Below are 120,009 nucleotides of genomic sequence, written 5' to 3' on the forward strand. Positions count from 1 at the left end.
ACGACCTCCCAAACGCCGCCGCTACCTTCCGCGCGGCCGGCCTCCGGACTTGTGTCGCCGCCGCCGTTGCTGTCCGCACGGTCGGCCGCCTGACCTGTTTCCCCGTCGCCGCCGTTGCTGTCCGCACGGTCGGCCGCCTGGACTGTTTCCCCGTCGCCGCCGCTGCCGTGTGCACGGTCGGCCCCCTGAACTGTTTCCACTTCGCCGCCGCTGCCGTGTGCACGGTCGGCCCCCTGAACTGTTTCCATTTCGCCACCGCTGCCTTCCGCGGGGTCGGCTTTTGGATCTGAGTTGTCAGCCTCCGGGCCGGCCTCCTGAACTATGTTTTGGGACCCTGTTTGGGAACTCCAGTCTGTGTTGTGTTTTGGACAATTCGTTTGGCCCACTGGAGCTTGTTTTTTGCTTGGTTGTGGTCCCTCTGTCCTGGACCCCCCGCCGCCCGCCCTGGGTTGGTCGTCTGTTTTTGTTTTGGGCTGTCTGGAGCCAGCCCTTGGAGGGGGGGTACTGTCATGGTCCTGGGTCATTTTGACCCAGCGTTTTGTGTTTCCTTTATTCAGCCCTACCTGTGCCTGTCCTTGGTGCTCTGTTCATGTCCCCGTGTTGTGTTGTAAAACAGTCTGTGTGTTTCCTGTTTTACTTTGTAGGTCTGTGTCTCGTTATGCCCATTAGTTCCAGCTGTGTCCCCTCCTGTGTGCCATTTCCTGATTACCTGGTGTGTGTATTTATCGTGGGTGTCGGTCTGTGTTCGTTGTCGGCTCGTCTGTGTTTCATGGTGTCCTGTTCCTCGTCTGCGTCTCTCTGCCTCCCAACCCATTCGTATGATCTCAGGTTTGTTACTTAGCTCACCCAGTTTAGGTTTATGTTCTGTCCGGCCCTCAGTTCTGTTATTTGTGCACTGTAAATAAAACCCACTTGCACCTCCGCCACTGCCTGCATTTTGGGTCCTCCTTTTCTCACCCTCCACACGGCTCACCCTGCCAGCCGTGACAAGTAAAGACAAAATTATATTGCATAGACTATGTTAGTGTAGTCATCAAGTCATTACTGAGGCTGACTTTGACCTTAGAGGTTTAAAGTATTCAAGCAAGCTAAGATTAGCCATTTATTTGTAACTTAGCTAAACTGCATCAGCTATCTCTTTTTATAGGATATCCAGGCCTCTTATATCTTTAGCATATGCCTGTTGGAGTACATCTAAGATATATTTTATTTGGGTTAAAACTAATTGATTTCTGTCATCTAGTTTCATAGATAAACATCCCGTGTATCATTTCCATAACAATGGAAATGCCTAAGTGAGGCGTGTAAAATGTAGAAATAACTAAACTGTATCTAATTTTTTACTGTAGTGTCATGGTTTTTTTGGGGGGGTTTTTTTTTGGTTTTTTTGCCTGTCCCATTTGGTTCTTTAGCCGTCTCCGGGATCACCTGTTGAGAGAAAAAGAATAGAAAACAAGCAAAAAAAACCAAAGCAACATACTAAACCATCGCATTAATCTAGCTAAGTGTAAACAGCAGTAAATACTAAATATTGAATGTTGTGCAGCACGCAGGACAGACAGCGCACAATGTGCTTTAAAGTAGCAGCCAAGAAAGGTGTGATTTAAGTCTACGAACAGTGAACACCCGTGTGCACACCTGTGTGGATCAGCGCGCTTGTATTCAATTGTAGTGTCATGTTTGCTGTGTGGCAGGATGCAGGACCCAAATGCAGGACTCACAGAAAATGAAAGAGTGAACTAAAGGAGTCAGCTTTATTTAGGCTGTAAAAAACTCTTCAAACATACAGAAAACCAAACTGAACCAAATTACGGACAAAAATCAATACACTAAGACACTGGGAAGCTAAGGAACTAAACTGGGAAACACCTAGGAAACTATGAGGAGCACCGAGGGAAAAAAACATAGAGGGTGGTGCAATGTGACAACAAGCAGGGGAACACCGAGAACTAAAATACACAGGTAGGATCACGAGAGGTTGGGGACCAGGTGGAAATACAGCTGGGACTAATCAGACATAATGAGACTAGAGTACTGTAATCCGATTACTTTTTTCGAGTAACGAGTAAAGTAAGGGATTACTATTGCAAAAACAGTAATTAGATTACTTTTACTTTCCCGTAAGCACACTGCGTTACTAAAACCGTGATTTTCTTGCGAGAATGTCTCATGAAAGTGATGTAAGCGAGTGCAACGTTTGTGACAACAGCTGTGTGCAGATCAACAATGGATAATATATCGAATGCAAGAGAGAGTATGAGCGTGCAGCGTGGAAGTACTGACCTTATTTTGAGTTTGATTCCATAAAAAGTGACAAAAACATTAGTGTCCGTTGTGCGTGGGAAGAAAACTTCTTTTTACAGCGAAAAAAACCCCTAAACTTCCAAGCAAGCACCGAGTGCGCTACCACGTAATGGGAAATTCACAGAGAAACTCGCAGATTCTTCAACTGACCGCTGCAGCGCACCTGCACCAGGGCAAACCTCCGCCTACGCCACTCCTGCTTTACAGGTGAAAATAGAGCAACAGGACCGCTAGTCTTTGATTTTATTTATTTTCTGCTGTTTCACTTGCATTTATTTGAAAGAGTGAGTGTAAACACACACAAAAAAATATTTTATTTTATGTGCTGGAATGTGCAGAAAATAAGTTTAAATGTTAAACGAATTTCTTCAAGTCAGAGAATGGTGCATATAATTTAATTTTTGCTTGATGCATAAAGTTAAAAGATTAAAACTAATAAAACAAGTTTTAAAAAGGGACCTTTCCATTTGATTACATTTTGTATGATGGATTATGCAGAAAAAGTAGAATTGAGCTGAAAGATCTATCGCTTTATCACCTATTCAGGTTGTAAATCGTGTTTTTAAAAAGTAACTAAGTAATTAATTACTTTTGAAAATAAGTAATCAGTAAAGTAACGGGATTACTTTTTTAGGGACATAATCAGTAATTAGTTACTGATTACTTTTTTCAAGTAACTTGACCAACACTGGTTGTGACAGGCAGAGGAAATCTTTTTGTTCAATCTCCTTCACAAACACGATAAAAATTGGATTTGATTTGTGGATGACACAAAAGAAGTTGACCCTCTGTGATGCCACAGAAGATAGCACTAACATGCAAAGTTATAGCTTGAAAATTTACATTTCTCTTATTCAGAAGATTCAGTTTCAGAATGCAGCCATTTTAGTAAGCTGATTTCTATCTGAGCAATATGAGAAACAAACACCCTCTCGAAAGGGTTTGTAAATTATTAAATTATTCAAACTAAGAAGAAGAACAGAAGGTTGATTTAGAGATAGTGCTTGGAAAACTGGAAAGTACAAAGGTTACAAATGGATGTCATGGATGTGATAAGTGTTTAACTCTCCTGTTCATAACCACTGTGCTTTATAGCTGTGTGACAATAAAATGACACTCATAAAGTAAAAAGTGTTATGAAAAACTGTCTCTCTGTTAAACTATAACTAAAGGTTCAAATATAAGACAAATCACTTGGAGAACACACACAGTGATCAAATAAAAATTGTATAATTTACTTAATAAGAAATGTATTGAAACAAAACTTACATCAATTTCTTCTGAATAATTTTTCTTCCATAAAACTGTAGTGAAAAGAAAATTTGGTCTTCTACCAAATACAAATTACATAGCATTTTGTTTTATCTTATTCTCAGTAAAACTGAATTTTCTATAGGAACCTATCCAAGGGATTAATAAAGTTAATCAATCTATCTATCTATCTATCTATCGATCGATCGATCGATCGATCGTAATCCACTGGATTATAAAACTTAATTTAGCCCTGTGACTAAATCAAGTCTTTTAGTAACTAGAGTACAAAGTTTGCTGACTTCTTGATTGCTTCAAAATTAAACATTAAACTCCTTATGGAAAAGAATTTCTCAATCTTTTCCTTTTTTTGTGTCATTTAACATCTAGGTAAGTTAGATTGATTTTGTTCATGTTTTGTTGTTTGCATTGAGGAGAGTAAATGTGGATGTTACTTTTATTTTTATTGCACAAAAGGACAAGATGGTAAAATTTAAACCCGACCCAGGACAGAAACAATTGCATTACAGTGATAAAAGAATTTCAGGACTTTGCAATTCTCTGTACAGACATCATGCTAACACAAAGCTCAGGTTTAACTGGCAATTTTGAGACACTATGGTTCAGCAATGAGAAAGCAATGTAACGGAGAGTGTAATGAATTACTTATTTAGATGAGTAATTAAGTTACTTTCCTAAAAGTAAAGTGTGCAGTATGTAATTAGTAATGTGTAATACATTTGTTTGTTTTGTTTTGAGTACCGACCCTAGCACTGTCAGTTATGTAATGTAAAACCAGTGTTGGGTCTACACATGACAGACAATTTTCCATAAAAATGATTTGAATCTGTACAGTCCTAATCAAAAGTTTAAGACCACTTTAAAAATAGCAAAAATAATATTTTGCATGGTTGGATCTTAACAACGTTGCTAGTAAAGCTTCAACATGCAACAAGAAGAAATGGGAGTGAGACAAAACATTTTTGAGCATGGCATTTATTGAAAACAACACTTAAACTGAAACAGGCTCTTTTACACCTGATCAAAAGTTTTGGACCACATGGCTTTAAAGGCAAGATTTTTGCAAAAATGTGGATTTATTGGCATTTTCTGTCAGGTAGTCACACTGTCATGACGTTCTAGTAGCAAAGGCACAAAAACTTTTTGAACGTGGTCGGGTTGTTGAACTGCATAAGCAGGGTGTGTCGCATGGACAGTCATTTGGAATTTCTTAAACGATCCGGAGGGTTATGGAACAAAAAACTCAAGTGGAAGACCCAAAAAAGCCATAAATTCAGAGGAACTTATGGACGGACGGACGTCAGTGTAAACAGTCAGTTTCCCAAGGAGATCCTGGAGAGACACAAGGTCCTTCCCAATCTGAAAAAAACTTTATCCAAGAAGGGTCTTGAGCTTTTGTCACGGTCAATAATCTGTATGTCAACAGACAGTTTTATCAGGACCAAAACAACACCCTATGGCTATAACTCAGGTGACGTGTATTTACACGACTGTCTTTTGCTTTTCTCTTTTCACTTTTTGTTTTCACTCTCCTTTTCCACTTACATAGCAAAGAGTCACATCACCAATTAGGAGCTGGAGATTTAATACATCATTGCTAAAAGAACAAGATTTCATTAATTATTTCAAAAAGAAGCGGATAATGTAGTTAGATAATAATGAACTCAATGAATACCCCCATGTATTCTATGGGAAACGGGAAAGGTAGGAATGTAGTGCAAAATTTACTGTTCATATAAGAAAAAGGAGGAAAAAAATGCTTGTATCAGAACTAGGACAAAAAATAAATAATTGGAATCAGCCTATGTTGCCTCACCACAAGAACATATAATTAACAACCTGAGAAAACTAAAACTAGAATAAAATGACATAATTAATGAGAGAACAAAATGTCTGATGCAAAGGCTGCATTTGGAGAACGTTGAACATGGTAATAAATCTGGAAATTCTTTGCTAACAGGTTAAAGTTAAAGTTAGTAAAGAAATGGAGGAACGCACGGATGTTGTTGAGACATGTGGCCCCAGGTCTTCGGTAGGGGAGAGCGGGGTAAGTTGTCACACGGGTAAGTTGTCACACTGTTCATAACTCCAACACTAGAGGCTCTATCTTAAAAATGAAATAGCCACTTTGTGTGACTTCTTCTTCTATAGTCAACCTCCTGTTCACATGTGGTCAAGACTGCTCTAATCTGAGGTGAGCACATCTTTTTTATTTTTTTGACCTAAAAGGAAAAATAAATCACTTTAAATTTTCTTCAGTACAACTTTGTTAGGTATAGATGTTACAAATTATTATTTTACACAAAATAGAGGAGACATTAACGTGTCTTTTGATACTTCAGCTGATGTGCTATGTTGAGCTAACCCTGACATTTAGCCAAAATTAGCATAAATGTCAGTTTGGGGCAAGTTGTCTCATTAACTTTGGGGCAAGTCGTCACATGTGACAACTTGCCCCAGTACAAATAAATGCTCCAAAAAATTGTGATATTGTAATTCATTTGTATTTGTAATAAGGTTTTTGAAGAAAGGAAGGAGAGGCAGGAATTAAGGAAGGAAGGAAGAAAGTAAGATGGTTCGAAATTATCAACGAAAGACAGAGCGTGGCAGAACACCACCTGACATTATGTTAAAGGCAGTCAGGCAGATAAAGATGCAGAACAAATCAATCAGAAGTACAGCAAAGGATTTTGACATAAATTACCGTACTCTAACTCGGTATTGTCAAAAGATTAGCAGAGAAGAAATTGAAAGTCAGACAGCCATGCCAACAACAATGGTTGGTTATACAACGCCAAGGAAGATTTTTTCCCCTGATTTGGAAAAGCAGCTTGTTGAGTATATTACTAGGTCAGCTGACATTTATTTTGGTCTGTCACCAAGTGAGGTCAGAAAGCTTGCCTACCAGTTTGCTGTGGCACACGAACTGAAGTTTGTGCCTTTGTGGGCAGAAAAAGAAAAGGCCAGCAAAGAGTGGTTTACAGGCTTTTTAAAGCGGCATACAACATTGTCACTGAGAAAGCCAGAAGCAACTAGCCTTGCCAGGGCAAGTAGCTTCAACAGAGAGAATGTCAATGCTTTCTTTGACAACTTAGAGAAAGTGTTATGCAAATATGAGTTTGGACCAGGAGACATTTAGAATGTTGATGAAACTGGGGTCACCACTGTACATAAACCAGACAAAGTGTTGGCCAGACGTGGATTCAAACAAGTAGGGTCATTGACCTCTGCTGAAAGGGGAACTCTTGTCACACTGGCCTGTGCTGTCTCAGCCATAGGGAATAGTTTACCTCCATACTTTATTTTCCTGCGTGTCCACTTCCGTGACCATTTCCTGATCAACGGGCCACCCGGCAGCAAAGGAGGGGCAAATTCCTCTGGATGGATGAAAGACACACACTTTGTTGACTTCCTGCAACATTTCAATGAACATACAAAGTGTTCAAAGGAGAAGCCCTGTTTACTCCTTTTGGACAACCACGAGTCTCATCTGTCCATTGATGGACTCAATTATGCCAAAGAAAATGGCATAATCATGCTGTCATTCCCACCCCACTGCTCACATCGGCTCCAACCATTAGACAGGTCTGTCTACGGGCCACTAAAGAGGCACATCAACAGCACGTGTGATGCCTGGATGAGGAACAACCCTGGGAAGACAATGTCTATTTATGACATTCCTGGGATTGTGGCAATTGCATATCCTCTGGCTGCAACCCCATTGAACATTCAGGCTGGTTTTAGGGTGGCTGGGATTCAACCTTACAACAGAAATGTATTTCTGGAAGCCGAGTTTGCACCATCCTACGTCACAGATCGCCCTATTCCGGACCCTGCCCTGCCAGGCCCCAGCACCAACTCTGCACTGCCAGGCCCCAGCACCAACTCTGCACTGCCAGGCCCCAGCACCAACTCTGCACTGCCAGGCCCCAGCACTACCAGTGCTGGGGCCAGTGAAGCCAGTGAAGCAGCAACTAGAAAAAGAAAAGAATAAGGCTGAATCTAGCAAAAAGCTGTTTCAAAAGAGAGGGACGCGAGGGGGGAAAACATCTGGACCTATGAAGTACAACGCAGCTAAAAGAAGAAAAATAATTCAAGAGTCATCATCAGATGATGAAGAGTGCTTCTGCCTTGTCTGTGTGGAGCCATTTTCAAACAGTCGTCCAAAAGAGACCTGGGTAAAATGCGTAAAATGCAACAAATGGGCCCATGATGCTTGCACCTCAGGCCAGGCAATTTATGTGTGCCAGAATTGTGACTCTGAAGTTGAGTCTGATTAATCAGAAATAGGGCATCTGTTTTGTTCAGAGGATAAACATGTTAAGTAAAGCAAGTTATTTGCAGCATTCCATTCAGTTATGATGGATTTATGTGCAAGCCAGAGAACATTTGAGTTTAAAGTTCAAACTAAAGTTTTCTTTCTACTTAATGTTTTGATTAAAATGTGTATTGGATTGAAATAATTGTTTTTTTCCAAATTCTCTTGGCATAATTGTTCAAACTTCCAGTTTTGGTTTGAATTTAACAATTAAAATCAATAATCACAATTAAGTATTTGTGTTCTTATTTTAAGATAATCTAGTGTGACAACTTACCTGCCGATGGGGCAAATTGTCACAAGTGCACATTCTCCATTCAACAGTCTACAACTCCGTAATGAGATAAGATATGAAAATGTAATGAATACATCATATCTGCCCGAGACTTCCTTCTTTCATTTGGTGAAACATTTATTACGTTGTGATGTATGGTGCTCAGTAAAAGTTAGTCAGTGTGAAAAGTGTGACAACTTACCCCGCTCTCCCCTACTCTTGGGAGCTGCGGATGGTTGTCCTGGTTCCATCTACGTCTGCCTCATTATCAATTACATTTGTGACAAAGGCACTCTCTCTATCTCTTTCTTTGTCACTGACTCACACTATGACAAAAGTTTTGATTTATGATGCTGTATGTTTGTTTTTTCTTACAGGTGTGGCAGATTTCTCTATAATTGTGGAGACTTTATCTTACAATATAAAGCACCCTGAGGACGCTATGAATAAAAACTGAACTGAATTGAATTAAAAAATAATTTGAATCAAGAAGAAAGAGAGTTATGGATGTGTTGAAGAATATAAGTAGGTATAACAAATTGTGACTTTAAAGCTTGTTAGAATACAGACACCATCCATTTATGTTTAGAGACACCAAAACATGGTAGTGAAGTGCCCAGGGCCACCTGAAATATAGCCACTTGTCAATGACAAGGCACCCAGGCCCTAAATTATATTTTGTTTTGTTTTCTGTTTTCTCTAAATGGGACAATAAATAACAAAAAATCATGCTGCACTTTAGGTATGAAACCATAAATGCAGTAGTTTATGAGATTCTTAGTCAAGTGAGAAGTTAGCAAACTTTCTTTTAGTATGTAGTATGGCATAGTGTACTATGTCTGTCTTTTATTTGTAAGTAATGCAAATGTAGTTCCAAAACTTTTTTCACTGTGACTGGATGGCAGCTTTAAACATCTAACCTTATTTTGCACGCCTCAGTAATATGTTCTGGGCTTTAAGTTAGAAGTGTGGTAAAGTTATGTTGAATTATGGTAAAATATCAATACCAACAAATAGTGCATTTCAGTGATCTTTATGAACTTTATGTTCTAACAAGGATTTGACATACTCAGAATAAAAATGTAAAAATTTCAATATGTTCTTTCTTTTCATTAAATGCAAGAGCAAATATCAAAATCAATTCTCATCAGAAAGGAACAGTAATATTTTAAATATGACTGAGTGAGGAACAATCAAATGTAATCATCCTGAGGTAACTGACAAGCTTTCTTGAGTTTTGTTTCTTCCAAGAAAAGTCTGTTCTATCCTCAGCAGATGACATAGGTATTTACAATGCTATTGTTAATGTATCACCTGTTATTGTAAATGGGAGGAGAAATGCTACCCACAGCTACATATCCAAGTTCACCTTCCACCTCTGAATTCAGTGTCTCAGTGTGGGGCTCCTGGGTAGGCAGGCAACATGGGGAAAGGTTTCTTTATTAGTAAAACTGTTGGGATTTTGGGGATCATTGCAGGTGTGGGAGCCTTAGCCACTATCATAGCTTTGTCAGTTGTTTACTCACAGGAAAAGGGGAAAAACAATAATCAAAATGAAGAACAAACAACCTCCAAACCCCCTACCACAACATCCATTCCATCCAATAAACCTTGGGACAAGTATCGGCTGCCCAAGAACCTGGTGCCAGAGACATATAATGTCACCTTATGGCCAAGACTGACTCCAGACCCAACAACTGGTCTTTACACCTTCTTAGGTAAGGCTTTATGAGTACTTTTCTCTCTTTCTCTGTAACTTTCATATAATAGACCCTCCCGGTATCAGCAAGAACTAAAGCCAGAGGGTGTTTACCAGCGTTGTTCTCAGAGGTAGAAGTATGATTGTAATGCTTTTTATTAGTTTTCCAAAGGATGACTGAAAATGTATAATGTAGAACACACAATAGAATGAATAACACTGATCACATTTTAAATGTCTTTGAAGAGTTGATGAGAGTTGTTGAATCCGTTCTAAGCCCAACTAACAGTTGCGCACTATATGGAACAGAAATTAAGCAAAATATTATTAAGCACAAATGAAGCACATTTTAATGGTAAACTGTGTTGGAAAAACAGGTTGCAGTTAAACAACAGAGACAGCAATACTTACAGTAACAGGAACATTTGAGGTGGAAAGGCTTAGAATGCTATAGTGAAATATGCATGCAGTTTTGATATAGTTAAAGCAATAGTAAGTCCAGGTGGCTTTTAATTTAAAACTACAAAACCCAGTCAATGGAGGGGAAATTTTGCTTCTTTTAACATCAGATTTCAACTTAAGCTCAACACTTTCAGCCTGTGGTGCTCCAACAATGAATTGTCAGAAATAGTCAAAAATAAATGTGCTTAAAGCTGAACGTGAATCTAAATGTGGACTTGAATTAATCAGAAATAGTTTTTAAGCACAGTGGCATGGTCATGAGCACTGTTGCCTCACAGTAAGATGGTTAAATTCCACCATCAGGCCGGGGTCTTTCTGTGTGGTGTTTGCATGTTCTCCCTGTGTTTGTGTACCCTGGCTTCCTCCCACAGACCAAAGACATGCAGGTAGTAGGGACAGGTTAACTGGAATCTTTAAATTGCCCGTTGGTATGAATGCGGAAGTGAATATGAGTGCGAATGGTTGTCTGTATCCTGCGACAGACTGGTGACCTGTTCAGGGCGTACCCTGCTTCTTTTCCTAAGACAGCACCCCCCCCCCCCCCCCCCAACTCTGAATAGGATAAGCAGAAGCGATTGGATAGTTTTTAAGCCACAAAACTATTTGTCTTACATTATGCTGTCCTTTAGTTAGTTTAAGTAAAAAAAATTTTTTTAAAAGTATTAAAAACTAGATTAGTTTGAATTTATATGACACCAACTCAGTGCTGCTATTTTTTAAATTACTCTTACATGTGTATTTTCAAAAATTAAAAACACATTAAAAGCTTGAGTTTGACCTTATAACTATCACACCAATGATATTAAAAACTGTTAATGAAAAACAGTTCTCATCTCTTATAAAAGTTTAGATCTGATCACACAAGTGTGAAAATTAAATGTAACAATAGTAAACAACAGAGAATGAAGAAAAATAAATAAAGCATCTGAAACTTAAAGTCCTTTCTAGGTGTGCAGCCAATTGTTTTTTTTTTTCCATGTGCTGTTTAAATATTCTCTAGTGGCATGAGAGTTATGGTGTTTTTAAAGTTGGACTAAAGTGTATTAGCTATGGGTTGCTAATAGCATTACCTGATGCAACTGACTTGACATTTTTATATTTTTTGGCAACAAAATCATGGATTGGATAAACCGGTCACATATCCTAATGTGACTCCAAATAATGTGAAGGTTTCTACGTTTAAACAACTGATTAAACTGCACATTATTTCTTGGTGTTTCAGGCAATTCCGTTGTGGACTTTGAATGTGTGGAGGACACTGACCTGATTCTTATCCATTCTAATAAATTGAATTACACCAAGTTTGAGAACCAGTTGGCAAGACTCATGTCAGTGAGTAGTGTTGAAGCCCCCAAAATCAAGTCCTCCTGGCTCCAAGGTGTCACACAGTACCTGGTCCTGGAGCTGGATGGTACACTGAAAAAGGGACACAAGTATCGCCTCTACACTGAATTCATTGGAGAACTAGCTGATGACCTTGGAGGCTTCTACAGGAGCGAATACATGGAAGATGGAGAGAAAAGGTAAGTGTATATAGTGTCAACAAACCTGGAACATATCAACATAGGTAACAATGAAAATAGCAAAAAAGAGTATGTCTTTAATAATTACATTTTTGTTTGAATCATTTAGTTAAGTTAGTTAGTCTCTGTCCAAACTTCAACCACATCTAGAACAACTACAAAATAGTTGTTAAAAATCAACGGTTACAGTTTGACAATTATTTCAATAATGAATTGATGAATACTGTCATAAATTAGCGTAAAATTCCCACAGTACATACTTTTATATCTTTTGTTTGACAAAGTGTCTGAAAATAAGAATTTTACTGTCTTACAAGCAGAGATGGGCAGTTACTGTAATCCGATTACTTTTTCCAAGTAATGAGTAAAGTAAGGGATTACTATTGCAAAAACGGTAATTAGATTACTGTTACTTTCCCATAGGAACGCTGCGTTACTGCGTTACTAAAACCGTGATTTTTTTGCGAGAATGTCTCATAACAGTGACGTAAGCAAGTGCGACATTCGTGGCAACAGCTGCGTGCAGATCAACAATGGATAATATATCGAGTGCGGGAGAGAGTATGAGTGTGCAGCGTTTAAAGCGTGGAAGTACTGACCTTACTTTGAGTTTGATTCCATAAAAAGTGACAAAAACATTAGGGTCCGCTGTGTGTGGGAAGAAAACTTCTTTTTACAGCGAAAACCCCCCCCCTAAACTTCCAAGCAAGCACCGAGTGCGCTACGAGGTAATGTGAAATTCACAGAGAAACTCGCGGATTCTTCAACTGACCGCTGCGGCACACCTGCGCCAGGGTAAACCTCCGCCTACGCCACTCCTGATTTACAGGTGAAAATAAAGCAACAGGACCGCTAGTCTTTAATTTTATTTATTTTCTGCTGTGTTTTACTTGCATTTATTTGAAAGAGTGAGTGTAAACACAAAAAATATTTTATTTTATGTGCTGGGATGTGCAGAAAATAGGTTTAAATATTAAACAAATTTCTTCCAGTCAGAGAATGTTGCATATAATTAAATTTTTGCTTGATGCATAAAGTTAAAAGACTAAAACTAATAAAACAAGTTTTAAAAAGATACTTTTCCATTTGATTACATTTTGTATGATGGATTATGCAGAAAAAGTAGAATTGGGCTGAAAGATCTATCGCTTTATCACCTATTCAGGTTGTAAATCGTGTTTTTAAAAAGTAACTAATTAACTAAGTAATTAATTACTTTTGAAAATAAGTAATCAGTAAAGTAATGGGATTACTTTTGGGGGGAAGTAATTAGTTACTGATTACTTTTTTCAAGTAACTTGACGCGAACTTGACCAGCGTCAAGTACTGCTTACAAGATAAGAAAAGTTGAGGACTTTGGTTGAAATTACTAGTTTTTATGTTGTTGTTGTTATTTTGCTTATCTAGGCCAACTAGGTTTTGGGCATATAGCTATTACATCTTCTGGATTTTGGAGAACCTTCATCCAACCATTTTTTTTAAAATTGTGTTGCACTTTCTTTACACACAAAGCTAATTTATCTGCTTCTTGTCAGGGTCATGGCTACCACCCAGATGCAGCCTACAGATGCTAGGAAATCTTTCCCTTGCTTTGATGAGCCAGCTATGAAAGCTTACTTCTTCATCACGCTGATCCACGACCGTAGAACTACAGCCCTGTCCAATGGCAAGGAAATAGGTTAGTTTGAGAACAGAGCAGATATTTTTGTTTTAAAAATTGATGTCACTACGTAGTTAAATATTGAGGATGTAACACATAGTTAAACAATAAAATATGACAACAACAATAAAGTATAAAAACACTTTATGTGTCTAGTCAGTAAAATGGTAAGAAGTGGAAAGCAATCAAATAAAAATGTTACCTCTTTATTTTATTTATTTCAGAAACAACTGAAATCAACTTTGATGGCCAGGATCTGCTTAAGACAGTTTTTGAGCGAACAGAGAAAATGTCGACTTACTTGCTGGCATTCATTGTCAGTGACTACACCTATATCGGTAACAGCATTGATGGCGTTGAGGTAATTGTTGTCCCATAGTAATTTTGACATTCTTTAATCAAAGTGGTTTGAATTTCCAAGAAACTTTCACACGTGGATTTCAGTAATTTTCACAGTTGCCTTTTCTTCCGATCAAGTAGAGCAAATATGTTATTAGTAAAACGGAAAACTAATTAGTAAAAGTTTCTTGGGCTCATCCAACTGAAGATACAGAAAATTTAAAGGAACACTTTAATCAAGTAAATAGCATCAAGTCAATTTAACATCTGGCCCCCAGGAGGCCCCAGAGGCTGGGCAGGCTCGGCTGAGCCCGGAGCAAGGCAGGAATGAGAACCTCTGGGGGTCAACTAAGACCTTAAACTTGGTCTCTGGCCATGATCCAGGCAGAGTTTCTGTCTCAAGGGAGCCCCGTTCAGCCGAACAACAAACAGTCCCAGAATAAACAGTCTTGAAACACACAGTCTTAGGAGTCTTGGGAGTCAGCTCACTAAAATCTGATTTTTTCCTGGCAGTATTAGCTGGCTGGGAAACAAAACAATCAGGACCTGATACAGAATCCCAACAAACAAAGACTGAGATGGAAACCATCAACTAATAAATGGTAAAATGGTATAATGGCCTGTATTTGTATAGCGCTTTACTAGTCCCTAAGGACCCCAAAGCGCTTTACACATTCAGTCATTCACACATTCACACACTGTTGATGGCAAGCTACATTGTAGCCACAGCCGCCCTGGGGCGCACTGACAGAGGCGAGGCTGCCTGACACTGGCGCCACCGGGCCAGTGTCAGGTTAGTCTCTACCCGCATACATAAAATACAATTAGACAGAACAGCAATGTCCCTCTTGAGGGCTGTATTCCAGAGTGGCGGGGCAACCTGGTTGCTTCCACAAACCAGTGCCCACACCTGTATATTTTTAATGGACTCATTCTAAGTTCACATAAGTGAACACATAAGATATAAGTCAGACTAATAATGCATATTTGTCAGTTTAACTTTTTTTTTTTTTTCTTATAACTGCAAAAAAATATTGACTGTACGTCTTGATGCATGCTCAATCATCCAGGTAAGTAAATCTCCAAAAGTTGATTCTGTTCATCTGGACGTAGCGTTTTCAGTGGGAGAAACGTTTCGTCACTCGTCCAAGTGGCTTCTTAAGTCTCAGCTGACTGCAGGTTTCCCCAGTGTTATAAACAGTACATTTGCATCATGACTGAAACCAGCCCACTGAAGGAACAATGGGCTGGGAGGTCAGTTCCTTCATCATAATTATGCAAATTCTCATGACCATTGATCAACAACAACTGACCAAGCCCTACTGATCAAAGACCACTAAATCTGGGAAACCAAACAACCTCTGGCTAAGTGGATGGCACAACACAGAAGAGCTACCTCGACAGGCCAGGACTCTGCAGTCTATTTACACCTACAGGCCAGTGGACTCCCTGTCCAGGATGAGGATGTACACATCCTGGACAGGGAGGAACGCTGGTTTGAGCGCGGAGTCAAGGAGGTCATTTACGTGAAAAGGGAAAGACCATCTCTGAATCGAGGAGGGGGCCTAAGGGTACATCTTTCACCATCTTACAATGCTGTGATTGCAGCCATTCCCCAACTCTCTGTGAATGGGACTCATGGCCATTGATCAGTGGTCTTTGATCAGTGGTTGTTGATCAATAGTCATGAGAATTTGCATAATTATGATGAAGGAACTGACTTCCCAGCCCTTTGTTCCTTCACTGGGCTGGTTTCAGTCATTATGCAAATGTACTGTTTATAAGATGAAACCTGCAGTCAGCTGAGACTGAAGAAGTCACTTGGATGAGTGACGAAACGTTTCTCCCACTGAAAACATTACGTCCAGATGAACAGAATCAACTTTTGGAGATGATTGACTGTACTTTTAAGATCATAGTGCCTAGACTGTACCCTGTACTCTTTCTATAGATTTAAACTATTTGAAATGCAAGTGTATAGAATAATGTTATTTTGCAAAGTGGTGAAAAGTGTTTTTCAATTTTATTTTATTTTGTGTAATCTGGGTTTAGATCCGCATTTTCGCCCGGAGGTCCGCCATTGCAGCTGGTCAAGGACAGTATGCCCTTACCAAAACTGGACCAATCCTTAAATTCTTTGAGCAGTATTACAATGCCACGTACCCTTTACCCAAGTCTGGTAAGACCACCACACAATTAGCTAGACATCTACATGCCTGCACGTTTACAACTGCACACTTTTTTAGCTTCACTGTATCATGAGTCAGTACAGCTGTCCTGATGCACCAGCATGGATTTCTCAAGTCTATGAAATCTTAATCTTATATCTATTATGTACATTTAATTTGATCAAAGTCTATATTTAATAAGTAACAATACTAACATATCAAGTACTAAGTGAATACCTGATCTGAGGCCTTGTCATGAAGTGACTTTATATTTCTTGCTTGTCATAAGTGACTAAACTCAAATCAAAGACTGTGAGAGCAAGAAAACCTACCCTATAGTGACATTAAATGACCATAAGCAAATGCTAAATTTTATTAAAAAGATGCAAAATAACATCAAGATTATAGTTCTTCAAAAAACTACCACAAAATGACAAAGCAATTAAAAAACAGTGTAAAAAAAATGCTATACTTTTTCCTTTACCAGTTGATATGATAGACTTCAGCAGCATCACAGTTTCCGTTAGTGTACAAAAAAACACACCATAAAAATGCCTTATCTTTATGGTGTCCTATTTGAAGTTCATTTTGTTCATTAATAAATGCACCTACGCCTCTGCTCACATGTAAAGTGGGGACATGTGTCTACTCAGTGTACTGATCTAATCTTAGATCTCAGATCAGTTTTTGGCCTCATGTTTATTGGCATCAGGTGTATATTTATGGCAAAACTGTAAAATATATAGTTTTATTGCCCAAGACCTTGGCAGCAGCATCCAGTCAGCTCCATTATGTTCTTATCATACGCATATCTTTCAGTTGTGACTTTTTATGACCGGTTACGAGAAGGTCATCTTCATTATCAATTATTAACAGGTTAAATGTGATTCTTCATTGTTATATAATCTTAGCCTGTCCTATGTTGCAGGCCAAGATTTGATGTACTCGCACTTATTTTATTTGAAATTTTGTTACGCATATATAAACTGATATTTATGACACCTTTGAAACTTTTATTTATGTTATTATAGGTACTTTTAATTAAGTAGGATGTTAATCAATGATTTTTTTTTACCCATAGTGGATTAAATTGACACTGTTGCACTGTGACTGGGTAAAGGTTTTAAGCACTTCTGCTGTTTTAAACTGGTAACCTCTTTCACTTCAAGCAACTAATCAACCACATTAACATAATCTCTGTCCTAACACAGATCAGATAGCAATCCCAGACTTTAATGCAGGGGCCATGGAAAACTGGGGTCTGATCACATACCGGGAGACAGCTCTACTGTACGATGAAGCATTCTCCTCCAACTCCAACAAGGAAAGGATCGCTACGATCATTGCTCATGAACTGGCTCACATGGTGAGTTTTCAAGTCCTGGAAATAAAGTTTAAGAAGATTCTTGAGATGCTGAATATAGGCAATAATTACATTTTAAGTGCTTTGGAAAACATTCATGTCAACTCTCAGGTCCCAGAAAGCAATTTCAGATATATTTCCAAGTAACTGGTAACTGGATATATATTATATAGTTGATATTCTGGATATATAGTTTTAGTTTTTACATACTTTTCTACTCTACCTGAGCACATACAGCTTGGCTGATTCACCCATTCACACCCATTCATATGTCATAGCAAAGGGTTGAAGTCCCAGAAAATAACTTCAAGATGAGACTTAAGTGAATTAAAAACTTCAAAAAACAAATTATATTCACTTCTTTGTAAACTAGTTCAAAAGCACGAGTCAATTCTTACATTTTTTTCTGAACTGTCCCTCTAGTGGTTTGGTAATCTGGTGACACTCAGATGGTGGAATGACTTGTGGCTGAATGAAGGCTTTGCATCCTATGTTGAGTACTTGGGAGCAAATAATGCTGAACCTGACTGGACTGTGGTAAGAATTTCATTAATACCAAATTGTTTTGAATATAAGCGTTGGTGCTCGACAAAGTTGTTAAGTATACAGTCTCATTTGTTTTATAATAGACAGACCTCATCGTGCTCGGTGACATTCATAGGGTGTTTGCTGTTGATGCTCTGGCTTCTTCTCACCCTCTGTCATCTAAAGAAGAAGATATCCAGACGCCAGCACAGATTAGTGAGCTGTTTGATGCTATTTCATACAGCAAGGTAAACCATGCATAGACTCTCAAAACCATGAAAACAAAAAGCTAAAAACAAAAAAAACTAACAGTGTGTTTTCTCCTCATCAGGGAGCATCTGTCCTCAGGATGTTGTCAGATTTCCTGACTGAAGATGTCTTCCAGCTGGGACTGAGGGTAAGGACCACAATATAACAGAACACAATGTGCTACTATGATGGTGAGTCCACCAGCCAGTCATCCTTGCAGAGGTTTTTGCTGTAACAACAGGACGGTATCTACATTGTTTTAAAAATGTACCAGAAGAAGACTAAAAGAACTGCACTGCCTCAGTTAAGGTCAGTGTTCATGGATCAACAAGAAGGAGTAAATAAACACCATATCAACAGTTAAACATCTTGCAGAAGACCGCTGTATGCAGAAGGTGATCCCCAGCTCAGTCATGCTGGTTACCACGATTGTTGCAAAAGCACAAACCTTCTCGCTCAAATAATTATTTAAACGTTCACTGCAATAGTGAAAGTCCCTTGTCCAGTTTCTGCACATAACAAGCAAGATACTAGTGATGAAAGCTATATAACTTCCTCTGAGAGAGTATATAACCATAGTTTCTTTAACCATACTTTCCATAATTTATCTTATCTACATAAGGTTTAGTAGGTTTTTGAGTATGATTTAGGAATACTGTATGTCCAAAATGGGTAACAACTTAATGGTATGTAGTAAGCAGTCACATGTCTGCCAAACCTCTATAAAGGTTTTGTTTTGTGCAGCCACATGTGGAGTTGTATCTGTTCAGCCCACCTACTCCCCATCTCCACCTCACAGACACTCCAACTTTCCAATCCAACTTTATTTATAGAGCACTTTAAAAACAACATGGTTGACCAAAATGCTTTCCAGTAAAAAACAGTGAAAAAAGTTTAAAATCTTACATTAAACACACAAAGAAAATTAAATAACAATAAAATAAACAAACAAATAAATGAAAAAAAATGATAAAAATGAATCAGTAAATGTTCAAACATAAATAAAACAGATAATAAAATATACAATAAAAAAATTAACAAAGTAAAGAAGATTAAAAGCGACTAAAAACTGACTAAAACTGACTACAAGCCGACTCTGGTACTACTCCTAAAACGCCTAGGAAAAAAAAGAGTGTTTTTAAAAGTGATTTGATATTTTGAAGAATTTGGGCCAGCCTAATATGGAGGGGCAACTTATGGACACTTCAGTAATAGTCCGATCCAAGCATCAGTCTTCATCTTCACCACCTCCAGCGTGTCAACTCTGGGAGCCCTGTCCTAAATCTTATCACCACTGGGTTTCCATTCTGCCATGATGGGTCTTCAGAGTCTAATCACCAAATACATGAATTTTTATATCTCAGTAAATCATGTTTAATTCTTCCAAGCAATCTCTCCTTGTTGAAATGCTTTTATATATTCTTAAACAACCCATTCATACACCAGTTATCTTTCTCAAATTACAAATTACAATTTGTCCAATGATGAGTGAGAAATATAAATAAACTAAGAAATCATATCCTGTCATCTGTGAAAAGGATATCCCTTTCAATGAAAGAACTTGGAGAACATTGTAACAAAATGTTGAACACTTCCAAATTTTTGGAACGTTTTGCCAACACAGTAATCCCTCATTTATCCAAAGCAGTGTGTCTGACATATCTCTGTTTCCTGTTTTTTTTTTTTCTGCAGTCCTATCTGAGTGAATTTAGCTTTGGGAATGCAGTCTACACAGACCTTTGGTATCATCTGCAAAAGGCATGTTATCATCTCTCTGCTCTTTTTATTTGAATTTTTAGTTTAAGATCTAATTTTTTTTCTAGTGCTTTTGAAACATCAGAGAGGATCAGCTGTTTATATATATATATTCATATACATACACACACACACACACACACACGTGTTTAAAAAGAGCATATTCACTTTTTAATCTTTTTGGATTTTTTTGGACCTTCACAGGCTGCTGATTCTAGCAAGTTAGAGCTTCCTGATACTCTCGATAGCATAATGAACACCTGGGTGCTGCAGATGGGCTTTCCTGTGGTTACTATTAACACTGGGACTGGAAGTGTTTCCCAGCAGCACTTTCTTCTGGATCCAGAAGCTGTAGTCACAACTCCATCCCCCTTCAAGTATTTGCACTGCCTTTTTTATCTTTTCCTCCTAATATATCAAGTAAAGACCATATTCTTTATGCAGTTCTTCAATTTTTATTATTTTTTAATTTTTTAAATGGCAAAATGGTTACAGGCAGTTTTTAGTTAATAAAAAGCAAAATAAAGAAAAAGAAACTGCAGAAATAATGTTTCAAATGTTCTGCCGTAGTTATCAATGGATCATTCCAATCAAATGGATGATGAATGGAACTATGCAGAATCCACTGTGGCTATCATCCAAATCAGGTAGATAATCCATTCCCATCTTAAGACTGCACATCATTTTCAAAATGTGGTGGTCCTCTGCAGTCCACCAATCGTGTAATCACAATCTTTTAAGTATTTTTTCATCTTTGTGTTTTCACTGATTTATGTTCAACTTCTAACAAGTTGCTTGTTGGAGTTGATTCTCCGTTAGCAGAAACCACTGAATAATTGGTTCTGTTTCTTTTTTACATGTAAATATTTGAATTGACTCAAAATTTTATATTTTTAAAACTATATTACCTTTAAATTCTTGTGGTCTCTCTATAGTACCTTAATGTCCCTGAGATAGAGCAAACAACATGATGGTGATTTTGTGTTCATAAATAAAACAGTTGCAGTCTGTTGACAGTTTAGAGAGTTAAAACTTGAACTTCATTTCAAATATACAAAGGTCACAAAAAACACAATTCAAGCTCAAACTGCTGGGTCAAAAGACCCAGCGCACTGACAACAGCTGAAACTTGGCCAAAACTGAGCTATATAACTGGACAATTGTCCAAAGCACAGCACCACTCTGTACTTTAATTAAGTAGTTTGTTTTTATTTTTACTTTTACTCCCTTCATTTTAAGGTAGTCACACTCTATAATGTAGGCCTAAGAAAATCAAGATTTTTTTTTATTTTCCTTCTTTTTCTACCGATTCAACCTGAGGACTATTAGAATTAAAAATTAGACTAAAGTTTGTATTTCTGTGGTCTAATATTATTTGATTATTACATTATCATAGCACAAGACTCAGTTAGCTTTTCACAAAAATAGCTGGTAGAACCATCATCCAAAAAGCTGATTTTTACTTTCTTATGTTGAGCAAATTTCAAAGCCTGTACTTTTTTACTTTTACTTGAGTAAAGTAGTTGAATCAGTACTTCAACTTTTACTGGAGTATTTTTAACACTGGTATCTGTACTTCTACTTAAGTGCAGAATAGCTGTCCTTTTGCCACCATTAGCTCTTGCGGGATCTTAAGAGAACTGTGGATAATGAATACCTGCAACCCTCAATAAATTAAGGCAACTTTTTAAGAAAAGCTTACATTTATTTTATTCTTGTGCACCAACTTCTTTGCTTTCTAGAAACATCTGAAGCTATGAAAGCAACACGAGATCAGTGGGTGCTAGCCAATGTCAACATGTTTGGTTACTACAGGGTCAACTATGATGATGGCAACTGGGCCAAACTCTTAGATGTTCTGCAGAGTAATCATCAGGTAAGACAGAGGAGCCCAACACACAGTCATTATCAGTGATTATCAGTGATTGTAAACGTGTTTCTTGATGTTTCCTGATGTTTCTTTAAGCTCATTCCACGGATCAACAGAGCTCAGATATTGGATGATGCCTTCAATCTGGCCAGGTAAGTTTGCAAGTGTTGTCTCACATGTACATGATAACTGTTATGATTACGAGATGTACACTGCTGTGAAAAACTATTTACTTCTGTTCCAGCTTTGTCACTTCATGATCATTAAATCGTGAATCAACTGCGATACTTTGATTAAATACATTATTATTATAAGTATTTACTAGCTACATCAGGCCTGATTATTAACAGACATGTTTAAATGATATATCAATTAGACAGATGTCATTTGCATCCGACTTTGTTACTCTAGAAAGAGTTACAAAACCCTTTCTAAGGCTTTGGGACTCCAGTGAATCACTGGGAGAACCATTACCCGCAAATGGAGAAGACATGGATAATTGTCTTTTCTAAAGGGAATGTTTGATATATGTGAGGGACACTTCCCTCAGTCCATCACCATGGAGACCACTGTTGCTTTCGCCTTCCACCTTCTCTCAGCCCTTGCTATTTCTTGAGCTTCTCGTGTTCAGTCTTCCCAATGTTGCTATCATTTGGAATAGCTACATCTATCACTACAGCCATTTCTGCTTGTCTGACACAACTATTTCTAATCAGTTAGCCATCACCAGGCTATAAATAGAGTAGAGCAGGTCATCTAGTAATCAAAGGGTTGGTGGTTTGATCCCTTGCCAGTCTGAATGCATAATATTCTTGGGCAAGGTACTAACCTCAAGTTGCTCTCCACGGCATTCATTCGAGTATGTGAATATTTGATAGAAAGCACCTACATAGAAAAGGCATAGAAAAAGTGCTTTGTGAATGAGTTAAGTTGCTTAAAGTGCTTTGAGTGCTGATGTAGAGTATGAAACCACTATATAAGAACCAGTCCATTTACCATTTTGTTTATTTCAGCTTTTTTATATCGGGATCAATATGACCTCAGTATGGCTTAATTATCTACAATATTAAAAAATAATATATATAATATATAGAATCAGGCTGTTATGTAATTGTGCTTTGGATAAAATCTGCAAGTTGCATCAAACAATAAAACGTGTGCACATTTTATAATTATAATAATAATTGTAATCTATTTTTCATATGGTGACATTAAAGTGGTAACAGCGATACTATGAGAAGAATTACGAATTCGAATTCTCTTGGGGTCCCCAGGGATCCCAGCCAGTTGTCCATGTATTTTCAATATGTTGGTAGGCTGTGGGCTTAAATACTTACCTATCAGATAATAATTAATAGTACTTGTGGTAATATCTTAAAATTATGACAATGGAAAACATAAACATGAAGTATCTGATTAATTTTTACTATATTCTACCTCTTAGAGCCAAGATCATTTCTACATTGCAGGCGCTTAATACCACCAAATACCTGAATAATGAGAGAGATTACATTCCATGGAAGGCAGCCCTTAACAATCTGGACTTTTTCTACCTCATGTTTGACCGCAGCGAAGTCTATGGCCCCATGCAGGTGAACTTCTTCCAACAACATATACATACAAAAGAAACAATACACAAATAAGTTGTCACATTATCTGAGTTCTGTCTTTGTTGTTTCAGGAATATCTCATGAAAAAAGTCTCCCCTCTGTTTGAATACTACAAGAAAATGACAGACAACTGGAGCAAAGTTCCTGATGGACACATGGACCAGTGAGTGAAAACACATTTTAAGTTTTCAACATAAAGCTGACACCAGTCTAAACTGCATTCATAAATCAGATAGATAGGTTAGACTTGGACCTGGACCCAGGATACAGTTTTTAAATGAATTATTTAAAATGTGTAATTCTACAAATTCAGTTCAGCACACGTGATAGCTGGAACTTAGAAACTCTGCTGCTCAGCTTATATGATGTTGAACTCCGAAATATCTGTATTCATTATTCTTTGCTCTCCCCAGTTTTTCCGTAAAAGTTCTTGTCAATACTTCTGTTTTCTATTTGTCTATCCTGCAGGTATAATCAGGTGAATGCAGTTAGCCTGGCTTGCAGGACAGGGTTGGAGGAATGCCAAAACCTGGTCATGACATGGTTTCAAGAGTGGATGCATACTGACAGCAACAGGTGTGTGTCCATGTCAATTTTGGGGCCAAGAAGATTTCTTCGGGTTTGGAAACCATCATATACATACGTGTATATATATATATATATATATACATATATATATATATATATATATATATATATATATATATATATATATATATGTATATATATATATATGATTATTAACAGACCGCATTTATTTATATATATAATATATATATATAATGAAATCAGTTTAATGTCTGGGATATTGATCTGAAGTAGCAGAAAGGGTGGTCAATCACTTCCAGTTGCTTTAATGTTAATAAAATTAAAAACAGGTGCACCGGTTTCCCAGAACTTGGAAAATTTTACCGGTGGACATCACTGACGTTTCCCTGCTCATCTTTTCTAAATGTTTTTTCACTAGTTTGGATTTGGCTTGGGTCAGTCTTACTACTGGTAGCTTGAGGTGATACCTGACCCCCCTGAGATAGTTCACCTTCTCCAGCAAACCTGGCAACGGCTAATCAATATGTGCATTTGCCAGAAGATTTGCTGTGATTCCCAGCACAGTTCATGGAGGTGATTCCAGAATACTGGTAGTTCCTCAAGTAGAGCTGGTGTTGCAATGCAAGCAACATCTGCTCTCTAGACCTTTGTGAGATAGTCATCATAATGGAGGAAGGTGGGAATGGTTGAATTTGGCATCTTAACTCATCTCTTTCCCTAACCAGGCTCATCAGAGAAACAGTTCCAGCTTCTCGCCGTACTTTTAGGAGATTGAGGTGATATACCAGTGTGGCTCCTCCCTTGTCATAGTCAGCGTCAGCCACCCCATGTTTGACCACAAAGGGTCCTTGGCACTTGGCAAGTAACCTTGAGCTAAAAGAAGGGAGCAATACAAGCACTTTACCTCGAGATGAGTTTTGCCCCTCTGTTGTACAGGGACTAATGACATTCCTGCGCCTGGAGCAAACTCTCTTGTGTTACTCCCCAATGTGTATAGCTTTGCTCTCAGGTATAGAACATAATGAATTTCATTTTTAGCTTTTTTAGCTCGGCTTGGAGCTTGCTCACAGTTTTCTTTAATGAGGTCCAACACACCCACACAAGTTCCTGACAAACAGTTACTTAAAGGGAGAAAATCTCCCACTACAAACAAAATAGGGTCTAACCAGTGATCTCAACTGGGTTCATCCTCATGAATAGAAGTCTTATTCAGCCACTCTGCCAGCCTTTCAGTCTGACGGTGGTAGAACCTGGTCTGAATAGATTTAATAGCAGTAATTGGTACAGTTCTTTTAGTGTGTGAGACATGAACAGTGTCTCACACAGTGTCAGTCGGTAAACTGATGAGATCCATCCCAATGCACTCAAATGGCACCTCCTTTAAGGTGGGCACTAGTGGGCACAAGGGCACTTTTGAAATAGCAGCTAACACTCCAGGTAGGATGCACACCATTTGAACACATCCACATCCAGGCCAATAATATCGGGCCATGATTCACTCCAGTTTTATCATATCCCATATGCTCTGCCATGGGGTTATGATGAGCCACCGGGAAAATAATTTCTTGGTGGCTTTTTGGCACCAACAACTGGGTGTTTTCCTCTTTTGTGTGAGCGTTAGCCTATCTTTAAACTTTAATCAATACAAAATGCAGATAGATAAGCGCTGCATTAGGGTGCACCATGTGAAGATCACTTTTTATCACTTGGTCAAAGGCTGGGTGTAGAGTTTTTTCACGTGACTGCTCTAGTGGGGGAAATCTCCTGTGGAGTGAATTACTGGAGCCGTTGGGGTCTCACAGTGGCTGCAAACTGGGCCCCTGGAGAGCAGGCACAGTTCGCGAAGCTGGTGGTATAAGAGCTACCACGATCTTTGGAGAGAGAGCAGAGCAAAGCATAGACAAGCTAGCCAGCTGGTGCCAGCAGACCCAGTCTGAGGTCTCTGCAGAGATCCCCTCTATGAACATTCACCTTGAGCACATATTAAAAACATAAAGACAGGATTATGAGATGTACACTCGTACAACATAGAGTCATATATATCATATGAGTATACTGGGATGAAATCCTTGGTCCAGCTGTCAGAGTCTACAGTGGTGCAGTGAGTCCTGGGTTCCTCCTGGTGGACAACAATGCCCGAGTATGTATGCAGGCAGTACCAGGAGGATCAAGGAATCAATACCCATGATTAGGCCTCATGTTTGCCTGACATAAATCCAATAGAGCCAGGGATGAGCTTGTTAATAATCTGAAGGAGCACACGTAGAAGCACATGAATAAGGTCATGTAGTGACTTTGGAAGTGTCCACACTTTAATCCTAAAGAAAATCTTGGGAGGGAGTTGAAGTTTCAAGTTCTGAAGCAGCAGCCAATAATATCATTTAAAATGAAACCTTAAAAATTTGAGACAGTTCATTTCCTTTTCTTGTAATTAAGCAACCTTACAAATTTGGCAGGGGGATCAAATAATTATTCCCCTATACTTTAAAGTAATGAAGTGTACTGAAGTCTAACAATATGCTCTTTTTCTAGGATCCACCCTAACCTGCGCTCCACTGTGTACTGCAATGCTATTGCAGCAGGTGGTGAGAAAGAATGGGATTTTGCGTGGTCACAGTTTAAGAATGGCAGTACTGCTATTGAATCTGATAAACTTCGCTATGCTCTGTCCTGCACCAAACAACCTTGGCTGCTCAACAGGTACATTCATTGCTTTATTAATAAATATGCCACACTATGTAACTTGCACATCTAGCACACATATTTACTCTGTGACTGTTCAGGTATCTGGAATACACTCTGGATCCAGACATGATCCGAAAGCAGGATGCCACCGCCACCATTGTCGACATTGCCAGTAATGTTGTTGGTCAGTCTCTGGCATGGGACTTTGTCAGGGCTCGATGGTCATACATCTTCAGTCAGTGAGTACAACATGATAACTCTAAAACGACACCAGAATTTCAGTTTAGGAAGGATAGTTTATAATATGAAACAAGAATTACAGTTGATCTTCAAAGTGACAGTTTAAAAAAGGTTGCAACACATATATGAAGTGTTGTGTGTCATATCTATATGAACCAAAAAACACTTACAGCATAATCCATAACATAATCTTTATATGATTGGACCCATAACTGATGCAACCATCAGTTGAGGATGCACTGTGGTTAGTGCACAGTGTTATGCTGATGTGGGACTGATGATGCTTTTGTTTTCTATGTGATTCCAAGTTTTGGATTTAAAGCAGAGCCTGAACTGACTAGGAGACATTAGGAGAAACATCACCAGATATTTTATTAAAGTTGTTTAAAATGCCAAAGGGAAAGCAAATAATTTATTTCTCTCATAAGCAAAAAAGGAGTAACATATCTCATACTTCAGGTTGTAGGGCTTCATAAGAGCCATTACTCTAAGCAAGATTTTTATAAATAATTTCAGATAAATAGATTTCATCCCGCAAAATCATTAGTACGGTTTTCTTAAATTTCTTTTCTTTTCTTTCTTCTCTTCTTTTCTTTTATCATAAATAGCTTGTATATGTTACAGTTTGGATAGAACTGCACTCTTAAATGATCAGAGTATTTAAAAAATATAATCTATTGTATACTCCTTAAATATACAGTATATACACATTTGTAATGAATTATATGTAATTTATGAAAGCACATAGAAATTCAGTAATTTCACAGATTATAATCACGTTCTCAATGAAAGAGAAGACCGTTCTTAAGTGACTTGGACTTTAATTTCCGCGAACTGATGTTTGCCTTCAACTGTGCTTCCCTCTCACAGGTATGGTGGTGGCTCATTCTCATTCTCCAACCTCATAAACGGCGTCACCAAACGTTTCTCCACTGAATTTGAGCTTCAGCAGGTTAGATATTTCTTTGAAATGACTTTACCACAATGTGGTTTCCCTTTTGTTCATTTTGTTATACTACTTTTAAATGTAGATACTTTAAGCGTTATCAAATCTCAAGACATCCTCTGGTCTCAAAATCTCAAATTTCAAGTATTGATTTCAAGCCTTCCCGACTTTACAAGATGTTAATTTGATCTGAACTGACGTGAACTAATAAGTTTGACAGGACAGGCATTTTACTGCTAGGTGATAGTGTTCTCATTACCAGTATTTGCACACCTCTGTTGCTTGTGAAGCTCGCACACAAGAATTTCACTCACATGTACTGTACCAGTGTACCTGCACATGTGATGTGACAATAAAAGTGATTTGATTTGATTTGAAACCTAAAGACAGTGGTTTGGTTCTCATGGCCCTCCATAGCATCAAAGCACAGTGGCCTCCCAATGCTCCAGTATTCATAAGCACAATCACTTTCCCATCTTCTGAAAACACTTTTAACATAAACAGTATTAACATATACCTCTCATCATATCCTATTTGGATTTATTTAAACATTGACTGAAATCAGTTGTGTTAAGCCTTAACTATTGGTAATCTTCAATCAGTCTGGACTGACTCATAGAAACAGACTGACAAAGGTTGACACAACAAAGGACACAGATACAGAGAATATATACACAGGAGGACATTAGGGCAGAGTGGACACACCAGGGAGCACAGCTGTGAAGAATAGAACTAACAAGACAAGGGATCCAAAACTGAATATGATACACACAAGAGAGAGGTCTAAGAAAATAAAACAGGAAGTAACACACACTGAGACCCAGACTAAGACGCATGAACTTGACAAAGAGACCAGAGCTACACAGAGACATGACTGACTGGGGAGACACAAAGGGATACAAACATGGAGACAACCACTGTGATTACCACAGGAGACACCAAGGACAGGTCAGAGAGATGAAACTGAGGCAGACAGGGCACCAAAAGGAACTAACACAATCAAACAAGAAACCAAGCAATATGAATAAAAACAGATAAACAAGTAATAGGAAATCAGTACACAAAAACCTGAATATGATTTATCTCAAATGTCCAAGGAAAGAATCAGAAGTCCAGAACAAAAACTCAAAAATACTTGGTCTGAGACGCAGGACTATGACAACTTTAACATCAACATGCAAGCATTCAGTTTTGTGCCATAACCAAGCTGCAATATTTGGTCAGTTTATAAAAAGTTGCAGTGACTGTGTGCAAGAACAACATTCATCCAATAACAATAACAAAAGGTTTGAGTGTTTGTAGCATTTTATGAATGACAAACAACATGTCTCATTAATAAAATGTTGAAAAAAAAAACATAATTGTAATATAACAAAAGAGATTAGTGATATGAACAAAGCCATGCATTTTCAGTATATGTATTTCTTTAAAACTATTCACTGATTTACATTGTGTCTGTTGCATCAGCTGAAGCAGTTCAAGGCTGACAATTCCGATGTTGGTTTTGGCTCTGGGACCTTAGCACTGGATCAATCCATTGAGAGAACCATCGCTAACATTAAATGGGTTGAAGAGAACAAGAAGAATGTTCTGGACTGGTTCACAACTGAAGCTAACGCCCAATGAAGAAGCTGTTTTTACTTTTTCATCACTCATTTAAAAATGAAAACAGAGGTTCGATCGACCTGAAAATGTTTATATTACATAATCACATGTGGAACAAAATCAGTTTACCGAACTTTTGCTAAACCTCGCTTTGATAAAAGTTGAACTAGAAAAAATAGATACTTTAAATATTATGATAAATTAAATTGATACATTAAGTACTTAAAAGGTACTTACATCAGTTATCGTTGAGGTTTTATACTTTCTAGAATCATTATTTTACAGTGTCACAAAAGCCTTAAGTTTGTGTCAGCATCTACTGTTTCTGTTTTTTATATATTTAATACCAGGATTCTCCAAACCTTTATTCTTTTCTTTTTCTTCTTACTTTGGGATGTAAAACTTTCAAGAATATATGTTTAAAAATGTTTAAATGTTTAAAAATTATAAGCCCTATCTGTTTTGTTCTTCGTATTTATCTGAACAGTCTCAAACACAAATTTGACAAAAGCTTAAGTTACTTCTAATTTTGCAGATTTTTAAAATAGAAAAATGTATATGAAGTACATTTAATTGTTAAACCTTTTATGTTACAATTTGGAATGGATTACGACTTTTGAGTCCAGAAATGTTTTTACTGCTTTAAAAAAAAAAAATTTTAGACTCTTGCATATGAAAACCAAGTCTGTATCTTCTTAGAAATAATTTTTATACATGAGTAGAGAGGAAAAAAACTGTAAAGACGTCAGATTTTCATAGAGTAGACTACTGAAAATGTGATCATTTTTCCTCTTAATGGTGAATATATGTAGTGTAACTTTACTGGACTATATAGCGTGTTCTCAGATTGTATCTTTCTTTCTTTGTCTTTTTTCTGATTCATAAAGTTTCATAAATGTCATTTTGCATTTCTCCATTTCAGCAATTTTCAAATAAATCTTTCACCTTTGATTTTTCTGTCTGAACACTTTTATTCCTGTTCATTAGGGAAAATCAGTAACGTTTGATTAAAGTTTTTTTTTTAAGTCTAAAAACAATAGTGGGCCTGGTTTTATTCACTGGTTACAGAGTTTGTGATTGATAGACTTCCCATGTTTTAGCATATGTGAACACTTTTTGATTGTTTTAGTGTATTTTGCACCGAGAGGTTTGGGTTATGAACAATGCATTAACTATTTTGAGAACTCCATGAAGAGTGGTGAGAATGACATTCCTGCTCTGAGAATTCCACAAAGCAAATGAGCAAAGCTATAAGGCAGCTCTGAGGACAAAAGATGGTACAGCCTTACACTACCAAGCTATCACTAATAAAGTAGTCAATGAGTGCGTATTTATTGTGCTTGTGTATTATTAGCAGCACCAACACTGATGATGTGTTACTGGCCTTGCCCTTTCATACGTGTTTGAAAGACGTTTAAAGTAATTGGATTGGAAGCAAAAATGCAGTGAATGTGAAATGCAAAGCTGGTCTTCTTGGTGAAGATAATGCTCCATGTGACATGTGTTAATTTGGTTGACACTTTTGCTCTCCCTGCTGCAGAAGTCATCAAGAGCACCAAATTCCTTGATGCTCACCTGGTGGAGAACCTCTCCAGGTCCCTCAACACCAGCTCCATAACTAACAAAGTCTCTCTACTTTTTGCAAAAGCTTAGAATAAAGCCCATCTCCCACAACCCATTCTCACCATCTTCTACAGAGAGATTATCAAGAGCATCCTGAGCAGCTGCATCTGCACTGTATTGGATCCCAATACCCTACACCGGATAGTCAGAACAACTGAGAAGATCATTGGAGCCTCTGTTCCCTCCATTAGACACTTATCGCACCCGCTGCATCAGCAAAGCCACCAGCATTGACCCCATGCACCCCTCACACACACTTTTCACCCTGCTGCCTTTTGAGCATCCGGGCCCCCACTGCCAGACTGCAAAACAGTTTCTTTTCCCAAGCCATCAGACTCCTCACTACCTCAAGCACTTATCTGCAAAATGTCATACACATACACATACCTTCATACATTTCATTATCTCAAGCACTCATCTGGACAATGTCATACACACGTACACACACACCTTTTTTTACATTCTGTCAATGCTTCACTGTGTTGTGTTCGTATTGTTCTGTTCTGTCTGGTGTTTCATTGGTTTTTGCAATTTTTACACAGTTGCACTATGTAATCCTGTGTTGATCTTCTTTTATATGTAGCACCATGGTCTTGGAGGAACGCTGTCTCGTTTCACTGTGTACTGCACATGTGTCAAAGTCAAGGCCCGCGGGCCACATCCCGCCCGGCGTACATTTATATCCGGCCCGCGAGATCATTTTATGTAGATTTATTATTATTGTTATGCATGGCCCGGCGATATGAGGTGCTAATAACACACAAACTACAGATCCCATAATGCAGCGCTGCAGCCTCCTTGCCGAACGCTCGGCTACCTGGGAACATTCCCCCCTCAATCAAGTCAAACTTCTTGTAACTAGCCGCTCACAATGGCGAAGAGAAAAGTTGATTCTGAAAACAGAGCCTTTCTGCACCGGCAGCGGGAGACTGAATATATGTTTACAAACATTGCTGGTAAACCCGTATATTATTTGTGGAGCTAATGTGGCTGTAACTAAGGGATTTAATTTAAGACGGCACTACAAGACAAAACGTCAGGATAAGCTGAAAAACCGAAATGCAAAGCAGAAACTACAGAAGGTAGAAGAGCTAAGAATCTGACATTTCAGCAGACGGTTTTCACCAGAGCAAAATCACAAAGTGAAGCTGTTGTGAACAGTGGTGGTCCTAGCCAGTTTGGCGCCCTGGGCGAACACTCCCTCTGCCCCCCCCCCCCCCCCCCCCCCCCCACACACACAAAACATATTAAGGATTGTACATTAACATAATATTGTTGTACACACACTCACACATATGAAGAGAGAGAGAGAGTATGCATAGTATGCAAACGGCTACCAAACAGCCATCATAATTCGTCATACAATGAGAACAGGACAAATCAACAATTGACTATGACTAATTAATATTAAAATCTGTAACATAATGTATTGTTTGGAGTTTAGTCTGCTACTGTTGCTATTTTTACCATTTCTTCTTGGAGCAACTGTAACGCACATAATTTCCTTAGGGATTAATAAAGTATTCTGATTCTGGTTGTTTCAGGATGACCTGCCATTATCCAATGACACATCTCCTTACCTGCATCTTTTGCTCGTTTCTCCTCCTCTTCTTTTCTCTTTTTTCTAAACTGAGCACCTGATGGCTTTGAATGTTTCTCGTCAATCTTCCATTGGTTTTAATTTTGCACTCCAGTATAAACACCCATCCCTCAACTCGAGGATCACCACAACATAACCTAATAGACCTACACCTTAGTTCACAGATTCACATTGTCTAAGGTGCATTACTGAGATTTCACACAACCCAGGATTCAAATCATGAATACATGATGGGCTTGGATTCACATCATTATGAATGAAATGTGCTCTATTTGGAAGCAGCAGGGCCCCCTCCCCTTTCGACGGCTTGTGTGTGAGACTTTAAGTCATCAAACTGTAAATTTTAAATTGTTATTGATCCCTTTACCCCTGGTCCTAAGGTGTATATTTATTTTCTTACTCTTCTTACATATTTTTTTTTTTACTTGCACTGCTGTAACTGGAGCCTTGTCGTCTCGTCTCTCTATAAACTGGACTGTATGTAGCGGAGATGACAATAAAGTTTACTTTGACTTCAGCAGCGAGCAGGCGCACCGAGGGCTCTCGCGCTCACTTTTCGCATACAGAATTTCGAAAAAACATCGGTGCAAATTATAAGTCTGTATCATAATGTTTGGTGTTTTCGTGTTTGTTGGTTTAATCTTATTTTGTTTTACTTTGCGAGATGGTTGTCAGATGCTGCTCCAGTTGGTCAGAAAATCCCCCGCCGCCCCGCCCTCTCCTTTCTGCGCCGCAAGCAGCAGGCGCACCTCGCAAACGAAGGGCGTCCTTACTCCCAGCAAATGGGCGATAGAAAGCCGATCGGTGCCTGTGACATTCCCAATATGCGCTGGCTGACGTGCAGCATGAGTACGAGCATTTTTTTCTTTTTTTTTTTTTGCCGATGCCCGTGATGCCACCCCGGGCAACCGCCCGTGTCGCCCGTATCTAAAACCGCTACTGGTTGTGAAAGCAAGTTTTATTGTAGCAGAGGAGATAACCAAATCAGCCCGGCTATTTACCGAGGGAGAGTTTCTGAAGAGCTGCATGATGAAGGTGTGCGACGTTTTGTCCAGACAAAACGGAGATTTTGGCAAATGTGAGTTTGAGGAGAAATACATTAAATTGTTGTTGTGGATGAAAGTACAGACATGATGGACATTGCACAGCTGACCATCTTCATCCGTGGAGATGAAATATTGGAAATTAAATCGATGCGCAGGACAACGACAGGAAAAGACATTTTTGAAAACGTATTTTAAAGCGTAACCGACATGAAACTGCCCTGGGACAACAGATTGAGCGCTGGTGTTGTGCAGGATGTAGGATCTAGTAAAGATGCAGGAGGAGAACTGTACGGTGAGTTAACAGCAGATCACTGCATTACACACCAGGAAACGCTGTGTGGTAAAGTCCTAAAAATCGAGCATGTAATGATCACCATAACGCAAACCGTAAATTTTATCTGAGCTAAAAGTTTAAATCACCTTCAATTTCAGTCTTTTATGCGGGAAATAGATTCAGAGTTTGCCGACATTCCTTATCATACAGAGGTCCGTTGGCTGAGTTGGGGAAAAGTTCTCAATAGAATTTTTGAGCTCATCAAGGAAATCTGTCAGTTCATGGACATGGCATGTATGATGCGGTGAAGGCATTTCAAGTGAAGCTGTCACAAATGCACCAGTGCAACTTGCCTCACTTCCCCTGTTGCCAAGTAATGTTGAACAAAGTCGGGGCACTTTGCTCCGTCTACATGCGGCTCCAACCTTGTATATGCTTTCATTTATTTTTTTCTGGGGTTTTTGGCAGCATGTTTATATTTCTAACTTGCATAATTTTGACAGGATATATTTTTATGGAGAGCAAAATATTTAAAGTTTAAGTTTTGTTTTTTTTAAAATTGTATTTATTCTGGAATATTATTCCTGACTGTTTTTATTCATATTTATGTTTAAAAAACATTGTTTTAGTGTGTTCAAAAATGTTTATCTTGTTTGGCCCGCGACCTAAAGTGTGCCTTGAATTTTGGCCTGAGTTTGACACCCCTGGTGTACTGTATGTTGAAGTGACAATGACAAGCCATTTGATTTGACTGTATTTGATGCTCTGGCTCTCTCTAAAGGTAGGTATTGTAATTTTGGTAGTGCAATCAGTCGCTTTGTGTGAGGAAGAAAAATGGATCTATGCAAAACTCTTAGGCAATGCTTTAGGACTTGACCACACTTAGCCGCTATCATTTACTGATGTCTCCGAATTAAAAAAAAAAAACATTTAACTGTCTATATGGAGTTAGGTAAAAATCTTGTAATAAAAATACTCAGTGTACACAGCCTTGCATTGCACGTGAGTGGTTATTTACGAACGCTTTTCACTTTAGCAAAAAGCAACAGGTGATTCTAAAAGACTCAAGAACAAAGTCAGATGAATCTCAGAGAGCCGTTACCTGCAAATGGAAAAGACAGAGATAATTGTCTTTTCTAAAGGGAATGTTTGATATATATGAGGGCCACTTGCCTCAGTCCATCACCATGGAGACCAATGTTGCTTTCGCCTTCCACATTCTCTCAGCCCTTGCTATTTCTTGAGCTTCTCGTGTTCCTTTTTCCTGATGTTGCTATCATTTGGAATAGCTACATCTATCACTACAGCCATTTCTGCTTGTCTGACACCACTATGTCTGATTAGTTAGCCATCACCAGGCTCTAAATAAAGTAGAGCAGGTCATCTAGTTGGGTTGGTGGTTTGATCCCTTGCCGGTCTGCATGCCAAATATTCCTGGGCAAGGTACTAACCCCAACTTGCTCTCCACTGCATTCATTAGAGTATCAGTGTGTGTGAATATTAGATAGAAAGCACTTACATAGAAAAGGCATAGAGAATGTGCTTTTATGAATGATTTAAGTTGTATAAAGTGCTTTGAGTGCTGACGTAGAGTAAGAAACCACTTTATAAGAACCAGTCCATTTACCATTTTGTTTATTTCAGCTTTTTTATATGGGATCAATATGACCTCAGTATGGTTTAATCATCTAAAGATCAATACAAACAATATTTTCTTGAAATTATTGAATTGAATACCAGAATGAGATGGTTCCTAATCAGATAACAAGCTGTTATGTAATTGTACTTTGGATAAACTCTGCAAGTTGCATCAAAGAATGAAACTTGTATTTTTTTTTTAAATTCAGATTTATTATAACTGCAATAATCCTAGCAATCTATTTTTCTGGATTATTGGGGTCCCCAGGCATCCTGGTCAGTAGTCCATGTATTTTAAATGCTGGTAGGCTGTGGGCTTAAATACTTACCTAGCAGATATTAATTAATAGTATCATGAAGTATAAGAAACAAAACACAAATAAGTTGTCACATTTTCTGAGTTCTGTCTTTGTTGCTTTCAGTAATATCTCAAAAAAGTCTCCCCTCTGTTTGAATACTACAAACAAATTACAAACAACAGGAGCAAAGTTCCTGATGGACATGTGGACCAGTGAGTGAAGACAAATTTCAAAATACAGCTGACATCAGTCTAAACTGCATTCATAAGTCAGCTAGATAGGTTAGTCATTTTCAATTAAAAAAATAATTTATGTTGTGATGTAATTGTAGAAGTTGTTCTTTTCTGGACCCAGGATACAGTTTTTTTACATGAATTATTTAAAATGTGTAATTCTACAAATTCAGTTCAGCATATGTGATAGTTGGAACTTAGAAACTCTGCTACTCAGCTTATATGATGTTAAACTCTGAAATATCCACATTTATTAACCACTTGATGATAATAATAATATTAATAATAATAATAATAATAATAATTTTATTTAAGAAAAAAACCTTTCAAAACGCTCAAAGAGAGTGTACCCATGCAATAACAACAACTAACATAACAATTTAACAAAATAATAAGGATAAAACGTTGAGCAAATAATTAAAATAAATGAAAGTAGCAGGATGGAAAGCTTTATGTGGAATAGGCCATTGTGAACAGGCGAGTTTTGAGTCTGGACTTAAAATGAGGGAGGGAAGCGATGTTTCTTATCTCAAGAGGAAGGGAGTTCCAAAGATAGGGGACAGAGCAACGGAAAGCCCTGCGCCCCATGGTGGCTAGCCGGGGAGAAGGGACGGACAGAGAAAGAGAGGAGGAGGATCTGAGACACAGAGAAGGAATGGTGATCTGCACCAGGTCAGAGAGGTATGAAGGCGAGAGATGATGGATAGCCTTGAATGTATACAAAAGTATCTTGAAATTGATGCAGTATTTAACCGGAAGCCAATGAAGCTGCTGCAGAGCAGGGGTGAGGTGGTGCATAGAAGGCGTCCTGATGATAATACGGGCAGCAGAGTTCTGGAGAAGAGAAGAGAGTTGCAGTAATCAATCCGGGAAGTGACCAGGCTATGAACAAGAAAGGCAGTGGCATGTGGGGAGAGAAAAGGACGGAGACGACTAACTAATACAGTCCTTATAATGCAGTTTTCTTATAGAGACATTCAAGCTGTCGACCTTTTGCTTTCAGACGCCTGAGTTCAGATGTAAACCAGGGTGCTGAGTGGGAAAATGATACAGATCTGGTTTTTAGTGGAGCAACAGAGTTTAAAATATTATTGAGACTGTGGTTATAATAGAAAACTAAATCCTCTAGGGCAGGGCTCTAGACTAACTTTTTGCCATGGGCGTACCGGTACGCCTAACTTTTTAAAGTTAGGCGTACCGGCACAAAAGTTAGGCGCACACAAATTTTATAATAATTTATATAATATAATGTGTTTTTCTGGATACACTGTGCTTTTTCAGCATTCAAATATTGATGACACCGTGTCAGAGCACTGGCTATGAATTTCAGATGGCTCAGGCCTCAACTTAACAGAAAAGTTAGCAATAGTTCTTTTCCTATTACAGCTACATCCACTTCTGTCGTGCCTAGGCTGCTCACTAGGGCTGGGTATCATCACTGATTTCTATAATCCATTCGACTCCAGTTTTCAAAGTCCCGATTCGATTCAACTTAGCCTCAGACAGTCAGAAATATTATAATTCTGATCATTTATCAGTACTAACTTCATCAGAATTGTGAACATCACAGCAGATGCCTTTGTGTGAAAGTAACTGAGAATAAAACACAGAAAAACATGGAGGAGATTTTCCTGGTCTGGCTTTTTATAGCAGATAACCTTAAAAATATTCTACAATGTTCTGCATATAAAGTTTAAATTTCTTCAGTATTGAACAACAGAAAAAATAGGCTTTTTTGTTCATTTAAGTGAAAAAAAGAAAAAGAAAAGAAAAAGACAGCAGCCAACAGCGCTGTAAACAACGGTAGACTGGTGGGTAATAAGCGAATGAATAATACAGAAAACAGAGATTGGAAACGGGAAACTGTTCTTGTACAGAGAGAGAGAGAGAGAGAGAGCTGTGCATGAAGTGTGATTTTAATAGTCGTGGAAGCAAAACAGCAAAATTCATGACGAAATTGATCAAATGTGAAGCGCAGTTTGCTGCTTCTTTTGCTACTGGCTCTGCGAATTTTGGTTGGAGAGAGACAAAACCTGCAGCTCAGAATCAGCGCAAAAAGACGTAATCACAGCGCGGACGCATCAGAATCGCTAAGCTCCGACAGCGTGTCCGTCTACGGGCCGTCGGGTGAGAAAGCCGAGAAAGACAAAGTTGATTCTGATGCGTCGGGTCCGTTCTGTGTTTGCGTCTTTGTGTGGAGTCCGTTAACCTGCTCTCATTTGCTGTTTGGTTGTTGTTGAAATGGTTTCGTGAGCTTTAATCTGAGAATCTGGTGTTTCTGGCAAAACACAGTTATATTTAAAAGTCGATTCAGGATTTAATGAACTGATATCGCTTTATTCAAGCTACTCACCTCCCACTTCCACCTGCACTTTCAACTGGACCAAAATTTCCCCCCGTTTCTTAACAACTAGATGCCACGTTGCCATATCATTTTTTGATTGGTCGACATGGTACTTTTTTGGACGAAAGAGAGGGGGGGGGGGGGGGGGGGTTGTTTTTGCTCACAGGCTTTCGAGCCTTTTTTCTTATAAAACGCAGTTTTTACCGTGTCTTCCCGCAGTAATTATAAACAACGACAGTATTCAGGAAGAAAACCAAACATTGCATTTTTTTTAATCACAACTTTGGTTTTACGTGGCATATCAACACAATTTAAAAACTGGTATAAAGTCCACACCTTTTCCGTCAATTGTTCGTCTGTCCTGCTCACATCTCCAATGGTTGTACACGTTGTCATTAACGTGGCTTCACTCCACATCAGCCGCTTTGCTAGCTAAAACTCCGGTGTCGGCACATAAGGATGCTGTCATAGCCTGTCAAAGACGTTGATTAGCTGCGTATATATGAACGTGAATCGCATCATTGGCTGGACTATGGGATAAGGTGGCATCGTTCTAATCCCATACAGGAGCAGCCAGTCACTCACTGACTAACACTGCAAAACAGAATTGTTAAAGTATTAATTTTAATTTCAATTCAGGTTAGATTTTTTTTTGTGCGCAATGCAGATTTTCTGTGCGCAGAGACCGTGCCAGCAGTGCACAATTGCGCACGTGCGCAGCTTAGAGGGAACATTGCCCAGGAGTATTATGTTGGGGAAAACAGTAGCCAGGTGAGTCAGAAGATCAGCAAAGTCACTTATAAAAACAGAATTAGAGTTAGGAGGGCAATAGATGACAGCTATCACAGTTGGAGCAGGGCCTGGGAGTTGAAAGGCAACGGATTCAAAAGAACTGAAAAGAGGCCCAGACAGTGGCGAGGCTTTCCAAATTCCGTGGTAGATTTCCACGAGACCTCCACCACAGTCGGACTCATAGGGTTGGCAGGTGTAAACAAACCCTGGGGGGAGTGGAGTTGTGTTGTGGAGTTGAGCTGGGAAAAGTCATCGGACTGTTGCCACGTCTCAGTCAAACAGAAGAAGTCAAACTTACAGTCAGTGAGGAGATCCCGAACGAGATGACCCTTGTTTGTAAGTGAGCAGATGTTAAGGAGGCCGAAGTTGACATCGGTGGTGTCAGACTGAACAAAAGTGTTAGCCGCCCTGGGGAGGCTGGCTAAAACACTGTGGTCAGCAATCCTGTCAAAGTTCCGTGGGGAATGACGAGAGGTGGACCAGAAGGATTGTACTGATTTAGAGTTGTCATAATGAAAGTTTCGGCAAAAGCCCTGATGGATATATTTGCGGTAGAGCAGCCAGATGGAAACGGAGTCGTAGAAGCTCAGCAGCTGTATAGTGGTAAAGTCCGGCTCCAGGACGGTAGATCAATGACAGGAAAATCCAAACCCACACGAAGAGCACGCAGATCCTGCCAGTCCACATCGCAGAAGGAGATATCGGTAAGCCAAACAGCCAGGTGAACGCATCCGTAGCCAAAACAGACAGTCAAGGAGAGCTAAACCCAGATACTCCGGTGCTTGGGAATTTCGCCAGGTCACCAGTAGTGTCAATATACTGTAGGACAGAGGATTAAAATTGGTGGAAAATAAAAGAAGTAAATAAAAGTAATCAGAGGATACCGGTGAGTAGCGGCAGCAAGTTGCGCCAACTTTCACTCAACCAGAAATCAATATAACCGGATATAACAGATGCTTTGATTGCTCTCCCCTGATTTTCCCTAAATGTTCTTGTTAATACTTCTATTTTCTATTTGTCCATCCTGCAGGTATAATCAGGTGAATACAATTAGCCTGGCTTGCAGGACAGAGATGGAGGAATGCCAAAACCGAACCAAGATATGGTTTCAAGAGTGGATGGACTTGCAGCAACATGTGTGTGTCCACATCAGTTTTCTTCATGAAGATTTCTTCATGTTTGTAAACCATTATAGAAAAAGAAAATACACTGCTCATAAAAACTAATGGAGCACTTTAATCAGAGTATATCATGAAATCAGTTTAATGTCTGGGACAATGATCTCGTTAAGTTCAATTTTAGTTGCTTTAATGTTATTGAAATTAAAATCAGATGCATCGTTTCCCAAAACTGGAATATATATTTTTTTTACAGGTGGAGGTAACCAGAGATGGTTACCTCCACCTATTTAGCACCCTCTGCCTCGTGATGCTTAATCGACATAATCAACTTTAATTTAACGAAGGTATAAAAAAAAAAAAGCTCAGAAATCAATTATTTTTCCACCATAATTAAATAGATTCAACATCTTTCTTCAACTGAATTGCAGACTGCCCAGATGGTACCTTCCTGAAGGAAAAAGTACTGTTGCTTACTAGGGTGTATATTAGACTTGTTACTATATACAGTAATAGACTTCTATACATTTTACATCAGATTAAAACTTTGGATGTAAGATTCAGATAATTATTTATTAAAGCGAGACATTTTAAATGAGAATAAGAAAGAAAAGTATTTCTTTGTGCCCCCCTTTCCCTGTTAATGCCCTATCGGCCCCCTGACTTCAAGGACAAGCTTGTAATATATGTGAAGAAGCACATGAAAGAGATCATGTGGTGACTTTCGCTGTCTCCACACTTTAATCCTACAGAAAATCTTGGGAGTGTTGTGGGAGTTTTCCACTTAAATAAAGCCTACAGACGAGCGGTAGCTAACATTCTTTAATCAAAACACACAAGGAACAGACAACCAAGCTTGATGGAGAGCCTGCATGTCCGCGGGACAGATGGTCAGCAGAGTCTCCCTGAGCCTAGCATGGCTCTCAGTTAAATACCTTCTCCAGGAACAAAAGGCAGTACACAGCTGTTTCACACCTTAAGGTTCACACTCCCTTGCTACTTCCCAGAGTCCTCAAAGAGACAAAAGACTGGTCCTCTGGAGTTCCTGTTTCCCCCAACATCCTTACTACACCCCCTACCATTTGTCTTAAGTATGAGTATCAGACATGTTAAAATCCAGTGGCACCAAGGCATTACAATAGAGATTGAAAATGTGACGTCATTCAGGGGTAAAACCGCAAAGGATTCTGGGAACTCGTGGCAAGAGGTACTAGCGCACGCAGGCTTTCAATTGAAATCAGTTACACAGCGATAAAAAGAAACACAAAAAATGGCAAGAAGCTGTTGTACTATTAACTGCAATAGCTGGTCGCATGACAGCCACGGGAAGCCGACGGGTAAAGAGATCAGTTGTTATCGGATTACGTCGTTGAAGAGAAATTGTTCGAGCCATGTTTCTGAAGTAACAAAGAGGCGATGGATGGCCTGGATTGCAGCCATTCAAAGACCAAATATAACGTCCCAGAACACATTTCAGCTCACAGGTTAGTCTGCTCCAAACATTTCCACAAAGGTCAGTGTTTTGTAGTTAATACGTCATTTTTCTTAACATAATTGGTAATATAGGTTACAAGCAAGTCTGGCACTGAACAGAAATTGTGGCGCTATGCTCCTTTGTTTATTGTGCATAAATAGTGAATTGTCCTGACACAATATTGCGTTTCGCTTCTGTTATTACCATGGTACATTGACAAAAACATATACTTTTATTCACAGGATAAAACAGTTTTTTTTGTATCACTAATTGCCCAGTACGATTACAGCATACAATATTATTGTCACTGCTACATTTCTGTAATGCGAAACAGAAATGATTTCCACTACTAATTAATTACCGTTGAGCTTAAAGGTCCTATTAATAAACTGTTAACGAATGTGTATTTATGAAGACGATTTGTGAGACTGGTAAACTTATGATACGTACGATGGTCTATCGTTCTACACGGTGCATTTCAAGGTCCTGTACCCATCCGTCGGTAAACTGTACCTGGGCTTGTTGCAGTGACCTGAAGTTACTAAACTTCATGAGTGTATGCACTCACTCCAAGAACCGTATAATTATAAATATGAGCGTGGTGAAAGTTGGGCAGCACGCTAGCGTCTTTTGTCCACTCTGTGTGCTCGTAAGGGTCTAACCCTTTCACTCCTTTGATTTTATTCCTCGTATCTTTTCTTTGACTTTTCATCAAGTCTGTCTTTGTACGGACCAGCATTGTTCTCTTTCGTTTTGTACATAACTTTTTTTGGGCGGCAAAGAAAAACCAAGAAGGTATTGGAACCGGAGAATGAACGTTTTGCGGTGCTGCAAATGCTTGCATTTGATGCGGTACTTGGATCGTTTTGCCACGAGTTCCCGGCATGCAATGCGCGAAAGTCACGTGGTCTGTCAATCTCTATAACGTAATTAATACATAAGTGAAAGAAATTCCTATACAGGAGGGAGTTGAATTTTAAGTTCTGAAGCAGCAGCCAATAATATCACTTAAAATGAAACCTTAAAAATTTGAGACAGTTCATTTACTTTCCTTGTGATTAAGCAATCTTACAAATTCGGCAGGGGAATCAAATAATAAACTAAAGCCATCGAGACGCAGTGTTTTCGTTTCACGTACAAACACATCCTTTAACCACACACACCCATATTTTGCTCCATTGCGGTTTATTTCACACCTCAAACATTTAGTAAACAATTAAGTAAATACAAGTAATCTGCAATAAATTACAGGTAGTAATAAAATTAACTACTAACTCTTTTAAGCTACGTCCGCGCCTACATGGGTATTTAAAAAAAAAAAACGCAGCTGTTTCTATGCATTTGGGCCTTTGGTCCACACGTAAACTGCATTTCAAATCACCAAAAATGGAGATTTTTTAAAACTCCTTTTTTGCGTTTACATGTGGACGAGGAATACAGAGTTCGTCACGCAAAGTTAAAGGTATTTGCCTTTTTTCATGTCACGCTGTGCGCCACGTTACTGTTTACATGAGATGAATTGCAGACTGGCAGATATTCAGATTAACAGTGACGGTATTTTGTCTCTATCTTCAGGTTTTAAACACTTACATACACACACGCAGTTACTGCCCCTCCATTTACAAAGGCAGAGACGTCACGGTGTAATTATTTTACGTGTAGTTATTTTTTTCCTGTGTAATAATAATACATTTTTCAAAAAATGCCTCTCTGTGGAAATTGGTTTAAAAACATAAACAGTGGGATACTGTTGGTCTGTAATTTAGACAGGGGGAACAAAGTTTGACACAACAAAGGACACAGATACAGAGAATATATACACAGGAGGACATTAGGGCAGAGTGGACACACCAGGGAGCACAGCTGTGAAGAATAGAACTAACAAGACAAGGGATCCAAAACTGAATATGATACACACAAGAGAGAGGTCTAAGAAAATAAAACAGGAAGTAACACACATTGAGACCCAGACTAAGACGCATGAACTTGACAAAGAGACCAGAGCTACACAGAGACATGACTGACTGGGGAGACACAAAGGGATACAAACATGGAGACAACCACTGTGATTACCACAGGAGACACTGAGTTAGTGGGGACAGGTTAATTGGAAACACTAAATTGCCCATAGGTGTGAATGGGTGAGTGAATGGGACTGCAATTGGTTGTCTCTGTCTGTGTGTTAGCCCTGCGACAGACTGGCGACCTGTTCAGGGTGTACCCTGCCTCTCACCCTAAGATAACTGGAATAGGCTCCAGCTCCCCCCGCAACCTTGAAAATAAAAATAAATAAATAAAATTTTATCTATATAGCACCTCTTTATACAGAATCACAAAGTACTGCACGTAAGATAACAAGTCATAAAAGATAAAACAAACAATATAAAACGATAAGCGGAAATGAATGATTGGATGGATGGACACTGAGGACAGGACACAGAGGTGACAGACAGGGCACCAAAAGGAACTAACATAATCAAAAAAGAAACCAAGCAATATGAATAAAAACAGATAAACAAGTAATAGGAAATCAGTACACAAAACCCTGAATATGATTTATCTCAAATGTCCAAAGAGAGAATCATAAGTCCAGAACAAAAACTCAAAAATACTTGGTCTGAGACGCAGGACTATGACAACTTTAACATCAACATGCAAGCATTCAGTTTTGTGCCATAACCAAGCTGCAATATTTGGTCAGTTTATAAAAAGTTGCAGTGACTGTGTGCAAGAACAACATTCATCCAATAACAATAACAAAAGGTTTGTGTGTTTGTAGCATTTTATGAATGACAAACAACATGTCTCAATAGTAAAATGTTGGGAAAAAAACAATTTTAATATAAAAAAGAGAGAAAGAGATTAGTGATATGAACAAAGCCATGCATTTTCAGTATATGTCTTTTGTTTAAAACTACTGACTGATTTACATTGTGTCTGTTGCATCAGCTGAAGCAGTTCAAGGCTGACAATTCCGATGTTGGTTTTGGCTCTGGGACCTTAGCACTGGATCAATCCATTGAGAGAACCATCGCTAACATTAAATGGGTTGAAGAGAACAAGAAGAATGTTCTGGACTGAAGCTAATGCCCAATGAAGAAGCTGTTTTTACTTTTTCATCATTCATTTAAAAATGAAAACAGAAGTTCGATCGACCTGAAAATTTTTGTGTGTTGTTGTGTTGTTGTGTCTGTATTGTTGTGTCTGGTGTTGCATTGATTTTTGCACACTTGCACTTTATGTAGTCCCGTGTGTATTTACTGTTATATGTAGCTCCATGGTCTTGGAAGAACTCATTTCACTGTGTACTGTATATGGTTAAAATGACATTAAAGCCCCTTGATTTGACTTGACTTGATGCTCTGGCTCCCTCGAGTGGTAGGTATAATAATTTCAGTAATGCAGTCAGTCGTCTTTTGTGAGGAAGAAAAACAGATCAGCTGCTGTCCTTTACTGATGTCTCCAAATTTTAAAATTTTTTAATGTCTATATGTTGTTAGGTAAAAATATTGTAATCAATGTATCCAATGCACATGAATAGCTATTTACAAATGCTTTTCACTTTTAGTTCACACAGCTTTCCAGCTGCTTCTTCCAGCTCAGCACACCAGACAGCTCTCTTGTCTGGTCTCTTCATCCTATTCAAATAGGGGATGAATGATTATACGATGGAGATCAGCCGTTGTGGTCTGCCTCCCTGACAGCACACCACTAAACCCTCCCTGCAGCTCCCTCTTTGCCTGCTGTACATTTTTACATTTGTGTAAAAATGTAGGTAGTGGAGTAATGTAAAAGTTGTCAGAAAAATAAATAGTAAAACAAAGTACAGATACCTGAAAATTCTACTCAAGTACAGTAGTAAAGTACTTTTTACCTCCCACTACTGACAGGCAACAAGGATGACTACCCCTGGAAAAGGTAAATACAGCGCCTCATCCACAAACACATGGAGAGAACCAAAGAGACGGAGAATGAAAAGATGAGACAGAAACTGGCAGTGGGCAATAAAAATAAAAAGACTGGGAAGCTGTGATAGTGCACCCCTTAATGGGAGCCTCCGGGGAACACACTGGGTTTGTAAGGAGGACACCTGTGGCTCATTGACCATAATCCAGAATGGCAGACCATGGGACCCAGATCTGAAAGCCAAGAGAACTGGACTAGACTGACTTAATCTAGGAAACGCGGATGCGTGGTGTGGTGGTCAGGGGGGTTACGATTAAGTTCGCAACAACGCCACCTAGGAGAATTTCACCCCTAGGAAATATAAAGATGAAGCGTTTAAACCAGGGGTGTCAAACTCCAGGCCTCGAGGGCCGGTGTCCTGCAGGTTTTAGATCTCACCCAGGGTCAACACACCTGAATCAAATGATCAGTTCATTACCAGGCTTCTGGAGAACTTCAAGACATGTTGAGGAGGTAATTTAGCCATTTAAATCAGCTGTCTTGGATCAAGGATACATCTAAAACCTGCAGGACACCGGCCCTCGAGGCCTGGAGTTTGACACCTGTGGTTTAAACTAAATAACCAAATGTCTGCACAGCTTCAAAAATGCACCACTGAAGCAGATTGGTTCCATTAAAATATTTAAATACCCTTATTCCTTCAATACAGATTTTAGAATAATAAAAATGACATAAAAGAATTATAAGCAATTGCAGCCTGGATAAAAGTTGACTGTAACACAGCCTATCAGCTGTAGTAATGTCCTAAAATAAATGTAAAAGAAATACTGAGCTGGACTTGCCAGTAGCTGAGGACCATGGAAAGAGAAGGAAGTACCTTGTGTGCAAACCAACCAGTTTTAGACCCAGAGTGCTGCAACATAGAGACTGTGGGAAAGGACCCACCACCAGGAAGGTCTCACAGCTACTGGCTTATCTTTAGTCACGAAAATAAAAAACAAGAATGTTAAAAATCACAAAACTATAATAAGACACTTGACATCAGACTCATACAAGAAAAACTACTAAAATCCACTCCAGGCATACAGTGTTAAAATGTCTTACACACACACGCTACAATAAAATACACAAGCCAAATAGTCATATACACACTCAACTGGTGAACTGTCGCCTGTGCCAGTGACTGTTGTTATAACAGGTAATCCTAGCTCAAACACACCATAAAGGAATTCCCATTTGGTGCCTTCTGTGGCCTTTGGAGCAAATCACTAAACAAGCTAGTAGAAATAAACAAATGATGCATGTAAAGTAGCAAGACACACGAGCAAGAAGTAACTGTGGCAAAACAACGCAGGCAAAACAGGAGGAGTATAAACAAGAGAGTCATTCCTCAAAGGACGGACCACAAAATAGTGGCTGCTGCACCTGCTGTGAATGCCTTCACAGCACTGATCATTTCACACACTTTTTTATCTCTATCCTACAACTGCTGGTTCAGCTTTTTAATTTCTTGATCCAGATTTTTGGCCAGATCACCCACTCAGCATCTCTTAGTAGTATGGTATCCTCTCCTCTCATTGTCATGAAAGCCTCGATCTCGCCCAATAAGAAAAAAAAAAAGCTTACGTCTGCTCAACACCGGACCTCCGTGTAACTTTTGCACAAATGGGTCTCACCCTTTTACTCCTTTGATTTTTTCCTTGTCCTCTTTTTTTGCCTTTTCGTCAAGTCTGTCTTCGTACGGACCTGCCGTGTTCTCCGTCGTTTTGTACATAACTGTTTTGGGGGCAAATAAAATGCAAGTAGGGATTAAAACCGCAGAATTAATGATTACCGGTGCTGGAAATAGTAGCGCTTGATGCAGTGCTTTGATTTTGTTGCCTCTAGTACCCACAATGCAATGCGCGAAATTCACGTGGTCTGTCAATCTCTATCAATGACTGTGGAAAACAGTCATTGATCTCTATTAAAGTCAATATAATACTTATTTGTAACCTACATCAACAATTATGTTATGATAAATTACATAATAACTACAACAGAAGACTTACCTTAGTGGAAATGCTTGGAGCAGACTAACATATGAGCTGGACTGTTCTGAAATATATATCTGGTCTTCGAACGGCTGCAAACCAGGCCATCCATCATGCCTGCTGATGAATGATGCAGTGATAGTTCGAACATTTAGGAAAGTTTGGGTGCACTTTGCCATGTGCAATAAATCTGGAGTGAGGTCCTGTCACCTCTGCTGCTCCATCAGTTGTTATAGAAACCAGTTTTTCAATGGATTTTTTTATCCCCAACAAGTACTGCTTCATTGCATTGTAAATGCCAACTTCCTTGGTTTTCAGTGGCAGCAACGTCAAAAATTCCTCCTTTGTAGAAAAGTCATCACCATGTGTGCACAGCTAGCTGTGCTGTATTACTGTAGTCCACAGACTCATCACACTGAAGTAAATACCAGGAGCACCTTTGCAGGTCCAAATCTAGCTTTCTGTCTGCATCTGCTGATTGTGTTCAAGCCAAGCTGAACATTAGCGATAGCAGAAAGAATCTCAGTCTTATTTTCTCAATGATTCTGCCATTGCCTCTTTAATGATCCCGACATTGATGAAGGGTTTTTTGTGCTTGGTGAGGATGTGCACCACTTTAAATTATGCCTCGGTTGATGTGCTAGCGTTCTTTGTCTGTTTAGATTGTTGTTTTTGGAGGATAGTTTTCAATTCTTTTACCTTTTCTTTGCAGAGGTTGCTTCCCACTGCAAAGTCCTGGGAAAGGTTTTTCAAGTTAGACGTTTCTGCCAATAAACAGACATTTTAAGTTTAATCAAACTAAAAGCAAATAATTTTTTTATAATCTACAAACGATTAGTTAGCTCAAACAAAGTGGCCTTTCTTGTTTAGACAGTTTATATTGGTTTGCCTATTGAACACAGCAACTCATTTAAGACTTATTTAAGATTTTCAAATTTATGCCACAAGTGCATCTACTAGGGGGCTGAGGGGTAGCACTGGCTGCCACCAGTATTAAGTATTAGGTTTTTCACTGAGCCACTCAACTTGCTGTGAGCTTAATGTGAGCTACTGTCTTCAAGGCAAAATAATAATAATAATAAAAAAAAACAATGATCAAGAATTATGTTAAAAAGTTTATTAACTGCAACAATCAACATGAAAGATAAAAATCTACTTTTATATAGTCACTGGTCATAATACTGATATTATTACTTTGTTGTTCTTTAGTGAACTAAAAAAAAGTTTTAAAAAGTCTTTGGATATGGAGAACTGAAATAAATGAAATTAGATGAGTTAACTCAAATAGTTAATTCAAAAAGAATTAGTGGTAAAACATTGTATCCATATTACAGTTATTGTCAACAGAGATGAGAGGTCACCAAGTGAATTGAAGAGAAAACATTATTCAAAAATAATACTTACATGGAACGACGTAACTGCTCCTCAAAAATGTCTTCCATGATTTCTAAGTAACTGGTTAAAAATCATGTATGTCTAACAACATTGTTAAAATATTACAGATATTCTCCGTTGGACCATACTGATCTCAGATCTGCCCTGATTAGCTTTCAGCGCGGTTCCAACCACACGGTTGTCGTATTTTGATGACGTTGAGGTAATGGCCGCTCTCGCTGGGCCGTGCAGGGTGTTTTATTTTCATCGCTACAGCGGCTAAAAATAAAACCGTCTAATATTTATTGCAGACTGTAAAAAGTTATATCCGCGAGAGAGTGCAGCTGAAAAGGTAGAGGCGTGGTCTTTATAGAGCTTCGTGTCGGCAAGGTGATTAAAAATGTGTTGTTAGCTCCTAGCACAGTGTACTTGCTCTTTTAGCTTAGCTTCAGGGGAGGCTACATTGTTAACCGTAAGACGGCCAAGTGTACTGGTGCGAACGCTTCGTACTAAATCGGTAGTGTCCACTTATTTGTACGGTTAAGCCAAGCGTTTATAAACGCTGAAGAAAACCATCCATAGGTTGGGGACACTTTACTCGTTATTAGGTTTGTCTTCGCGCCGCCAAGTTATGGGCCTTGTTGCGAACTAGCGCGACCCAGCCATTGTAAGTGTTTCCAGTGACATTATGCTACAGGGAAACCTGTAGTCTTTATAAACTTGAGCATGTTATCTAATTATGTATACACATGTAGTTGTACCATGGAGCAATATGGAGACTTATATACACCTAAAACTAAATGGTGGTTGTTAGTTAGCTTGTTATAGCTGACGTTTACTTTGCTGGTGAATTAGCAGCGCCGGAAACTATAATTTCATAAAACATATACTGCTGTGACCAACATATAGCTACGTCTTAATCTCAGGGAAGGTGTTGTCAAAGTTAATAGAAATTAGTTCTTTTCCGTCCTTTGTTTCAGCAATCACCAAATGAACAAAAACAAGTATTTAACGTTATGGTGTATGACAATTATATATTACTATAAAAGTTAACTACCATCTTTCTTTCAGTGGGTAGCAGAATTAACATATTTTTGTGGTGCATCATTTTAAATTTAATTTGTGATTTTAGACATTTTATTGGTTAATTGTGACTGTTTTTAATTGACTGTTTTTAAATCGATTAACAAAAGGCACGTAGCATTACATTAAACAGTAATTAATTGTTATCAGATTACTGGTGACATACCGTTGTCTTTTCTTTCTTTTTTTGACAGATTGCTTTTTTTGTTTTTGTTTTGCACCAGAGTGGATTCACATGGATACTCCTGAAAGCCCTACCCAGTCCCCTCAGTCTCCGGAGGAGGAGGAGAAGGGTCTTTCTGACAGTGAGTTGCTGGAGTCTCCTAATGAAGAGGAGGACAGGGTCATTTCAGACAGCGAGATCCTCAATGAAGAAGGGGACATAGAAGTGATGGAAAGCCATGGAAAACATGTGGAATTAGAGGAAGAGGAGGATGAGGTGGTGCCTGACTTTGTGTCGGAGCCAGAGGATGAGGAACCTTTTGGAGAAATGGGAGAGTTGGGACAGGATGATGAGAGCATTGTGCTTATGGAGGGGAATGAAGACAGTCCTCAGGTGGCGGAGGAGAGGGAAAGAAAGGAGGATGAGGAGAGAGTTGTTAGCACTCCATTATCCCCAGACTCTGAGCCAGAACATGTGAAGAGCCTTAGTGCTGGAAAAGATGGAGAAGACTGGAAGGAAGGATATGATGACTACATAAAAGCTGCCTCTGCAGAATGTGAGGTAGCTGAAGTGGATGATCAAGAGGAGGATTACAAAAACAAAGATGAAGAGGATGGAAGAATAAGAGATGAAGAGACAAGGAGAGCTGCTGCGCTAAGGGAAGTGAAGGATGACTCTGTGTCAGTTTCCCGGGAACTGGACGAACATGAGCTTGATTATGATGAGGAGGTCCCAGAGGAGCCTGGCATCCCTACACACGAGGAAGAAGATGAGGAAGACACAAAAGTAGAGGGAGATGAAGATGAGGAGGAAAGCGAGGACAAAAGCAGTAAAAAGGAGAAAAAATCAATCCTTCCACCATCTCCTAAACACAGCGAATCCAGGAGGACAGATGGGCCAAAAGGGCCAGAGAGGATACGCCAGGAATCCTTCAGAGACAAGAAGAAGGATGAGGATGATGGAGAAATTGATGAAGGAGAGATTGATGTAAGTTATTGTAGTTCTATTGGTAGTAGTGCTGCCTGATTTGCTGAGTGCAGGTAAATCGTAAAAATCCCTTGTGTTTGAAAATAAGCCTTTAGTCAGGAAGCACTGCTACTGTGTTTTTGTTTTATTGACAAACCTTTGGAACAAATAGCCTTAAACATAAAGAGTGGTGTTAAATCTGAAGAAAAAAAAATCCAAGTGGACTGGACCTAATTTGGCTGGATGCTCTTTATGCTACTGCTGAGTGTGTTGAGTGTGTGTTACACTCTCGTAATAGGGAAATAAGAATATGAAGCCTTGTAGGCTTAACATTTTCAGAACTCAAAGGTTTCTTCTTTCTTTTTGTGTTTGAAGTCCATATTCTTCTCACGAGTCACGTTTTAGCATGCAAGTAAATGGTCTGTGTGAAGCGCAAAAGAGGGAAAACTAAAAAACGTCCAAATAGAGTTAGTATTTGATTAATAGTTGACTTATACATTCTTGCAAAACCTGAATAGAGCTGTGGATGAGAAAGCGCACAATACAAGTCCCTTTGCAATATAATACATATACTGATATTCGGCCCACCACTGATGCTTTAATGCAGGGGTGTCAAACTCAAATTCACAGTGGGCCAAAATTCAAAACTGGAACAAAGTTGGGGGCTAACGTTAATATTTATTGAAATATATTTATTCCTCCAGATTTAAGAATGAATCTTTTCTTATGGACTCAAACACATTTTGCTGAAAAACTGAATATGGAACAAGCAAAGCTTAATACTAAACAATATATATATATTAGCTGTATAATACCAGTAGGCCAGCTCTAATAGTAATTTGGTATGGCTTCGCGGGCCAAATGTAATTAGGCTGCGGGCCAAATTTGGCCCGCGGGCCAGAGTTTGAAACCTATGCTTTAATGTAATTCTGTTTTTTTTTTTTTTGTTTGTTTGTTTTTTTAAATCAAGTAGTTCTGAAAAGTTTTGCCGCTGTACACTATCACATTAGATTTTTAATCAGTCAAAATGTAGTTGAAGTACAGATTTTCAAATTTAATTCAAGGGGTTTTACACAAGTATTTCATTGGGATTGGGTGATATAGCCTCATAATTACATCACAATATTTCAAGAATATTTGTGATAACAATATTTACGATGCTAAGCAGAAATAATATTGTTATTGATACAATTTTTAAATTTAGTAGTGTTAGTATATAGTAAGTATAAAATAACGGCTTAACAACTTGAGCTGTACAAAACAAAAGCATCTTGGCCCTGTAAAACCTCTGCACAGATACGGTCAAATAACTAAAACTAGAAATATGTTTTCAGTTTTGAATGTTTTATAGACTAGTGTGAAAAAGTATTTTTCCCCCTTTCTGATTTTCTTATGTTTGTCACACTTAAATGTTTCCGATCATCAAACAAATGTAAATGCTTTACACAGATAACACAATTAAACACAAAATTACATTTCTAAATGAAGGGTTTTTTTTTTTTTTTTTGGGGGGGGGGGGGGGGGGGGGGTGAATACGTTTTCCCAGGAAATATCTCTATGATCCCCAAGGCTTTTGGCAAGATACTGCTAATTCTGCTCTTGGAGGACAGTGTTTGGCCTTGTGTTTATGACCTCAAGATGAAGCACAATTGGCTTTTGCATCAATACAATGATCTAAAACACACCAGCAAGTTCACCTTTGAATGGCTTAAGAAAAACAAAGTGAAAACTATGGAACGGCCTAATCAATGTCCTGATCTGAATCTTATCGAAATACTGTGGCATGACCTTTAAAAAGGTGGTTCCTGTTAAAAAATCCTCCAATTTGGTTGAATTACAACAATTCTGCAAAGATGAGTGGGTCAAAATTCCTCCACAGCCCTCCAAGATACTTATTCCCAATTATTGCAATGGATTTAGCAGCAATCACTTTTTCACACAGGGCCATGTAGGTTTGGATTTTTTCCCCCTTAATAATAAAAATCTTCATGTAGAAACTGAATTTCATGTTTACTTTTGTTATCTTTATCTAATATTTACATTTTTTGATGATCTGAACATTTAAGTGTGACTGACATATACAACAATAGAAAATCAGCAAGTGGGCAAAACACTTTTTCACACCACAGTATAGGCAGCCATAACAACTTCTGGACAACACATCTGCTCCACCATAGCCCTATGTGTATTGGTAGCCTGCTTCTGCCTTAAGTGGTGAAAAAGGTTTTGCTTTCAACTTTAGTGTTTTGGTTTAGTTCTTTTTTTTGGGGGGGGGGGGGTTGGGTTCTTGTTCTCTGACATGCCTAGGCATGTCTTGTTGTGCGCACTACAGAATGTAAACACAAGGGTTTTAAGGGTGTGAATTTTTAATTCGGTCATATTAGAATTAGGTCATAGTAACTGGTACCAGGTACCTTTTTTTGGTATTTACTCAGCCGGGGTTCCAAGCAATCGGAGCAAGTACTAAAATGTGACGTCATTAGATTGCATGCCACCTATTGGTTGGTTAGTGGCATCACTCAATGAGTCATGAGAGCGTCTCATTCACGAAAGTCAAAACCATTATTTTTGAAACCCGGCAACAAGGGAAATGGCTACACAAAAACAACGTCATGTTCCCCGAGTCTGACCAAAAAAAAAAAACCCACAGACCAAGCACCAAGTATATTGTTTTCTCAGCGTCCATCTTTGTTGTAGCATTCGTGTCGCATGTTAATTATATCACAGGATGCTGTGCACTGTTGCTATGATGACGAGCATGCACATAAGATAGTACTGAAATATAATGGAAAACCAGTCGAGTCGTCATGAGTTGATCTGAGTAGGTTTTGATGGAAAATTGGCTTTGATGTTTCAAAACAACCAAGTTCTAACATTGTTTGGAGTGAGCACTAGTACTGTCTCCAAATTGAAGGCAGCGTTTCATATAACGGGGATTGTTAGACATGTTGCGCAATGAGCATCCGAAGGACACATCATGAAGACATCAGGTGATTGCGCTTCTCGGTCTGTACACCTGACCTGACAAGAAAAAAAAATCAGTGTGTTGAAATGCAACTTGTCAGTGTACCTGATTCATAACGTATTCTACAAACCCCAACGTTACAGCTAACAGGTGGATTTTCCTGTTTCAGTTTAGCTAGCCAACAGCGAGGAGGCACTTACTGCCTAAAAGACAGAGCGTAAAAGTGGAAAGAATGTACTTGTGGGGCTTTTTTTAAACCTAAAATTGATTGCTGCAGCAAAGAGAAGTGAAAAAGTGGCCACCATTAGACGGCTTTTTAGTCTTAGTGTCCTCTTTTTCCCCACTGAGTTATCGGTTCTGTCAACAGACTGGGCTAACAAGTCTGTTAGTACCAACCAGCCAAGTGATGTCATGTTCTGCCTCTAGTGGAGAGGCAGAATGGGCACTAAAAGTCTTTATCTTATAACTGCCTGGATCAGCAGAATGTCACACACTAGTGATTGTTAGGGCTGGGTATTTTCACTGATTTCATTAACTGATTCAATTCTGATTCACAAGGCCCCGGTTCGATTCAATTCTGTTTTTGACTCAGTCAGAAATATTATAATTATGATAATTTATCTTGGATATGTACTTTTGAAAGAACCCTCTAAACCTTGTAAATAAAATATATTTATTTCCAAATTAGGAAAACGGATCCTAAAGCAGTTACAGTCATGGACTTATTATTTAATCCGTAAAGCCCCAGGGGGTTTTCTGGGGTTCCTGCTGGAAAATGACATGCCCAAAGTGAATTGACTATTTCTCTGCAATTACAAACTTGGTGTAAACCATCTAGGTATAAAAACAATGCTGACACTTGTGAGACTTCATCAGAGGTGTAAGCATCACAGCAGATGCCTTTGTGTCAAAGTAACTGAGGCTAAAACCCAGAAAAATATAAAGGAGTTTTTACTGGCCTGATCTTTTATAGCACATAACCCTCTTGAAAATATGCTGCAAAATTCAGAGTTCGCAGTGACGAAACCTGCATTTTTGGATTCTGTGATGAGATGTTGGCTTTCAGCACTCGTGCCATCGAGTGAACAAGCCGTGTGTTTACATCTTTGTGTAGAATCTGTCTATCTGCTCTTTAATTTTTTTCTCTTTTAGCTCTTTGGTGGTTGTTGAAATAGTTTTGTGAGCTTTTAGCTGAGATTCTGATATTTCTGGCAAAATACATTAATTTAAAAAAATTGATTGCAGGATTTGATCGATATCGGATTATTCAAATTAAATTTTGATTTAAATTGGGAAATCTTTTTTTTTTTAAACTCATCCCCAGTGATTGTTCCTCATTAGACATTTAAAATATTTTCTACTTTGCACTTGAAATACAAATAACACACACTTCACAACAATAGTCTGGATACAGTGATGTGTTGTGACGTGTCATGATTTGGCTTGTGTATGTGTATACAGGATGATGATCTGGAGGAGGGGGAGGTCAAAGATCCTTCAGACAGGAAGATCCGACCACGTCCCATCTGCAGGTTTTTCATTAAAGGTAGGTGGTGAACAGCAGATGAAGGGTCATAGTAAAGTATTTACCTTCATCCTTTTTACTTTTTCACGTGGGGCATATACATTGATATACAGTGGTCCCCTGCTATAACTGCTTCACCTTTTGCTGGTTTGCGGATTTTTTTTGGGTGCAATTTTGCGTGCTTTTTAAAATTATTTTTGCAGCACATTGTGTTCTGCGTCCTGATTGGCTGTAGACCACTGTCAATCAATCTTGTTCACATAAATCTTCGATTGCTAGCAGTGTGACTCTGAAGTGCTGTACTGTATGTTAGTAAGTTTTCTCCCAACAAACACAACAATGTCGACAAAACATTTTGCATCGTCAAAGGCAACCGCAGGTGCCTTTGGTTTCATTCTATAATACTGGACTTATTTTTCTACGAAGGTTTGAACTTTGAGAGTGTTTAAATAAGAGAGAAAAGCGAGAAAATGTTCATGCCTGTCTGAGAAAAGTGTATAAAGTGTGTAGTGTGGGGTTTAATAGCCTTAAAACATCTATAATAATTGTAAAAAATAAAGTTGGCTACTTCACGGATTTCACCTATCGCGGGTTATTTTTAGAATGTAAGTCCCACGATAAACGAGGGACCACTGTATTTGATAGCTTTTTTCCTCTAATAAATATTGTTTTAAAAATGACATTTTTTCTATTTACTTGGATTGTATTTATTTGGAATCATTTTCTAATATCAAAATTTGTTTGATCGGAAACATTTCTGTGTGAAAAATATGCAAAGAAAAAAAAATCTAAGAAATTTCAAAAGGGCAAATAGTTTTTCAAGGCACTGTATATAGCCACTGTGACTCAAAGCACGTTGAGGCTAACGCTAGGCTAAATTGGCTTCTTTCAAAATGTTAGAGAGCCCACCCACCATTTTAATCAGACTCTATCACTGAGTACTTTGGTAACAGTGGAAAGGAAAAACTCTGTTTTAACAAGAAGTTTTGAGCCTGAGCCTGTTTTAACCAGGCTCAGGGAGGTGCAGCCATCTGCCGCGATAGATTGGGGGTGACGGGAGGAAGATGAGACAAAAGACATGCTGTGGAAAAAAGTGAAAATACAGAGTCTAAACACGTTATGTGAAAAGGGGTGAGAAAAGGAGAAAAGCTCAATGCATCATGGGAAGCCCCCAGCAGCCTATGTTTATTGGAGCATAACTAAAGGTGGATTCAGGGTCATCTGATTCAGCCCTACCTGTATGATTTGTCAGAACAGAAAGTCTTAAGCCTAATCTTAAAAGTAGAGAGGGTGTTTTTTTCCTGAATCCAAACTGGGACCTTTTTTCCATAGAAGAGGACCCTAAAAGTTGAAGGTTTCTGCCTCCCATAGTACTTTTAAATATCCACAAGTAAGTCAGCAGTCTGAGGATGAAGTTTTCATTGGTGTGATAGTGTACTATAAGAAAACAAATTTTACTTTAAACCATATAGTCCCTAAAATTGCACTGGTATACTCATTCAATATTTTTCTTCTACTTTGAATACAAAAACCATCTGTTGCACACAGAGGTTTTTCATGAATGATAATACTGCCACAGTAAGTCTCTTTCTTTGTTCAATACCAGATCTTTAACAAACAAAAGATCATACCAACAAAAAATGATATCAAGCAAGAATTCACGAGACAAAATTTAATATAAAACAACTGACATTATAAAAGTGCTTTTGTGTACTTAAAATGTATAACAATTGCAAAATAAAAAATGTGATGACTTCAAATTACAGAAACAACAGTCTAGACAGTGACTATAAAAACGACTGACCAAGAACAGTCACAGTTATCACAGCTGGTTCATGCAGAGTTTTAAACCCTCTTTATTTAGCAGTGGATGACTTTTCAGCTGGTGGACTAAATTCGTGGTGGTGCTGATGATGCACTTGCAGTACGCAGGAGGAAAAAACTCACAGTAAATTACATGCAGACGGCTTGATATTGCCATGGCAGTTTATACTCTATGGTTATGATAAAGCCATCATAACCATCATACATGGAAAACTCACAATACATTGAATATATTCGAGATATATATATATATGTCGCCCACCCCTAATTTGTAACCTCACTAAAGGTTTGTGTACTGTGATAAGTTCTTACTGAAACTCTCCAAATAAATCTTTACTCGGCAGATGATCAGTTTAACAACTACTCTTTCAAGAATTTTTGAGAGAAAAGGAAGATTGGAGATTGGCCTTTAATTAGCTAAGACAGTTGGGTTAAGAGATGGCTTTTTAAGTAACGGTTTAATTACTGCCAGCTTGAAGGCCTGTGTTACGTAGCCAATTAATAGAGATAGGTTGATCATATTTAAGATTAAAGCATTAATGAATGTTAGGACTTCAATGTATGATTATATACAGCTACGTACAATACTAGTGAAATTTAAAATTATTTTCTCTGATTGTAATCATTTCCTCCAAACCATCAAGGCATCCGTTAGATCTAAATCCTTCAAGACTACTCAAAGCAGTACTACCATTTTTGATAGAGCATATAGTTAGCGCTGGAGTGACTTCAGGTGACCCTGAATCCTCTCTTAGTCATACTGCAATAGACAGGCTGTAAGTATTTCTTTGTCACTCACCTTTTTCATTCGTGATGTGTTTATACACCGATCATTATCATATTCTCTGACTCTCTTCCATAGTGTGTTTTTTTTTTTATCTTGTCTTCCTCCCATCAACCCCAGCCAGTTGCATTGTAGTTCTGTCTGATGTTTCTTCCTGTTAAAAGGGAGTTTTTTTTCTTTCCCACTGTTGCCAACTGCTTGCTCATAGGGGGCCATTTGTTTGTTGCGGTTTTCTCTATATTATTGTAAAGTCCTTTACCTTACAATATAATGAGCCTTGAGTCAACTGTTTTTGTGATTTGACACTTATGGTATGGTATGGGCTCTTTCTCTTCTTCCTCATACTTTTCTTTTCCCATTAGAGATGTTCCTGGAGACTAATTTCTTAGTTGACTAAATGAGGAAAAATATTTGGACTAACTAGACTAAACAGTCTCTTGTTGTATACCTTGTTGGCATGTATTTTAAAAAAGTATTTTAATTAGAACCTAGCTTATCAGTGTGCTTTAATTGAACACAACTTACATAATGTCTGAACAGTTTTCTTCATCCATGTAATGATCAGTTATATCAAATGATAAAGCATTTATCATTGGTCCAAATCCAGGCCTCAAAGGCCAGTGTCCTCCAGGTTTTAGACATCACCCTGGATCAACACACCTCACTCAAATGATTATTACCATTACAATGATTCAGTCATTACCAGGCCTATGGAGAACGTCAAGACATGTTGAGGAGGTAATTTAGCCATTTAAATCAGCTTTGTTGGATCAAGGACACATCTAAAACCAGCAGGACACCGGTCCTCGAGGCCTGGAGTTGGACACCCCTGGTATAGATTATTCACCATTTGTCCTGATTATTGGTGTACCATATTTTTTGGACCATATGTGCACTGGATTATATGGTGCACTGTCGATGAACGCGTCTGTTTTCATACATAAGGTGCACAGGATTATAAGGTGCATTAAGCGAAACAAAACAGTCAGATAATTCAAACTTTACTCAACTCGTTCTTCTTGCTTCCTCCACTTCCTTACCATTCATTCATTAATGTTGAATTCTCTCGCAGCTGCTCTATTCTCATGTTGTTTCAGTATATTAATTACTAACTTCACATTGTGGATAGATTATCTCAGTTGTTCTCCTGACTGAAGTTTGGTACGTTTACAGCATCCTGCCATGCAATTGAATTTGTCCCTAACAATAAGGAACCCTGATGTTAACTTTTATGGAGTGGAAAAAAGTTAGTGTATGTGTTTATGTTATGCTAACATAGATGTGTGGCTATCCATCACGTAGCAAATCATTATGTACTAGCTAGTCCATCTCCAGTAACCCTACAAACGTCACTGCTGTTTAGTTTTCTGTCTTCTTTATGTTGGAAGTGACAGCAGAGCTGTACGTTTTAATTTTTTCAGAAATCTCTCAGTCAGAACACGGTCTGTCATGTTTAGGTGGAAACTAGTGCGCTAACTTCCTGCTAACTTCTAACTCTGTTAAATTTAATAAATTCTGTTTTCATGGATGCCTGGATGTTAAACTTAATTGTTACACATGGTAAAGCAGCAACCCGATCATTTTATTAAAGATGAAAGAATTTAGACAGCTTTTAAGTCTCAGTGATGCCGCAGTGTTCGTTTGACTTTGGGACCTGAAGCGGACAGAGTGTTGGACCCAGATTACTCCGCGAGACTCCTGATCAATCAAGTGGTGCGGCTTTGTAGCTTACCAAAGTCGTAATAAAACATTTTCTTGACAGATTTTTGAGCGCCGTGTACCACATAAAATCTGTTTGAGGTCATATATGTAGCTATGATCAAGATGTACATTTTGTAATTCTTTCTCTGAGCAATGCCATATCCTATTTCTAAAAAAAAAAAATAGAATGTATATTTGGCACTACTATACTTTTTGTTTTTTTAACTTAAGTAAAAGTGAAAAAGTTCAGTTAAATCTACTCAAAGTAAGAAAGTAAAATGGTTATTTGGCGGACATTTACACTAGCTATTTTTCTGCTAAGCTATCTCTACTTTGTGCTATATTGATGTAACAATGAAATAATATTAGCTTTTCAAAAACTGCTATTTGCTATTGCCGACATTGTAAAGGGTGACTCTGCCGCAACTTAAACAGAGCAATGAGTGCAGTCTGGGGTTAAAGTGTGATTCTGCCAATGTGGAAACCTTAAGATCAGCTTTAATGGCTTGGTGTGGGGGGAAAAGAATCACAACTCATCATAATTTCTTTTGTGAGTTTAAAGAAATTTTCTTAGTGCTTACTGCTGCTCTGATGCTCATTGTTCTTTGTGGATTTATACAACTGAATTCATCATGTGACAATATTTCATGAGCTTTCTTCATAAGATCACGTGTTTTTCCAGCACTAAACTGCAGAGAATTCAAAGGTTTTTTTGTTTTTCTTAAAAAAAACAACATCTTTCTTTACCAGGGTGAGAAGTTATTTCACACACTTTTTCTCTCCATAAATACAACAACTGTACCTTTTAGTTAACAGACTCGCTGAAGCTGCGTGACCACAAACGCCATTGCAACCCACTTTGACCCCTGATTATAGCTCTATAAATTATGCATAAACTATATCTGTTTGAATCTTTCATGTCATTGTATGTGATATATCCTGGATTTATCAGAATTTTCTTTTAATGTTTTGCTCTTTCCTTCATTCAGACTCAGATTGGTTTGATTTTTGGACAATATGCATCAACACGATGATAATAGTAATTAAAACTTCAGGCAAAACAAGCTTGCTATGAAAATTTAAAAAGTAGAAAGTTACCTATGTTTGTGTAAAACATAGGGAGTACATTTTCAGAAAAATAAATACTTGAAGTACACATACCAGAAACTTCTAGTTAAGAACAGTAACAAAGTATTCCTACATCTGATCATAGTAAATCATTGTTTTAAACTTCAAGAAAACACCCTAAACTCTGTTTTTCCTCTGGCATAGTCTACACAGATGAGTTTTTAAAGTGACATCTTTAGTGACAGTGACAGTCTCCAAAAGATTAATGGCTGTTGCCATGTGACAGTACCAGCTGTGAGAAATTGTCAACTCCCACAAACTTTTTAGCTTTTTTAATGTATTAAGAATATCTGTCTGATTATTTCAGTTTATCTACAGTAGAGGGAGCTATTGAACTTTAAACTTTATTCAGCTTTAAGTTTTCCCCTCTGCTTTTAGAGAGTCATGTACTTAATAAGAAACTTTGAAAACAAGAAACTTTTAAGTGAAACTGTTGAGCCATTATATCTGTGACTGCAAAATTTTTGTCTCATTTTTAAAGTTTCACATAGATTGAGTATCACCTTAATTTGCTGCAAGATGATAATAAAGATTTGTAATTTATCTTTTGAACTGAACAGTAGCCCATCCCACAACATACTTCCTAACATAAATAACAGAATACTGGTCAGATTAACAAAATGGAATACTATCGGAAGCATTTCTTAAAGAATCTTTCTCTCATATTGGTGTCTGAATTCAAGAGTATCAATGTTGACATATAATACTTAAAAAAATCTCTGCAAACCTCAAGCAAAGTTACAGTAATAAATAATAAATATTGTTGTGCCTTCTTCAGGAAATTGTACCTGGGGAATGAATTGTCGCTTTATCCACCCTGGAGTCAATGACAAAGGAAACTATTCCCTCATCAGTAAGCCAGACCTCTTCTCACCTAATGGGGCACCTCCTGGAGGACCACACCCACTCATACCCAATAATCCTTGGGTATGTGTGCCTCTGTTACAGTGACTGTACTTAGTACTGCTAAGACCCATCTATCATGTTTTTTTTGTATTGTAGGACGTGAATCAATGTTGTGAATTCTGCACTAGCTTGAATTCTGCTGAGAATCTCATCAGGCTTCTTCTGTATCTCTCTGCAAGTAAGATAAATTAATGATTCTTCGCTGTTTCAGGCTGCTCCTGCTGTGGAGGAACTGCCTCCACCACCACCTCCAGTGGAACCTCCTGTGGAGAGTGCCTGGGAGAGAGGACTGCGCCATGCTAAAGAGGTAAACAGTTCCACTGCTTGTCACTGGAAACTAAATTGAGCTTCCGCCAAATGGAATGCCAATCACACTGCGGTGTGTGTGTGTGTGTGTTAACTACCTGCCATTATAGAATGTTTAACGGCATTCCAAGCAAATGCTTACAAATAGAATTTATTGTATTTTCCTGTAGGCAGCTTGGAAAGCCTTACCCTTTAGCCTGGTAAACATTTATAAAGCCTAATTTGTTAACCAAATGTGTTTTGATCTCTTGCATTTTGCCAACAAGGTGTTTGTTAAAAGTTGAAGCTTAAGCAAAAAAAAAATAAAATGATAATTTGCTCAGATGCCAGTTTTGAGTTACAAGTGTGAAAGTGAAGACACTCACACTGAACTTAAATGTGTGAACAAAATTCTTGCATAGTGAGTCTCACATTTTCATGTAGAGTGAAATTAACAAGATGGGTGCAATCATATTAATAATGAATAATAGTCAAGTTTATGACAACATTACTGTAAATGAAATGTAAGGTTTTTACCACGTATCCCGCTGAGCATGAGAGAGTGAAGTTAAAAGGGAAAATCACTTGCGGGGTCAAGTATTGGAAATTAGTTTGCATAGATGTTAACATCATTTTGGACAAAAATAGGTGCACTATATAAGCAGTCCTGTTGAAACAAGCTCTTTTTGTTTCTGGAGAGAAAAGAACATCAACAGACTTTTGACAGTAATCAAAGGAGCTTGCAAAGAAAAGCGTCTGGACTTCTTTAAGTTGTTTGAAGACGTTTCACCTCTCATCCGAGAAGCTTCTTCAGTTCTAAGGTCAAATGGTGGGGAGTCCCAGATTTAAACCTAGTGGGAGTATCCCCCCACAGAGGGACAAAAGGACTCCCTGATGATCCTCTAATCGCCTGAGCCAAGGTGTGAAAATGGGTGTGGGTCCCAGTCAGCCAGGGTTTCGGGTGAGCTCATTGTGAAACCTGGCCCCACCTTATCATGCGATTTCCTGAGGTCAGATGGCCCAGCATGTGAGTGGGCGTTAAGGCGTCTGGGGAGGGAACTCAAAACTGGATTATAGATGGCAGACAGTTGGTGTCGTAAACCACCGCCTCTGTTCAAAGATGGCCGCTCACAGTGGACATAGATGGCTTCTTTCACTCCTCTTTCAAACCATCTGTCCTCTCTGTCCAAAATGTGAACATTGGCAGTCTTGTCCTGTGGAGGTGGCTCTTCTATGTTGGGCCATACGCTTGTGAAGTGGCTGTTTGGTCTCTCCAATGTAGAGGTCTGGGCATTCCTCCACAGGACAAGACTCCGCTGTCCATCTTAAGGACAAAGGTCACTCTTTCGAGGATGCCAATGTTCACATTTTGGACAGAGGGGACAGATGGTTTGAAAGAGGAGTGAAAGAAGCCATCTATGTCCTCTGTGAGCGACCATCTTTGAACAGAGGCGGTGGTTTACGACACCAACTGTCTGCCATCTATAATCCAGTTTTGAGTTCCCTCCCCAGACGCCTTAACGCCCACTCACATCCTGGGCCATCTGACCTCAGGAAATCGCATGATAAGGTGGGGCCAGGTTTCACAATGAGCTCACCCAAAACCCTGGCTGATTAGGACCCACACCCATTTTCACACCTTGGCTCAGGCGATTAGAGGATCATCAGGGGGTCTTTTTGTCCCTCTTTGGGGGGATACTCCCACTAGGTTTAAATCTGGGACTCTCCACCATTTGACCTTAGAACTGAAGAAGCTTCTCGGATGAGAGGTGAAACGTCCTCAAGCAACTTAAAGAAGTCCAGACGCTTTTCTTTGCAAGCTCCTTTGACTACGATGACCTGGATGACTGAGAACCTTCACAGACACTTTTGACAGTAATTATTTTACTTACAAGGGGGTACCTAACTTCTGAACTGACCAGTTTCAGCAAGCCATTCATAGTATTAGACATACTGAACTTGGAACATAGTCTCACCGATATTCCTGTCATGATAAAACTTTGTGTGTAATGTGGGCTAATTGATGACATCAATCACAGATTGTCAGTATTTCAGATTGTTCTGTATTTGTTTGGATCTCACAGGTGCTGAAGAAGGCCACCATTCGTAAGGAGCAGGAGCCTGACTTTGAGGAGAAACGGTTTAATGTGACGATTGGAGAGGATGAGAGAGAGTTTGACAAAGAAAATGATTTCTTCAGAGAACGCAGCTACCGTGTTATCAGAGAGTATGACTTACTCACTTCATGTAGTTTCTGTCAACACCTAAAAGTAGCCCACATGACAGTAACATTCACACAAAGCATAAGTCTCAAATAGAACCCCCCTGAAGTTTAGCTGGAATGTTAGGCTTGTTGATGTCGATAGAAAAACAGGTGATAAACAGAAAGTCAAATGTTGCTCTGATTACACCTGAGCCCACCTCCATAGGCCACAAGTCCCATCCCAACAGGGATTTGAGATATTGGTGTATTTGATTATACTTTTTCAGAAAGTTCCTAAAGTTATCCTGAAACCCTGACTACTGGCTGTTTTTTCTTATCTTGTGCTCATAATATACTCTATATTGCCAAAGGTATTTATTCAACCATCCAAATTGTTGAATTCAGGTGTTCTAATCAATTTCATGGCCAGAGGTGTATAAAAACAAGCACCCAGTCATGCAGGCTGCTTCTACAAACATTTGTGAAACAATGGTTCATCTTAACTCAGTGAATTCACATGTGGTACCGTAATAGGATGCTACTTGTGCAACAAGTCCAATTGTGAAATTTCATTGCTACTGAATATTCCACAGTGAGCTATAAGTGGTATGATAACAAAGTGGAGGTGATTGGAAACAAAAGCAAGTCAGCCACGAAGTGGTAGTCAATTTGATAAATTCATGCTCCCAAAGGGAAGGTCCCTTCCTGTTCTAACATGACTGCACACTAGTGCACAAAGCAAGGTCCATAAAGACCTAGATAGGTGAGTTTGGCATGGAAGAAATTGACTGTCCTGCACAGAGTCCTGACTTAAACCTATCTGCTCTAATTCAACCTATTGGAATGAATTAGTGAGGTCAGAGACTGATGGTGGATGAGAAGGTCTGAATTAGAGCAGATACTGTGAGCCAGACCTTCTCATCCACCATCAGTCTCTGACCTCACAAATTCCCTTCTGGAAGAATAAACACACTCCTAAACCTTGTGAAAGGCTTCCCAGAAGAGCTGAAGCTGTTATAGAGGCGGGGGGGAGACTACATGATATTAAACCCTGTGAATTAGGAATGGGATGCTGCTCAAGTTCATATGTCTGAAGACAGACGAGGGAACACTTTTGGTAATATAGTGTAGCTGTCAAGACAGCAAAACTCGTACCAGTTTACCGTTAACTATAAACACCACTATTTCCTAGTACACACATCATAATATTTTCTGTTGATGCTGATCTGCTTCTCCTTTTTAGTGAAATGGACTTCAGAGATCCCATATATGGGTAAGTTTAATAAAACTCATAACACAGAGCTTTCAAACCAGTTTCAGTTTGAATATGTTTCAAAATCTATATTATCACTAGTCAACTGAGCAGATTTGTAATGGTTTTAATGAATTTGTCACAGTAGGTCATGCCTTCTTTGAATACTTGTGTAGAAACAGTATTCACGTCAATAGCGTCAAATCACAACAAGTCACCTTAGTGCGCTTTATTTTGCAATGTAAAGGCCCTACAATAGTAGAGAAAACCACAACAAACAAAATCCTTTGGTGACAGTGAGAAGGAAAAACTCACTTTTAGCAGGAAGAAAGTTCCAGCAGAACCAGGGCTGTTGATTAAATACAGGGTTGTGTATAAAAAGTCCAGTTTTTATCATTTAAGGCAACTGGCAAGAGTGAAATCTTTTCTGTCTAGGCAGCACCTTGAAACAGTGATCCATGCTTTTATTTCTTCCTGTCTGGACTACTGTAACTCACTTTATGTGGGGATCGATCAGTCGTTGCTCTCACATCTGCAGCTGGTTCAAAATGCTGCTGCATTACTCCTAACAGGAACTCGTAAAAGAGAGCATATAACCCCTCTCTGCACTGGCTGCCTGTGTCTTTTAGAGTTCATTTTAAAATTCTTATGTTTGTTTTTAAATGCTTTCACAATCTTGCCCCACCTAACCTGTGTGAGCTTCTTCATCCCCACACACCCTGTCGGTCTCTCAGGTCAGCTGACCAGCTCAAGGGGACAGAGGCTTTCCTATTGTGGGTCCTAAATCATGGAATAGTTTGCCCTTGCACGTTAGAGAGGGTCCTTCACTGTCCACTTTTAAATCACGTCTTAAAACCCACTTTTATTCTTTGGCTTTTAACCTCCGTGAGTTATTTAATTAATTATTTTACTTTTTCCTTTATTCGGCTTTTATTTATATCTTATGTAATTTTATTATATAGTTCCAATGTACAGCACTTTGTATTAGCTGTGGTTGTTTTAAAGTGCTTTATAAATAAAGGTGATGATGATGATGAAATACAATGTGAGTAAAAGGGTGAATGAAGGAGGAATACTTAGTGTATCATGGGAATCCCCCAGCAGCCTAAGACTATTGCAGCATAACTAAAAGAGGATTCAGGGTCACCTGATTCAGCCCCAACTATAAGCTTTATACATAAGGAAGTTCTTGACAGTAGGGAGGGTGTCTTTAACCCAAATGGGACCTAGTTTCACAGAATAGGGGCCCTGAAAGCTGAAGGCTCTGCCTCCCATTCCAGTTTTAAAAAAAACTAGGAACTACAAGTCACCAGTCTGAGTGTGAACTATCGGTCAAAAGGTTTAGGACACTCCAATTTTTTCCAGTGTGTTTTTTATTGAAAATTATGCAGTTTGATGTTTGATTTCAGTCTGAAATGAAAGCATAGTACAAATAAGCAATTGGAGTTAAAAAAAAGAAATCATGGAATCAATTTATAGACCAAAATGTATAGCATCCTCTTGGTGCTATGTTATTAAAATTGAATTGAATTAGGATAGGGTGAGCTCAAGGTAGCTGATCTGCTACCCCAAAAGGGACCAGTGGAAAGAAGTAGTAGCGGATGAAATTATTGCTCATGGAAGCAAAATCATTCATAAAAGTTTGGCATATTAAATTCTGTAAAGTTTTTTAACTTTCTTTCTTCCTCCTGCAGAGATCCATATGCTGACCCATACTATGACTATGAAATGGAAGCCCTGTGGCGAGGTGGTCAATATGAAAATTTTAGAGTGCAGTACACTGAAGCTCCTCTTCCTTATCACTACAGTGTGAGTATCCACCCCACGATACAAGCAGAGCCAGACACTTGTAGTTTGGTCTTCTGGATTGCACTGTTTACCTCAGGTGTGGCTGCAGTGCCATTGGTGGTCATTTCTAGTTTGTTATGTGGCCTATGAGGCCAGCTAAGAGTGTGTCAAAGTATATCTCTTTCACAGACCGTTTTGTTTTTTGCTGCCTTATTAGACATTTCTTTCCATGGAGGGCTGCGCAAAATGTTACCATTGGCAATGGCCTGAATTTTGTATCTGATCATGCAAATGTCTCTTTAGTCACAGCTTCGCTTCAACTAAAGTAATCTCAAACTTTTTTTGTTTGAAGGGCCACAGTGAGGTCAGTAGCCTCCCTATAGTAAAAAGGAATCATTCATACTGTCAAGTGTGATCTGTTATCATGCTGTTACTTTACACTATAATTTGAAATGGTATGCAATTACTGTAAAACATTAATTGTATATTCTTCAGAGACAAGATAGGAAAGATGAAGTACAACAAAAATAATGTAGAATAATTATATTTGAATGTGTGTGTGTGTGTGTGTGTGTGTGTGTGTGTGTGTGTGTGTCTTCTATCAGAACATATGCATTGTTAAGGACCACTTTTCGTTTTTTAAAACTCCCATCTCAGCAGGAGCGTGAACGCGATCGCGACCCTCGGGAGCGACACCGTGATCGAGAGAGGGAACGAGACCATCGCGAGAGGGAGAGGCGCCAGCGAGAAAGGGAGCGCGAGAGAGAAAGGGAGCGCGAGAAAGAGAGGATGCGGCGGAAAGAAGAATGGGAGCGGGACCGGATGAAGCGAGATGAGAAGGAAAGGCCAAGGATGCGTCCTCCTCGAGACACCAGGGAGAAGAAAGATGAGGACAAACTGAAACCACGCTCTCCAATCAGCCTTCCTCCGAAGTGAGTAACATATTTCAGGCAAACTGGTTGAAATTTATGTATTTTATTGTTTTCCGGCATGGGTGTTGCAAAATGGCTCTATGGCACCACCTATGAAAGTATTGCCAGCACATAGATTGAGCTACATGATTGAAATTTGGTACACAAATGTAACATCCCACGATGCAGAAAAAAGCCCATGGGACCTGTGACCCAAACCCAACAGGAAGTGGGACATTTTAATTTTACTGTGCCATTTTGGCAATTTCGTTACACCTTTGTGAACTTTTCTTAGGGATTTTATTTCATCAACTTTACATTTGGTCAGTCTAAAGTTATGACCTAGGCCATATTAAATTGCAGAGCTTTTGAGTGCATGTAATGCCATGGCAAACTTCAATTATTCACCATGAAATTTTATATTGCTCTTATTCACATGTACATTGTCCAACTTGGACCAAACTTCTCACTTGTGACAAGGCTCTGTCCCCCACATTTAAACTGGAGGGTTTGGTCATGGTCACAGCGAAACCTTATAGTTGTTCTCTTGTTTACCAATGTGAAAATGATTATGGACCAACATAGTTACACAGAGGTGGGAGTAAAGTGAGTGAGTGTGTCAGTATGTGTGTGTAATCTTAATCAAAATACAATAATTTCATTATTACAGCATAACATTACAATGTGCTTGACTATTTTGTTTAATATATATTTTTAATTTGTTAAATGTTTCAATTAAAATTTACTTTATTTTAGCATTAAAATAAAAATTTTGATTAAAGGGCTTGCACATACTGGTGAATTGACCATTACAGAAACATAAAAAATTATTTGGGGAATTGTTAATACTGTTAATTTAGTGCAGCTGTGCCATAAACCTTGTATTAGATGATAGTTATACTAATATATTTAGTAAGCATTGTGTTAGCGATTACCATGACCATTAAGTTCCCCAGAAAACCATCTGTCAGTCAAACCCTGCGCGGCACATTGAAATTGAAATGTATATTAATGCAAAAAATAATGTTCCATAGAAAGTTTATTTTAATAATTAATTCATATATTTCAACTGCAATGTGATCTTTTTTCTATATCTCTTTAATATCCCAATATTATTATTAGTAGTAGTAATAGTAGTTTATGTTGTCTTTTTTTCTTTTCTGCTCCTCATTTGGGACACTTTTAATGAGTACATGATTTCGTAGCACTGTTGGTGGAAAGATTGTCTAAAAGTATGCAGTAGTTTGTAGTACAATGTTGTGCGTTGTTAAAGTAAACATGACAATGTAATAATATCAACAATGGGCACACAGGACATTAAAACATCCAAAACATTTAGTAAGGTGACTCCTCACAATGATCATCATAATGACTCATTAAAGAATGATTGGTAAGATTATTTTTACTTGTAAGTCACAGTGGAGAGATGTTACCAATGGAAAATTATTGTATCAATATTTTTACTAGCAACTCCCAGTTCATCTTGGGGTTTTTTTGTTTTGTTTTTGTTTTATTTGTTTGTTTTTGTTACATCAGCTAAGGCAGAGGTGACAGAAGGAAGAAAAGTTACAAAGACTACTTTATTATTACAAAATTACTATTTAGTTTTAATATTTAAGGTTTAAAGGTTTAAATTTTAATGTAAATAAATATAGTGTGTCATCAGCCTCAAAAGCAATAATGATGACCTTCCTGTGTCCTGGAATCTCAACAAATGGGAGCCAACACCCATTTATGGCTATTGTATTTAATAATGAGTGATTTAAAGTATGAATGCATTATTGTGTCCTGGCTGCAGTGGAATTAGTTTTTTCTAAACATGTTCAAAGAGCTGCTTTCACTTTATCATGGTTGAGAAAATGAGTAAATCATGGGACTTTTATTTCCTTCTTTCTTTTCTTGTATCTCCTTCACTAATTCAACTTAGGGTTGCCAGACCATAGATTTAACGCAGAACTATTCCTTGCATATAAAGACAGTTAATAATAAGTTAACAGACAAACCATACCATAAATAAAACCACAGAACTAGCCCTTTAGCTCTTTTGACAAGCATATTATATATCTATTCTGTAACAGCAACTGTTTTAATAAAAAGGCATGTCTAGTTGCCTTCTCTTTCTGTTAACCATCTTAATTCTTAAATCTGAGGTTACTCATCTGGATAAACCAGATAAAGGCAAACCATTCTTGTAAAAACAATGGACAAAAACGTGTTCTACAACTCCTATTCTTAATGCCATGACTTTCAGTGAGATTATTGCTTTCTGCCTTTTTAACATGCAAACATGAAAATTACAAAAGAGTAGTACAAATTACAAGTACAAATTAAAAAAAAATCACAGATGTACAAGTAATTAGAATAATCCTTTAATTGTCCCACAAGGGGAAATTTGGGAGTAGTAATAAGCAATAAGTAATGTGTAAGTAAACAGACGTAGAATCAAATTAATTAATGAAAATGGAAATCTAATCTGGCTTGTGCTTCCCAGAAGACTTTTTTTTAGATCTGATTAATTACACCTATAAAGTTCTGGAAATATCCCATAACCTTTGGTGTACACCATGGGCTTCCTGGCTTTAATTGCCCAACTTCCTTTTTTCGATCCTTTCTCAGGGGAAACATTTAGTCGATAAGAATTTTGAGATAAAAATAACTTTTGTTTTGTTGTAGTTCTATTTTTAGATTTGTGAGCTGTAATCTCGTAACATGACTTCATTGCTCTTGCATCACATCACAGTGGAATTTCTCGTTCCCTAGGCGATGTGTACCTTTTATTTACTTGTAAGTGCAAAGAACCTGCAGTCTTTTTTTTTTTTTTTTTATCCAATGTAATTTTAGGTAACTGCTTCAAACTGTTTGCAGGGTACACATATAGTATAATAATAAATCACAAAAGGCTTCCTGTGAGCATTTTTAAGGAGTTCTATATGCCACCATACTGTTTCCCCTTTAGTGGGAATATCCACTAGTATTCATTTCCTCCAACAAATATTTACATGATACACACTTGAAGAAGATCACTGGAACCTTTGCAGTGTTTAAACAAAACTAAACTAACATAGGGAAAATCCCTTATGTGTTTAAATATTGTAGCTGTCTTGTGCTAGTCAACCTTTCAGGGATGCATCATGGAAGATCTTATTTATCGACGCATGAAAACTGATATAAGTAAATATAAATATATTAGAGGTGTTTAACTCTATTTAAGAGACACATAATATAAAACAACATTAAATAACATATTTTGACAGTTGATACTTGACCTTTTTACTTATGGATTGATATAAATTTTTTAGAGGAAAATTTTTCATTTGATAGTATATATAAAATATTTTTCTGATTCTGACATAATAGTAAAATGGGCTACACAAACGATAACAGTTAGTCATTTTACCTTTTTAATACCTTTGTCCAAAACAATGTGGGAAATAGGGAGATGTAAGCTAGGGAATAATAAATACTAATATCATACATCAATATTGTTGTGTGAAAACACTGGGTTCCTCTGTGTTTTGTTTGGTGGAAAAATGATAATCTTTATGTCATAATGGAGAAATTTTTGAGCTGCATCGAGTGATGATTGAAGTGTTGTTTGCATGATACCAGTTTTAATCTAAAGAAGGGAAAAAATTCCCAGGTCTGTTTTGGGAAATGATTTTGAGTTGTGCTCTTTGCTCTTAATGAGCCGATTTTGATTTTTAGTTCTGCTCTTTCAACTTAATCAATCAGCTTTGACAATGTTCTTAGGTATTAAGTACTAGTTCTAAAAATACAAGGACAAAATTGTTATTCTAGGACATTGTTCATCCTTCATTCATCAAACGTGACCTTTTGTACATTTTTAAAAATACTTGATGATGTACCATTGACATTTTCCACTTTCTTTCAGTCATTTATGAGGAGGAAGTTAGCTCATTGCACCTGAATGTCTGAACGCATTTAGCAGCTTTTTATCTCACTCTAGCGGAGCTTGTTTTGCGACCTCAGTGACCAATATAGAAAAGCATGCTCATATCCTAACTGTTGCTTTATCACAGTATTCAAATTACAGTAGTAAAACTGAAGAGAAGAAAAAAAATTAGTTAATAAATTTAAGTTGCAGTAAGTCTAAGTGTACCAGTCATCATTCCCAATGCTTAGTCAACAAATCAGTTAATAAATCTGGTAATAATAAATATTTCAAAGTCAGAGTAAAACAATTTAAAATGATAATTAAAAAGTGAATGTGAAACGGATAACTCTCTGCTAAACTAGGGCTGTGAAAAACTAAATTCTCAGACACTAATTGATATTAAAAATTAACTTGACTAGATACTGATGCTGTTGCAAATAAGTATCATCTGTGGTGTCTTTGTGCTTCCACTGAAATAACTTCACATGTCAGTATTGAACAGTTATCGAAATGTTAAACTGCCACGGACATTTTGTTAGCTGTATTAACTGCTGTAATGAACATTTTCTTTCTTCAGGGTATCTATTTGAATTTTTCTTTTAGATTTATAACGGCTTAATGAGCAGCATGCTCTCTCTGCAGCCATTTAAACTGAATCTGCGGTTTAACCCTTCAGCTTTTCTTCTCTGGATGACATGGAGGTCCAAAGGGCCTTGAAGGTGTTGGATCAAAATGTTTCTTTTTCATCATCATCAGGGAAAACCGAAAAGGGGCTTATGGGAAGCATGTATAATGTAAATAGAATTGTTCCTACCACAGAACCCTGTGGAACTCAATAATTAACCTTAGTTTGTGAAGAGGACTCTCCATTTACATGAACACATTGGAGTCTATTAGATAGATATGATACAAACCACAGCAGTGCAGTACCTGTAATACCTTCAGCATCCTCGAATTGCTGTAATAAAATGTCATCATCAAGGCATCCGTTTTCGCACCTTGGCTCGTGGAATTAGGCAGAGGATCAATAGGGGGTCCAGGACACTCTCAATAGGGCTTAAAAATCTGGGACTCTCCACCAGTTGCTCTTAGAACTGAAGAAGCTTCTTGGATGAGAGGTGAGGCGTCTTCAAGAAACAGACGTCCAGACGTCGTTAGCTCGTTAGACTTTAACTGATATAGTTACTCAGCCATTCAATCTCAATTTTGGTGTCCGATTCAAATTACCGGGTGTCATTATTGTCAGTGTGAATTATAATTTTACCGATTTTACATTTGCCCCTTAGCCAGCTGTTTTCAATTTCCCTCAGACACATGAAGAGGTTGGTGGTGTACGGGAGGCTTCTGTTTAGGACGGTACTTCATCCCTACCGTCACCCAGCTCTCCAGTTTTTCTGGCTGCTCAGGATATTTGGCACACTGAGCAGGAAAGTGCAGCAAGGACAGGTGAAGAGGCTACAAGCTAAGCTAGTGAATCTTTAAAAAGACAGTGAAAGAATCCTGTCAATATAATTAGCATGTAAATCCACAGAGTGTGCTTTAGATAAAACACATGAAGATTACACTATAAAATAAGACGTTATGTATACACCTTTTAACTAAATTGCGTACACAGATAAGTTAAACAAAAACACAAATGTGCGTTTTAACAAGAACATAATGGGAGATGATAAATATTGAAATTATGAAATGTTATTCTTTTCACTATTTTTTATAATTATTAGCTTTTTAATTCCTAATATAATTCTCATGTCCATATCAATTTCTTGACTAAATGTTTTCATAAGAGCTGTGACTCAGGAGTTAGAGCATGTTCCCTACTAATTGGAACGTTTACATTAAACCTCTACATCTCATGCTTTGAATAAATACAGCATACACACAATAATGTGCAGGTCACATTAATGACTTGTCAAAACAGTAACGGTATATTTTACGCTTTATTCAGCCATTATTACATGTCTGATACACAACAGGTTAGCAGATAAGAACCAAAAAAAGGATTTGTTTAGTCTGGCTTTTATGAATGGTTTCTCTCAAAAAATAAAAATAAAGTAGATAGAAAGAAACAGCAACCAATGTTTATTGTCTTCCAGGAACCAGAGTGGGCAACATTGACAGCTGACTAAGGATAAGAATGGGCTTTAAAAGCCTTCCACATAATACTGGCTGTGGTTTCAGATTTATTTCTTTCATAGTATTTGTCTATGCACTTTTCTACAAATTCACCAAAAATTAGATCCGTTAACAAAAATGTTTGCAGTCTCCATCTCATTGAACTTGCATAGAGATTGCAGCATGATCACTAATCACAATACTACATCTAATATAGAAGCATTTTTTGATTTGGGATTGTAACTCTTTGGATATTTTTAAAAAATAGTGCATGAATGGCACTTTCTTTCTTTCTTTTTGCATGTTTTGTCAGTCTGGGTGGATCTGTCTATTACTGGGTAAAGTTAAAGTTCCTTCCTACAGTGTAGATTCCTTCTAAAGCAGACAGTTAAAAATATTCTCTCAAAAAAACGGGTTGTCATCAATGGGGCTACACACAGATAGACATAATTTATTTTTGTGAGAGGATATTAACTTGAATGACAATGTAACTCCCATGTGGAGTTTGAAATGCATTGACTAGTATATAGCGATGGCAACCCCTCTAGCCTAACTGTTAAAACAAATGTGAAATAAACTTCATCATTTAGTCAGCAATTTTATGTCTGATGTGGTCAGATGCATTTATCGCATTTAAGATCATCTTAGATTTAAAGTCTTGTACTCTATTGAATACTTGTTTCATTTAGTTTTCTCTTTGCGCTGACATTCCAGCTCATTATATTAACAGTGAAACTTTCCTGTTTGGTCCTCGCCATATGTTGTTATTATATTATCCTGGTGTCTTTTGGATTGTGCACAAAAAAACCCCAACAAAACAAACAAAAACCACAAATTTACACATACATTATACATTCAAGCACTCGCACACACTGAACACAGAACCTGTTTTGAACACTGGCATTTCCCTTTGTGGGACACCTAGCTGCTGTAGGTTTTTGACATACTGTGTCCTTATACAGAGAGATTGACAGTTTGTAAGGGTTGTTTTTAAAAATGTAGACCATGGTTCCCGAGCTTCTCTATTAAGCTGTTGTCTTGGTCACGTGACCCCCTGAATGCCTTCATGCATGTATTACTTCCATGCTCAACTATTGTAATTTATTAATTTTCGGCTCTTTGAAAGCCTTTAGTTGATCCAAAATGCTGCAGGGACTAGAAAAAGAGATCTTATTTCTCAAATACTTGCTTTTATTCGTTGGTTTTCTGTTAATTCCAGAATCTTTTTTTAAAATTCTTCTCCTCACATACAAGGTTTTGAATAATCAGGCCCCATCTTATCTTAAATACCTCACCCCAACCAGAGCACTTCACTGTCAGACTGCAGGCTTACTTGTAGTTCCTAAGGCAGAGTCCTTAGCTTTCAGGGCAGCTCTTCTGTAGAACTAGGGCTGCTCGATTATGGCAAAAATGATAATCACGATTATTTTCACTGAAATTGAGCTCTCGATTATTTGACGATATTTATTTAACAATAACAATGTATTGAATAATGACTTTAAAGATTGTCAAAAAATAATATAAAATAGTGTGCAAATACTGATAACAGTGCGAATGTTTGCAATATAAAAAATAAATGAAAAATGTAAACATGTTTAGTGAACTTTGCAGTTTTGCTCTGTGGTGCAGCTACGACACCGTAGCAAAGTTAACACACTATGTCTACTTGATCCACGTCTGACTCTGCGAACCCATAATGTTTCCACACCACTGAAGTTTTTTTTACCTCTCTTTTCAACCAACAGCAGCTACTCTCCTCTCCAAATAACTTCTGCTTAGCTTTCCGAGCTTCCCTCGGGTCCTCTTAATTGTTGTGACACGTGTTCGAAATGCAGAGAGGTGCGCTCGATATGCCACACGGAGCAGTAAAGCACGAGGGAGGGGCTAATAATCGGCTCAGTCATTTTTAATGATCGTTGAAAGCCCAGACCGTAATCGTGATTAAAATTTGATTAATTGAGCAGCCCTATGTAAAACGACCTTCATTTTGGATTTGGGAGACAGACACAGTCCCTACTTGCAAGATTTGGCTTAAAACTTTTCTTTTTCATTAAGATTATAGTTATATAAGTTATATATATAAAAAATTCAATTGGATTTCAACTTTTCAATTTTGTCAGCAGGCCGATTGAGCCCCCATCAAAGAAGGAGGTTGTTCCAATCATGAGACGACCAGATGAGTGGAAGGACCCATGGCGACGGTCCAAATCCCCCAGGAGACGTCCGGCACCAGGCTCGCCCCCACGGGGCCGCCGGCGTCATCGACCATCAGGCTCTTCAATCTCTGTGTCCAACTCCTCAAGGTAGGGACTTCTCCATATTAGGCTTAACATGGAGCCTAATAATGAAGGGTTTTACCCAGTTTCCAACACCTTAAGGACAAAAGCTGGGTTAGGCCTTAGACACGCTTTAGTGAGTCACGGGGTTAGCTGTAGACAAGAGGGGTGAATAGACAGAGCCTTTAATTCACTAACTGGCTTGGCTGTGGTTAGAGCCAACAGCAGAGCGGTTTTAAGAGAGAGAAACTTCAACCCAACTGCCCCGATAGGCTCAAAGGGGTGGTGGAAGAGTGCATCTAAAACGACTGACAGATCCCATAAAGGGACCAGTGGTCTAGAGACTTGGAGCGTTTGACGTGCCCCCCTCATGAAGCAACATATAAGAGGGTGGTGACCAGCAGATTTATCACCAAACCCCACGTGACAGGCTGAAATAGCTGCCAAATAGACCTTTATGGTAGAAAAAGCTCTCCTTTTGTCCAGCAAGTCCTGAAGAAAACACAACAGCTCCACCACTGAACGCTGGAAAGGGATCATCTGCTTTTCATGGCACCACTCTTCAAAAACCCGCCATTTACTGTTTTAAATGGAACGAGTGGAGGAGGCTCTAGCATTCGGAATGGTTTCAATAACCTTTGAAGGCATGCCTGCTGCCTTCAAATTCCACCTTTCACATGCCAGGCCCAGAGAGCAACCTGGTCTGGATGGGGATCGTATATCTCCCCATGCACCTGTTTGAATGGCCACCGTGGAGCTATTAAAATCAGTGACAGCCCCTGATCACTCACTCTGATCAGTGTTGGGAAGATCAGGCTGAAGGGAGGAGAAGCATACAACAGTGTGTTTGGCCATGGATGGGCCAGCACATCCATGGCCAGTGGCGCATCTACGTCTGACAGCGAGAAAAACAGAGGGCACTGTGTGTTTTCTTGCGAGGCGAAGAGATCTACGGCAGCCCGGCCGTATCTCTGCCAAATCTGCTCCACCACCTGTGGGTGAAGCCTCCATTCTCCGAACAGTGGATTCCCTCTGGAAAGGAGGTCCGCCCCCCCCTGTTCAGAATTCCTGACACGTGAGTTACTTGAAGGGAGAGGAGCCGTGTGCTGCTCCACACAATTATTTCCCTGGCTAACCTGTGTAGCTGCCGGGAACAGGTACCGCCCTGGCGGTTGATATAAGCAACTACAGTGGAATTTTCTGTTTTCACAAAAACATGTCGTCCCTGGAGATATGGCAGAAAATGCCGTAAGGCTAGGAGCACCGCGCAGAGCTCCAGCACATTTATGTGATTCAGAGCCAGTCTCTGTGACCAAACGCCATTCACTGCTCTGCCCATCATAGTTGCACCCCAACCTGACAGGGATGCATCTGTGGTCAGTGTCGTGTACTGCCCCGAGAGGTACCCCTGCAGCGAGAGTTGTCGGGCTCCTCCAAGGCCGGAGAGCCCCATGACTGAGATGTCAGGGAGGTCACAGCTGCAGAGAAGCGACCCATTAACTGCAGGAATGGTCATTTGCATCTCATACTTTCACCCCTCTGTACTCTCAGGGGGGAAGTTACACAAATGGAGTGCACTGAAAGCCAAAAATAACCTTTGTCCTGTTCTGGTTACTTTTTGTTTTAGTGTAGAAGGTAGAAAGGAATTGCTTGATAATTCTTCAGTAGCCCATTCAGAATTTTAATTGGGTTTATTCCATGTGCGTTTCAGGTCCTCGTCCCGCTCTTCATCATACACAGGCTCCGGATCGTCCCGTTCCCGCAGCCGTTCCTCCTCATTCAGCTCCTACTCCAGCCACTCTTCCCAACGCAGCTCCTTCAGCGGCAGCCACTCTAGGTACATAAATCTTATAGTGTGTTTGTGTTTTTAATGTGTTTCTGCTCTCCAACACCATTTTTGACACATTCTGCTAAGATATGTCAAGCCACTCGAGAATTTCTAAAATTGAAAACAAGCAACTGACTATGAATCACATTGTTTTGTGCATTTGAGTGATCTGATCTGATCTGATCTAATTTATAGGTCTCAGTCTTTCTCCACATCTCCCTCACCAAGTCCAGCAGCACTGAGGAACGCTAAGAACAAAGCAGACCTTCAGCCTGTTGTAGCCAAAGGGTAAATTTTTAAAGTTTCAATGTAAATCCTGAGCAGAGAGTGAGCTGCTTTGGTGGAGGTTTGCACTTGAAGGGCTTCTTGTTGATCGGTAGCTGCAAGGTTGCATTCCTATGCTGTGCAATGCAGTGGGCATAAGAGGCACAGCACTGGAGTGGTTCAGGTCCTACTGTTGGAGCAGACTTTTTGTGTCAGTCTCTGTAACCATGTGTCCTTCTCTGCTTCTCTCTTCTGTGGTGACCCACAGGGCTCAGTTCTAGGCCCCCTCCTCTTTTCTTTGTATGTGCTCCGTCTTGGTTTTATACTGAGGAAATACAGCATTGCTTTTCACTTTCATGCTGATGACTGTCAGATCTATGTAAAGAAAAAAGGCACACATTCTATATAGCCATGACTTCAGAGTCTTGATGACATTAAAGCTTGGGTGTCTTGTAACTTTAAAATTCAATGACAAAAACACTAAGATTATGCTTTTTGGTAGCCCCACTGAGACCTCCAATGTGTATTTAGATTCCTTGGCCCAGTATAATGAGCCAACTGTCACAAAGCTCGGGGTCAAAGTGGACTCTGAACTTAAGCTTAACAGTTAGATTAAGGCAGTCATAAAATCGAGCTTCTTTCAGCTCAGGCAGTTGGCTAAAATAAAGCCAAATCTTTCACGGCAGCACTTTGAGACAGTTATTCACAACTTTGTTACCACTCGGCTGGATTACTGTAACAGACTTTATATAGGGGTCAGTGCTTCATCCATTACTCCTCTACAGAGGGTGCAAAATGCTGCAGCTCGTCTTTTAACTGGCACTTTAAAGTCTGAGCACATTTCCCCTATTTTAGCTTCACTTCACTGGCTGCCCATTCCTTTTAGGATTCATTTTAAAGTTATTTTAAAGCCCTCCATGGCCTAGCCCCATCTTATCTCTCTGAACTGCTACAGACTTATACTCCCACACGCTCTCTCAGGTTAGCTGATTAACTGTTCTTGAATGTACCCAGGACTGAGCGTAAACTCAGAGAGTCTGCTTTTGCTGTTGCAGTTCCCAAACTGCCTCTATACAGGCCACTTCTCTGCCTGTTTTTAAAATCACTTCTGAAAACCCATCTCTTCACCCTGGCCTTTGACACCTTGTGAGATGTTGTTTTTCTTAGTTTATTTTTCATTTAGTTTTATTTAGTTTTGGGGTTTTTTTGTTTACTTTTATCTACTGTTCTCAACTTATTTATTGTACAGAGCTTTGGTCCTGTGCTGGCTGTTTTAAAGTGCTTTATACAGAAAGTTGGATTCGATTGGATTGGATGGTGGCATGCTAGCTACTAGTGGTGCAACGGATCACGGTTGATCCGAAATCCGAACCGATCCCAGTCCACGGTTCGGCACGCACGTGATCCGAAGATAAGAAAAAAAAAAGTATGTGTGTGGTGCCAAGCGGTAGTTATGGTCAGCGCTAGCGGTCCAAGTAGCAGAGTACAGGAGTTTGCGGCATTTAAGCAGCCCTTTGCTGCCCAATCCGACCGGGCTAAAGCTATTACTAAAGCTATTGGGGTGTTTAGCTGCAGACGGGAGGCCGTATTCTGTTGTGCAAAGCAAGGGGTTTAAACTGTGATGAACGTGCTTGAGCCACGCTATGAGATCCCGTCGCGCGTCCACTTCAGTGACAAGATCGTTCCAAGCATGTATGAGCAGGAGAAGTTTAAAGTTATGGCTGAACTGTCCCAGGCATCTTCTGTTGCTCTAACTACAAATGGGTGGACCTCCAGGGCAACGGAAAGCCACGTGATCGTGACAGCTCGTTATATCACAGCGGAGTGGTAGATACAAAGCCCTGTACTGCCCTATAGATTACATTAGATTAGATGAAACTTTATTTATCCCTCAGGTGGGTTCCTCCGGGAAATTCAGTTTCCAGTAGCACAGCACCGACAGAAGTTGCAGAATGTGAGCAGAAATATACCATATATACACATATATAAATACAGAGAACACAGAAGGGATAAATAGAATAAATGGGAATAAGAATACAAGGGAACGGCACATTTCAAGTATTGTGAGTCTATTACACCGTTGGATATTAACAACCTCTCCCTTCCAGCGAGGAGTTAAACAGTTTGATGGCCTGTGGGACAAAGGACTTTTTAAGTCTGCTGGTTCTTGACTTTGGGAGAAGCAACCTCTCCCTGAACAGACTTTATGGCCGTGTGCAGAGGATGTAGAGGCTGCCCTGCATTGTCCATAATGTCCATATTGCACCTTAATTTGTTTTTATATAAGTGCGTGGAATGAGTCTTCAGTTGAATGTTTTTTAATAGGCAAAAAATACTTAAATAAGTAAATGGCAAGTCGAATTTTTGTCTTTTTTCCTATTTTTGCTGATCCGAAATTGATCCGATCTGTGACTTAAAACTGTTATCCAATCCGAACCGTGAGATTTTTCATCCGTTGCACCACTACTAGCTACTATCACATGCCTGCCATTACTGTCTGTATACCTATAAGATCCCTTTTCCTTCCCTAGCATACCACTGAAGCAGGATGCCATGCCCCCTCCTCGCAGGGACAGGCCTCCCATGAAAAAAGCTTCCAGCCCTTCTATGCCTTCCGGACTGCAGTCCAGACCATCCAAACCCTTGCCAGATGGAGGAAAGCCTCCTAACAATCCACGAGATGCTGGAAGTGCAGGAGCTGGTGGAGCAGTCAAACCCCTGCCACCAAGGGAACCTGGAAAACCTGTCAACTTGAGGGAAGGCAGGCGGAAGGAGCGACAGCAGCATCCTCCTCGAAGGTAAGCATCTCATCTTAAAGCTTGTTTTGTTTTACAGGACACAGAAATTCACAAAAATGGTTATACACTTATACATTTGACATAATCTATTACAAGATTATTGGCTTTAGGAGAAGTTACTAGTGTTGTTTTGTAGCAAGAGGCTCCTGGATACAAACCCATGGAGGGCCTGTTGTGGATTTTGCTTCTTATTTAGAATGAATAAATAAATAAAAGAGATGACATTGAAAAAGGAATTTAAGCTATTTTAGGAATCAGGAGAAGTTGTCTGCACACCTAATTTGGTTTGGCATTTAACTAGATACAAGACCTTTATGAGGCAATGCAATGTCAATGAATCAGCATAAAATAAGAGGACTGCATTAATCTGTTGATGTTAAAATTTAAACACAGCTTGGAATCTGTGTTGCTATACTTTTCTTTATGGTGTTTCTCCAGATTTAGGTGATTAGGAACCAAAAAATTGAAATGACAAATTGCATATTGAAAGATGACTAAAGCAGAAAACCATCAGTCACAAAGACATTAAAAAGTATCACAGTAAAGTGTAGCCTGAGCTACAACTTTAGGACCTGTTCAGGATTAATTCGCTACATATTTGGAATTCTACTCTAGAGATGAACACCATGGTGGTGAAGAATGTGGTCTATTCCAGGATTTATGTTCCCACGTTGGTATTTGTTTACTTAGCTTCTTCAACATGCAGAGATGGGAATTGGAAAAGGATGGTTCAGTTGTGACACATGTCCTTCATGAAGCTAACAGAGCAGTCTCAGTTGTGTTAGGTTAAATGATGATTAGATGAAAAGTTGGCTTGGACAGGGAAAAATGTGACAGAGTTCACTATGACAAGGAAGAAAGGCAAAGAAAAAACAAAAACCAAAGAGCTAATACTCTGTTCCAGGTATTTCAATTTTTTTTCTGAAGTCTGTTGTTTTACTCTTTTTTTTCTTTTTTGGGGGGTGCAAAAGAAAATGACCAGCAAAAGCACAAACATAAACAAGAGTAGCCCATATTATTCTTTATTTCACACAGAATAAAGAGCGAGACCGAGGCAGATGATGTACTGTGACAGCCCCTAAAGATTTCAGTCAAAAGAAGAAGAATTTGTATGTTAAGTGAAGTCTGACTGCAACAGTTCAACAAAAAAGAACTCTTAGTTCTTAGTCTTAGTTATTAATCCTCAGGCCCTTCCAGAACTCTTATGGTACTTAGATTTGTCATTCTGTTACTTACTTAAATGTGTGGCTCCTGCCAAATTCTCAAGTGAGCATAAAACATTTTGGATGTTCTCCATGTGTGTGTAGGTGGATGGCAGCATGTTGGCCCACCATGTTTATTTTGCTCACGTTTTCAAGGAAGTGCACAAACAGTGAAAGGCGTTGTTTAAAAGTTTCATTTGCAGTAAGGAGAACTGTGTTCTTATTTGCATATTTTTGTAATGTAAGTGATAATGCAGATGTATTCCACTTTGGGGGAAGACCATAGAGCTCACACGTGGGCGAGTGAGTGGGTACATAGTTTGAGGAAAAACCTCTCTTTTGTACGCTTATGTTTGTGTTTGTTTATATGAGAGTGTGTGAGAGAGCAACATCAGCCAAAGCGGAAGAAGAGTAAAAGGGCAGGGAAGAACAGTCTGTGTGTGCAAGGCTGTTTTCGTGTGTGTGTGAGTGTGTGTGAGTGGGTGGGTGCAAGTTTGTGGGCTGATTGAGTTACATGTGGAAACAATCCAGGAAAACCAGTTCAGGCGCTTGTTATTATGTTTACTTCCCTTCCTTTAACTTCACTCTGATGAACCGATATATATATGATGTAACTAAGGGTGTAATTTTTTGTCTGCCTCTTCAACACGATGGTTTAAACTTAAACTTGCAGTAATAAAAAGAGTATAGATGGGCGTGACTGGTCACCTAGATGTTTAAATTTAGATTAAACTGTATATAAAAGATTAGTTTCAGGGGTTCTGAATGATATTATCTTTTATTTTTATTATTTACCTTTTTCGTTTTTGTGTTTTAGTGTCGTTCTAAGGTATTGGCTAAGGCTAGCAAGCTTGACTATCAAGTTGGCTGAGTAAAATGTACGTGTACAGAATAAGGCTAGTCACCGGTACAGACACATGGATGACACCTGGGTCATAATCAAAACCCAAGAAGAAGAAACTCTCACTGCTTACATCAACTCATTGGATAGAAATATAAAGTTCACCAGGGAAGATACAAAGGATAATAGTTTGACATTTCTGGACTGTGCTGTGCACATTGAGGAGATTGGAAGCCTCAACATTGAAGTTTACACAAAGCCCCCCCACACAGAATAGTGCCCACTCTTTGACTCCCACCACCTGCTGGAACACAAACTTGGAGTAATCAGGACCCTACAACACCGGGCAGAAAACATTTGCTCTAATGCAGAAGGGAAAGAAAAGGAACACAGAGATGTGAAGAAAGATCTTTAAAAAATGTGGTTATCCCACTTGGGCTTTCATCAAATTGGCAAATGGGAGAAACAGAATGACAAACAGAATAACATTGTCATCCCTTATATGTAACAGGTTAATCAGTGAAACTCGGGAAAATCCTCTCCAAGCACGACGTCCCAGTGTGCTTTAGACCCAGCCACACCCTCAGACAAAAACCGCTTCATTCTAAGGACAAAATTCCCAAACATAAAGTAATCAACATGGTGTATGCTGTGGAGTGCAGCAAGGGGTGCTCTACATTGGAGGACGACGTCACGTTTTACTTTCTTGGATCGCTTTGAAACCCTGCCAAGCACGCACCATTTTAGAACCTGGTAGTATAACCTAATGGAAACCCCCGAAAACTGTGGCGAGTCAATGCGAATAGGTACTAATGGAAAAGGGGCTATACTCACAGATATTCACTAACTGGTTCTCAGTACAGGACTATAAAGGCATTACTAGAATCTAATTACCAAAAATGTCACAAAGATGTCTTGTACAGACTGTACCATACAGCATTTGCTATGACTCCACCACTTCATTTTTGCTTGTATCACTTGTAAGTGACTACGCTTTAAGTAGTGTATTTATGGAACAGAAAAGCTAAAGGTGGTCTCATATTGTATCCTACTGTATGGGAAGGACTTGGCTGCTGCTCTCCGGTCATGTGGCGTGTGGTCGCCTCCTTACCCACACAAGTAAAGTGGTGCCAAGCATACACCAAATCCACCTCATCCAGGAGATGTGATACTGTCAAAACTCTTTTTACCTCCAATTAAAGACAGAGTGTAGGCGATTTTTTTAATGCGTTAGTTTAAATTTCACGTGCGCTTTTCTTTTTTTTTTGCCTTTGTCTTTAAAATCTTTTAATTTCTAAAATGCTCACTCAATTTCTAAAATACAAAGCAATGACCAGTTCATTTTGAAAGACCTATGACTTTTCTCTGGTGAATATCTATTATTGCTCATTATCAAATATTTAATAATATTGAATATGTTATTTTTATGAATACTATTTATTGTTATTAATATTATTTAGGAAGTATTTCTTATCCAATTAATCAATGGAATAATCAGTAGAATACGCTCACAAAACGTAATCAATAACTGCAGCCCTACTTGCACTGCATTTACAGCATTTTGGTTTTATTTGACAAGGGAAAAAATGAGGCAGAGGAATAAGATTTGCTGTTGAAGAGCCAAACATTGTCCAGTGTTGACTTTTAGTAGGGAGAGCAAGATCATTGTGTCCACCTATTTAGCTCAGAAAGAACTCATGTTCCAACTGATACATTTTTGTTGATGTTACAGTGGGGCAAAAAAGTATTTAGTCAGCCACCGATTGTGCAAGTTCCCCCACTTAAAATGATGACAGAGGTCAGTAATTTGCACCAGAGGTACACTTCAACTGTGAGAGACAGAATGTGAAAAAAAAATCCATGAATTCACATGGTAGGATTTGTAAAGAATTTATTCGTAAATCAGGGTGGAAAATAAGTATTTGGTCACCTCAAACAAGGAAAATCCCTGGCTCTCACAGACCTGTAACGTCTTCTGTAAGAAGCTTTTCTGTCCCCCACTCGTTACCTGTATGAATGGCACCTGTTTGACCTCATCATCTGTATAAAAGACACCTGTCCACAGCCTCAACCAGTCAGACTCCAAACTCCGCCATGGCCAAGACCAAAGAGCTTTCGAAGGACACCAGGAAAAGAATTGTAGACCTGCACCAGACTGGGAAGAGTGAATCTACAATAGGCAAGCAGCTTGGTGTGAAAAAATCAACTGTGGGAGCAATCATCAGAAAATGGAAGACATACAAGACCACTGATAATCTCCCTCGATCTGGGGCTCCACGCAAGATCTCATCCCGTGGGGTCAAAATGATCATGAGAACGGTGAGCAAAGATCCCAGAACCACACGGGGGGACCTGGTGAATGACCTGCAGAGAGCTGGGACCAAAGTAACAAAGGTCACCATCAGTAACACACTACAACGGCAGGGAATCAAATCCCGCAGTGCCAGACGTGTTCCGCTGCTGAAGCCAGTGCATGTCCAGGCCCGTCTGAAGTTTGCCAGAGAGCACATGGATGATACAGCAGAGGATTGGGAGAATGTCATGTGGTCAGATGAAACCAAAGTAGAACTTTTTGGTATAAACTCAACTCGTCGTGTTTGGAGGAAGAAGAATACTGAGTTGCATCCCAAGAACACCATACCTACTGTGAAGCATGGGGGTGGAAACATCATGCTATGGGGCTGTTTTTCTGCCAAGGGGACAGGACGACTGATCCGTGTTAAGGACAGAATGAATGGGGCCAAGTATCGTGAGATTTTGAGCCAAAACCTCCTTCCATCAGTGAGAACTTTGAAGATGAAACGAGGCTGGGTCTTCCAACATGACAATGATCCAAAACACACCGCCCGGGCAACAAAGGAGTGGCTCCGTAAGAAGCATTTGAAAGTCCTGGAGTGGCCTAGCCAGTCTCCAGACCTCAACCCCATAGAAAATCTGTGGCGGGAGTTGAAAGTCCGTGTTGCTCGGCGACAGCCCCAAAACATCACTGCTCTTGAGAAGATCTGCATGGAGGAATGGGCCAAAATACCAGCTACTGTGTGTGCAAACCTGGTAAAGACCTATAGTAAACGTTTGACCTCTGTTATTGCCAACAAAGGTTATGTTACAAAGTATTGAGTTGTATTTTTGTTATTGACCAAATACTTATTTTCCACCCTGATTTACGAATAAATTCTTTACAAATCCTACCATGTGAATTCATGGATTTTTTTTTCACATTCTGTCTCTCACAGTTGAAGTGTACCTCTGGTGCAAATTACTGACCTCTGTCATCATTTTAAGTGGGGGAACTTGCACAATCGGTGGCTGACTAAATACTTTTTTGCCCCACTGTATGTCCGTTGTGTTAAAACAGTATGTCAAAATGAAGAAAAAAACCCCCTAAAAAGTAAGCTGTGAGGTTGTGCTGAAAAGAGTGACAGCAAACCAGGCGAGGCAACCATTTTTAAAGGTGAAATATAAATGTCAAAAATGGCCAATTATAACCTTGACTCCATTTTCACAGGTTTTACAGCTTTTCCTACTGATAAAGACCTTGTTAATGGTCATTCATACATTTTTGTTTGTTTTAAAGTAATAATAATATTAACACAAGGAAATTCTATGTGAATTAACAGAACCTTTGTTTGATCATTACAAGAATAAACTACCAGAACCTTCACTGGAATTTTACACATTTATTTATTACAATCTAAGTCCAAAGAGTCACTGGCAGATTTCTTTCTTTTATCGTAAAAATCAGCATTTCTTTATCATGTACTGTTGAAATTGCACTTTTTCTTATGTTAGATATCTCAGGGATTAAATGTGTAGTTCAACTTTTTCATAAAAGTTTTCACTGGTCCAGCCCAGTTGAGATCAAACTGAGCTGTAAGTGGCCCATGATGTAAAATGAGTTTGACATCCCTGTTCTAGAGGGTTAGTCTGCTAAACTTTTCTATAACCCTTATTAGCAACATTAAAAACAGTCACACTAAAAGCTATTTTCCTTTAAAATGGGCTTAAACTTCTACATTATAATCAGTCACTGTACATTGTGCAATTCCATCCTAACTCTGCGCACAAAAATTTTAAAACTTGCTCACAGAAATCCTTAAAATCTTATTGAAAAATTACTTTTGGTCTTCATTTTGGGAGCTTCGATTGACAGCAGCTACACTGACTGATTTATTTGATGATAATGAGGGTGGTGACCTGATAAGTCTCCCAGAATGAACATTAACAAGAGAACATTTGTCAATAATAAATTAGATGTACTAGCATGTACTCACTCTCCTTCAGGTTTCTTTTTTTGGTGATGATCTGCTTGTGTGAAAGCTACTGAATAAATTCTCATGTCTTACTCTGGTTTTCGTTTATTTAGAAAAAAACAAAACCTTTTTGCATTCTTAGCTCTGTCTCTATATGTGCTGCAGGAGAACTATGAGTGGGAGTATTAGTGAAAGTGGTAGCAGTTATACTGGTTCCAGCTCCAGATCTAGATCCTCATCCAACACCCTCTCAAGATCACACTCTGGATCCAGGAAATCCAGGTACTTATTCACACAGTCATTGTCCTGAGTACTGCATTTTGCCAGTTAAGAGTTGAGTACTATTATTACTATCATATTTTATTTATCTGTTGCCTTGGCCCTTATTGATCTGTATTTACTCACAATGCAGCCTAATATCAGTAATTTATATTTTCTCTTCTCTTGCTTTCATGCTCTGCCTCTCTTGGAAAATCCTACAGGAAATCCAGGTATGACAGTTGTTGTTCAAGCTTTGTATTTTGTGTTTGGGTATGGTGTTTTGTGTATTCACGGGGCAACCTGTCAATTCTTGTTGCAGATCACTTAGTGTGAGCAGCGTGTCGTCTGTGTCATCAGCGTCATCCAGCAGCAGCTCTGTACGCAGTGCAGACTCAGATGACATGTATGCCGACCTGGCCAGCCCAGTATCCTCTGCCAGCTCACACTCACCCACACCAAATCACCCTCGCAAGGAGCGAGGGCCTCCACGCGATCGGTCCCCACATGGAAGAGACAAGAATAGGGGTTAGTACAAGCCACCTAACACCCATTCAGCTGGAACACAGGACCCAACAGCCTATAATGCAAACATAAATGTAGTGCTGCTGGAAATAACAGATTGATTCTTTTCAACCCCCAATTTCTTCCCAAAGTTTGACCTTTCTCAGTTTTACGTAGCCCATATTCATACATCTAATTTTAAGCAAAGTTTGTTAAGTATAATTTTATTTAAGCTAACAGCTAGAAATTAAATCTGAAATCAAACAGTTGGTCTTAACGCTAAAAAATGGTTTACTACTAAATACAACTGGAATTAATGAATTCAGTTCACTTTTACGTAGCTGACAGTTCCTCACAACAGTCTGATGCAAAGACCTGTAATGGCAGAAAAACCCCAGTGACACAATCCCCAAGCAGAACACAAGCTCAGGGAGGGGCAGCCATTTGCTGAAACCAGTTGAGGGGTGAGGGAAAGAAGGAAAGCACAGAGAGATGAGGCCAGAACAAACACTATGGTTGAAAGGAGACAAAAGATTTAGTTGAATACACAGTCAAGGTAAAAAGGAAGTACACTCACCTATTATGGGCATGTATTTCTACAGGCAGAAATTATTTCCTATGACGCTGTGATGCACATTTAGGTCATCTTAGTCTCTTTGTCTAGCATTGTCCTTATCTTGTACAACATCCACCTCTATGACATCATCTTGTGAAACCCTAGCTCCATCCGCACAATGCTAGTGGCCTTGTGGATCAGTTTAATGAGTCTGTTGGCATCCGTGACCCCCCCTGCTTCCCCAGCATTGCAACAGCATAGAGCAGGGGTCGGCAACCTTTCTGATAATGAGTGCCATCTACAATTTCCTCAGAAGTCAGTGTGCCATATGATTGCATTAGTAATAAATTTAATAATGCTCTATATTAACAGTTACACACTATATAGAACAACTTTATACAAATGTATTTGTTTGCAGATGTTGGCAGCTATCAGCGAATAGTTATCAGCTATTTTGAAACACAAAAAAGACACTTTTTATCCATAACAAGAACTTCATAACAGCAAATATAACAGAAAGTGCAAATGCTATTTATGGTCTCCTCACAATAATGATAAGAAAAATAAACTGAGCAAATATGGCATGTTTGTTAATACAGGGATACACATGTTAATGTGATCTCTGGTCTCCCACTCAGAGACACAGGTCTCTGAGTGTCCAGCATTCAGATGGCTACCTGAGGACACTCTTCGTGTGGGAGAAAATCTGCTCACACAGATATGTAGAGCCAAATACTGTCAATAAGGCCTCTGCAATGTTCTGAAGACAGTTAAACTTGTCAGGTAGTGATGTCCAGCAGGTGAAAATGCAAGCTCCATGAACACGCACAGCTGTAGATTCCAGCTGTGTTCGTAGTTCTGCAAACCTTGACCCCCACAGAGTCGAGCTTTTCAGTTCAATCAGCTGCATTTCGATGTCCTCTGTGTCCAGCCAGTTAATGCGAGTCAAATCCAGCTGCTCATTAAAGCTTTCTGGTTTGATCAGAAAAGAAAACATTGGTCCATACACCTAAAACTCCTGAAAACACATTGTGAATTCTGTCTCAAGTCTTCGGATGTATCCGTGTATTTCCGGGGTACTGATGCTGTGCTGAGCGGACAGCTCCTGAAGCATTTGAAGTGTCGGAATGTGGAAATTTCAACATCGCCTAAAAAAACTGCCAGTTAGCAACGTCCTCTCACCGGTAGGCTAAGTTATTTTTACAAGTTGAATCTGGTAGTTGGGGTTGTTAGCTAAGATACCATCATTAAGAAGCAGCACAACTAATGTGTCTATGCGAGCTAATTTGCGATGTGCACTGCCATTTATTTTTTAATGCACCCTCTCAGATTAATTCACTGCGTGTCGTGCCCAGGGCTGGACTGGGACAAAAAATCGGCCCGGGCATTTTGACTAGAGACCGGCCCACCAGGTATTAAAGCCATAAAGCCTTTGAATGAAAACAAACGCTGTTGTGACAGTGATGTGCACTGTCTTGCTGGTATATGTATGATTTCTATACATTTTACATCATCATCACAAAAACTTTGGTTGTAAGATTCTGATCATCATTTATTAAAAGCTAGATATCTTAAATGAGAATAAGAAAGAAAAGTATTTCTCTGTGCCCCCCTTTCCCTGTTAATGCTCTACCTGCCCCTTGGCAAAACTTTGTTAGATCCGCCCCTGCACAGTTACCAGCTGTCAGCTACATAAAAAAAAAGATCCTGGGGTTATTTGTCTCTCAGAAACAGTTCATAACTTCCCTTCAACTCATTTATGTCACCTAAAAGGTAAACCTGTTTCTCTATCACCTGTTCAGCTCTGATGATTCAGTAAGGACATCTCCTAATTTCATTTTCATGTTTCCCTCTCACCACATATCCAAACCGACATCATGACCAGCAGCTTTTACAGCTGTGGCTCCAGCAAACATCAGCTGATACTAGAAATTAATATTAAATAAATTCTAACAACAGCTGATCAAGCTTAAACGTGCTGCTGTTGTTTAGCGTGACATCCGCTGGTTTCCTCTTTCTGGTGCAAATTGGGCGATAAACAAACGAGAGAAAAGCCGATCAGCTGATCACTGATCAGTGTCATGATTGAAGGAGCAACAGGAGAGAGAGGTGAGAGAATGAGAGGAGAAGAGGCAGCTGTGCAGCGTAACGACAGAATAACTCCAGCTTTGTGTCTTTTTCCATTGTAGCTGAAGTCCGGGACAAACTGTGCTCCTTCTCACCTCAATACGAAACGCGTAATATTTTCTCTGAATGCGGGACGATTCCGTTTTTTACAGGAAGGTTGGAAACTCTACTAACTAACCTTGTGAATAAAATAAAGTTCAATATCAGTAACATCAAAGCACCCACCCAGCTGTATAGAAACTCCGTCATGCTAGCTAGTACGCAGTACGAGTTATTGTAACTGACTGTAAAAAGTCAGCATAATGAAAATAAACTCCCCTAATCTTGGTTTATATCTGACCCAGATAGACTGCAGGTCATAACTTCTTACCTGAAGTTCAGTTCACACTCGGACCGGCGGCCGCCTCGGGGCTCTCCTCCTGCCTCCCCTTTCCCTCATCCACCTGCTGGCCTCTGTGAAAGCTCCACCATAGCCACCACCAAACAACTGAGTTATCTTTCATTGTTTGTACGTTACAAAAAAAAACAACAAAAAAAACATCGGCCGGTAAAAACAAAAAATCACGATGGGCCCACCGGGTAAATGCCCGGTATGCCTGATGGCCAGTCCAGCTATGGTCGTGCCATCAGTTAACCCTTTGCGTGCCAGCTGTGGCACGCATGCCCAAGGTTGCCAACCCCTGGCATAGAGGATATCGCACTAGCCACAACAGGTTGTAGGAAAATCCTGAGCATTGTCTGACAGATATTAAGACGTCTGCCACCTCACATAATAGAGACCGCTCTTTCCGCAAATTGCGGTTGTGGTACTTCAGCATCTAGCTAGTGCTACTGAAGAGCAGCAAATAGCTCAACAAACATCAGCAAACACACAAACTGTTTGTGTGCAGTTTGTCGCACAGTGTACTGCTAGCTAAAGGTCTAGCTGCTATATTTCACAAAGAGAGAAAAGAAAGAGAGCTAACTTCCACTAACCACTCAGAGATGGAGAAAGATAAGAAAGACATTGCAGGAGAGGCAGAAGAGAGGTTAGATTTAAAGGGAAGGACTGCTCAGTGGGGTTTGATAAACTGGAAGCTTACGTGTAAGTCCTCATGTGTTTCAATCAGACGTTGGGTCTGCACACATGACATTCTCATATTTCTTTTTTCATCATTAAAGAAAGACCATCGAAAAAGGATGAACCCTTCAGAGAAGATCGAAGAAAGATTGACCAGTCTGGTCCCCCACCCAGAGAAGGAAATCCCTTGCCCAGAGCAGGGCCTGGTAACAGGGGGGGGCACCCAGTACATCCTCCACCTGGCACTATGGGCCCCCCTGGAAACTATGGCAGTTCAAGTTCCCACAGAGACATCAAGCTCACCCTCCTTAACAAGGTTAATATTCTGCTTTCTTACATTTAAAGGAGTCTGGTTATCTAAATCAGAAAACCTCACCTTTTTTGTTTCTAATGGCTTTTTGTGAACCTTTAATGTTCAAAATAATAAGTCCTTAAAGAAAATGTACTTTCTGACATCTATACAAGTGAAAATTAGCCTCTATTGACACACTCTGGCAATCCATACTAGCATCAACACAATAGACATCATGACTCCGTGAATCATGGAAATTCACCAACAACACAAACCTTTTGCAGCATAACTAATAGATGGTTTAGGGTCGCCTGATCCAGGCTCAACTATAACCTTTATCAGTGTGGCATCTGGCTTGATAAACATAACTGGGTGTCATCTCCATCATAAATGGAATGTATAAAATGTTTTTAATTAAAATGTATAAGGAAAGTATGTACAGCGCGAAAAGAATCTTGACCAACTTGTCACTTAGCTTTTGAGTTTAAGAAAAAGCAGTATGCTTACAGACTGGAATCTATCTAAAACATGATGATTCAAGCTAGTGGAATGCATTACCATTAAACCAAATGGTGTATTATACTCTCTGTTACTGCCATTAGTTACCACAAGGAGAAGTTCTTTGTTTACAGATCAGTTATTCCAAGCTCACCAACAGGATCACTCAGCATTGTTATTGTGAGGACAAATAAAATGAAAGCAACTGTATTTAGAAATCTCAACAGTTTCCTAAGCATAAAACAATCATGTTCTTTTAGCCTGTCTCACATACTCAGTGAAAATAAAATGATTTAAACCATCACTGTTACGGTTTGAAAGAGGACTCAAGCGCAGGACTCCGGTTCTGATGCTCACAAGAAGGGTTTATTTACAATTCACCAGGTGTATATACAAGAATGTGCGGGGGGGGTGCTATATAAAGCTGAGTGGGGGGAGAAGGGGTCTCCAGGGAAGTCCAGGGGAAATCACGCGTTCTTCAGATTATCCACTCACACGATCACAGGCTCACACTCCGACACTGCCACACGGGAATCACACGGGGGGAAAACCAGGAAGCTCTGTAGACAGGGAGACAGGGTTAAGTGCGACGCACAAAGGAAAACACTCTTAACTAAACTTGCTGTAGCTTGACTTCACTAACGTGTGGTAGACAACGATCCAGCGACGAACAGCAGTCACCTCCTGGCTTAAATGCTGCTCCCCTTAATGAGACCCAGGTGTCTCATCTCCCGAGGGCGTGGGCCGAGGGCGTGAACCCACAGTGAGTTCCGCCCCGGCGAGAGAGAAGAGGAAGAGAGAGAGAAACAGAGAGAGTGCTGATCAGCGTGCAGCTGATCCGCCTGGCCGTGACAATCACGTGAGACATGGTTTAAAAAAAAAACAAACATTGTTACCAAGATTAACACAGCAAATATGAGTGTACTTACATAAATTCCTGTTTTATCACGTTTTACATGGAAAGTCAAACTAACAGAGACACACTGAACGCACCTCATTGCCAATTGTAACCAAACAGAAGAAAGTATGTTCATCTTCACAGTATGCAGTTCAAGGAAAATAAAAAAAAGTTTCTAACAAATACGCAAAAAAAATATTGAATTAATTCACTGTCTGTTACAGTCTCCAAAGTAAAATGTTCAGTGGTGTCAGGTGTTACTGTGAAACCAAGCACAGACCGGTCCACTGTCAGAGGCCATAAGATTAGTAACCTTCACTAGTGCTGTTTCTGTGCTATGATGAAGTAAATCCTGGCTGAAACTCATCAGAAGAATTGAAACAACTCTTTAAAAGCCAAAGATCTGCAGCCTGCACACTGAAGAGCTCCACATTTACCCAAAAATTGACATTTTGAACACACTGATTTTTCTCCAACCGTAATGTATTTAGTGGCACTTTTGGGCCTGTGGTTTAAATCCTGAATAAGAATAAATTAATGAAAATATTTTAAACAAATTTTAATCTTAATAAGGAACTAACCTAAAAATTTGGTCAACTTCACTCACTCCTCTTGTATCTGATAGAGTATCTATGCTCCCAGCAAGTGTCATCTCAGCAAGTTTATTTGCATTTTTGCATGAAACAATAGACAACTTGACTCTTTACTTGAGCTTGATTTCCATTCCAGTATGGACCCATTTCTTGCTTTTCTGTAAATTTTCCTGAATGTTTTAATTGTTCAATTTCAGCAGCAGGGAGACAAAGGCAACAGGAAGCGGTACCTGCCTGGAGACAAAGACAGGCCAGGTTCCCCCCTCAACAAAAGAATGGCTATGTCTCCAGACAAAGGTGAGAAACATGACTGACTAAATAGAAGCACTTTGTCTCCCAGGGAAATTTGCCTGAGTCTAGCCCCTCTGTTGTACAGGAGCTGCCAACATTCCTGGGCCTGGAGCAAATTCTCCCAGGCAAACCTACTCAGTGTGTCTAGCTTTGCTCTCAGGTCCAGAACATACTGAATTTCATTCCTTCCTTCCAGTTTTCTTCAATTTGGTCTAAAACCCCAAACATTAACTGGGGAACCTGTAAACGACACAGGGTCTAACCAGCGATTCCAATTGCGTTCATCCTTCGTGAATGAAATTACGAATCACGGACTTTAAAATCTTTGTATTAGCGTTGTATTAGTTCTGGTGCAATGTGATATCCCGAAGCAGTGCCGCTGCGCACCATTTCTTAAAAGAGTGTAGTGCAAGCGCAGTTTTCAGGTCATCTCCCCGAGATACTGACTGACCAGGGCACATTGTTCATGTCTCTCACACTAAAAGAACAATACAAATTATTGGGCATTAAATCTCTTTGGACCAGCGTCTATCACCCTCAGACTGACGGGTTGGTGGAGCAACCGAATAAGATTTTAAAGTCCATGATTCGTGCGCTCTGGTGAAATGGCCCAATGAGGCCCATACACTCAAAAGGGACCACCATTAGAAGTAATGGGCATGAAGGTGCCTTTGGAATGCCGGGCTGGTTCACCATCTAACAGTCAGGACAAGACACATCGTTGCACATCCCCCCGAATGCCCAGTCATTATTAGCTCCAGAAAATTGCACCTGTTTTCTAGGGGTGCAACGATACTCGTATCGGTATTGAACTGTTCGATACAGTGCTTTCGGTTCGGTACGCATATGTATCAAACAATATAAATTTTTTTATTTATTTTATCAACTTTTCTTCTGATGATGCTGTCTGTGTTGAGAGCTCAGTGGATCTGCGTTCGACTACTCCGCCTAGGCTGCACTGTTGAGCGCAGATCCACTGAGCGCAGCGCAAGCTAGCAAGACAGAAGCTAAGCTCATTGCAACATGGCAAATTGAACCTCCCCCACCCTCATTCAGATCTGGCCTTTGGAACTGTTTTGGTTTTCATGTGAAGTATGACCCTGATGGTAAGCGCGTCATGGACAAAAGTAAAACAGTATGTCGCTTGTGCCACACAATGCTCAATTACATGGGTGGGAACTACTGCGTTAGCGCAGTTAGCTCGTTAACGTGTTGACGCCGTCCAGCCCCGCACACGGGGCGATCCGCGGTAACTCGTTAACTGAGATTTTCCATGTTGTGGCGTTAACGTCATTTCAACGAGACTAACACTGACAGCACTAGTGGGAACACAATGAATATGACTGCACATTTACGCCGACATCATCCTAGTGCAAAGACAAGTGGAAGCAGACAAAAACAACAAGCACGCATGCTACAAACTTTACCCGAGTCATTTAGACAGCTGTTAGCACATGATTCTCCTTATGGGGATCTGATATGTTTAATATGCTGCTGAGAATATAGCCCAGAAGAAGCGTATAGTATAGCTTTTATTTTGGAAAGAGACATTTCTCTGTAATAAACTCTCTTTTCCAAAGATGAGTGATTCTTCTATCAGACAGATTTATTTTATCATTTTGTTGTTTCAGCAACATTAAATTTAAAAACTGTACTTTTGAGTTAAAATATATATTTATAATTTTAATAAATGACAAATTAAAAAAGCATGAACATTTTTTTGTATCGAAAAATATCAAACCGTGACACCAAAGTATCGAACCGCACCGTGAATTTTGTGTATCGTTGCACCCCTACTGTTTTCATATGAACAGCTTAAATGTAGTTTAGTCTGTCTGCCTCATTATCTCTTAATCTGGTGTTTTTTAGGCCGCGATAAGAGGATACCTGGCCGACTCCCACTTTCTCCTCGAATAGATCGACCCAGAGGGCGACCCATGCCCCCACAGGGAGACAGGTTGGTGGCTTATTGTTGCTGAAGGCCTGTGGTTTTTAAACCTTCACTGAACACAAAAGACATTCAGCTAGAACTGTGGAATTTCTTAAATCACCTTTCTCTGTGTTGTACAGCCTCTGTATAGGCAGCAGTGATCATGGTGACTCAGGCCAAACACATGTCTGTCATGTCATGTGGTCTGGCAAACTTCATAAGCCAAAATGAGGAACAGGCCACAGATAGTTAACCTTCCCTGCACGTGTTGTAGTATGCATTGTCTCTTGTGCAAAATCCCCTCTATGAAATAATTCCGTTGTGTTATCAAGCATCCTGTTTTGTACTGAACTGTACTGAACACAGAGGCAGAACCAATGAGAGAATTGAAATAACAATTTGTTTTGTCCACCATGAAACTCTCATTGTGACTTCCATTATGAATAATGTATGGATTCATGTCATACCACTTTGGACATCCAGTATAAATGTTCCCGTTAGGTTGTTTCCTGGTTTTGGAAATAGGAAAGTTCAAAAAGAAGAGACAGTGGCAAGTTTGTTTGTTTTTTTCCAACATGAAGAGATAGTAATGTTTACTTTACCAGCAACACAGCAAGGTTAACCTGGGTCATATACACTAGTTAACTATTTTAGCCTGCAGTAGCTGATGAGCAAAATTGAGGCATGTCAGCAGACACACATGAGTTAGAAATAACAGAGAGGGTTATGTTGGGGCCAGGGAATTGCCTTAGTGAAACTCTGAACAGACTTGTGAAAATCGAGAGATCAAAGAGACCATTTCCATTTCCTTGTTTTGTCTGACCAACAGTCCCAAATGCAAAAGATAATCATTTTTACTATGTGGTGAATAAGCATCAAATACTGTACTATGCTATAGGCGTTGTTAAACTTTTGTATACCTGAATAGTAGTAATTGTTTAATTAACTGAAAGGCCAGTATCATAAACAATATCAACATTGTTCAGTAGTCTAATTTACCAAAAGGCTTTTGATCAAAATATTTTTAAAATGGTTCAGGGACAGTGTCAATAGTTCATTAGATGCTCAGCAGGTACTGTTTTCAATCTGCACAGTTAACCAGAAATGAAAAAAAAGCTTCCACAAAACTGCTTCTAGTTTCTGAAAACTGAGAATTGTTTCTGCTTGTCATTGACTGATATGCAAATAGAGGTTTTCTTTTTGTTTGCGTTTTCTTTTTTTAGCTCAAAATTACCGCTTAAACTTCTTTACTTTCGTTAGCAGTCTAAAGACTAAAAAGTATTTGAATCATTGTAATGTTAAAAGATTAATTCATAGATGGCTGATTTTGGTTGGTTGATTCTATATTTAACCTATTAAATATGTGATATTAAGAATTGTATGTAATTACTTTAAAGCTGACAAAGTTTTATATTGAACTTATTGAAACTTGCAGGGATCTAGTTATAACTAAAGTTAGTGGATAACTAGCTTTAACAACTAGGATTAAAGAGTTTAACAGTTAAAACAGACCCAGATGTAGATAAACACTGAATGGGTTTATAATAGTTGATGAATCAACATAACATCCCATTTAAAACAGAAGACATAATGTGTGCTGTCATCTAACTTAAGTGTTGTTAAACAAAGGCTGATTCAGCAGTGGAAGTAGTGAATACAGGGAATGGCTCTCAGACATTCTTTTCCTGTTTTTAGTCATGTATACCCATCTGCACTTGGCTGGTAATTATAACACTTAACTCTGTCTGTCTTCTTAGAAAACGTCCTCTGTCTCCACCTCCCAAATCATCTGGGAAAAGCCCAGCAGCTCCATCGGCCAAGCTGGTCACACCGAGTCCAGCATCGGGTGCCGGATCGGGTTCTAGCAAACCCAGCAACACGCTGTCCCGGCGCGAGGAGCTTCTGAAACAGCTGAAGGCTGTGGAAGATGCCATCGCCCGTAAACGAGCAAAGATTCCTGCCAAATAAATGGCAGCACAGCCCTAACCTGTTCATCCACATGCAAAGTCTGCCTGGGCAACCATGAGGGTCACAGGGTGGACTGTTTTTTGTTTTGTTTTTTCTCAAATCTCCAATGGACATGTAAAAATGTTGTATGGTTTGGTTATAAAGGCTGTTGTGTGAGTGAACAGGAAGTAATTGCCACAAAAACCACCTTGGGCTTGATGGGCTCTGCTTCATTTTTCGAACATTGATCACTTCCATGTTCCCGAGTTTGCTCCCGTTAAAATCCTTTTAATGTCTCAGCCACATATTACCTCACAAATAGAAGAGGTCATCTGGGCATTTGGCAAGGAAAGGGACGTCTCAGGAATGGAGTGCAATATGTTTAGACTTCATAATGCAGAGACAGGATAGTAAAGGGGTACTGTGTTTACCTGCTGCTCACTTTGTTCCCTCACTAGAATGGAAGCATTTTCCTCATGGTGTGGTGAATAATAGATCTATGAACACTGAGCCGTTTCTATCTCTTTTACTGTCTTGTTCTTGCATTTTTTTCTCCTTTTTCCTGTATGTGCAGTGGTGTGACTGTTGGATCAGCTCTACAGGGTACCAACAGCCCACAGGACCTCAGAGCGTTTCTTTGTACAAATCTCCAAGTTCACAAGCATCCATACTCGGCCCAGCTCCCTCTTTAACCAATGCCTCGCCTCCTTACTGTGTTTTAGGATAGTGGTCATTTTCACAGCTCAGAACCTTTCAAGCATATCATTATAAACCACATTGATGTGAAGTACTGCTTTTTAAAAAATTCCAATGTTTTGTTTTCTTAGCTCTTAAGTAATAAAACAATGTTTTCTGTCACATTTTTTGTTGGAGGAGTCTGAGGTGGAATGGGAACATTTAGAGACAACGTATGTCTTGCTTTTGTGAGAAAAGCCTCTAAATAAACTATTTTGATAAGACAAGTTCCTTTGTGTGCTGTCGACTGTTGAAAAAAGAAAATTTGTTACAGTACAGATCCACAGTAATGTATAATAATTTCAAAGGGGCATTGTTCAGTTTAAACAGCATACAGATGTTTGTTAAGAATGTCCATGTTTTTTAAGCTAGCGCATTATCATGAATCTATTCACAGCATTGAACCATCACAATTGAGTGTTGAGAAATTCCCATCTGCCGTCTCTATTAAAGTCACTATCGATTTCTTTGTTAAGCCGTTGCATTGCTTCTAAGGTCACAGTGAGGTCATACCTGATCTTATCATAGTTTTGCTTTTGACAGGGCAGTGTCAGTCACCACTGCGGTCCTGACTGCAATTTCTCAGCAACTACCAGTTCTACAAGGAGAAAAACCTGGTGCTGGAGGAAAAGTGAGCCTAGTGATCGAAGTCTAAACTTCGCCAGTGGCAAGTCGTGTAACAACCAGTGGGTGATGTCACATTGGCTATGTCGATCTTTTGGATAGATGCAAACACTATGGTGTACTGCATTAACGGGTAGTACACCATATGTCTGTGAAGGTTCTCAGTCATCCAGGTCATCGTAGTCTAAGGAGCTTGGAGAGAAAAGCGTCTGGACTTCTTTAAGTTGCTTGAAGACGTTTCACCTCTCATCCAAGAAGCTTCTTCAGTTCTAAGAGTCAAATGGTGGAGAGTCCCAGATTTAAGCCCAGTGGGAGTTTCCCCCAAGAGGGACAAAGGACCCCCTGATGATCCTCTACCTAATCACATGAGCCAAGGTGTGAAAACGGGTGTGGGTCACAGTCAGCCAGGGTTTCGGGTGAGCTCATTGTGAAACCTGGCCCCACCCTATCATGTGATTTCCTGAGGTCAGATGGCCCAGGATGTGAGTGGGCGTTAAGGTGTCTCGGAAGGGATCTCAAAACTGGATTATAGATGGCAGAGAGTTGGTGTCGTAAACCACCGCCTCTGTTCAAAGATGGTCGCTCACAGTGCACATAGATGGCTTCTTTCACTCCTCTTTCAAACCATCTGTCCTCTCTGTCCAAAATGTGAACATTGGCATCCTTGAAAGAGTGACCTTTGTCCTTTAGATGCAGATGGACCAAGTCTTGTCCTGTGGAGGTGGCTCTTCTATGTTGTGCCATGCGCTTGTGAAGTGGCTGTTTGGTCTCTCCAATGTAGAGGTCTGGGCATTCCTCGCTGCACTGTACAGCATACACCACGTTGTTAAGTTTGTGTTTTGGAGTTTTGTCTTTCGTGTGAACCAGTTTTTGTCTGAGTGAGTTGCTGGGTCTGAAATGCACTGGGATGTCGTGCTTGGAGAAAACTCTCCTGAGTTCAACTCAGGAGTTTTCTCCAAGCACGACATCCCAGTGTAGTGATAGATATAGCGATACCGAATAACAGCAACATCAGGAAGAAGAAACTCGAGAAGCTAGAGAAGTACCAATAGCTCGAGATGATGTGAGGGGTGAAGGTAACAGTGGCCCCAGTGGGAATCGAAGCAGTTGGTGCGGTTACTCCCAAGCTAGGCGAGTAGCTCCAGCAGATCCCAGGAACAACATTCGAGATCTCTGTCCAGAAGAGCGCAGTCCTAGGAACAGCAAAGATACTGCACCGGATTGCGCAGGACCCTTAAGTCCTAGATATATATATATATATATATATATATATATATATATATATATATATATATATATATATATAGATCTATAGAGATCTATAGATATATCTATAGATCTATATAGATATAGATCTATAGATATAGATAGATAGATAGGTGTGTTGTACCTCGTGTGTGTGTGTGTGTGGATAGATAGATATATTCAAAGCTATGTGATCTATGTGGGGTATTTTCTGGATGCATGAAGTGTTTTGCATTTAGGAATTCCTCTTCTAAACATGTGACCTGTATCTGAACCAAAAAATTTGTTTAGTTTTCCATAACGTCGACATAACTGAATAAACAACTCTCTAACATCGAACAGCCCATTTGGCATGTAGTGGAAACACTTTTATTGCACTTTTGGAGAAATTTTAGAAAAATTAACCACATCAACTTTGCAGTCATGGGGAAAAGTTGCCTACAGACTCAAGAAATAATCCTGAAGGAAGTCATAAATAGGAACTACTTTGAGCACCCAGAGCACATAGTTTAGGGGAAATACCAGACCACAATAAACAAACAAATCTGCCAACAGGTAAGTGATGCTTCCAACATGGTTATGACTTGTCATTGAATTTAAGGATTTAGGCTGATGGATGTCCATATTAACCTGTGAGTCTCCTTGGCTGCAGCTCTGTTATGCAAATATTATATTGTTTTTGGACATGGACTGCTGCCAACACCACAGAAGAGTCGCTATTCCTGTTATACTTCTTTGAAGTTTGTCTGAAGGGTGATGTCATGCATTGTAGTTTAGAGGACACAAGTTAAGGTGATCAAGTCCCAAATCAAGATATTAACTCTCAAATCATGACTTATGAGTCCCAAGTTAAGACCCCACAGTCTTTTGTCAAGTTTTAAGTCATTACTAAAGTCTACAATTAATTCTTCATTGTTTTACATACTAACCATCGTCAATTAAAAATTCACAATAGCCATAATATGTTTAGAACTGGTAGCAAATTATATATAATGAATGGTTGTAAAACTGAAAACATAATGAACTTCAAACATTTACATTAAGATATGGGTGCGATGATGCTGAGATGTTTTAATGTTTGCAGTAATAATAGTGTGCATGGCCAAACTATGCAGCAAGGTTGGCTATATAGGCCTGCATTTATAACATTAACTTAAATGGGTGCAGACAGGATTATTAAGTCGGTGAAACAGCCAACTCTAGTGAAGTCACTAGACACTAGTAGTGAAGTCTCTTTGGCTCTTTGTGATTTGCAGATGTCTAGAGACATTCAGGTTTGCATCTGCAAAAGCTTTTCAATCCCACATAGCAAAATTGGTATGGCCCGGATCTGTCCCAAACAATGTGCTTACACATGGTCCACATACCGCAAAGAATGACGGCCCTTTGGTGGCCCAGATCTGGTTTGCCAGAGGTGGCCCAGCACAAGGCCAGTTGCATAGACACTGGTGGTCCTGTGCTGGCCCATGTGTGGATTACCTCTGGCAAACTTGATCTGGGCCACCAAAGGGCCGTCATTCTTTGCGGTATGCGGGCCACGTGTAAGTTGTGTGCAGCCACGGGCCAGTTGTAGACACACTGGTGTCCTGTGCTGGCCCAAGATGTCATCCTAATGTCATCCGTGTAATAACAACATGTGTCGGAACATGCATGGACTTAATCTTATATAGCGCTTGTCTAGTCTCCCACTTAAAGTACTCTATACAATATGCCACAGTCACCAATCACGCACTTTCTCTTAACTGGGTGCTTCCTAACTACATTCATACACATTCACACTCTTGACATGCAGACTGGAGGAGCCAGGGATCGAACCACTAACCTTCAGATCAGTAGGTGACCTGCTCTACCTCCTGAGCTACAGCCACACAGTGGTAAACATAAGTAAACCCTAACTAGGTTTTGGATAAAGTGTACACTCACAAACCTGTCAAACCTGCATTTGAAACGTTGGCTACTATAGCAGTATAGTATTGCAACATGACATTTGGGTCTTCTAACTAAAATAGGAACATAAATAGTGCCGTCATTGCCAGACCTGCCCCACATCTGGTTGACATACACCCTGCCATGACACCAGTCAGTCAGAAGTGTCAGCTTGATGCCAGATCCGGGCCAGACCTGTTTTCTATGAGACTGGGCCACATAAACCGAACCACAATCGAGCCAGATGTGGCATGCCATCACATAGACAGTGCCATCTATGCCAGGCCTGGCCCATATCTGGATGACATACGTCTTATCATGCCAGAAGTCAGCCAGCAGTGCCGGCTTGATACCAGATCTGGGCCAGACCTGCTTGCTATGTGGGATGTTGAGTGGCCTCTAAGTAGAATGACCATTGGAAAGTTACCTGCAAATGCCCCTGAAACACTTGTGCAGATAAGAGGACATTCCCCTCCGTTGATAAATGAACCAGCATATCGACAAAATGCCCCAATGCGGTGAGACACTGTGACAGTAAGATTCCCAGGCAAAAAACAACAAATTTTGAGTACTCCTGTAGAGTAGATATAGTTAATTTAAAAAAAACAAAACAAAACCACACACATCTTTTTTTTTAAGCCATTTGGAGTCTTTGTTAAATCTCTTTAAACTGGACATGAAACTACAATTTTTTTATTTTCATGCTGTACTCAATATTACTGTTAATATACATCATCCATGTCTTCATACCTTTCATCTATGGGAGAAACTGAACAGGACAGAAACAACATCAAACGACAAAATGCGACTTGCGTGTAAAATAACTCAGTGACTCGTGCCAAATCTGACAACACGAGCAACAAGGTCAGCTGGAGAAGGTGAAGGTGAATACTTTTTTTCTTGTTCTACTGTCTTTACTATTTAGGTAATAATAACAATTATTACAGTAGCATTCATGACATGTCATAAGAGTATATGAGGAAATATGAGAAGGAGATGATGCTAAGATGCGAGCAAAAATATTCACTGAAGATACTTCACACTTACTTTTATGGGGCAGGGCAGTGATAGTTTCCCATTTTCTTGTTGACACTCATTAATGCCAAGATATAATGACTTGTTATATTTACATCTTTTAATGGGAAGTTTAAATGGAGGGGCTTTTTGTTTGTTTGTTTGTTTGTTTGTTTGTTTTGTTTTGTTTTGTTTTATAATTCATGTGTTGGAAAGGGGTTTGTTTGAAAACATTGAATGTCCTTGAGGGAAGAAAGGGGAACAGTGGAATCTACATGGACATAACGGCATGGTACCATGTGCTCTCTGGACACTGTGGTTAGGCTGGCAGGTGCTTTCTTACATTTATTGCACGTTTCCTGAAAAACAAGAAGACATCATTGATAGTGTTTGTGCTGAGGCAAATAGGAACTGTGGAAATCGAAAGTACATCAGCATAATCCACAGGAGAATGTAGGAGCTTTCATTGTTGGTTGTGATTGGATAGAGCCTTATTTATTAGAGGTCCAAACAGTGACAGCTCCAGGGAGCCTTCTTTTTTATGTTACTAAGAATAATTAGACAGAGTTTAATACTGAAGCTTAAAGGGTAGGTGCATGTGTCAACCTCTGGGACTAGTAATTGAAGTCAGTTTGGAGGTGGCATAAACTTAAATTACTCTCAAAAAATAAGTTGATTTCCATAGACTCCTTTGTTAAATACCCAATTTTATAGCATGAGCATGACTTCTACTTGTCAATGGAATTATCTGACAAATGATATGTCTTGCTGTGCAGTACAGACACTACAAGAAGATTGCTCAGCACTTAGTATGTCTGTCTAGGTGTTGTACCGGCATATTTTATGAATGCCGCTTGCTAACCAAGGTTGCTAGTGTTACCACTCCTGGTTACCCAACACGGCGACAGACAAAATATCAGTCTTTAAGGAGCATTTACAAAGGAAAAAGCAACATGGTGATCAGAGACTTCAAATTAGCAAAAAATAATTTAAGCATAAAAACTCACATAGTCAGAACAATATAAAATCCCCAGATGCAAAGAGTAGTAAACAGTGAAATGTGGATCCTTAAACATTATGTTGCTCACTTCTAAGTTCTTGTTAAATAAATTATTTAATAACTGATCAAAGTGTTTAATTATTGTGCCGTACAAAGTCCTGATTGCAGCATTGTAATATGCTAATGTAAATGAATCATCATAAATCCTACTAACTGTCAGAATCCCTGAGACGCAGGACAAGGGAGGGAAATTAGGGACAGTGAATCTGAATGGACCATGTTCTGCATCTCCATTGCTGGTGGTTCTGTGCTGAGTCGTGTCTCCAAAGCGGCTAGTGCTTGTCATGACAGTAATCCTCAAACCAAATGGAGGTGAAAGGAGCTGCTAAGCTTCAGGAGGAGTTCCATCAAGCATGGCTAGTTTGTGGGACTCTAGAGGCAGCTGGAAGCTACTGGCAGGCCAAGCAGAATGCGATAAATATGGTGAAGCAATTGAGCAGGGCTCAAAGTGGTTCTGGTAAGCCTTTAGACAATTCAGGAGAAAAAGCAGCTTCCTCTCTACACTGTGTATATTGGGGGTGGGACTATTCTGTCATTCCAGATATTATTCCTTCAACCACTCGCCCAACTATATCAGGCAGTGAAAGGAATGATTTGTCCATCAATGGAGGTGAGGTCACAGAGACAGTTAAACAACTCCATGGTGGCAGGGCTTCTGGGATGGATGAGATTCACCCGGCTCTAGATGCTGTGAGGCTGTCATGGCTGACGCACCTCTGCAACACTGACTGCAACAGTCAGGGACAGGGCCTCTGGATTGGTAGACTGGGGTGGTTCCCCTTGTCAAGAAGCAAAGCGTGTTCACTTGATTTTAGAAGCTTTGGACGTTAAAAGGTTAAAGAACTTCACTGCACAGCAGTGGTTTGTGCTTTGGCTTAATAAGAGTATGAAACTGAGTAATTTATGCTTTCTAAAGAAAACTGCTATGTTTAGAAATTCTGTGTTGAAAACCCCTTGCTCTGTTAAAAAACAAAAACAAAAAAAATTAATTAAATAAAATTAAAAGACTTTTTGACAAAAACTTTGAATTTCAGATGTGGGCTAACAGGTTTTTCCTCATCTGTATGTCCTGATGCGAGTGTTCTCTTCCAGGATGACACTACACACATCCATAGCATACAAAAGGTGATGACAACAACCAGATCTCAGCCCAGCTATGACAAATTAGAAAGTCCTCTCCAGCAGCATCATCAAAAACCCACATGAGGAAATGTCTTTTGAAACAATAGTGTTCATCCCTTCAGTAGAGTCAGACTTGGAATCAGTACTAGAAGCTGCTCTGGCAGAGCATCGTAGCCTGACACTTCACAACAGCACTTTGGATCAGCAGTGTGTGTTTAGGGTTTTTATCTTAAAAGCTATAGCAAGAGTCAACTTTCTTCATTTATTTCTTTTCTATTATTTTTGCTAATAATTGGAGAAAAATAAAGATTCTTCATTACGGTAGGGGATTTTTAATTTATCATTCTAAAGCTTTAGGAAGAATTTAGTTGTAAATTATCATTTAGACTTTGTTAGAGTAAAAACACGTTTCAGTCCCATGTAAAAATTAAGCTACTGGTTAAGCTTTAGGGGAATCACACAAATGTCCACTGTGTCTACTGTAGCTCTGAGATTTTATAAAGTCGCATTAACTTCAAAAGAAAAAGTTACAACTTATCGCCACGGGAGTTGGTGTGGATAACCCCACGGGAATGTAGGATTGACCCACTTGTTTAATCCCTGTAGTGCCCCCTAGTGTGTGGACGTGAATTTCTGAAATTAAAAATGTATAAGTGAATAACTCTATTGAGCAATTTACAATGTCTTTAAAACCTAACTACACCCAACCATCACAGGAACTGGAATGATTTTTCTTTGTACAGTTCCGGTCAGAGTCTCTCTCCCTGCGCAGGTATAAACATGTTTATAGATGCATTTGAGTGACAACATGTTTGCTGATATTTTTCACCAAGATCTTCTATAAATATTTATAACATTTATTTGTTTCGACAGTAATCTGATAGTAGGACACAACTGCTCGAAAGATTAGTTTGTGCTTCTCTAATGTTTACTGTTATAACATTAAATAGAAGGTGTGAAAACAGGCACCACACAGGTGATTCAGTTGTCACTCTGTGTGTGTGTGTGTGTGTGTGTGTGTGTGTGTGTGTGTGTGTGTGTGTGTGTGAGTGAGTGAGTGAGTGAGTGAGTGAGGGAGAGAGAAGAAATTCCAGGTCTGTGTTCTCTATGACAGTAGTCCTCACCTACTGCCAGCGCTACAGCTGCTTCACTGCCGGAAACAAGGAAGTTAAAGCACCCCCCCCCCCCCCCCTCCCCTCCCACGCCCCCATCTTTTGTATACATAAATAAGAGATGAATGACTGGATGTCATGAACCGACCGGTTAATCTTGGAAAGAGTCAGACAGAGCTCAGAGTCGGAGGATGGATTTGAAACCGGTGAGTCAAATGCGGGACATCTGCCTCTGCTACCTCCATCACTGTTTCCCTTTGCTTCTGCTTTCACCTCCAGACTACTGCTTTTTTTCACATCTGTATGAATGAAATGACATGGTTTGCCTGCGTCTCCCCAGGTTCTCATCTTCGTACTGTTCATCGTGCCCATGTGGTCGTCCAAGATGTTCCGGTGCTATAACGACCAGGAGCTACAGGCAGCGGCGGACAGGAAGCTGAGGACGCACTACCTGCGGCCCACAGAGGCTCCGCGGACAACGGCTCGCAGCTCATCTTACTCTTGTCCCCTGGAACTTTACAAGACGCCGCTGTCAGATGAGCAGCGAGACAGGTCACTGTCCCCCTGGAGATTCGTGTAAGCAGCAGCCTGAGCACATTTTAAATCCCGATGTTATTCAGTATTTAACATGCAGCATATGAATCAAATGACGTTTTAAAGGATATAAGAGTCTTCATAACCCCGCACAAACAGCGGGTGAGAGAAGTTCCCGAAAGATAACAAAGTGTCAAGAGATTTTACAAAAAATCCATCTTTACATTTTGTTTGGGGTCTTTGTCACGTTAGACTTGAGTCAAACCTTTACACAGAGTGAGGCGCAAACTAGAAGCTCGATTTTCATTTATATGACGTAGTAAAATCCTTAACAACAGCTAATTACAAACCGGTCTACTGCGCACAAATATAAATGAACAGCAGTTAGAAACTAGAACTTCTTGTTTTGAATGTTGAAAGAGACATAACAGCTAAACAGATAAGAGAATAAATAACTCAGGGATCGCAGGGCTACACGGTAAAATAAAGCCGTAATCAGCGCACAGTTGAGCTTATTTGCGTGCCTTGAGTGATAATTGGCGCTGGTCCTTCCAGCGCAAGTGACGCAATCATTGGATGAACCAGGGATTTTCCCCGATTCATCCAATGCTTCCGTCACCTACTGTGACTGAAGCTCTCTTGGTACATAGCTGCCGGGAATGACTGCATCCTGTGTCTCTTTATTAACCATAACTGGAGAGAACAGAAAACAGATAGATAAATGAGATTTACGAGTTGTCTCTTCAGGTAACGATAAAAAAAAAGTCACTTCAAAAGAACAAAATAGTATAATTCTGACTCAAATGACGCTAAAACCTTCAAGCCAAACGCTGCCATCTTGTGGTGAATGGTTTGATTAAATTTTGTTGACATCTTGATGTTTGTTTGTTTTGTTTTAAGAAAAGAAAAGAAAGAAAATAGCACATGATGAATGTGCCCTGTTCTTAGGATTGCTTTCCTAACATTTTGGACGGGGCTTCTGTATTTACTAAGACCATCTGCTGTTACTGACATATAGAACCACACGCTCCACATGTCTGAATAAACTGTAGCTCACCGAGTCCTCTTTTGTTTTTAACAGAACTCACATCAAGGAAGATCACTTTCCTTCGACATATGTTGGTGCTCAGTGCCTGTGTTCAGGATGCATCCAGCTTAAAGACAATAAAATGATTGAGGACTATGACTACAACTCAGTTCCCATCGTTCAGAACAGAGTGTTTCTCAAAAAGGAGCTTTGTGACGATAAGAAGACTTACCGTCTGAGGCCAGTGAATGTGGAAGTAGCTGTGGGGTGTACCTGTGTCAGACCCCAGAGCTCCTAGGGGAGAACCATCCAGACCTGCTATCACATGACACGCATAAAATGCATGAAGTTCATGAAATGCACCAAGTCTAATCAGCGGTGTGAAGTCCTGCAGCATGCTCATAGTGAGCAGGCTGTGACTTAGAAGGAACATCGCTGGGAATATTTAATGCGGCTTCAAAAGTCACACAAACCTATTTATACACTTAGCTATTTACTGTTTATTTATCAATAATATGTTTTGTAGATGTTTGTTCTCTTAGGTTTGTTTACAGACTCCTGCATAGTGCAGTAAATGTAATCTGGTTATTTTATTACTTGATTTAATTCATATTGATGACCTTCTAATTGAAAAAAACTATTATATAGTTTTGTTACATAACAATTGAACTGTTAATGGTATTTGAAGAATGATCTATTTATTTGGTCTGCTACTCTACTTTGTATTTATTTATGCTCAAGGTTTTGTCCTAGTGGGACTATATAAGTCTAGTGAAGACTTCAAGTTTAGCTTCTTTGAAGCAAAATAAAGAAAATGTCTGCATTTCAAAAAAAAAAAAAAAATGAGTATGTGTTTTTGTTACTGGATTGTGTAAAACAACCACACAATCTTCCAAAATACCCAGTGTCAGTAGGTTTCAGTGATTTGATTTATATTTAGTTGACCTCTTTTATGAGCCTGCTAGTTGTGTTTTTGAATTTTGTCTTTTGAACTTTTTTGAGGGTTAAAAGAAAGAAAACCCTTTTTTCCTATGTCCTCTGTGCCTTGGCTGCTTGGTCCCTCACACTGAACAACCTGCAGGTGTTCCAAGGAGTTTCTGCTTAGACAAGTGAACAATGAATTTCAATAATCTACACATGATGAAAAAATGCATCAATAATAATCTCAGGTTCAGAGCATGACACAATGGGACTTAACTTGGCAAGTGAAAACAGAAAGAGCAAACTAGAGATTACACATAAACATCAAGAATGAACAAAGAGTCAAAATTCTAAGGTTCCTGATAGATGATTTACCAAATGTTGTAAGGGGACAAAGGAGCTACCTTTGGCAGTAATCTGTCAGGGCACACACAGGAACTTCTGTTTTTTCTTCATTAAGTTGCAGGAAATTGTCAGCCATCCAACTTTGAAGAGAGTCTAAGAACTTATTTTGGATTAGCAGCTTAGAAACATCTTGGGGTTAAAAAGAGATGTATATTTGAATTTCATCTGCATAGCAGTGATATTAAATGTCCTTAAAGGCGCTCAGAATATGCAGAAGAGGGAGCAGACATAATAGAAACAAGAAGAACCAAATGTGGCACACCATAGGTAAGAGAAATAGATGAGGAACTCTTACTCTCCTACTTAGAAAAGCCTTTTATGATCTGAACCAATGCAGAAGGTAAGGTACAACATCAGTAAAACAGAACATTCTTCTGCATCACTTTGAATCTAAATATTAAAATATCAGTATAGACCACTCTATCAGGAGCTGTTGCACGAGACTGTGACCTTTCAGCTTTTGGTACTGACAACACTACTTGCCCTGCAGAGAGGTGGTCAGTCTTTTTAATGTTAAGACAAACACTGCAGTCAGAAATGCCCATTTCAACTGCTGCTACAAGCAACTTTATTGAGTATTTAAAAAATGTAAATCAATTAACAAAGAAACGTGTCCACTGGTTCTACTATGAATTCAGTTGGGAGTCAACCAGACAGACTACACACAATTCCACTACCACACCAGTTTCCACCACAAAACTTCATAAACCCGCCGGCTGCTACCAGAAAACCCCAATGATAACAGCAGGACCAGGGTTAAAATCACTAACACAATATCTAAAGTGGACAATATGGGGAAAAAAAGAAGTTAAAAGTAGGGATGGGAAGTTCGAAACTAATGTTTCGAGACTGCATCAAGCTTCCGAAGCACAGATGTTTCAGTTCAATTTTATCTATACAGTGCCAAATCAGAACAGCAGTCCCATCAAGACGCTATATATTGAAAGGTAGACTCAGTAATAATATATACAACTAACTACCCAATATGACCCCCATGAGCAAGCACAATGGCAACAGTAGGAAGGAATAACTCCGATTTGACAGGAAGTAACTGCCTGCAGAAGGGCCTGAAAACTGAAGGCTCTCCCTCCCACTCTACTTCTAAGCTCCCAGCAGCCTAAATCTATAGCAGCTTAAATAAGGGAGGATTTATGCTTACCTGATCCAGCCCTAACTATAAGCTTAATCAAAAAGGAAAATTTTAAGGCTCTTAAAGCTTAAAAGTAGAGACGGTGTCTGCATCCTGAATCTAAACAGGGGACTGTTTTCATAGAAGAGGGGCCTGAAAGCTTCGCCTCCCATTGCACTTAAATAATCTAGGAACACCAATAACCCCACAATCTGAGAGCAAAGTGCTCTAATGGGGTGATACGGTACAATAAGTTCATTAAGATAACATGGGGCCTGATTGTTCAAGACCTTGTATGTGAGGAGCAAGAATTCAGAATCCAGTTCTGGATTTAACAGGGAGCCAATGAAGAGAAGCCAGTACAGGAGAAATCTGCTCTCTCTTTCCTGTCAGGACTCTTGCTGCAGCATTTTGGATCAACTGAAGGCTTTTCAGGGAGTTTTTAGGACATCCTGATAATAATGAATTTCAGGAGTCCAGCCAAGAAGGAATAAATGCATGAACTAGTTTTTCAGCATCACTCTGAGACAGGATATTTCTAATTTTAGAGATGTTGTAAATAGAAGAAAGCAGTCCACCATATTTGTTTAGTATGTGCATTGAAAGAAATATCGAAAATTCGAAAAAGGTTCCTCACAGTGTTACTGGAAGCCAAGGTAATGCCATCCAGAGTACGAATCTGGTTATGTACCATATTTCATTGAGTTTTAGGGTCGGGTACAATAACCGCAGTTGTATAATTTATAATTTACAAGATTTCGAAACACTGCTCCAAAGCGTGGCTCAAAACGCTTCAGCCCACTTCTGACAGATGGCGTACCCGCTGCTTCTGGCCATTGCGAGGCGCCAGCATGATTTTTTTTAATGAACCACAGTCCTTTGTAATTACTGAATTAATGTTTGTGATACCGCTTACACGTGCATGATTAAAAGGAAGCAATACCCTCTTTTTGTTGTGGATTGTGAAGACCAATATCTGATCTGATCTGAATATCGGATCGCTTAAAGACTGGAATTCAAAGTGTAATCAAATAAATATTTAGAGATAATGTATAAGTATCTTATTCAGTGATTACTGTCATATAGATGAGAGAAAGCGAGAAAAACAGAGATTCGTTAAAATATCTGAATTTAAAAAAACGCCTCTGCTTTCAGTGAGGACATAAAACGGGAGGACTCTTCAGCTCTGACTGTTCTCTAGTTGTTTTCTACTTTCAACAGAAAATGTTATTTGCTGACGTATCAAGTGACATCATCCTCACTCTAACCCTTTACTCACAAACTGTGCTGCCATAAGGAATATATTTATACTGTATGTATACTGAAAATGTAGAAAAACACGTCCATTAATTACAGGCGAACTATTCCTTAACTATTTCCATGACAGATATTTTTTTCCTTTTCCCTCTTTTTTAAATTCCCACTGGTGCGAACATCTCATAAACAACAGGAAGCTGCAGGATCACTATAACCAAAACTGTAGGTTCAAGCATCATGCCAGTGTCACAGATACAGCATCCACAGCAGTGTGGAGTTACGGAAAGTTTCTTCATGGTTCAGAGGCTGCTCAGCAGAAGATGATCACACGAACTAGAAAACTTAAAAATCAACCAAACACATCCAGAGTTTGAGTCCAAAAGAAGCTGTAAACCAGTGTCGTTATTACGGTAAACACAGCAGTCTTTTCTCTGTATGTTTGACTTTATAAAACGAGTTACTTGGGGGGGATTTTAACAGATGGAGATATTTGGGCTTGCTGTCTTTAACAGTCACAATATTTTTCTAGCCTTATTTCTGTGGCGATTTCTCCAAAACATAAAATGTAAATCAATAATACCAGAATTATTGAAATTCTGGTATTATACCAGTATATTATATATATTACTTTGTTTGGAATTGTGCTGTGCTTGTCTATTCTATTCAGTTTTATTTATACAGCGCCAAATCACAGCAACAGTCTCAAGGCGCTTTTTTTTCTCATATTTTTATTGAGAGACAAGTGTACATTAGTTTACAATGACAATACAATCTGTTCCCCTCACATATTTTTTAGTTTTTTTTTACATGAACAGATACGATAATACACACACACAGGCACACCCACACACACGTTTAAATAAAATTGAAAAAACAAACAAACAAAACAAAACCTAAGAAGAACCCCAAAACAAACACAAACAACAAACCCCAAAACACACACAAAAAAAAAAAAGGGGGGGGGGGGGGGGGGGGAGAGATATGATATTAATCAGCTGGTAGAGCGTTTAATGACTTGCAATAGTTTACGAAGGGGCCCCAGATACGATAAAATTCTCTGTATTTGCCCTTCGCCACAAGGCCTATCTTTTGCAATTTAAGAAATGACATCACATCTCTAAACCAAAAAGAAACTGAAGGTGGCTTTGAAGATTTCCAAAGGAGTAAGATGCAACGTCTAGCCAAAAGTGATGTAGTCTCAAGGCGCTTTATACTGATATAGAGCCTAGTGCAGGGGTCAGCAACCTTTAGCACCCAAAGAGCCATTTGGACCCAGTTTCCACACAAAAGAAAACACTGGGAGCCGCAAATACTTTTTGACATCTAAAATGAAGACAACACTGTATATATTGTTTTTTGGTTGTTTTTTTTTTTTTTTTTTTACCTTTATGCTTTATGTGAACAACTAAGATGTGTTGCTTAAATCCATGAAGTGCTACAGAGAAAATTAAATTTTATTTATGTAATTAACACATTTTGAACTCTTAAAGAAATATAACAAAAGGAAAGACACCCAGCTGAACTAAAATGATCCAGCAAACAAAAACTGTTGTGAGCCGCCACCCTTATATCGCCTTTGGGCTTTTGGAGCCTTGATCTGACTTTTAAAAAAATAATTGGAAAAAAAGCACTATGCTGCTAAAAAATGAAAAATAGATATTTGCAAAATTCTGCCTAAATATGTATTTTACCTGGTTAATGTGTGTGGCGGGGCGTGGTCTGCAGCGCCGCTGCAGGGGACGCGGACGCCGCCGGGCTGTGAGCTGAAAAGCTACAACAGGTGTTGTGCCAAAAAGTGATTGCGGTCCGCGGGAGCGGTTAAAGGTGCAGCGCCCGGATTACTTGCGTTGACAGCTACTTCCGTGCAACTGATATAACGTGGGAAAAAACCCAAACACATTTATGCCTTTGTTAAGCTTCACACTGAAAGCCTTTGCTTTCAGGGTGTAGCGCAGTCACGAACGACTACACGCATCACGATGGAATAATTAATGCCTACAGGTTTAGTATATCTACTCTCGTTGTTCATATTTGTTATAAGACTGTCGAATAGTAGTTAAAACAATAAAGACCTATTGTGCCAGTATCACCATGACTCTTTCTTGTTTGTTCAGAATAACGGCTGAGAACATGGCATTTTAGCGCTACCAAAAAATGATTCTGACCTAACTCGTGACAGAAACAATATTTCTGGTTCAAACTTGCTGGAAATCATCCAGAAGGGTTAAATGTGACACATTATATCTCAAACAGTCCCTTAGAACTGCTGAATAACTTTTAAAATAACATTAATACCGATAATATGTCATTTTCAACTTGCCAAAAAGTGATTGTGGCCTTTTTCCTGTCACTGAAACAATATTTCTGGTTCAAACTTGTTGGGTATCATCGAAAAGGGCTATATGTGTCACATTATATCCCAAACAGTCTCCAAGAACTGCTGAATAACTTGTACAGGAACAATAACACTGATAATATGCCATTTTCAAGCTGCCAAAAAGTGATTGTGGCCTATAACTTGTCACTGAAACAATATTTCTGCTTCAAACTTATTGGGTATCATCAAGAAGGGTTAAATGTGACACACAGGAGCCCAAACATTCCCTCACAACTGCTAAATAACTTTTAAAATAACATTAATACCGATAACATGTCATTTTCAACCTGCCAGAAAGTGAATGCCGCCTATATCTTGTCACTGAAACAATGTTTCTGCTTCAAAATTGTTGGATATCATCCAGGAGGGTTACATGTGACATATTATATCCCAAACACTCTCCAAGAACAGCTGAATATCAGAATCAGAATACTTTATTAATCCCGAAGGAAATTAGGGTTACAGCAGGCAGCACGCTAATGGCGCATGCGCACTTACAAAGGAACCTTCTGACCAACTTTACACAAACATCACATTGGGGAGACATGTCAGAAAGGTAGGCTGATAGGAAACAAACAACGAAAATACATAACATGAGGTAAGAGGAGGAGAAAAAAAACTCCACTCAGACTGAGCTCCTAGTGGGAGAACAGTTTGATAACAGAAAAAAAACACCTCAGCACAAAAAGCACGTGACTATCAATACACCATAGAAAAACAAGACAAGCAACATCCGGTCCTGCAGCATGTCTGCGCTGGTCCAGTCGACTGCCATCTTCCCCGGTAGGGCACAAGCATCGAAGGCATTTGGAAAGGGAGGGGGGATGAGTGTGTGCATATCAGTGTATGTGTGTGTGTGTGTCCAGAGTTCAGCTGAGACAGTGTCCTTCGCCCCGCCAGGCTAAGTAAACAGTCTTCCAGCCAACCCAGGTGGCCTTGCATGGAATGGGGGTAACAGTCTAAACACAGTCGTTATCAGGGAGTTTTGTTCAGCTCCAGCCTTGAGGCCGCAGCTGGCGCCGAAGGGGTCTCCACATGAAGTGATGATGGTTTTTACTTTAGTGCGAACAACTCATATGAATTTCAAAGCTGTTCTAACAGTCCAACACTGGTCTCTCAATCTCCCGTTGGAGAGCCGTGAGCTTTCTATGATGTTATCCAAACTTACGTTCCGTGATGTTGTCATTCTTTTTGCTCAAAGAGCAGGTTCTGAGAACTCACGACTGCAGTGCACTTCCCCAAGATGTGATCGAATTTGCGCTCAAAGATGTTAATTGAGCTAGCCCCTCCAGATGTAATCCAGTTTTTCACTCAGAGGTCTTGTTCTGAATAACTTTTAAAAGAACATTAATACCGATAATATGTCATTTTCAAGCTGCCAAAAAGTGATTGCCGCCTATTTTATGGACATCATTCCCAAGGGTTATATGTGATACATTTTGCTGCAAATTTAAATCAAGCCTTTATCTATTACTTCATAAGAACAGTAGAGGTAGAATGGTTATGTTAAGTTATGTTTTTGAAATGGTTTTCTAGGGATTTGAAATGTTTCTTGTTTTGTATGTTGTCTCCTATAATATTTATTGGTTGTTTATTTGTTTATTAATTCATTAATTTATGTTCATGTTGCTGTGTGTGTTTCTGTGTTGTTCACAACATTAGAGTTCAGCTTTGATTGCAATTTGTTTGTAGGATTGTTCAATTATTTTGTGTTTCCTAACATGTTAGCATTATAGTTACTGTATGCAAAGAATTAATATATATGTTGTTCCATGGTTTACTGGTGTTGAGCTTCCGCTATACCCCCTGTTTCTGGTCTATTCGTTAGTTTAGTTTAACTGGTGGTTTCTTCTTTAATTGGATGTAATTGTTATTCGTTTTTGGTTTTTGTTTCAATTAATAAGTGCTGTGTTGGAATGACATTTTTATTACCGTTTGTTTTCTCTTTCCTATTACTTGGTGTTCAAGGGCGTAGATTTGGTTTTGGCATTGGTGGGGACGGATGATTCAACCACCGAACCCTACCCTGTTTCTTTTTTTCCTTTTTGTCTTTGCTTCTTGATTTAAAAAAAAAGGAGAAATATACTTGCCTACATATGCTATTCTACATCCTTTTAACCCATTTAAAATTACAATTCATAGTTTTATATGTGAATTATATAATGTTAAGTTACTATTAAACAAATGACTCACTAAGTATTTTAGGCTTTAGTTTACTTCAACCATAATCCATATAAATCAGATATCATACAAAAAAAATAGCTTAAAATACAGTCATGACAATAAAAGAATAAGACTTTAAGGACTTAACATCATTACTTCCGTTACACCAACATCTCTTACACATTAGCACTAAGGGAACACTGACTGACCTGGTGGTTTTTGTCCATAAAACAACTAATCTAAGATTACCACAAAGTAAAAGATCTCTCAGCAAAATTATGCAACAGTTTAGGCACTATTGCCCCGATCAAGTCAGTGAGCTGGGATGTTTTACTCTAAACATGAACTACTGTTACAGCAACAGACATGGACTACTGGTGTCCCACACAACAACTCAATGTCCACTATGTGAAGGAGCCAAACACATGCCTGCTCCTCTCATTAACTGAGATAAACTGCTGGCATATTTGTTTTACATCTATACTGTCCAGTCTCTCCTGGTGGACATTGTAACACGTTATTCATGGTTACATACAATTTGACTGATGTGGGCCAAAGCCTAAAACGATGTGCCGGGAGTTTGCTGTTCTCCCCGGTTCAGATATTTGAAGTTTGCACAGCTACATTCTCGCCTGAAAATTTTTTAAAAGTTTATTTTGCAACCCAGAAAGACTAATAAGAGGGGCACTGAAATTCGGGATTGTCCGAGAAAAAAACGGGAGGGTTGGCATGTATTGCCTTGCATAGCCTGTAACGTTATTATGATGGACAGATTTTATGAGTGAACTTGACTTTAAGTGACTTACAGGTTTCTTTGAAAAATACTTTCTTATATCCAGGTTCTTTTTGCTGCCATCCTCCTCTCCTCCTCGCAGGTCCTCGCAGCGGAGGCTTGCCGCTGCTAAAACTAAACAGAGCTCCCTGAAAGGCACAGCCAATCACATTGGCCATATTTGTCACATGACGTAGGACTCCAGTAGAGAACGTAATTTAACTCTTTCTGCACCGCTGGGTGAATGAGACGTTGACAGATCGCTTTTTTTTTTTTTTTTTTATTTCTATCGGTTTTGTTTTTCTTTACTCGAAGAGATCAAATTATTGGTGGGGACAATTCAATAATCGCTGGATATTGGTGGGGACATGTCCCTTCCGTCCATGCCAAATCTACGCCCTTGTTGGTGTTCCTAATTTGTTTAAGCAGATCTCCTCCCACATGTTTCCATTTGGCCATTATCCTTGTTTTGTATTATTTTTGAATTACAATATTTTTGACGTGTTATGCACAGGTTGAAAATGACATATTATCGGTATTAATGTTCTTTTAAAAGTTATTCAGCAGTTCTGAGGGAATGTTTGGGCCCCTGTGTGTCACATTTAACCCTTCTTGATGATACCCAACAAGTTTGAAGCAGAAATATTGTTTCAGTGACAAGATATAGGCCACAATCACTTTTTGAAAATGGCATATTATCAGTGTTATTGTTCTTGTATAAGTTATTCAGCAGTTCTTGGAGACTGTTTGGGATATAATGTGTCACATATAGCCCTTCTGGGTGATATCCAACAAGTTTGAACCAGAAATATTGTTTCAGTGAGAAGTTATAGGCGGCAATCACTTTTTGGCAGGTTGGAAATTGCATATTGTCAGTTTTATTGTTCCCTTAAAGGTTATTCAGCAGTTCTAAGGGACTGTTTGAGATGTAATGTTTGACATATGACCCTTCTGAATGAGATCCACCAAGTTTGAAGCAGAAATAGTATTTCATTGACAAGTTATAGTCCACAATCACTTTTTGGCAGGTCGAAAATGTCATATTATGGGTATTATTGTTCCTTTAAAAGTTATTCAGCAGTTCTAAGGGACTGTTTGGGATATAATGTGTCACATTTAACCCTTCTGGATGATTTCCAGCAAGTTTGAACAAGAAATATTGTTTCTGTCACGAGTTAGGTCAGAATCATTTTTTGGTAGCGCTAAAATGCCATGTTCTCAGCCGTTATTCTGAACAAACAAGAAAGAGTCATGGTGATACTGGCACAATAGGTCTTTATTGTTTTAACTACTATTCGACAGTCTTATAACAAATATGAACAACGAGAGTAGATATACTAAACCTGTAGGCATTAATTATTCCATCGTGATGCGTGTAGTCATTCGTGACTGCGCTACACCCTGAAAGCAACCTTCTGATAAGCGTCATAGTTCGGTTACAAGACACGTTAAAGTTCCATAAATGCATACCTTTGACTAACAACAAAGGCATAAATGTGTTTGGTCCCC

General features: G+C 39.2%; 4 protein-coding genes and 1 pseudogene across 4 annotated transcripts in view; 4 read left to right on the plus strand and 1 right to left on the minus strand.

Moving 5' to 3' along the window:
- The window catches only part of LOC148102031 (uncharacterized), a 10,885-nt gene extending 3,315 nt beyond the window's left edge, over positions 1–7,570 (plus strand). The window contains exons 4-5 of the mRNA XM_087844618.1: positions 5,537–5,639; positions 6,849–7,570. Coding sequence (XP_087700744.1) covers positions 5,537–5,639; positions 6,849–7,570 — 825 coding nt within the window. The remainder of the gene's footprint in view (positions 1–5,536; positions 5,640–6,848) is intronic.
- Positions 7,571–9,591: 2,021 nt separating this feature from the next.
- LOC102795417 (aminopeptidase Ey-like) lies at positions 9,592–29,579 on the plus strand. The gene is made up of 21 exons (XM_087844413.1): positions 9,592–9,886; positions 11,552–11,852; positions 13,388–13,530; positions 13,737–13,873; positions 15,904–16,030; positions 17,231–17,385; positions 17,806–17,919; positions 18,012–18,155; positions 18,239–18,304; positions 19,849–19,914; positions 20,116–20,288; positions 20,482–20,558; positions 21,654–21,787; positions 21,878–21,933; positions 23,226–23,373; positions 23,463–23,554; positions 23,860–23,967; positions 26,473–26,640; positions 26,724–26,864; positions 27,736–27,817; positions 29,279–29,579. The coding sequence occupies exons 1-21, from the start codon at positions 9,592–9,594 to the stop codon at positions 29,435–29,437; spliced, it is 2,886 nt and encodes a 961-aa protein (XP_087700539.1). The 3' UTR covers positions 29,438–29,579.
- A 19,813-nt stretch (positions 29,580–49,392) lies between these two features.
- On the plus strand, positions 49,393–100,283 carry zc3h18 (zinc finger CCCH-type containing 18). Its single transcript, XM_035913893.2, has 19 exons — positions 49,393–49,837; positions 50,448–51,403; positions 55,809–55,893; positions 62,088–62,236; positions 62,427–62,522; positions 64,585–64,727; positions 65,947–65,976; positions 67,650–67,764; positions 68,401–68,675; positions 76,785–76,967; positions 78,652–78,777; positions 78,964–79,056; positions 81,564–81,830; positions 88,289–88,405; positions 88,704–88,909; positions 92,730–92,944; positions 95,107–95,206; positions 97,070–97,157; positions 98,888–100,283. Exons 2-19 carry the CDS (start codon positions 50,489–50,491, stop codon positions 99,096–99,098), a joined length of 3,414 nt encoding a protein of 1,137 aa, XP_035769786.2. The 5' UTR covers positions 49,393–49,837; positions 50,448–50,488; the 3' UTR covers positions 99,099–100,283.
- Positions 77,526–78,437, minus strand: LOC148102032 (uncharacterized; annotated as a pseudogene).
- Positions 100,284–108,078: 7,795 nt separating the features above from the next.
- Positions 108,079–109,774, plus strand: il17c (interleukin 17c). Its single transcript, XM_006782245.2, has 3 exons — positions 108,079–108,121; positions 108,256–108,491; positions 109,531–109,774. Exons 1-3 carry the CDS (start codon positions 108,107–108,109, stop codon positions 109,772–109,774), a joined length of 495 nt encoding a protein of 164 aa, XP_006782308.1. The 5' UTR covers positions 108,079–108,106.
- The last annotated feature ends 10,235 nt before the right edge of the window (positions 109,775–120,009 follow it).

Source organism: Neolamprologus brichardi, chromosome 7, assembly GCF_056152115.1.
Source record: "Neolamprologus brichardi isolate AB-2024 chromosome 7, ASM5615211v1, whole genome shotgun sequence".
NCBI classification, from domain to species: Eukaryota; Metazoa; Chordata; class Actinopteri; order Cichliformes; family Cichlidae; genus Neolamprologus; species Neolamprologus brichardi.

Bases quoted from the DNA above. Each gene is read 5' to 3' on its own strand.
- il17c (XM_006782245.2), top strand. The intron at 108,492-109,530 runs GTAAGCAGCAGC...TGTTTTTAACAG, and splicing joins CTGTCCCCCTGGAGATTCGT to AACTCACATCAAGGAAGATC.
- zc3h18 (XM_035913893.2), top strand. From the start codon at position 50,489: ATGGATACTCCTGAAAGCCCTACCCAGTCCCCTCAGTCTCCGGAGGAG. The intron at 67,765-68,400 runs GTGAGTATCCAC...CTCCCATCTCAG, and splicing joins CTCTTCCTTATCACTACAGT to CAGGAGCGTGAACGCGATCG. The intron at 88,910-92,729 runs GTTAGTACAAGC...TCATCATTAAAG, and splicing joins TGGAAGAGACAAGAATAGGG to AAAGACCATCGAAAAAGGAT.
- LOC102795417 (XM_087844413.1), top strand. From the start codon at position 9,592: ATGGGGAAAGGTTTCTTTATTAGTAAAACTGTTGGGATTTTGGGGATC. The intron at 19,915-20,115 runs GCATGTTATCAT...GGACCTTCACAG, and splicing joins TTTGGTATCATCTGCAAAAG to GCTGCTGATTCTAGCAAGTT. The intron at 27,818-29,278 runs GTTAGATATTTC...CTGTTGCATCAG, and splicing joins CTGAATTTGAGCTTCAGCAG to CTGAAGCAGTTCAAGGCTGA.